Source organism: Leguminivora glycinivorella, chromosome 23 (genome assembly GCF_023078275.1).
Source record: "Leguminivora glycinivorella isolate SPB_JAAS2020 chromosome 23, LegGlyc_1.1, whole genome shotgun sequence".
NCBI classification, from domain to species: domain Eukaryota; kingdom Metazoa; phylum Arthropoda; class Insecta; order Lepidoptera; family Tortricidae; genus Leguminivora; species Leguminivora glycinivorella.
The window spans coordinates 12024441-12163998 of NC_062993.1; the positions used below are offsets into that span (position 1 = coordinate 12024441).

A 139558-nucleotide genomic window follows, 5' to 3' on the forward strand; every position below is an offset into this window, starting at 1 on the left:
CAAATAAACATTTGGAGATGTTTATAATGACTCCATAGTCTTCAAGTTTTTGAAAAGGGCTTTTAGATGTTCCCGGTGTTGGGATTCATCAGGTGAGGCTACTAATATGTCGTCAAGGTATGGAAAGGTGAATGGTAGGTCTCTGGTGATCTCATCTATGAAGCGCTGGAAGGTTTGGGCTGCGTTTCGGAGACCGAATGGCATTTTTAGGAACTCGAAGAGGCCAAAAGGTGTGATTACTGCTGTCTTCTGGATATCTTCTTCGTGTACGGGTAGATGGTAAAATGCGTTGACCAGATCGACCTTGCTAAAGATGGTAGAGCCTTGAAGAGACATTCCAAAGTCTTCGATGTGACGCAGAGGGTAGCGGTCCGGTAGAGTGCGGGCGTTAAGTGCTCTATAATCCCCGCAAGGGCGCCACCCTCCCGACTTTTTAGCCACCATATGTAGTGGGGAAGCCCAAGGACTGTCGCTGGGTCTTATTATGCCTTGCTGGAGTAGCTCGTCGAACTTCTTTTTAGCGACTTCTAACTTCTCAGGTGGAAGACGTCTTGCTCTACAGGCGAATGGGGGACCTGGAGTAGTTTTGATGTGGTGCTGAACCTTATGTTTAAAGTTATTAATGTTGCAGGTTGGTTTTGTAATGGATGGAAATTCTGCTAAAAGCTGGTGATATACTGTTGTGCCTAATATGACTTTGACGGATGGGGAGTCATCAATAATGACAGGCCTACCTGGAGTAGTCATGCCAGTAGTAGAATCTATTAAGCATCGCTTTTTAAGGTCAACGAGGAGACCGTAATGTGCAAGGAGGTCAGCGCCGATGATAGGTCTACTTACATCAGCGATGATAAATGACCAGGTGTAGTCGCGTCGAAGTCCGATATTGAGGTTGATTTTCATTACTCCGTATGTTTTTATCGGTGTATGATTGGCAGCATATAGTTCATAAGACGATGGAGAGCGTCGCCGTTCAAGTAACGTATACGGATAGACACACACATCTGAACCTGTATCCACAAGGTAGTCTTTCTTCGTTGTCCGGTCCATGATATAAAGGCGGTTGGAGTAGATTTTTGTTATGTTGGTAGGGTTACTTACCGCCGCTAGCAACCCTACTGCTGGTTTTCCTTAACAAATTTACACGGCTGCTCGCACCTGCGTGCATTAGCACCAAAATTGGTATGATACCAACATAGATCGTTGCTAGCGTAGCGAGCGCGGGACCTGGATCTGCTTCTATTACGCGGCAAAGAACGGTAAGAGTTACGCTGTGTTTGTCCAATGGCAGCCACCATTCGTGTAAGTTCATTGATTTGCATTTGCAGTTTAATTAAGAGCCTTTTAAGCCGGTCCGGGAGAACCAGGGGCGATGACGGACTAACTAATGGTAGACGTACCGTCTAAAACTACCAACTAATTTCAACTAAGCCTTGGGATTTCAATTAAACGCAAATGGGCCAGTGACTCCCGCTGTAACGAACACAACGATAATGTCTTTTTCTACTCCAGCACTTAAATCTGTCAATTAGATTATTGTCAGCGGTATCCAAATTAAGTTCATTTGAGTAACGATGAGAAAGTCTATTTGTCTATAGGTTCATAGGATTACTGCTAGCAGTAATCATATGAATATAGGAGTTCTGTTAATTTTTTTTTTAAAGCACAACTTCCATTTATCAGGTATGTTTTCATTTACAGTAATAAGTAACTTTTAATAAATAATATAATATTTAGGTTCATAATTTAAATCAAGATGAAAAAATAAACTTAAATGCGTTTTACATATTAGATATTGCAAAACAAAGGTAAAAATCATAAGTTTATCCAATAATTTTACATTCGACATTTAAATATTCTTGAACGCAACCACATTTTTCGTAATTGAAAACCGGCTTATTTTCTATTTCTCTTGTCTATGGTATGTTTGACATTTGTAAACTTATCACGAAACTATTTGAACTATTTCGGTGGTGTGTAGTTTGTTTTAATTCGACGTTATTGTGCAAAAACATAAGTAATTATGAGTGATTCTGGTGAAAAATGCACTTCCGAAGAAATCAAGGCTATGGGCGCTCAAAGTGACTGACAATTTGTTACATGAAAAGTCAGATAAAGCGTACCAAAAATGTTATGATTGTTTTGACATGGAAATTGCAAAAAAATGTTTCAACTTTCTCTGAAACGGCGTTGTTGGCATATTTTGAAGAATTGTGCAACAAGTTCTCGCCATCAACATTGTGGACAGAATACTCAATGCTACGACGATCCACACAAATATTCCCATTCATTACATCAAGTAAGTAACTAACCCATTTTATTATTCTCGAATAGGTATGTATGTGGCTGTCGTAGAAAAAGTATAGTATACAATCGTAACATTATGAAGGCTATAAAAGTCTCGTACCTTACTTAGGCCACTCGGCAAGCCTTCGTGGCCTAACCGCGGTACTCAACTTTTATAGCCTTCATAACGTTACCGTTATATAATATACTATTATCACTCTCCTAAATACTCGTGATACAACAGCGAAATCCAGATTATTGCCAGGGGCGGTTCACTCCGCGATTCTATCGCCGCGCTATAAGTACTTGCCGCGGGTTCGCGGCCCATTCAGTGGTGACGACCTTCGCGCGGCGCAATCAATGGCGAATTCAATGTCGGCTGCTCGCGTGCGGTACGTTTGTTAATGTAGGTATCAGTGGCGGAGCGTCGATACAACTCGATTCCCAACGGGTTCCCTAAAATTCTCTAGTATCTGTAGAAGTCCATACAAAACAGATGCCACAAACCCCTCCGGCTTTACCAACGAAAATTTTCACGCCCCGCCACAAGTACAGAAGGCTCCCTTACACACCATTACAGTACACTCTCTTTGATACTCACACAATGCCGCCATTCTAAATTCATACCTTGGTAGGTAGGTAGGTATGAATTTAGAATGGCGGCATTGTGTGAGTATCAAAGAGAGTGTACTGTAATGGTGTGTAAGGGAGTCTTCTGTACTTGTACTATTATGTCCCTATTCTGTGCTATTGCACTCAGCTCTCAGATCTGATAATACTGTTGAATGGTAAATAAAGACAGTTTTTATTAAGAAACGCAAACAGGACGGGTTTACACTCTTAATAATTTGATTGGTTGTCTTATCTGAATATGTCTGTGGCTATATATACCGCATAGTCCATTAACAAACCAATATGAAACGTATAACCAAGGAATAAGATTCAAAGTAACAAATTTATAGATTTACCGTGTGAATTCGTAGTGCAGTTTTCCTTGCAGAGATATCATGTTACAAGATGCACATTTCATTGGCAGCTTTTATTCTTTACTAGCGTTTGCTGCGGCTCCGCTCGCTTTAAATTCGAACTTCGAAGATTAAGAAATGCTCGATAGAAATTTCCACTCCTCATTTTAGGGAAGTGGAGGGTTAGAAAGAGACAAAAGGTAGCCTATGTCACTTTCCATCCCTTCAACTATTACGCCGTGTCTTGCGTGGGCGACGGTCGCGCGACCGCCGTCGCGTCTCATACTTCCATATCGATAAGGTTCGATTCCGTATGCGTCGCATCGCCGTCGCGCGACCATCGCGCGACCGTCGCCCACGCAAGCCACGGCGTTATAGACTACAACATCTCCACTTGAATAGTCACGTCTATTTGTCGCTCCGTTTGCCGTGAAAGACGGACAAACAGACACACACTTTCCCATTTATAATATTAAGTATAGCTAAGTTTGAAAGGTCGTAAATGCAAACAATATGTATGTGACATATGACCTTAAGATTTTAGCAGGGTTCGTGTATTCATGCAGAAGAGTAAAATATGATGGCAATTCGATTTCAATAACAATGCAACATTACGTTCAAAATGAACTGCGGTCAAGAGATATTTTGGGTGTCTTCTGTTCGATTCGGACTAATAGAAGTAAAATATATCTCTAGATACGATTTAGCTCGAATATGTCAGTGTCAAAAATAAAGTTTCTTTATAAAAAAGTTTTGGAATAGGATAGAAAGGCGTGGAAGGATCTTGTGGAGGTCCTATTATGCACCTAGGTGTGGGGTGTAGGACCAACAACAACAAAACGTTTAAATTTTGATCTAACCTTTGCGTACCCAAGGTGTACCTAATAAATAAGTATGCAAGTACCTATCTGTTCGCGGATTTAACTAAGTTATTTCTACATTTTTGATTATCATTTCCGCAAAGTAAAGCCTGTATAAATAATTGTATTTTGTAGTATTTGACATGAAAAACAATATTTATTAGATTTTGGGTATAAAAAGTGTATTTTGACTACGTATTTTCGATTAAAAATGTGTGTCATTTTTTATTTATTTTGGCCACCGAAAACGCTGTCAGCGATGACGTGACGTCATAGAATTCGAATCTTACTGCATGTCAAAACAATCACTGACATATTGAACTCTATGCCTTCATACTTAAAAAGTCAGAAAATGTGGTTTTCGAATAGAATGATCTGATGCACAGATAATCTATAGATTAACATGACCGTGTTGTTTTCGCCTGATTACGTAAAAGTGTACTTTAAAAATTTTTTTGCTGTATTTCCTTCGTAGTAAAATATGGTAACATTTTTTTCGGTTAATTAGACAGTGCTTAATCATATAAGACAGACTTTAAAAAAGGGTCAAGTAGCCTATTAGGTATATTTTCAGAGCTGAATGTTCCTGTTAGAGCTTGTAATAGATAATGCTAAAGTGGTTTGCTGAGGATAGGGTTTCCTAGTGCTTCGGAAGTGCTGAAGTAGTTGGTACTTAATACTTTGACAGCTTAAAATGTCGGAGAAAATGCCAAGGCATGCATACTTACTATAGGTCAAGCAAATCTTGTCACTAAATAATGCTCCAAATTATTTAAAAAAAAAAAATTCTGTGGGATGATAAATCTTCAGTCCTATATTTTGGGACACCTTTTTTTCTCCTATTAGAATTGAAAGAGCTCGTGATTCTTAGTGGAAACCACAGATAAATTACCAAATCCAAAAAAAAAGTGGGGTGGACAACTTTGAAAAAAAAATGTCCACCTACCTATCTACTTACCATACAAATATTTACATTTTCACTCTCTATGTCAAAATTATCACTATCAGATTCGAACAACGGCTCATACATACCAATGAGTTTTCGGAACTTATGTGCGAAATGTCATTTGATATTAAAATTTGCCAGTCGCTTTTCGGTGAAGGAAAACATCGTGAGGAAACCGGACTAATTCCAATAATGCCTAGTTACCCTTTGGGTTGGAAGGTCAGATGGCAGTCGCTTTCGTAAAACTAGTGCCTACGCCAAATCTTGGGATTAGTTGCCAAAGCGGACCCCAGGCTCCCATGGGCCGTGGAAAATGCCGGGATAACGCAAGGAAGATGATGATATCAAAATTATCAGATTGCAACTAATACAGCCAATAAGTCCCCCAGTGTATCGCAATCCTTTGACGAGGGTATTATATTCATAGCCCTTAATTACAATTCTTTGGTAAAGGATTTTCTGGGTAGACGGTTGAGAGTTAAGTGGATCCATTTATATTTTCTTTGGATTTTTTTTATCGCAGATATGTACCGTTGCCGCGAAAATATATCAAAATAAGTAAGCTAAGTACACTTGTCAAAAAATTTACAGAATAAAGGAGGAGTCATTTTTTAATTATTAATTTACAACTTTTAGTTCCTTCCAACCGAACTTCATGTCGAATCATAAACATTTGTGCCTCATATTAAATGACAGATAATGTTGTTTTCCAGACGAATGACGCCAAGCACAGATAATCTATAGATTAAAATGGCTGATGTTGTTTTTGCCTGATTAAATAAAAGTATAAGTACTTTAAAAGTACCTCTATATTTTGCGGTTTTCAACTCATGATGATGATGATGATGATTATAATGATTTGATTCTTTTATCCCTCACTAGGGACGTAGGACTGTTAGAAGAATCTTCCACTTTTCACGATCTTGGGCGACTGTTTCCAAATCCTTCCAGCCTGGTCAACTTCAAGTCATACTCTTAAAAAAATCACATGGTAGGTACTATTTTTCTTCGGTTAATTAAACAGTAATTCATAGTAAAAGAGAGACTTAAAAAAAGGGTCAAGTAGCACCGTTTTGCTTCCTTGTGACGCAATTTATTAATCTATGACGAGATGTTTTCATCTCTTGTCTGTGCAGCATTTTTCAGCTTTTTCTATCATGTGCCAGCCCTTTGACTTTTTGATACGACACGGCCCCTATTTCATCCTTTACTTGGTCCATATAACTGCGTCTGGGCTTTTCTCTATTGTCTTACTTAGGTAGATACTTGGCACGCCACTTTGCTCGGTCTTGAGCGGTATGCTCGCCAGCTTTCGCAGGCACCGAGCTCACGGAGGCCAACCTCCTGTCCACTCTATCCGCCCAATAATATTTTGGGTGACCAACAGGACGGCGTCCATTCGGTCTTCCCAAGTAGGCACTCTTGGCTGCCCGATGCCCGATCTTCACACACCCTTATCTGAAATGGTCTACTTGATATCCTCTTATTTATTTATTAATTCGATAAAGCATCCTCTTAGTATAATTGTATCACTGGATGCTTTATATGGCTGTCTGGTCTGAAGAGTTCATTTTTAGGGTTCCGTAGTCAACTAGGAACCCTTATAGTTTCGCCATGTCTGTCTGTCCGTCCGTCCGTCCGTCCGTCCGTCCGTCCGTCCGTCCGTCCGTCCGTCCGTCCGCGGATAATCTCAGTAACCGTTAGCACTAGAAAGCTGAAATTTGGTACTAATATGTATATCAATCACGCCAACAAAGTGCAAAAATAAAAAATGGAAAAAAATGTTTTATTAGGGTACCCCCCCTACATGTAAAGTGGGGGCTGATATTTTTTTTCATTTCAACCCCAACGTGTGATATATTGTTGGATAGGTATTTAAAAATGAATAAAGGTTTACTAAGATCGTTTTTTGATAATATGAATAGTTTTGGAAATAATCGCTCCTAAAGGAAAAAAAGTGCGTCCCCCCCCTCTAACTTTTGAACCATAAGTTTAAAAAATATGAAAAAAATCACAAAAGTAGAACTTTATAAAGACTTTCTAGGAAAATTATTTTGAACTTGATAGGTTCAGTAGTTTTTGAGAAAAATACGGAAAACTACGGAACCCTACACTGAGCGTGGCCCGACACGCTCTTGGCCGGTTTTATATAATAGACCTTCGTAACGAGGTAATAATTCATGTCAAAACAGATTATTATTTAAACAAAAGCTCTGCTTATTCAGAAGATAAATTTGAACGGGGCAGTTATGGAAAATGCCAGCTTCTGTTATTAAGAACATGAAATGACAGAGTCGATATTGTTGTTACAAACAATATTTCGTAGGTAGGTATAGATAATATTATTTTCCCCTCATTAGCTCGGAAACACGTGTTTTGTCCTTTGATACCAGCGGGTAAAAACGCATTTTATCCACTAGTGGGTAAAGTAATTTGACCTTGAATAAAGTCAAATTAACTGCTTTAAAATTGATAAAAGTAGGTGAATCTAGTAATAAAGATGATTTTCCACCTGTGGAACTACTGGAAGCGGTGATAAACGCATTTTTTGCGTTGTAGTTTCCTCGCTATAGTGAGGGGAAAAGTTTTGTGTTGCACTCGGGTGCAAATGTATTTTACTTCTCGTGTGTTAAAAAACTCGCAAGTTCAGGATTCTATTCTCGAACCACTCGCTTCGCTCGTGGTACAACTTTGCCCCCTTGTATAACAAATAACTATTTACTTTAAATTGTTACGAAAGAAAAGACCCTTTTTCGAATAATATTTAATATGAGTATGTGATCTGAAAAATGGCTATATTTTACTAAACAAGAAGTAATCCCATGTTTAAAGATATCTCCATGTTTAGATTTTGGATGTTTTTATTAAGAGAACTTATTATTTGGTTGCCCTGAAAACCAGCGCCATAGCTTAGTCATCGGCATAATATGCTACTCAGCATTTATATTTGGTGTATAAAGTGTTAATAGACTAAGATACCATTTATATACCAAATAAAACGTTTCTTTCTTTCTTTCTAAAGACGATATCAAAAAGATATCCAACCGTAATCCCGAACAAATTTTCACCGAATTTTCTTTCAACGTTCCTTACCTTGCAAAATTGTGAAAATTTATTTGCCCACGTGCTCTATTTCCTCTTTAGGACAGCATGTCGCCTTAATCAAATTATACTCTAAGTCCGTAGGGATTAGGGAAGGGGGATAGGAATGTTTGCTATCTTCTAGACGTAGGTTTCTAAAGAAAAGAACTCCAAATTTATAGAACACTGATGTGCTACGTTAATCATAGATTAAATATAACAAGATCATACCATCCCATACATTAAAATGCGACCGCCTAAGACCGCGCTTACACTCCACCACACATAGATGGCGCCACAAAAAAATGTCTTGTAGCTTATGATTATACTTGTAGATGGCGTTAAGTGTCAATTTTGACATAGATTTACGGCTCTGAATTGACACTTAATGCCAATCTACAAATAATCGGTGGCAACAAAGCATTTTTTTGTGGCGCCATCTATGTGTGGTGGAGTGTAAGCGCGTTCGTAGGCGGTCGCATTTTAATGTACGTATGGGATGGTATGATCTTGTTATATTTAATTTATGGTTTAATGCTCGGACACAGACTGACATGGGTTACAACTCTATATGAACACATAACAATGCCTCCACCAATAGTAAAGAAAGCTTAAAATTAAAATATGAGTTATCTAAGCATACTAATACATTAGAAAAGTTACGCACTAACAAACATAGGCAGCAGTAGGTATCTGTATACTGGGTTAGGATTACGAGTGGCTGGCGAGTGGATAGTTTCGGAAATATTTTTTTATCGGCACATACCTACAGGCTTAAGAAAAACCCATACACCAATTCATACAAATTAGCTTATATACCAGTGATCCATGTTATCTTATAAATAAATAAATAAATATTGGGGACATCTTACACAGATCAACTTAGCCCCAAACTAAGCAAAGCTTGTACTATGGGTGCTAAGCGACGATATTCTTAATAGATAAATACATACTTATATACATAAACATCCATGACTCAGGAATAAATATCTATGCTCATCACACAAATAGATTCCCTTTCCGGGATTCGAACCCAGGACCGCGGCTCAGCAGGCAGTGTCACTACCGACTGAACCCGACCGGTCGTCAAATAAGTTAGTGTTAAGTAAGAAAATAATGTTGCTATGCCCTTACAGGGTTATACTATACTAATCTACTAAATACTAAACTATAATAATCTTAAGAACTGTGTATACTAACATTAGTGCAATAAACAAATTGAAACTTGAAACTTTATAAGCAGCAAACGGCAGAGGAGCCACCTGGTGGAGGAAGCAGTACTCGCCACATTCGCCACCCATGGACATAAGCAACATCAGGGAGCCACTTATGCGTTACCGACATTTGAGAACCCTAAACACCTGCTTCTTGAAGAACCCCATGTCATAGGGCAAGGGGAACACCTTTGAAGGTAGCTCAATCCACAACCTGCACGTTGGAAAAGCAGGTGGCAAAATTTGTTCAACTTCGTGCCTTGAAACTCTCGCAATGCTCAAGATTGCACATTCTTATGGCCACTTCAATATTGGAATCGCTTGCTCGGGAATCAATATCGACATATTCGGTTATAACTGTTATAAAACAACTTTGCCCCCTTGTAAAACAAATAGAATAGAATAATTTATTTACCAAGAAAACGAACAGCTACAGCATTTTATCATTTACTGTGACTTCCACACTAGGCAAAGCCTGTAGGCGCGGAAGTCCGGTTACTTAAGACAGTTTAACAAAAATGATTCGGCTATTGACATACATTAAAAAAAAGGAAAACCAAAAATGAAATGCTAAACGTAACAAAAATCTAAGAATTTGGGACTATTCAATTTTATAAAAGCTAATTAATACATTTAAACACGCACTACATAGGTACACACACACACACACACACACACACTACATTTTCATAAATAACTGTTAATAAACTACTAATTTTATTAATAACATCCAAATACTTATTAGACCTACTCGTATGCCCTTCCTAGTCGAAGGTGCTTCTAGACCTATCTTAAATATTAAATTTTGCCTTTTAAATTCAGTCTAGAACTTCCCGGACACCTTCCCTATTTTCAGCACATCACTATTCACACTATCTGCGCCTACCGCGAACTTTCGACATATTGCCTCTCTGTCACACTTGTAACTTCGTACGTAGCTGTGACAGGGACCCAACAGGGATTTAAGCTAACACTGCCCGTCAAACTTGTATTGTAATTCAACACACGCGCTCTCCTTCTGACAGTAAAAGTCTTACGGCACCAAAATACAGATGGCGCTTGAGTCGTTTCATAGCTAATATAACATGGCGGTTTGCCAAATCGCCTTTTCCCGCCGCCATATTCGAATCGTTTGCCAAAAATGGCGGTTACCGTCAATATAATGTTATCTGTAGTTATTTATCTGAAGAATGCTTCTGCGAGAAACGGATGGGACAGTAGCGGAATGGATGGAATGGGCTCTCGAAAGGCTAATGGTATTTACAAACATCTATTAAAACATCAGTGACACTACCATGGATCTAGAATACGTTTCCTGGTAGCGGGAACGTCACGAAAAAACATACTTTTTGGTTCCTTCTTAGTAATTAACTATTTGAGGGCGATGTACCATTTTGATGTGCTAAATATCTACCGTCTTAATTCGCCCACGATACTATTGTGCACCATGGATATATATTACGTCATATCAAAGCCGTATGTAACTCTGTGTAGACGGATAAGGTCTAAGAAAAAAACGTAGGTTCCTCAAAGCCATAGAGAAAAAGGTACGGTGGCCTAGATGGCGTTACATCTTTGGGGAACGCTCGCCTAGATGGCGCTAATATTAACATTTGACATTTTAACACATATCAAGCTAACAATATAGGCCAAATTGTCAAAACTGAGGTTCAAAAGTTTTAAGCTTGTGTCGAGAGATGGCAGTCTATGCACTGTGATTACACATTTTATTTTGACAGTGACTCTCTATAATACTCGATCCTCTTTGGTCATATTATATAAATGTTTATATTAAGTACATAATAATTGACTCATAAGAATGGAATGAAAGACAGTTTGAACTTAAATTTAAATACCTAAGGAACGTCTGAACCTTGTAATCGTAATAAAGAGTAGGTACCTAAATATTAAACAAAATCTTTTTGCCAGCAATTTCACAAAAATAAACGAAAAGGATCTAACCCGTCCCTCAACCGGCATTAGCTTGCCTTTTTACTAAAATACATTTTAAATAATTTAGTTAAAAGCCTTTGAGCCTGAATATGTGGCACGTGAGAATCCGTCTGGGACACTTAATTGACACGGGAGGCTTTACAGTTAAAAATACCGGGATAAAAATTTAAGCTTCTGTATTTTCAGCTTTTTCCTACGTCAAATAAGGAAATTTTTACATTAAAATATCATAACCATGCGCGGATCCAGGGGGAGCCTAGGTTGCAGTGGCGGAGCGTCTATACAACTCGATTCCCAACGGGTTTCCTAAAATTCTCTAGTATCTGTTAGAAGTACATAAAAAACAGATGCCAAAAACCCCTCCGGCTTTACCAACGAAAATGTTCACGCCCCGCCACTGCTAGGTTGGCCATACAAATAGACCACGTGCGTGCCCCCCCCCCCCCCTCTGGGGCCTGGGCTTTTACCACGTGACCCCCCCCCCTGGGCACGAAGCTGGATCCGCGCTTGATCATAACCCATTTACTTTGCACATCAAACGACATTAAAAAAAATGGAACCAGACCAGACAATTTCAAAACATTTTTTTAAATTATTTTTGTTATGATATCAATTATCGATGGTACCCACCCCATAACTACTCCAAAAATAAAAACACGCAAAAATATTTTGGGAAAGTATGATTTTGTCCACTTCCAGGCTGCGAAACTGCGCCATCTAGTTTTAAGCCTAAAAGGCCCATACATTTCAGGGTTACGCTTTTTTGTATGGGCTTCGTCAGTCTCGTATTAAATCGTCGTTGATGTAAATCAAGTACTAATCGTCACTACTTTTTAAAAAAACTTGTATCTTCGTCTGTCAATGAAAAGAAAATTGTAGTAAGTATGTATGGAATGCATATAGACTTACTGCGTTTTAACTTTGAGAAACCGCGTGAGATACGAGATTTTTTAAAAGTAGTGACGTAATAATATATTGCCTTTCAAAAGCTTCGGTACTTAATCAATGTCTCAAGCGCCTGCAGTAATGACGTGAGCAATTTGCATGCCAATATCCTATGCCTTGCTGTTAATGTTTGTTCAGGCGCTGCACAAACTTAGCCTTAGACGGTGGACGGTGTGGCTTTCAAAGGAAAACGTTAGAACTAGAAGCTAAAGCCAGACTACGTAACATGCTGGACAGCTATTACAGTTTAAGAACCAAGTAAACTACGAATTTATGATCTGGGTAGTAATAGAATTAGAACAACTTAGATTAATAAGTCGCATACCTATACTAATATTGTAATTAAAAATTACTTACTCAAAAATGTTTTTTTTTTTTAAATTATAAACGGTTTCTATTCAAAATATTTATCTGGTCTTATTGCGAAAAATGGAAAAATAATGGAAAAATACTTTACCATTTTTATCGCTCTTGCAAATAAAAATACGTGCACAAATTATAAAAGTCGAGTCCTTCACTGTTGTAATTTTGAAATTTGTACTTTTTAATATACATATTATAACAAAAATTCAAAAATTGAGCATAGTTGTTTAATTCCTCAGTACGTTATTTTAACGAATAAATTCATAGACAATAACGTTAATAACGGTTTCCGTTATCGTTAACCGGTGCGCTTAGTGTCTCACTACGGCCGCAGCGCATCACTACTCTGACCATAGACAACATGTTTTGACAAAGTCTCAGTCGCGATAAAAATGACGAGCCGTACGTTTTACTAAAATTTAACAAAATAAAAGTGTTTTACCAGTATGACTGTGTGGCGAATTATCAAGGATGAAAAGTGCTATGCCGTCGGTGAGTTTTTTGATTCATAAACTTACTTTTTGCTGTGAATTTTTCGTAATCAGTTATGGGAAGTGAGAACCACTTGTTGCTACAGAGATGCCCCCCGCATCGCGAGATAAATATAAACATTGTATCAGCACGGTGTCCCTAATACTATCAGTGATATCACTACATTTTTTACTAATATTTTTATGCAATAAAGTAGTGAAATGTGAGTATAAAGAGGGCCACTCCCTGTGTTACTGATGATTAAGTAACTTGATTGATAACTAATGCATCGCACTTAATTGAATCCAATGTGACATACGCCTCTGTTTTCCTTGACCTTATAACTAAACCGACATGAATTTAATTCTAATGATGGCTGAATGGAATACTTTGCCCTATAAAATAAAATTAGATTTAAAAAGTGATTTTAAAACTAAAGTTTGGTTTAAAAAAAAGTTGATTCTATGGTTATATTGAAAAACTATTTGCTTATAAAAATGATGATGCTTAAATGACATCATATTCATACACTTTGTGTTTGTTTTATTTGTTTTTGTCCAATAATACAATGTAAACATGGCTATTCCTAACATCATTGTTTGTTACATAGATTCATCATCTTTATTGTAATTGAACTACCTATAGTTATATTTACAGTTTTGTTACAAAATTTTCCTTTTTACCCTCATAAATAGCGGACTTCCTCAAGGGAATAACTGAACTATTATCTTTTAAATCCCTTAGTATATTTTATTATTTAAAAGACGGTCTGATGACATTGAAAAGATTTCTGGAAGGCCGATAGTCCACTATCATATGTTTATCATAGAAATATGATCATAGGTCTGTATGTCTCCCTTTTTCTCCAATGTGAAGAAAAAGGACGGCATGTTTTCTATGATCATATGATAGTGGACTATCTTCCGAAGAACCAAAACTTGGAATATTATTAGTGCAAAATAAAGTAGAGTAGAGAAGATTGGCGGAGGCCTTTGCCCAAAGGCACACAGAATCGGTTATCATAGATTAAGAAACAAATATATAAAAATGTATTTCTGAAACAAGGCTATAAATAATAGTAAAAACATCCCTTGGTTTATCACTAGGGAAAAATGTAGAAGCAGGTAAATAATATAAATAACAATATAAATTTATGTAATTAAGGCCATACCATTCATCCAGTTTTCCTACAATTTATCCTAGTTAGCAGACATGTAAATTTTAGTTTGGGGTTATACCCGTAAACTAAATAAACATTTTAGGACATTCTTACACAGATTGACTGAGTCCCACTGTATGCTCAAAAAGGCTTGTATTGTGTGGTACTCAGATAACAATATTATTTATTCTTTATTTATTCCTTAAATTATATAATAAATATTCCTAGCTAAACATGCCAATCATTCAGGAGGGTATATAAACATGATAAACACCCTTATAAAAAATAGTAATTACAATATGTATATGACTCCAGAACAAATATCTGTGCTCTTCACACAAATAAATGCCCTTACCGGGAGTCAAACAGAGGGCTGCAGCTCAGCAGGCAGCCACTTACCGCTAGGTCAGACTGCAAACTGTTATATTTCTTGATAAAACTGATCCTACCAAAACATTTCATTTTATTTTCATGTCTAAAGTTACCTTACCAATACAAATCATAAGGCTGGCTGGTCAAAAAGTTATCAGTGGCCAGATTCACCACAGTGACACTTCACCTTTCATTGCTTGTTCAACAAGGAAATATTGACAATGAGTACCAATGCCATTTATCAACCCAGAAATAGGAACAGATTTGTTAGTGTCAAGTATCATTGTCACTGTGGTGAAATACGCCACAGATCTCGTGTAGAGCCGCTGGTGCGCTGGTGGCCTAGCGGTAAGAGCGTGCGACTTTCGATCCGGAGGTCGCTGGTTCGAACCCGGCTCGTACCAATGAGATTTTCTGAACTTATATACGAAATGTCATTTGATATTTGCCAGTCGCTTTTCGGTGAAGGAAAACATCGTGAGAAAACCGGACTAATTCCAATAAGGCCTAGTTACCCTTCGGGTTGGAAGGTCAGATGGCAGTCGCTTTCGTAAAAACTAGTGCCTACGCCAAATCTTGGGATTATTTGTCAAAGCGGACCCCAGGCTCCCATGAGCCGTGGCAAATGCCGGGATAACGCAAGGAGGATGATGATGATCTCGTGTAGAGCCAAGCTTCTAACTCTACATTCTCTACAAGCCCTACCTGTGGCAAATCAAATAAATATTTTTTGAGATTCTCTTTTAGATTTCCTCGTGTTTTTATTTTTAACCCCCGACGCAAAAACGGAGGGGTGTTATAAGTTTGACGTGTCTGTCTGTCTGTCTGTCTGTCTGTTTGTCTGTGTGTGTGTCTGTCTGTGGCACCGTAGCTCCCGAACGCATGAACCGATTTAGATTTAGTTTTTTTTGTCTGAAAGCTGAGTTAGTCGGGAGTGTTCTTAGCCATGTTTCATGAAAATCGGTCAACTATGTCGCAGTCGGGGGTTTTTTCAAAATTTTAATTTTTTATTTTCATTAAATATGAGCTATCTGATAATATAACGAAATTTTGATGTTCCCGGTATGCCCCCTGATTCGCATATCGTGAATTCGTGACCCCGTTAGGCCCCTCCACCTGAGGAAGTTCAATTGTCGACAGTCAAAACATTCACGCTGTCAATATTAATATTCGCTCAATTGAATTAATTTTTATGCAACACTCGTGCTTTGGCTTGACTTCGCTTGTCTCGTTTTTGAGAGGGCGACCTAACCAAGGTGACAAACACTTGTCTGTATTAGGGATGTTACGGAGCTTCGGCTTCGGTTCCGATATACCGAAACTTTCGGTTGATTTCACACCTTCGGCTTCGGCTTCGGTTATTTCAAGCGAAAGTCATACCGAAACCGAAACTTAATGGCCGCAGTACGCGGCGCGTGCCTGGCTATGAAAACAGGTTTGGACTTGTATGTATGTATTACATACCTGTGCTATAACATTTTCAATCGTACAATAAGGTGTTCATTTTTATTTCCCATGCCTGTTTGATAATGTCGAGACTATACCTACACACCTAGGTAGGTACTGATTTGTATGAAGGTACTTTTTTAATTAACAATAAAAAATACGAAATAATAATACCACTGTTTTATTAGGGTTCCGTAGTCAACTAGGAACCCTTATAGTTTCGCCATGTCTGTCTGTCCGTCCGTCCGTCCGTCCGTCCGTCCGTCCGTCCGTCCGTCCGTCCGCGGATAATCTCAGTAACCGTTAGCACTAGAAGGCTGAAATTTGGTACCAATATGTATATTAATCACGCCAACAAAGTGCAAAAATAAAAAATGGAAAAAAATGTTTTATTAGGGTACCCCCCCTATATGTAAAGTGGGGGCTGATATTTTTTTTCATTCCAACCCCAACGTGTGATATATTGTTGGATAGGTATTTAAAAATGAATACGGGTTTACTCAGATCGTTTTTTGATAATATTAATATTTTCGGAAATAATCGCTCCTAAAGGAAAAAAAAGTGCGTCCCCCCCCTCTAACTTTTGAACCATATGTATAAAAAATATGAAAAAAATCATAAAAGTAGAACTTTATAAGGACTTTCTAGGAAAATTGTTTTGAACTTGATAGGTTCAGTAGTTTTTGAGAAAAATACGGAAAACTACGGAACCCTACACTGAGCGTGGCCCGACACGCTCTTGGCCGGGTTTTTTATTACTTGACGCAGGCGAAGGGAGAAAAATTAGGTACTAATTTCTCTCCCTCCGCGGCTTAAACATACATCTCCGGTTCCGGTTTCGGCTTCGGTTTCGGTTTCGGTTCCGATTTCGGTTCCGTTAATGCAAATTTAAAATCTCCGGTTCCGGCTTCGGCTCCGATAAAACCACCTCCGTAACATCCCTAGTCTGTATTTGCTCGAGTGTAAAGGATTTGAACAGTGTCTCTGTCTACGCAACTATAGTCACTATACGGTCAACCAAATATTGGAACTAAAAAAAGGTGGGAAATTCAAATTTTCTATGGGACTCTCGCCACCTTGCCCTTGCCACAGAATATAATATATAATTGCTATGGTGTAGCTTTACCATATTGCGTTTTCGCTGCGATAGTATAGTCGTAACTTTTTAAGTTGTAACGCTTCTCATATAAGTCTACAAAAACGTTGCGTGCTCGTTATATCCGATTACGTTTACCCTAGCTATTTGTACGTTCGGCGTTTCCTTGTTTAGCTAATATTTCCTAGAGGCCAATTCTAACTTATATTTTGTTGACAATTTTGTTATAATTCACCCAAGTCTTTCGCGCCATGCATTTATGTGTATTTAAAGAACCCCTGGCCTAAACCAGTGGTATGTAAACTTTTTTCATTGGGGGCAAAATTGGAAAGGAATTTCTGAGGGAGCCCCGTTTTACCACAGAATATATATTAGTAAAAGTACAGAAGGCTCACTCCTTTGATGTGCACAAAATGCCTCCATTCTAAATTCTTACCTACAGTACAAACGGCCCGCACGCGAGCAGCCGACATTGAATTCTATTGCGCCGCGCGAAGGTCGTCACCACTCAATGGGCCGCGAACTCGTGGCCGCCGGCATGTACAGTCGACTACAAAGAGATGTATCCATTTTTTCACCTTATTGCATTTGTAGTCGACTGTACTTGTAGCGCGGCGATAGAATCGCGGAGTGAGCCGCCCCTGGTTTTACTCCCACAATACTATAGGACCGGTGGAGGGCTGGATAAAATCCTTTTGCGGGTCGGATAAGCGGATACTTTTCCCACCACTGGCCTTGTGTATTTAAAGAACCCCTGGCCTAAACCAGTGGTATGTAAACTTTTTTCATTGGGGGCAAAATTGGAAAGGAATTTCTGAGGGAGCCCCGTTTTACCACAGAATATATATTAGTAAAAGTACAGAAGGCTCACTCCTTTGATGTGCACAAAATGCCTCCATTCTAAATTCTTACCTACAGTACAAACGGCCCGCACGCGAGCAGCCGACATTGAATTCTATTGCGCCGCGCGAAGGTCGTCACCACTCAATGGGCCGCGAACTCGTGGCCGCCGGCATGTACAGTCGACTACAAAGAGATGTATCCATTTTTTCACCTTATTGCATTTGTAGTCGACTGTACTTGTAGCGCGGCGATAGAATCGCGGAGTGAGCCGCCCCTGGTTTTACTCCAATATACTATAGGACCGGTGGAGGGCTGGATAAAATCCTTTTGCGGGTCGGATAAGCGGATACTTTGCCCACCACTGGCTTTAACAATCAAAATGTTAGTCATTATATTCTGACATTGTACCTCCTCTTTTGAATAAGGTGAAGTGTGTGCAATACAATACCAAATATCTTCTCGTCCTACGCACAATTGTGTCATAACTTCATAAGGACCATACATTGAGCAAATAACTTACAGAAATGAAGAGGGCATAATGAAGTAAAAAAATAAAATTAAAAAAAACCCCCGACCGCGACGTAGTGGACCGATTTTCATAAAACATGGCCAAGAACACTCCCGACTAACTCGGCTTTCAAACAAAAAAAACTAAGTCGAAATCGGTTCATCCGTTCGGGAGCTACGATGCCACAGACAGTCACACACGCAGACAGACAGATAAACAGACAGACACACACACACACAGACAGACACGTCTAACTTATAACATCCCGTCGTTTTCGGGGGTTAAAAATAATACTCAAGTGTAAATAAGATTTATTTACTTAAACATTATTTAGTTCGCCTTTCATGAAACTTTTGCCATTTGGCAGGTATTTCTATTTCTATTAATTTCATTTGTTTAACTTTAATGAATACTCTGTAATGTTGACATGTAAAAGTGCCCCCGTGGCCTATTTGCTGAATAAATGATTTTGTATTTGTATTTGGTATTCTCTACCAGATTTGCGACAGACAACCCGCCTGTTGAAAAGAGGTCACCGTAGCCAATGAACTTCTGAGATTGTGCACGACACGAGATAACTAAAAAACCTGCGCCTTTTTGATTTGATCCCCTTTTTGTAGTCAATTTGAAAAGATTATTTTACTGAGATTATACTTATAAATAAACACCTACACATTTAAGTTAATTTATGTGAGATTACATCACATTGGTAACTAAGTGCTTCATAATACAAGATTTGTATGAATCATATTATTAGTAAGAATTACCAAACACATCTACTTAATAATGACATAATGATTTTCTCACACAAGCATCAAGCATATGTTTGAGTATTGTAGAACAATTGATTACAAAATGTCACAATTTGATTATTTTTGCCAATTAGGGGCCGATTTTTGAATCTCGGTTTCGTGAAATTCGATTTCGTGAAATTCGTTCAATAACATCTCCACTATTAGCGATTTAAATTCTACTAACAGAATTCGAAAACGAGTGGTCGTTTCCACTAGTTTTAAAAACTACTAGCCGTCCTTTTTCAATAGCATTACGTCGTTTTCCACAAAGTTTCGAAGGGCGAATTCGTGCGTTCGAAAATCAAAAATCGATCCCTAGGCAGGGTAATCGATGAAAAATGTGATTTAGGTAAAAATACTCACTTTACACTGCTACACGTAACGTTCTGTAACATTTTTCCATTTATTGACCTTAGCGACAGCGTAATAGGTTTACGTTTTAACTTTTGCTTTTGTATGCCCGGATGAATGGCCACCTCTACAGATCGCAATCTTTTTTTTTTTCAAATTTAGTTTGAAATTTTAATTTTATTTAATTTTAATTCTCAACCGATTCGCATAAGATTTTGTAACCTAATTTCTTTTTGTCTTTCCAGTTTTTTTTTTATTTTGTAATACGCGGAAATTGCCAGGGCTTAATTGCCAATAGCGTAAATATACTGCGCGTCAGACTACCGTGATTTGTCTGTGATACTGATAATGACTTTTAGAACTAATAATTTTTAGGGTTCCGTAGTCAACTAGGAACCCTTATAGTTTCGCCATGTCTGTCTGTCCGTCCGTCCGTCCGTCCGTCCGTCCGTCCGTCCGTAGTAGTAGTAGTAGTAGTAGTAATCACTTTATTGTGTACAACAGATTCATATACAGTTTACAGGAACAGAGGTACAAAGGCGAACTTATCCCTATAAGGGATCTCTTCCAGCTAACCTTAGATTAGATGAGAGGAACATTAAAGTAGGCAAGATAGACAAACTTACAGAAGTACAATAAAGGTCAGAAATAAACCAAAATAATGTCCACAAGTAAATAAACTACATAAATACTAAATAATATTATGAAATAAACTACATATACGAATACACAAATAAAATACGATATATAAATATATATACATAAATATGAATATCGCAAGAAATATGTACTTCTCAAATAGGAGTAGGTTCAGAAGGAGTACACATAACCAGATCACGCTTGGTTGGAAAGCCAAAGCTTCTTCAAATTAGTCTTGAGTGATGCCACAGACTGAGACTGTTTGAGAGACCGGGGCAGTTCATTCCACAATTTCACCGCCGTCCGTCCGCGGATAATCTCAGTAACCGTAAGCACTAGAAAGCTGAAATTTGGTACCAATATGTATATCAATCACGCCAACAAAGTGCAAAAATAAAAAATGGAAAAAAATGTTTTATTAGGGTACCCCCCCCCCCCCCTACATGTAAAGTGGGAGCTGATATTTTTTTTCATTCCAACCCCAACGTGTGATATATTGTTGGATAGGTATTTAAAACTGAATAAGGGTTTACTAAGATCGTTTTTTGATAATATTAATATTTTCGGAAATAATCGCTCCTAAAGGAAAAAAAAGTGCGTCCCCCCCCTCTAACTTTTGAACCATATGTTTAAAAAAATATGAAAAAAATCACAAAAGTAGAACTTTATAAAGACTCTAGGAAAATTGTTTTGAACTTGATAGGTTCAGTAGTTTTTGAGAAAAATACGAAAAACTACGGAACCCTACACTGAGCGTGGACCGACACGCTTTTGGCCGGTTTTTTACTTTTGTGTTTTCAAAGCTAGGATCTGTGGTTTGCGCACAGATCCTAGAGTCACTAGTTATAGTTTTGTTTGCCTTTCTTAAACAACCTCACAAGCCATAAAGTTACAATTAATAGATTATTAAGTATTCTATATAACTTGGACTCACAAAAAGCACAAACCCTCGGTATCATAATCGCCAAATTCTGGCAACAAACCAACACATTGCACATGATCTGCATAAGGGTTACCATGTCCATTGATATTCGCTGGATAGTTTCCTTTTACATATTGAAAAATGTGTCCAACATAAATCCACGCTTGTAATCCTAAACGGGTAGGCAGAGCACATGAAACTGCTCACGTTTAGTGCCACTCTTTGCAATTAAGCGGTTGAATGAAAACGAAATTGTGATGTTGCAGTGACAGGTAGCCATGTCAGCCCATCGCCCATAGGTACTGCAATGGAACCCATATCGCACAGTCGACTTCTACGACACCCACGGGGCTGGTGAAATTCTTAACACGTCACCACACGAGAGGTCTAAATATTCCGTTTCAGAAATAAAATATTCCGTTATGAATATCTAGTTACCAATTTTTTTTGAGACATTTACCTTTTTGATACTTAGCAACTTCTAAAACCCATGTCAAATTTCCTTTGGGACGTTTTTAATAAAGAGCATTCCGTGAATTTTCTACCGTTGTATCGTGTAATATAAATGCGTTGTTCTGAATATTTGCCGGTATAGGAATTTTTGATAAAAGGATAAAAGAAAGGCTCAGATAAATAATTGACTTAGAACGCTTAAAAATACGCGTACGTAACCGAAATTAAATACGGTATGGTTCTCCCACACTGGCTCCCAAATTATGTGTCCCAGCAGCATGTGTCAGCAAAGTGACAAGTGGCTACTTGCCACTTTTCACTTTGCTGGCAAGCCCCTAATCGCTAATAGATACTAATGACCGCTTTCCATCAGGCGGGCCGTACGCTTGTTTGCGACCGACGTAGTATAAAAAAGACAACCAAACAAACCTAACATTACACGATTTACACGGGCAGCACAATTTCAAGCAATTTACATAGTTACATACCATTGCCGCGTTTTCTACATACTTAGTTAGTCATTATCAAAAGATTTCAGTATAACCTAACCACAAAATTAAAATTTTGAAAAAAATACCCCAACCGCGACATGTCGACCGATTTTCATGAAACATGGCTAAGAACACTCCCGACTAACTCAGCTTTCAGAAAAAAAAACTAAATCAAAATCGGTTCATCCGTTCGAGAGCTAGAATGCCACAGACAGACACACACATAGACAGACAGACAAACAGACAGACAGACAGACATACACACAGACAGATAGGTACGTCAAACTGTCAGTAAGTTGTTCTTGTAACGTATAGGTTAAGGCGCCATAATATATGTAGAATGGTTTATACAATAAATGATTTTTATCTTTTTTATCTATCTTTAAAAAACTTACAAATCCCCATCGTTTTTGCGTCGGGGGTTAAAAATTGAGATGTTTTTTTTTTTTTTTATACCACTTCGGTGGCAAACAGGTATACGGCCCGCCTGATGTCCCAAAAACCCCCCAACGTCTGGTCACCCTATCTCCATGCACATTATATGCAGACGGCAGCTGGTGCAATTTGCACATATGCTAATATGCGCCCAGTTTTATCACACGATTTATCTCGTGGTGAGCTCCTTCGCTGTTTATATGTTATCATTGTAAGCTTATTCAACCAAGTAGCTTAGTTGTTAGGGTTCCGTACCAAAAAGGACCTTATGAATTATGATAATGACACTTTTTAGGGTTCCGTACCTCAAAAGGAAAAAACGGAACCCTTATAGGATCACTTTGTTGTCCGTCTGTCCGTCCGTCCGTCTGTCAAGACCCTTTTTCTCAGGAACGCGTGGAGGTATGAAGCTGAAATTTATATCAATTACTCAGGTCTACTGTCCCTTGAAGCTGTGAAAAAATCAAACTTCTAAGCCAACGCAATCAAAAGATAGAGCCGTTTATGCCGCAAATTTTCGACACTTGCAAGGGAATCAAAACCTACAGGGTGCTTCCCGTGAACTCAGAATCTTGAAATTTGGTACGAAGCAACGTCTTATAGCATAGATAAAGGAAAAATTACGAAAACCATAAATTTTTAGTTACATCACATAATATATTTTTTTTTAATAATTTTAACCTTACTACTCATTTCCTCATAAACGCGTAGAGGTATTAAATTGAAATTCATACCAAATACTCAGGTCTATAATACCTTTAAGCTGTAACAAAATCAAACTTCTATGTCAACGCAATCAAAAGAAACAGCAATTTAAGCTGCATATTTTGAAACTCGCAAGTACTCGCAAGGGAATCAAAACCTAAAGGGTACTTTCAGTCGACCTAGAATCTTGAAATTTGGCATGAAGCAACGTTTTATAGCACACATAAAGGAAAAATTCCGAAAACCTTAAATTTTTAGTTACATTACAAAATATATATTATGACTCGATTGTCGTAATGAACGAACTTTGTAAACCTTGCAGGTTTGTACGGAACCCTCGGTGCGCGAGTCCGACTCGCACTTGGCCGGTTTTTTTTTTATAAAATCGATAGCAAACAAGAGTACGGTCCGCGTGATGGTAAAAAGACACCGTAGCTTGAGGACGTATTAAAAGATTTCGAATCCTCGTTGACCTCTGGCAACCTTACACGTCGGCAGCATTCCATGAATTGATCTACCATTGTCCCGTATACCTCTGCTACACACTCGACGAGCGGCGTGGGAAGTAGGCAGAGGTATAGTGTGCCGCGCTACTCGTCATGCCCACCGCTCCGTATTTTGTCGGTTTTTTGGTTCGAGTCAAAGGGCCGGGAATAACTTAGTGCGATTAATCGCGCGAATAGGGCAGTGTGTGGGCGGAGAGGGCAACATCGAGTCAGCGCGAGGAGCATAGTCTGGCAGAGGTATTACAAACGTGATTTTCTGAAAATTGGCTGGTGTAAGAGGATCTTTATCTAAGGTATTATGCAGTCTAGTGTCTCTAGTGTTTTATTTTGTGTGTTTATTTAGAACAAATAAAAAACAATATAGGAGGGTTAAATAACAATTAAGTTTATTTTTAACCTGCGGCAAAGGGGAGTCTTCTACACCATGTGTTGAAACGACATTATTTAATTAAGGGTCATAGTTAAGTGTATCTACTGCAACTCAGCTGCACAGTCAGTGCGTTTTCACATTATCCGATCCGATATAGGATGTCGGACCGACATCCTATATATTAAAGGCGCCATCTTTCATCGCATCATCGCTTTGACAACTAATCCCAAGATTTGGCGTAGGCACTAGTTTTACGAAAGCGACTGCCATCTGACCTTCCAACCCGAAGGGTAACTAGGCCTTATTGGAATTAGTCCGGTTTCCTCACGATGTTTTCCTTCATCGAAAAGCGACTGACAAATATCAAATGACATTTCGCACATAAAGTTCAGAAAAAGTCATTGGTACGAGCCGGGTTCGAACCCGCGCGGATCTAAAGTCGCACGCTCTTACCAGCTAGGCCACTGCTCTTAGCGCTTATGGAGGGACTCTACGCACCATGTTTAACCCCCGACGCAAAAACGACGGGATGTTATAAGTTTGACGTGTCTGTCTGTGTGTATGTCTGTCTGTCTGTCTGTTTGTCTGTCTGTCTGTGTGTGTGTCTGTTTGTGGCATCGTAGCTCTCGAACGGATGAACCGATTTTGATTTAGTTTTTTTTGTCTGAAAGCTGAGTTAGTCGGGAGTGTTCTTAGCCATGTTTCATGAAAATCGGTCAACTATGTCGCGGTCGGGGGTTTTTTCAAAATTTTAATTTTGTGGTTATTATATTATTTGAGCGTTTCTTGTGATTGTGAGTGATGTGATTTTTGATAAAGTATATTATTTCTACTCAGAATGACTAGCTTTTCCATTCTAATAGGTAAAAAAGTGTCCCATAGTGATTGTTTCTTATCGTGTTACCATTTTCCATTATAGTTCTTAAGGGGTAACCAAAGAGGAACGTAATAAAAATGTATGGGAATTCTAGGACAATTTTTTCTCTTGAAATAGAAAGTGCTCGGGAAAATATCAAAATAAAAAAATGAAAAGACAAACGCTCAGACTTTCATGAGATACATTAGATATAGGTAGTGTCATCCAATAAGACGCGAACCCTCGTTCTGATTGCCATGCCATCAAAGGTTATATTATCATTTTTATCAAACGCGCACGCCACCGTGAATCAAGTTTTTTTTTCAAGATCATACCACAGAATATATATATAATAGTACAAGTACAGAAGGCCCACTACTTTGATGTTCACGAAATGCCGCCTTTATAAATGCCTACAAAATTCTAACAAAGAAACGAGCCGCACTTGCGCAGCGTCGGAGGATAGGGTTGCCTATAGATTACAACGAATTAATATTCAGATAAAATTTTATTCTATATCATATTTAAGTCTTAGGTACTTTCTAGGTATACAGTATTTATATATTTTTGTTTAATCCCTAACATCACAAGGCTTATTGAACTTTTCCGTGGGACTTAATCATTAATAGATGTGTAAAATTGTCTTATTTATTCATGATGACATTTAACTAAGCATTATTAGCCATTCCACACGCCGACATCGCATATAAACCTTAATAAAAACTCGCGACGTAAAGTAACAATAAAAAGTGCGAACGTGCGTTCCGTGAGAACGCGCGCCACCCCTGACTAGGCCGCAAACTCGCGGCCGCCAGCATGTACTTGTAGCGCGGCGATAGAATCGCAGAGTGAGCCACCCCTGATCATACTGTTTTGGACCGTGGGAACTTCTTTGTCGTTTCTGTGTCAATTGGAGACCAATTAAACTGGAGGTTGACTTATGGCTAAACTACTTGTCACGATATCTTGATGTGTATTTTTAAACCCCCCCCCCCACTCGACGCTAAAACGACGGGGTGTTATAAGTTTGACATGTCTGTCTGTTTGTGTGTTTCTGTCTGTGGCATCGTAGCTCCCGAACGGATGAACCGATTTCGATTTAGTTTTTTTTTTGTTTGAAAGCTGAATTAGTCGGGAGTGTTTTTAGCCATGTTTCATGAAAATCGGTCCACTTTGTCGGAGGTTTTTTTTCAAAATTTTAATATTTTTTGCCGTTTAATTTTCATTTATCAAAATGACTCATCATGTAAAAAAAAAAAAACAGTTTTTTTTGTTTAATTCCTTTTGGATGCGATAACGTCATTTTGACACAGTACAGAAAGATAACTGCAATACAATTTTCTGAGTAAACTTAACTAAAGAAAGTATGTACAGTCAACCAATTGGAACCCTATAGGCCACTCTACAACCATGTCAAAATGACAAGCAGTAAGATATATCTTACAATCTGATTTATAACGTCACTGTGACATAGTTCTACAGTGGCCTAGGGTTCCAATTGTACCGTAGTAACGTTTTAAAAACTCGTAGCCACGTAGATACCGTATATCTACGGGGTTCATTTGGTATTCACCGCAGAAGTTCGTTGTAAACGTCTTCGACAATTGTTTTATTACACAACAAAGCGTTTTATGACGTCATTACTTCACTTCTAACTTTTAGGGATACGATATACGTCAGACGTGCTTTTTACAGTTTGGCCAAACTAAAAAGCACGTCTGCCCTAAGCACAAAATTAAAATTTTGAAAAATAAAACCCCTAAATAGTGGACCTGTTTCCATGAAACATGGGCTAAGAACACTCCCGATTAATTGAGCAAACAGAAAAAAACTAAATCGAAATCGGTTCATCCGTTCGAGAGCTACGATGCCACAGACAGACACACACACACACAGACAGATAGACAGACAGACAGACAGACAAACAGACAGACAGACACGTCAAACCTATAACACCCCGTCGTTTTTGCGTCGGGGGTTAAAAATAAGAAGAGTGTGTATACTTGCATATAGTTAAGTAACGTAAGGTATAAAAAAATGTATATAAGGTCCTAATTTATTAGATGCAGATATTTTTACAGCTGATAGTACTCGGTCTCTGGAGTATATTAAACCGTGAAACATTATAGCTTTTACAATGTTTTTTTGGAGAAAACGGAAAAACAAATTTGCTACGTAAAAACACCCTGTTTATGTGATTATTAAATGAAAACTCATTGAACAGATTCTAGTACCTCTTTTACGTACCACTTAACTGTAACTGGCCACTTCAATGACATGTGCAGTTTTCCCGCCGAACCTTTACGACATTTACAACAAACAATTGTTGACATATTGTTGACAGATTGTCATAAAAAAATCAGGATAAGTAAACGTGTCACTAGGTCTAGTAAAATAATCAAACTGTTTCAACCAACGGCAAAGAATTACTATGGACGAAGAACAAAAAGATATTTGATTCCTAAAATTTATAATGATTACCCACTTTTACTCGAATCACCAAAACTCGGTATAGGCAGCTTGAAAACCAAATTTAAGCGGCTGTTACTGAAAAAAAACCTTGTAAAGCCTGCTGATCATTCGTGAACCTTATTGAAATGCGATAGCATTCACGAATGGTCAGTTGAGCCTATTGCTGTAGTATAAACCTACCAACTATAACGGGTTTTAAGCCCCATGTTGTACACTCAATAATTTATCTACCTTCATAAAAAAGTTTCTGTTATCGTAGACTGACAATTGCTATATACTTACTTCAATGTTGTTATCTTAATCTTAGTGTAAAGTACCTAATCTAATGTAGTTTAAAGTTTAATTGAGCGCTACGCCAACAAACTGTCTCACAGTTTGGCGAAAATTTAATTTACGGTACTATGTAACTGTGTTTTTTTCTTTAAATAAATTAAAAAAAAAAAAAAAAACATGACAGACAGTGTTATTGTGACATGTGATAATGCACATGATGATTTTTTTTTAGACGAAATTATAATTAATTTTTTTGTTAGGAAAATGAAATCAAAAAAGTTACATGAAAAAATTTCTTAATTTATATTTAAAGTTAATTATTTTAATGTAAAGTATCATGTGTTAAAATATCTGCAACTAATAAATTAGGACCTTATATTTCGCTGCATAAACTCAACATTTTCATTTTAAAAGGCACTTTGCCATTATAAATTCTGTTTGAAATTATCCCACTTTCAAAATGGCGGTAAAAGCACAGAATTTGTCATTTCACTTCGAATTATGCATTATAGCTACAAATGCATTATGAATATTATGATACTTATCTCTGAATGTGCCTAAAATCACATACAGAGTGTAACAAAAATGGTGGTGATCCGTTTAAGGGCGTACTCAGTATCGTATTCTTATCAGGAAAAAGTAGAAGAAAATTTGTTTTTCGCTAAAAAAATTTTCACTTTTGTATGAGCCGGGCCGCGCGAATCGGTCGAATCTCCATACAAAGATAAAAAAATTTTTTGCGAAAAAAAATTTTTATCCTACTTTTTCCTGATGAGAATACGATACTGAATACGCCCTTAAACGGATCACCACCATTTTTGTTACACCCTGTATTAGAATTATATATGTATATTCAATTATGCATGCATACTCCCGCTTGTGTTTCCATAAGGAGTAGGCACATGGATGGAACTCATGGAAGTGCTCAACTCTCAGTGCCACTTAGGAATTAAGGGGTTGAATGAAAACGACATTGTGCTATTGCGGTTGCCAGTCTCTGCCCTACGCCACAATTGAACCCATATCCCACAGTACCCATATATGATTTTAACAGGCGGTAACTGTGAGGCTACCGAGAGCACTTTCAGCGGGGAGCGGGAGATGCCATACCGAACGATAGTAAGGTACATCGGGATAATTTCATCTGGAAAATGCAACTGATCCATTTTTTTCCATGTTTTACAATGTTTTCATTATTAATTAGAGTGTCCACTAGTTATATAATATGGCTCGCGTGTTCCGTGGATACATATGGAACTCTACTTAATAGTGTAATAATGGAAAAAAATAGATCAGTTACAATTGCCCTCCAGTCGAGATTTGTCTCACTGTAGCGAGCTCGCTGCGCCGAGCCACGGTATAATAAAGAGTACCCTACTCTCAACAAAGCGATTAAAAGGTTAAACAATGTAAAAGTGCAGTTACAAAATGTATTATAAAATTATTAATACACCCAAAACAATGTTGGCTTTGTTTAGCCGGCTATTATAAATCCTCTGTTATTATCAACTGCATTGACTTTCTCCTGATTATGCGCTCGGAGATAACATTATATTTTTATAGCGATAAGCCGACAAAATATCACGGTATCCTGTATCTTGTACAGTCATAATATAGATGCGGACACGGTGCCAGAAATATGTATACAGGACTTCATTGCTTACAAGGGTGGATCTAGCTACGTGCCGGGGGGGGGGGGGGGTGTCACATGGTGTATGCCCAGGGGGTCACGTGGTCTAGTGAACAAAACAGTGAGTGAGTGGAGTGAGGAAAACTTCGGAACCGGACTTTCTTGGGATTCTTTGTCCAAGCGGACCACAGGCTTCCATGAGATAACGTGGCGATGATGGAGCGAACAACGCTCCCATGGCTGCTACACGCTTTAATAAAAAAGTGCGCTGCCATTTTGAAAACATCCCTCGGGTAGAAATCGGGAATAAGCAATAATGTTTACCCAACCTGAAACGGAGACCTCCGCTCTCGCTCGGCCAATTAATCATTTAATATAACATAGTATTTATAACGCGAGATAACCCGGGTGTCTGCGCTAGCTTATCAGCGGGTCTCGTTACCGTATCATGTGTCAGGTGCACTACGGTGTACGGTTACGGAGGCACGTAGAAGATTTAGACACGGCACCTAGGGAATTTTCCCTTCCTGATTTAATGAAACAAATACAAAGATTTGAAAAGAAAGGTTCAATACACAAATTAACGCACATGTTGCGTTGCAGGCGTCCATAGGTTACAGTGACCGCTTTCCATCAGGCGGGCCGTATACCTGTTTGCCACCGACGTGGTATAAAAAAAAATGTGTTTATAAAATTACTAGTTAAAATAATGGCGTTACGGTAATTTTTAGGGTTCCGTGTTCCGTAGTCAACTAGGAACTTTCGCCATGTCTGTCCGTCCGAAGATAATCTCAGTAACCGTTAGCACTAGAAAGCTGAAATTTGGGTACCAATATGTAGATATATCAATCACGCCGATAAAGTGATAAAATAAAAAAATGGAATTATGTATTATTATTATTACAAGCCTACATTGTGCCCCACTGCTGGGAAAAGGCCTTTAATTTCCACTCGTCCCGGTTCTGGGCAAAAAAAAAATGGGTCGAAAAATGGAAAAATGTTTTTTTTAGGGTACCCCAGAACCATAAATTTAGAAAATATGTAAAAAATCACAAAAGTAGAACTTTATAAAGACTTACTAGTAAAAATATTTTGAACTTGATAGGTTGAACAGTTTTTGAAAAAAAATACGGGAAACTACGGAACCCAGTTAAGGAGTAAGAAAAGTGATCCGGAGTTGGCGGTTATAGTTCTTATTTCCATCGCTACATAGAAAGATGGCAGCACTTGACCAGTTACCTTGGTGAGCTAGGCTGCTAATGTTGCTATAGATTAGGATAGAATTAAATGAAACGTCACCTAAACAGTAAATACTTTAAGCATTGAAACTAAGGATGTGTATAAGGTATTGTGCCCTTATACACATTAAGTGGTTGTTGGTCCAGTCACCGGCATAAATAAGTGATGATTTCTGTACCACTAGTCACATTAACGTGGTGTTTGAAATGTCATACGGAATTGACAAACGATTATAAGCGACAAGGTACAAAAATCATCACTTATTTATGCCACTGTCCAATTGCGTTATTGCATTCCATCGTTGGAAACCAGGCAATAATGACGAAAACGTACCTTTACAATCTTTACATAACGTACTTACTTTTCTAATCTTACACTAAAAAAAACTTAGTCTAGATCTTCATAGCTCTGTGCTCGCGCACCGCGCGCCGTGTGCAGAAGCACACGCGATTTAGGCGCGCGACCACATTCCTGCCATTGTGTAAGTCTTTCACATATTCATTGAGTGCGTCATTTAGTGTGTGGTGGCCTTTATAGTGTTGGTAAACATGTTTAGTGTTGTAGTAAATCGTGACCTAGTCAGCATTAGTAGTCGATGATAGCATGGAAAGTATCAGTCATCTCTAGAAGACCTAGAATATTTATCCAGAATATCCAGATAGATACTACAGATGTACACCAGTAATTCGCGTTGTTATTCCTTTTAACCCGCGATGAATGGAAATCCCTTCTGAGAGCCCTATGTTCCTGATGAGGGATAACAGGATATCATCATCATCATCATCATCATCATCAACCCTTTTTGAGAGTGCAAGTGCAAATTTTTATAAAGCTAATAATTAACGTTATTCCATACCTTTTTATACTAGCGCGGTTGAATTAATCAGTTTTGCGAGATATATACTATGAATTTGTAATATTTTACTCGATCGATATCCAATAACATATTCTAAAACTTCAAAAACTTGTGATAATGCTACAATTTCGTTCAAAAAACCCCCATGATCGGACTTCATCTACTTTCAATTTAAATTTTATTCATTATTAAAAAAAACATACGGATTACCAAAGAATGGAATTCCTTGACGGCGTCTATATTTCCCAGCACATACAAGTATATATAAAACCCAGCCAACTTCAAATCGAGGATGGACATGCACCTTCTGGGCGAGCTCCATCCGTCGTAGGTCTCGTCTTCGCCTCGGCTAGTCTGTTGCCATGAATAAGCCCTTTTATAATAATAAAAAAATGCGATGTCAAAGTAATATTCTTAATAGTTACCTATAGATAATGGTAGAGAACTTAAGGATAATTACTGCAATGCAATCTTATTTAACGATACGGCAATTGGCAATTTGGCACAGTGTCAAAGGAAGCCTACTTTTTATTTCAAATCGTATCGGGTTTCCTCCTTAACCCAATTTTATATTTTTTGTTCCTAAAGCATCTGCCTCACGAATAGTGTTGTAAAATACTCGAGTCTTTTTTTATCGTGTTAGAAAAACTCGAGAGTCGAGCTTTTATTTTTTTTACTAATGGAAAATTTGGTGTTTTTTATCAAGGTGTGCAATAAAAAGTAATTGTATTGTATTGTTCTTTAAAAAATGCAAGGAAAAAAATTCTGACATAGTGTACCTAAATCATTGATAATATTAAACTTACTGTAGGGCTCAGTCAATCTGTGTAAGAATGTTAATATTTATTTATAGTAATAGTAACTCGGTTAATTGTAATTTGATTTCCTACGGGACAGGCATTGCCTAGTGTAGGAATCACGCCAACTATTGGTAAGGCACAAAAGTTTGCTTTTCAAATTCACTGTGTATAGTTCTTTAATATAATATTGTGTTGTGTATGAATATAAATTTGTAAAGTTGAATAAATATGTTTTATGTTTATTATTTAAACATGGCCAACTTTGGTTTCTGGCAGACTTATTGGTAGGCTGATAAGTAAAACTACAACTGTGAATAATGTATTCCAGGTGATAACAGGCATAATGAAATTGAAGCAAATACCATTTACTGATATACCTACTCTTGTATACTTTGCAATGGGCCCCATATAGATAGATTTACAAAAATAAAAACCGTCACAATGCGATTTGAAAATAGGTTTTAGTTATTTGCAAAAGTAAACGCATAAGTGGCTCCCCTGATGTTGCTTATGTCCATGGGCGGCGATGACTGCTTACCATCAGGCGGCTCGTCTGCTCGTTTGCTGCCTATTTCATAAAAAAAGAAAAAAAAATAGTGCATGCTGTGGAGGTGGAAGAAAAACCAGAAAAAAAAATACAAAAAGTTTTGCATTTGCCGGGGATCGAACCTAGAACTATGGCTAACGTGAGGGCAAAAATGTAACATGAACGCCAATGTTGCGCAATCTAACACTGACTGAGTGTCAGTTAGATTGGAAGTCGCATTAGAAGTTCCACTTCAAAAATCTAAATGTACATAAGACAGATCTCACTCGTTTGTATTAAAAACAAAACACTCGAGATCTCGAGAATTTTCAGTGCAACCCTACTTTCGCGTCGAACGTGTACCACTAAAAAATTCAGCTCTCGTTCCCCAGAAATTCATGTTTTTTAGGTGTTTTATTCTACTCATAACGGTCTGAAATCCTCCTTGATACAATTAAGGCTTGATTAATTAGATTTGCCTCGTTAGTTGGGAATTTATTTTATGTACGTGACTGGGCCTTAATGTTTTTTTTTTCATTAGCCTACTTTAGTGTCCCGCGGCTGGGCAAAAGCCTCCCCTCTTTTCTTCCAATTGATGATATAATAATTCAAATAAATTAATTCAAAAAAAGATAATCATGTGAAGGTTTATAATATAAAACATCATAATACAGATGCAGTGTGTAATGTTTTTCCTTCGTGTTTTAACGGAAACTCACGAACTTGTCATGCTAGTTCAATGTCAGTACATCTTGTACTGAGACTGACTGAAATAACATGACATCCGTTAGTTTCCGTGACAACACTAAGGAAAACATTTTACACACCTGTACACATAAATTTACGTCTGTAATCTCAAAAGGGGTAAGCAGAGCACATGTAACTGCTCAAGTTTCATTGCACTAAATTTGAGCCCAGAGCCGCCATACCTTCCTCATTTTCTCAAGGATGAAACTTTGGGATAATGTAGAGTTCGTATCGACGTTTAATGTCTGCATATTACCTAGTTCGGCCCGCCGGCCATTTTTTTTTTGCTAAGTATCAAGTTTTTTTTAAAACACTATTATTATGAGCCTATTGTGTCCCACTGCTGGGCAAAGGCCTCCCCCTTCTTTCTCCATTCTTCTCGATCTTGAGCTAAAACTGGCCAGTCTGTCAAAAAGGAGTCCAAGTTATCCCGCCATCGCCGGCGAGGTCTGCCGGATCCTCTGTTCGACTCATGGGGCTCCCATTCCGTGGCTATCTTGGCCCACAAGTCATTCGGCATACGGCAGACATGTCCAGCCCAGTCCCACTTTAACTTGGCCGCTTTTCGAGCTACATCAATTATCCGAGTTTTTATCCGAGTTTAAAACACTAACTTTCCTTAAATTCACCAAGGCTGTAGAAAAGACTGTAAGGATGTGATAATCATCATTGACGACCGGTCTGCATGGCCTAGCGCGTAGTGACCCTGCCTGCCAAGCCGCGGTCCCGGGTTCGAATCCCGGTAAGGGCATTTGTGTGATGAACACAGATATGTGTTCCTGAGTCATGGATGTTTTATATGTATATAAGTATGTATTTATCTATATAAGTAACTATATCGTCGCCTAGCACCCATAGTACAAGCTTTGCTAGTTCAGGGCTAGGTTGATCTGTGTAAGGTGTCCCACAATATTTATTTATTTATTTATTTATCATTTCCTGACCATTTCCGCCGCCCGTAACTTTTACCAGACGCTTGAAAGTCCCTCTAACTTACGCCAATTTCTCAAGCTAGATTAGTTAGGATTGAAAGAAATTGACATTGCAGGGATCAGTCCATTGATTTCGTCCGTGTGATACCAGATATCCTTTTTAGACGCCATTTGCAAATTGCAAATACTATTGTTTGCCAAATCTGAACAGGATATATTATGTGTCATTCTACGTTAAAAGGGTCCTTACTGCAGTAAGTGCAATATTTTTAACTGTCTAAATTAATTTATTTATTCATAATATCAGTACATCTGTGTAAAAACATAATAATAACGACAACATTAAAATTTAGAAAAAAAAAAACCCCGGTCATACTGGACCGATTTTCACGAAACATGGGTAAGGAGTAAGAACACTCCCGACTAATTCAGCTTTCAAACAAAAAACAATTAAATCTAAATCGGTTTATCTGTTCGGGAGCTACGATGCCACAGACAGACAAACAGACAGACACGTCAAACTTACTGACGAGACGTGACTTCACTCTTAGTTTTTAACCCACGACGCAAAAACGACAGGGTGTTATAAGTTTGACGTGTCTGTTTGTCTGTGTGTGTGTGTCTGTCTGTCTGTGGCATCGTAGCTCCCGAACGGATGAACCGATTTAGATTTAGTTTTTTTGTCTGAAAGCTGAGTTAGTCGAGAGTGTTCTTAGCCATGTTTTATGAAAATTGGTCTACTATGTCGCGGTCGGGGTTTTTTTCAAATTTTTATTTTTATAAGGTGTAGTGATGATCATAAGGACATTAAGGGCTCTTCTATGATGGTAAGCCACATATTATGTTCTCATTAAAAAGTCATAGCATATGATTTGTGGTTACTTATCGCGTCTAACGGTCGCTTTTCCTTGAAACGGCTCTGGATTTGGCCGGGCCGCCTAAAATGTGGCTGCGAATCTTTTATTCATGCGTAATGTTACATTACATGCATAATCTTTTTAATGTAGGCTTAGCTGCGTAACAGATATGGTAACAGAATTTTCGGACATAAGTGAAGAATAGTAAATTACGATATAAGTACGTAAATTCGAAATTAAATTAAATTAAAACAGCAATGAAATGAGACCGAAGGAATAATGTAAATCGACATGAGTCGTGAATTAAATATCTAGACTTCTAAGAGTCTGACTAAAGTTATAAATAAAAAACCGGCCAAGAGCGTGTCGGGCCACGCTCAGTGTAGGGTTCCGTAGTTTTTCGTATTTTTCTCAAAAACTACTGAACCTATCCAGTTCAAAACAATTTTCCTAGAAAGTCTTTATAAAGTTCTACTTTTGTGATTTTTTTCATATTTTTTAAACATACGGTTCAAAAGTTAGAGGGGGGGGGACGCACTTTTTTTTCCTTTAGGAGCGATTATTTCCGAAAATATTAATATTATCAAAAAACGATCTTAGTAAACCCTTATTCATTTTTAAATACCTATCCAACAATATATCACACGTTGGGGTTGGAATGAAAAAAAATATCAGCCCCCACTTTACATGTAGGGGGGGTACCCTAATAAAACATTTTTTTCGATTTTTTATTTTTGCACTTTGTTGGCGTGATTTATATACATATTGGTACCAAATTTCAGCTTTCTAGTACTTACGGTTACTGAGATTATCTGCGGACGGACGGACGGACGGACGGACGGACGGACGGACGGACGGACGGACAGACAGACATGGCGAAACTATAAGGGTTCCTAGTTGACTACGGAACCCTAAAAAGATGGCGGGACGGACTCGATGTATTTTGCAGCGACTGTCGAAAGTATGAAACCGTTATGAATAGAGGCACATTGGGGCACAAGTATCAAGTAGAAACGTCGATGCTTCGCTCCGCGGACGGCTTTTTTGGATACTATACTATCGTCGGACGGCCAAGTGGTGGCATAGAGACAGCGATTTCTCACTGTTAATTGTTATTTTTTTATTGTCCACAGCCATATACAACTACAACGGCCCCTCCCCCCACCTCCCCCTGGAAGTGGGCGAGCTGGTGCACTGCGAGAGGGAGACAGAGCACTGGTACTGGGGCCGCAGTCTGCGGCGGGACGGGCTCGGCGCGTTCCCGAAGAGCTACGTGCAGCTGAGGGAGTGCCAGGTCGAGAGGTGGGTCTCTTTCTAGCGTAGTAGATAAAGAGCGAGACAGCAACACAAGTACACTGCGAGAGGGAGACAGAGCACTGGTACTGGGGCCGCAGTCTGCGTCGGGACGGGCTCGGCGCGTTCCCGAAGAGCTACGTGCAGCTGAGGGAGTGCCAGGTCGAGAGGTGGGTCTCTTTCTAGCGTAGTAGATAAAGAGCGAGACAGAAACATATTAGACTAAATAGAGACAGGAAAAGTAAGGAACTTAAGACGCGTAGTCGAGATGAAATTCTATATATCTTGGTAATGGGACAGAAAATAGAGTATTATATAATTTTTCCTAGCTTAAGCTAAATATGCGCGTGTGCAAAATTTCAAGCTTGTAAGTCTGCTAGAACTGACTCAGATTTTTGATAAATAAATAAATAAAAATGATTTTTTCAGTAGGAGTCGATAGGTGTCCTTCTAGCATGATAAAATTGATCAAAACTGAGACATAAACATACCAATAGACACTGACCACTAAACAGGGAACTTGACTGTAGTTAAAATAAAATGTTTTATACCATGCACGAAATAAAGCATCAGATAATTATAAGGAAAACATGGACAGGAGTTATTTTTAAATCCAATTTCTATTTTATAAGTCCGGTAGAAATATATAAAGTAACTGAGTTGACCGTGACGTCACTCAATTCATTTCATATAAATTCCATATTAGCAAGTCGTTCAAATTCGTTTTGACAGTTTTAAAAAAGGAGCTGATTTGACTAGGAGGCAAGTAGCTTATTAACTTTGTAATTTGACTGGTGACAGAGTGTCAGTTCTAGAATGCAGTACATTTTGTAATTTGTCGATTTCACAGTTCGCTCAAAGATAGCCACTATATCTGCAAAAGCAACGGTCTAATTAAAATGATTCAAACTCGGTTTACGCTAATCAGTAAACATTATGACTATGGTCGGAAGCATAGTAAATATTTACAAACATATCTACATATGAAAGCTGGGTGAATCATTTGGCACGCGCTATCAAAGGTCATTCAACTTTACATTATGCACGCTGACAATTATTACGATATTCTAAAATTGATATTTATTTTTGAAGAAACTTTGCGTTGCGAGGGGTTTCAAGGTTACACAGACTTTAGTCTGGAGGTTTAGTAGACTTGGGTAACATTTGTGACATTAATATCTGGGTATTGTCGATGCCGCTTACGCCGATATTCGTGTACAAATACGACGCCGCGGGACGGAATCGCCATCGACAATACATACATAATACATACATACATACAATCACGCCTGTATCCCATTAAGGGGTAGGCAGAGCACATGAACAACTCAAGTTTCAGTGCCACTCTTGGCAAAAAGGGGTTGAAATAAAACGAAATTGTGACATTGCAGTGACAGGTTGCCAGCCCCTCGCCTACGCCACAATTTAACCCATATCCCACAGTCGACTTCTACGACACCCACGGGAAGAAAGGGGGTGGTGAAATTTTTAACCCGTCATCACACGGGCCATCGACAATAAGGTCCCTTTACCCAGATAACGTCACATATAAATATTATACCCCACGACGCAATATAATAAAGAGTACGTACTATCGTAAAATATGGCCACTCCCGCTCCCCGCTGAAAGTGCCGCCCACCTGGGGCCCGTTTCTCGAAAGGTACAACCCTTGTATTACAAGTGCGCGAACTGTCAAATCGTATGGGTTGTCATGGCAACACACTTGTAATACAAGGCTTGTACCTTTCGAGAAACGGGCCACTGCTCTTGATTGCCTCACTGTTACCGTCTGTCAAAAACCTCACGAGCTTAGACTGTGTGCGTAAGAACGCGCCTCTTTCATATCGTCACTACTTTTAAAAAATCACGTATCTCATACTTCTCCTCAAATTTAAAACGCAGTAAGTCTATATGCATTCCATACATACTTACTACAATTTTCTTTTCATTGACAGACGAAGATACAAGTTTTCAAGTATCAAGTCCGAGGTGTGTCAACGGTAAGCTCAAGATGGCTTGTCTTGTGATTGTGGGTACAGGCAATTATATACAATATACAAACTCACACGCATTTAGGTCCGACAGAAGAAATTATTAAAGAAATTCAATTTGTTCGGAACTTGCTGGAAATATACAGAAATATTTGCAAAATGAATCACTGTTTCAAATAACTGACATTATCTCTCAATTCTGTATTAGAAATACCAGTTTGATTTCATACCTTATCACACAGAGGAACAGTACAATGTCTGTAACAAGATAGTTCATGTTATCGAAATCAATTAAACTATTAACCCGGAGGGGTTAAGTTGTGACCTAAAATTTGTCACTTTCAATTGTCGATAGAGGGCAGTGGGGCGACTATTTATAATAGGTTATTAGTTGGGACTATGTTCTTGATTAGGTTGTTTACGCTTTAGTTTGAATCAAAGAGAATAGAAATACCTACCTAGATAATTTTTGTAAAAGCACAGTATAATAGAGTAAGGTACAGGGAGGCAAATCCCGACTCGGGACAATTGTAACTGATCAATTTTTTCCATTGTTACACTATTAAGTTGAGTTCCACATGTATCCAATGAACACCCTTGCCATACAAGTATATAACCAGTGTACAGGTACACTCTAATTAATAATGCAAGCATTGTGAAACATGGAAAAAATGGATCAGTTGCATTTGTCCCCCAGTCGAAATTGCCCCGCTGTACCTTACTATCGTACAGTATGGCCACTCTTTATCTTGTTACCTTACAGTTACCGCCTATCAAGAACGCGACCAGTCGATCTGTTTTATCTCACACACACAAGCGTAGTACGCGTTCGCCTTCGTCTACACGAGTTTAGACTGTGTGAGTAGGAACGCGTTTCTTTCATATATTTGATCGCCAGTGTCCGAGGTGTGGTCAAAGTAATTGTAGTCAAGTTGCATTGACTGCCTTCGTCAATCTGTGTAATGTCCTATAATATTTGTTTATTTATGTATATTTTTGTTACAGAGTCGGCGAAACAGTGGTTGCCTCTGCTGGAGGTTCAGGCGTGGTTCACGATATAGCCCTCACATTGAGAGACTGGCTACAACATTGGAAGAAACTATACACGGTAAGTAAGACCCGTAGACCGATTCTCAAAACTACAAGTTAATACAAGGATAGTAGCGACACATGTGAGGCAGAGATTTTTAGCTTTGAGAAATGGGCCACTGCAATAAATATAACCTAATCACAAACTCAGCTATCAAACAAAAAAAACTAAATCTAAATCGGTTCACCTACGGCTACGGCTACGATGCCACATACAGACACACACACACACGCACGTGCACGCGCACACACAGACAGACAGACAGACAGACAGACAGGCAGGCAGGCAGGCAGGCAGGCAGGCAGGCAGGCAGGCAGGCAGGCAGGCAGGCAGACAGACAGACAGACAGGCAGGCAGATACGTCGAACTTATAACACCCCGTCGTTTTTGCGTCGGGGGTTAAAAAGTAATTTTTAACCGTCGCCTCATATCTCAAGAAGGACGGTTATCAAGTCGTCTGTATGTTTTTTATTTTTTTTATTTTTTATGTTTGTTCCTCGATATCTCCGTCGTTCCTGGACCGATTTTGAAAATTTTTTTTTTGATTGAATGTATATACATACAGATTGGTCCCATTTTTCTCAGAACCCAGTTCTGATGATGGGATCCTGGAGAAATCGAGGGAACTCCTCAAATCTGAAAGGCATACATATGGTGATTTTTGTGTTAATAAAGGAACAGCATGCATTTAGGTACGGAACAGTGACATTTGGTGCAGTGGAACTGCTGATGATGGCCAGAACGGAACTCTTCAAATCTGAACGGCACGCTTATAGTGACTTGGGTATTTTTATACGAACAGCATGCACTTTCGTACAGAACAGTGACATTTGGTGCAGTGGAATTTCTGATGATGGTCAGAACCGAACTCCTCAAATCTGAACGGCACGCTTATAGTGACTTTGGTATTTTTATAAGAACAGCATGCACTTTCGTCCAGAACAGTGACATTTGGTGCAGTGGAACTGCTGATGATGGCCAGAACCAAACTCCTCAAATCTGAACGGCACGCTTATAGTGACTTTGCCATTTTTATAAGAACAGCATGCACTTTCGTCCAGAACAGTGACATTTGGTGCAGTGGAATTTCTGATGATGGTCAGAACCGAACTCCTCAAATCTGAACGGCACGCTTATAGTGACTTTGGTATTTTTATAAGAACATCATGCACTTTCGTTCAGAACAGTGACATTTGGTGCAGTGGAACTGCTGATGATGGCCAGAACCAAACTCCTCAAATCTGAACGGCACGCTTATAGTGACTTTGCCATTTTTATAAGAACAGCATGCACTTTCATCCAGAACAGTGACATTTGGTGCAGTGGAATTTCTGATGATGGTCAGAACCGAACTCCTCAAATCTGAACGGCATACTTATAGTGACTTTGGTATTTTTATAAGAACAGCATGCACTTTCGTCCAGAACAGTGACATTTGGTGCAGTGGAACTGCTGATGATGGCCAGAACCAAACTCCTCAAACCTGAACGGCACACTCATAGTGACTTTGGTATTTTTGTAAGAAAAGCATGCATTTAAGTTCAGAACAGTGACATTTATTTAGTTATGTTTGTTAAGCATATGTTTTGAAGTCAAAGTTTGTCAAGCTTCGATTTCTTATAATATAATCGGATTCATGAGGAATTGAGGAAACTCCTCAAACCTTAACGTTATACGTATATTTATTTGTGTTTCCATCTAATAATTAAAGCATTAAAAGCAGTTTTAAAAAATACTTACACATTTCTACATAATCCAACATTCGCAAGCAGCTTTCACCAGAACCCGAAAGGCGACGGTTTTTTTTTTCTTAAAAATTATACTCGAATCATTTCCTTCGATGACACTGCTACTATTGGCTGACAAAGATCTCCTCATTCGCGAAATTAAACCATTCCAACCATCGCCATTATCTTCATTAGGTTAACTGGATGAGATCCCTATCGCCTTTGTACTTCCTCTTTCTTCTTTTTTTTACATTTAACTAGCTTTTTCCCGCGGCTTCGCTCGCGTTAGAAAGAGACAAAAAGTAGCCTATGTCACTTTCCATCCCTTCAAGTATCTCCACTTAAAAAATCACGTCAATTGGTCGCTCCATTTTGCCGTGAAAGACGGACAAACAAACAGACACACACTTTCTCATTTATAATATTAGTATGGATGTCTTGTATATTTTTTTCTGGTGGTACAATAAAGAGTTTATTTACTTACTTATATTCGTGACATTTGAACTTTAATAGCACACGTCATCGTGAATAATACTCAACAAGTCGTCTGGTGGCCTAATCGGGAATCAAACCCAGCTTCATCTAATGCTGCTGTCTTAACCAATAGAAAACTAGGCGGTCTGGCGGTCTAGTGGTAAAGATTGAAGCCCCAGCTTAGATTCCCTGCTCGCCCTTGGCCGCTTGTTATCGATTGTATGTCTATTTTTTTTTATACTACGTCGGTGGCAAACACCCGCCTGGTGGAAACCTATGGACGCCTGCAACTCAAAGAGTGTCACATGCGCGTTGCCACCCCATTAGAAACTTGTGCATTCCCCTTTGCTGTGTTAAATACACAGTAAAAAGGAGTGCACAAGTTCCAAGGAGAGTTCGGGTTGCCGACGACTCAAAGGACAATAGACGGAATAAGTCAGTTCCGTAAGTCCTCCCGTCATCAGCACACCGCACCCCCGTTGAGCTCTGGCAGCCTTACTCACCGGCAGGAACACAACACTATGAGTAGGGTCTAGTGCTATTTGGCTGCGGTCTTCTGTAAGGCGGAGGTACTACCCCAGTTGGGCTCTGCTCTAGATTCGAGCGAGATGATATCCGCTATGCTGTGCCCTACCACACAAAGCGGAATATCATTCGCTATGCCCTACCCCCTACCAAACTATTTTAGTTTATATAATTCATTCATTTTAATATTTTTAATTACAGACGTGCGATGAACGCTTCAAGTTCATGGAAGTAAGCATGCGTGCGCTGCTGGAGTTACGAGCTCAAGCGGCATCAGGCGCTCTTCCTCTGGACCAATTGCGGAGAGTCGCCAGGACTGCCATCTTCACTATAGATAAAGGGAACAGGTAACTTCATAGTTTTTCAACAAATTTGTTAACAAAATATGTAAAAAAACCGGCCAAGAGCGTGTCGGGCCACGCTCAGTGTAGGGTTCCGTAGTTTTCCGTGTTTTTCTCAAAAACTACTGAACCTATCAACTTCAAAACAATTTTCCTAGAAAGTCTTTATAAAGTTCTACTTTTGTGATTTTTTTCATATTTTTTAAACCTATGGTTCAAAAGTGAGAGGGGGGGGGGGACGCACTTTTTTTCCTTTAGGAGCGATTATTTCCGAAAATATAAATATTATCAAAAAACGATCTTAGTAAACCCTTTTTCATTTTTAAATACCTATCCAACAATATATCACACGTTGAGGTTGGAATGAAAAAAAATATCAGCCCCCACTTTACATGTAGGGGGGGTACCCTAATAAAACATTTTTTTCCATTTTTTATTTTTGCACTTTGTTGGCGTGATTGATATACATATTGGTACCAAATTTCAGCTTTCTAGTGCTAACGGTTACTGAGATTATCCGCGGACGGACGGACGGACGGACAGACAGACATGGCGAAACTATATGGGTTCCTAGTTGACTACGGAACCCTAAAAAATGGCGAATTTTGGAGAAGAACAGCTGGACAGCATTTTAACCCACGCTTCGCGCTGATTCAGACCTCATTTAGCTCGGCCTACAACTTTGATCGACAAAATCTCCGGGGATTATATTTATTATGGAATATTTGAGAGGATCACTGACAATTTTGTCGAAAACTACACGGTCATGTAGATCAAATATCACTTCATTTGTCAACACCATCTACGGTGAAATTATGAAAGAGCTTATACGCTATCTGGACATATATGGCACTACAGTAAATAACGTAAAATGTGGAAGATATTTCGATTAGTTATTATATACTTCCCCGCAGTTACTGTTGCCTCGCCTGACCATAAAACAAATAATTTTATATACTTAATGCCCAAACCTGCTGTAAACTGTGATTACTTTTGAAGGTGCGCGCATGTATAACAATCTACCCTCAAATATTGAGCATCTCGACTCGTTTAAAAAGCATCTTCACAAACACGTAATTGAAGACATACCTATATTATAAAAATACTAAACTAGTTGAACGTTTAGTCGAGGTGATTAACCTAATAAGTACTTGTTATGTTGTTGTGACGATGAAATTAGATGTAAATATGTATTTTAAATATGTTCATGTCATGTATTATCTTTATGAGAATAAATGTCTTTAAATCTAAACCTAACCTAACCAAAGAACTTATTCTAACATATTTTGTCCGCAGAGCGTTGGATATGGAGCTGGCAGTCAGAAACGCGAACGGACAACTAGTCAACCCCCTACACATGTCCACGTACAAACTGAACTCTTTGCACGACGAAACCAACGCTAAGATAGACAAAAATATGGTAAGTCATATAAGTTTTAACTAAAACGTTGGATAGACCCCTAAGACTTGTAACATATCATGTAAACTAATGTTTTGAATATTGATAAGACTGGATTATTTGAAATGTGCGCCTGTTACGAAAGCGTAGTCTGTTACCCACAGCACTAGCCTTGAGCTTACCGATCGGTTAATCTATGTAAGAATGTCCTATAATATATACACCGTGTTTCACTTAACACTAAAAACCTGAAAACAGTTTGTTCAGAATCGAGAGTAGAATCGATTGAGCTATATCTTGATGGGGGTAATATTTTTATTTAAATTAGTATTATTAGTTATTTTTTACGTGCCTATTCTATTGTACTCGTAATACAACATTGTGTATATCGCATTGCTAGAGGTTGTATACCTTTTTCAGTATTTAGGGGTATTCATACTGGCTGGTTACTTGGACGATTATTTTTTTCCGCTACGAGTTTGTCGTTGTTTGTCAGTTTAATCTTAATGTTTATCATAAGTCATAACAAATTGAACTCGTACCTAATTACAACCTTGTCATTTTGAATATTGGGTTTAAATTTGCTTACTGCGATTACCTGTCCAATTAGAAGTTTACTGTGACAAAGCTTTAAAGTGTTTTACAGTGACATCTTAGCTGTCTATTGGTAAACCTTATGTCGTTGCAGTAACGTACACAAATAAATAGTTTTATGGTTTATGATGATAGTTAGCAATTATTTTATTGAGTGTAGAGCTAAAAGTCAAGTAGAGCTGTACAGAAAATTAAAAATTAAATTTAAAAAAAAGTAACCACCAGATTAAAAGATGAATACTCTAGATGAGTTAAAAAAAATAAAAATCAGTTGGGGTGTCTGAGGTTTTGAGTGATACCGGAAACACGTTGTATATATATATTTTAATTTAAAATATTTCCCCTTTCAGGAAACGACACCAGCCACGCCTCCCCCACCACCCACCCCTCCGCGCGTTCCTACACCGTGGCCGTCAAAGTCCACAACTTCGTCTGTCGCATGTCCGACTCCGCAGAACTATTGCTATCATTACACGACTCTAGCGGCAACAAACTGACTGAGCATCTCATGATGAGGTGGCCTAGCCCCAATATGTCTACTGGACAAGTTGTGTTCACTGTGAGTAACCTTAATCATAGTTCTCTCCTGTAGTAGTCAAAGTAACAGTGTCGAATGTCGGACTCAGAACTACTGCTATCATTACACGACTCTAGCGGCAACAGACTGACTGAGCATCTCATGATGGGGTGGCCTAGCCCCAATATGTCTACTGGACAATTTGTGTTCACTGTGAGTAACCTTTATCATAGTTCTCTTCTATAGTAGTCAATGTAACATTGTCGAATGTCGGATGTCGGACTCAGAACTACTGCTATCATTACACGACTCTCGTGGGAACAAACTGACCGAGCATCTCATGAGGTGGCCTAGCCCCAATATGTCTACTGGACAAGTTCTGTTCACTGTGAGTAACCTTTATCATAGTTCTCTCCTATAGTAGTCAAAGTAACAGTGTCGAATGTCTGATGTCTGACTCAGAACTACTGCTATCATTACACGACTTTAGCGGGAACAAACTGACTGAGCATCTCATGATGAGGTGGCCTAGCCCCAATATGTCTACTGGACAAGTTGTGTTCACTGTGAGTAACCTTTATCATAGTTCTCTCCTATAGTAGTCAAAGTAACAGTGTCGAATGTCTGATGTCTGACTCAGAACTACTGCTATCATTACACGACTCTAGCGGGAACAAACTGACTGAGCATCTCATGAGGTGGCCTAGCCCCAATATGTCTACTGGATAAGTTGTGTTCACTGTGAGTAACCTTTATCATAGTTCTCTCCTATAGTAGTCAAAGTAACAGTGTCGAATGTCTGATGTCTGACTCAGAACTACTGCTATCATTACACGACTCTAGCGGGAACAAACTGACTGAGCATCTAATGATGAGGTGGCCTAGCCCCAATATGTCTACTGGACAAGTTGTGTTCACTGTGAGTAACCTTTATCATAGTTCACTACCGAAAATAGCTCTATTGAAGAATATGATGAAAATATAAAATTAAAAATCAATAATTTTACAAGAGATACATCTTTCTTATGATGTCTTATGTGACTTTTTGCGTATTCACACAGTCTGGCAAGAAAGTGGCAACATTATAGTGTCACCTTCTTCAAATCAGTTTCTTCGACTTTACTACTTTAAAAGTGGCAATACCGAATATTGCCACTCTTTATAGGTAATTTCTTCTCTTTTTTTAACCCCCGACGCAAACGGGGTGTTATAATTTTGGACGTGTCTGTCTGTCTGTCTGTGTGTGTCTCTGTCTGTGGCATCGTAGCTCCCGAACGGATGAACCGATTTAGATTTAATTTTTTTTTGTCTGAAAACTGAGTTAGTCGGGAGTGTTCTTAGCCATGTTTCATGAAAATCAGTCCACTATGTCAGGGTTTTCTCAAAATTTTAATTTTGTGGTTAGGTTATCCATGCATGTCAGGAATTAAACAATGTGAAACATTTATTAATTTTTAAAAATAACTACTTCTTTCCAGGACCTTGGCAGTGAAATTAAGCGAGAGAAAACATTCTTAGTCTGCCACGTGGTAAGGATAGGCTCCATGGCTCCCGAAAACGTGGACTACAGGTAAACAAATCTAAAATCTTTGATAGTTCTTTTTTTACGAAATAGGCAGCAAACGAGCAGACGAGCCGCCTGATGGGAAGCAGTCATCGCCGCCCATGGACATAAGCAACATCAGGGGAGTCACTTATGCGTTTCCGACCTTTGAGAACCCTAAATACCTGCTTCTTAAAGAAAAAAAAATTCTGCCACCAAAAAAAAATGCCCTTTTAAAGTGTAATTTAAATGTAATCCCGCATGTAAAAGAATTGAATCCTCCTTCCGTTATCTTGGCTTTCGCCACAGCTAATGGGAGCCTGGAATCCACTTTGGCAACTAATCCCAAGATTTAGTATAGACACTAGTTTTACGACAGCGACTGCCATCTGACTTTCCAACCCGAAGGGTAACTAGTCCTTAATGTGATTAATCTGGTTTCCTCACGATGTTTTCCTTCACCGAAAAGCGACTCGCAAATATCAAATGACATTTCGCACATAAGTTCCGAAAAAGTCATCGGTCACGAGCGGGGGTTCGAACCCGCGACCTCCTAATTGGAATTCGCTCGCCACCAGCGCTGGCGACCATATGTAATGTATTAAGAGTTTTGAGAATGATTCACGGTTATTTTCATTTCATTAGACTTAAAGGTAGGTAGGTCTAAACTAAAGTAATGTATTGTATTTATAGTAGTAAAAGTAATGTATTTTTGTAGGAGGTAGGACATAGCGAATGATATTCCGCTTTGTGTGGTAGGGCACATCACAGCGGATATCATCTCGCTCGAATCTAGAGCAGAGCCCAACTGGGGAAGTACCTCCAGAAGACCACAGGCAAAAAGCACTAGACCCTACTCATAGTCTTCCTACCGGTGAGTAAGGCTGCCAGAGCTCAACAAGGGTGCGGTGTGCTGGTGACGGATGGATCTATGGAACTAATTTGTTCCGTCTATTGTCCTTTGAGTCATCGGAAACCCAAACCCTCCTTAGAATTTGTACACACCCTTTTGCTGTGTGCTTAAACACAGTAAAAGGGTAGTGTACAAGTTTCTAATGGGTTGGCAACGCGCACGTGACACTCCATGAGTTGCAGGCGTCCATAGGTGACGGTGACCGCTTTCCATCAGACGGACCGTATGCTTGTTTGCCACCGACGTAGTATAAAAAAAAATATATTTATTTATTTTCAGACGATCAATGGCGGGTGTGCCCCCTCCCCCGAATTCAAGTGGTGGGTTGCGGCGCCCGTTCGGCGTCGCGGTGGCCGATGTGACAAGACTGCTGGCGGACCACTCGCATTCTCCTGACAGACATATACAGGCGCCTTTTTACGCGTAAGTTTACTACTCCTACAAATCACCTTTGTATCTCTATTCCTACATATCCATACTAATATTATAAATGGGAAAGTGTGTGTGTCTGTTTGTATGTCTTTCACGGCAAAACGGAGCGATGAATTGACGTGATGTTTTAAGTGGAGATAGTTGAAAGGATGGAGAGTGATACAGGCTACTTTTTGTCTCTTTCTAACGCGTGCGAAGTAGGGCTTCCAAATACCGGACATTCTCCAATACCGGTATTCATTCCGGTATTGGCGATTTCAATACCGGGATCCCGGGATCCCGGTATTGAAATCAGGAAATTATAAAAACCAAGTAATTTGCTTAAAATAACAAATTTTATTCAAAATCTCGTTTGTTAATTTTCATGCGTGTTATACTACAGCAGAATCTTGCTAATCCGACTTACAATTCTTACAAATGGGTCAAATCGATTACATTTCCAACTTAAAAAGTTTCGATTTTGACCCAAAACGGTTTTTCAAACTTATGTGGCCAAGTCGGCTCAACTTTTATTGTTTTTAAGTATACCTACATAGTTCAAACGGCTATGCCCTGTGCTCTTTATTTTTGTTGTGAGTGGGACTGAGGACGCAGTATAAAATCAAGCGGGAAAGAGCGCCAGATCTGTACTCAGGTGATTCTGTAAGTTAGATATCGCCTCCAGATCGGACATTTTGCAAGAAGACGCGGCCATAGCAAACCATGTTTTTTGCCAAATCGTTCTCTTTAAGCTCGTGCGGAATAGAACCTTTTACATTTTAATAATAACAGGCCTTTGCATCTATAACAGACGATTCAAGCAGCATCCTTGCGACACTTACATTCGTGGCCGTATAGCCCAATTCAAGAGAGGATCCCTCGTCCGCACACACGGCAGGTATATGCTCCCCCAGATGGGCGGGGGTTAGAGGCCTGCTCGTGACGCCTCATGCGTTTATCATTCAAGGAGAAAAACCAGGCATTGGCGTGCTTGGATTGACCGTCATGGATAACACGGCGCCACGTGGGTCGGTTCTCGGCCAGTCGTTGCCACTGGTTGCATGGAATATCAAATGTGACTATGTCACGCTTCACGCAATCTTTAAAGCGCAGCATTGGCCGTCCGACCGGTCTCTTTGCATCTGCAACCTCTTCCAGCAGGATTTGACGCGGCAAACGAGTCCGCTCCATTCGATACACATGCCCGAGCCACCTCAGTCGCCTCTTCTTTAATATGGCTATGATACTAGGAAGCTGTGTCTCATTCATGCAGTGTTACATTTTATAGTCGGTGTTAATGGTATAATTGTACTGTAGATTTAACTATAATATCAGTATCACTTTATTAAATAACAAGCATTAAGAGCATTTCTCGATTACACACACTCTATAGTTTCATCATTGACTTTTGAAATTAGAACATGAGATGATTTTTTTTAAACACATTGTAATCAATATCTATGGTACAATTTAGTGGTATTTTTGTTTTTCGTGGCGCTAGAGGCGCTAAAGCACTAATAAAATAAATCCACCAAATCATTGAATAATTAGCCAAGAATCCGCACGAAGCGCTTTGCTTCTTCTTTTCTTATGCGCACTGCCAAGGAGTGGAATTCCTTGCCGGCGGCTATATTTCCGAGCTCATATAACCCTTCCTTCAAATCAAGAGTGAACAGGCATCTTCTGGGCGAGCTCACTCCATCGTAGGCCACGTCTTTGACTCTGTTTTGGCTAGTCTGTGGCCAAGAGTAAGCCCATTTATAAAAAAAAAGCTAAATTGTCCGACATAGATTATTAAAAATCACATTAAGAAATAATCTATGGAATCACACATTACTTTGCGGAAATCCATGATAATCAAAATCAAAAAGATTACTTCGCGGAATAGGAACACTTCATTTACGTATAAGAAAAGTAATTTTCCTCATTTTGATAGTTGAGTAGTGAGTTCCCTATTTCGTTACTATCGGGAATGTTACGGCAAAGTTTTCAGCTAGAGTTCAACACACTAACGCACACGTACAACAGTGAAAATAGAGTAGCTACGGTATACGTTAGTTCGTTTGCATTAACCAATATAGATGCATCAAGGCGATTTGTTTACAGAGGATCTATGGCCTATTACAACTACGTTTGACGTGTTGCTTTTCTGTCACACTTACGTGCGAAGTCACAAGTGCGACAAATGTGTCAAAAACTGTTCGCGGCAGACCCTCCTCAATGAATGCTTTTGACGCGTAACTTTAATTCTTTATCTGGGTAATCATCGAAAAAACTATCATTTTCATACAAATCTTGCAAAAACACCAAACAGAGAATGTGTCAAATCGAGAAAAGAGAGCAACAAGCAAGATTTACGCGTGTAGTGACCATCATGATGCAGAAATTTTACGTTTTTGATGAGTAATTTACGTTAATTTGGCATAATTTGTTAGTTTTTAAAAATACCGGGATCCCGGTATTGCTAAATTAAATACCGGTATTGAAATGGGCCCAAAAAAAGGCGGGATCCCGGGATCCCGAGATACCGGGATCCCGGTATTGGAAGCCCTAGTGCGAAGCCGCGGGCAAAAGCTATAACCCTATCACGTCTTACCCTATCATTGGGTTACATTTATGAATAAGCTGAATCCTTTTCAATGTGGTTTCCTAATAGAATGGGGTGAACATATTTAGCTTGTATATTTACCGATTACCATTTCACTGTATTCATTTGGTTAGACATTTTATTTTTAAGAACAACTCTATCAAATACCCTTTTATTGGTAACCGGGCCCTGGTTACGAGAGAGAGAGAGGTTACGGTTGCGTATTGTTCGCCCACGGAGTGTCAACTATTGTACTTTTGGTTAAATACCCTGGTTTCATACGTTAATTGTTAAAAATGTCGATCCAGGTCAGGAAACTTTATCTTTAAAATATTTATCTTTGACTGTTACAACATAACCCACTTTTAGGGCCGGTTGCATCAAACTATCTGCCACAGTTAAAGCGTTCTTTAAATTTTTATTGTAAGTATGGGAAGTTCCATAGACATCTGCTGCGTGACGATGATGTGTCTGTCAAATGTGGTTGATGCAACTGGCCCTTAGTCTTTGTAATAAGCAAACGAGTGACAAAATAAACAAAAATTATCACAGATATTTTCCACTATTCTAGTAATAAATTATTGCCTGTTTCAGGTGTGAGAAAGAAACTATGGACACGTTACTAAAGAAAGTGATAACGAACCGAGAGTTGAAGGAAACGAAGCACCAGCAAGGGCTCTGGGTTTCCATACAACTCGTCGACGGGGATTTAAAACAGGTATGAACGACAAAATCTAGAGAATTGCTTTGCTAATCCGCGAATAAAGGCATTTTGCAGAATTTGGGGCCCAAAAAAAAATACTGTACACATATTTTTCGCGCGAAAGAATACAAAGACATAGAGCATAAAAGTTCCGGAGTGGAGCTTGTGACGTCACTTCTAAGTAAAAATTGTACCTAGGCGTGACGTCACGCGAAACTTCAACGCACTGTACCGTCGTAATTTTTCGTTTACGAGAAAAAGAAAAAATACGTGCCTTAAATTCTTTGATAATCTAACTAACGGACTATTTAGTTTTTTTTAGTCGTCTCACCTATTATTTTTTTTCTTTGATCCAGGTCCGTGAAGAGAACCCTCACATCCTCGTCAGCAACACAGCCATCGCTCGCAAGATGGGTTTTCCCGAGGTCATCAGGCCCGGAGATACTCGTAACGACCTCTACGTCACTCTGTGCAGTGGAAGTTTCTCTAGGGGAGGCGTGAAAAACTCCGAGAGAAACATAGAGCTGTGTGCGAGGATCGTGGATAAGAATGGGCAGATTGTACCAGTAAGTCTCATGATTGCTCCGATACTTCAGACTTCTACGGAGCTCAGCCATTGCTAACGATTTCTACGTCACGCTCTGCAGTGGTAAGCGTCTCTATGGAAGGCGTCAAGAACTCTGAGAGAAATATAGAGCTGTGTGCTAGAATTGTGGATAAAAATGGACAGATTGTACCAGTAAGTTGTCGCTTTAAAGTAATAGTTTAATCTCATGATCGCTCCGGGACTTCGGTATAACACGGAGCTCGGCCATTGCTTGTAGGCGTAACGACCTCTACGTTACTCTATGTAGTGGAAGCATTTCTAGAGGAGGTGAAGAACGCGGAGAGGAATATAGAGCTGTGTGCGAGGATCGTGGATAAGAATGGACAGATTTTACCAGTAAGTTGTCGCTTTAAAGTGATAGTTAAATCTCATGATTGCCGGAGCATCGGAATACTTCAGACTTATACGGAGCTCAGCCATTGCTAACGATTTCTACGTCACGCTCTGCAGTGGTAAGCGTCTCTATGAGAGGTGTCAAGAACTCTAAGAGAAAAATAGAGGTGTGTTTTTTTTATACTACGTCGGTGGCAAACAAGTATACGGCCCGCCTGATGTAAAGCGGTCACCGTAACCTATGGACGCCTGCAACTCAAACAGTGTCACATGCGCGTTGCCACCCCATTAGAAAGCTAGTGTGTGCTAGCTAGTGTGTGCTAGAATTGTGGATAAAAATGGACAGATTGTGCAGGTAAGTTATAGTTTTTTTAAAGTTTAACCTCATGACTGCTCTGAGTTTGGTCCTACATGGAGATCAGCCATCGCTCGGAAGAACTCGCAATGATGATGCTGTAATATGGTCTTTCTTGAGGTCATCTGTCCCGGAGATACCCGTAACTAGAGGTCGTCACTCTATGTAGTGGAAGTTTCTCTAGGGGAGGCGTGAAAACTCTTAGAGGAATATAGAGCTGTGTGAGAGGATTGTTGATAAGAATGGACAGATTGTACCGGTAAGTTACCGTTTTAAGTAAAAGTTTAACTCAGCCTTCGCTCTGCGAGAAGGTAAGTTGCTGTAACTGTAATTAGTTCACGTCTTACGGACGTCGGGAAACATGTTTTGTTTCTACAAATTTTGTCAATTTAGGTAGACCTTCAGGTTCATTAGGTATTTCGGTAGGTATACTACAACTTCTAACATTGATATAGAATTACTAACTAATACAAGCTTTGGTGTACGATATTCGTAATAAACATATTGCTTGATCTTTTTTAACCCCCGACGCAAAAATGACGGGGTGTTATAAGTTTGACGCACAGAGAACCTCCTATAGAGTAGCATTCTTGTATATTTTGTTCGCGATACGAGTCACCAGTGCCAGGGGTGCGAGGAGCGGGCGGGGAATGTGTTAAGCGCGCTGTGATTGGCCGTTTCAAGGACGGCGGGCAGTCGCGCCAGATGAAAGGGACTGTCCCTCTACTGACGCGTAAGTGGCCAATGTAAGTTGACCTATGCCGGCTCTGAATAAATTATAAATATGACTTTTATGTGGAATGTAATGACGTCTGTTTTTAAATTTGAGCTTCTTGTTACCTTTCCACACCATTTCACACTACAGGTGGATATCTTTAAGACATCAAAATACCCTTTTTCAATTTTTTTACTGCGAAAAACACGCGCTGCTTTCGGGTCTGTTACTTGGTCGCTACTGATCGGGCACGGCGAGCGCCCGCGCTTATATCAGTGCAAATACTACGAAGGCTGGCGACCGCGAGTCGTCTTGTAATGGATGTCTATAGGGGTTGGTCTGTGGTTTGACGTGTCTGTCTGTCTGTGTGTGGTGTGTGTCTGTCTGTAGCATCGTAGCTCCCGAACGGATGAACCGATTTAGATTTAGTTTTTTTTGCTTGAAAGCTGAGTTAGTCGGGAGTGTTCTTAGCCATGTTTTATGAAAATCGGTCCACTATGTCGGGGTTTTTTCAAAATTTTAATTTTGTGGTTTGGTTATAAATTTGCAAAATATCAAATACCAGGCAGGCAATTATCCCTATCGCACTATTAGTAAGTGCGACAGGGACGGCCCGATGTTTTATTATTTATCGCGCGACCATGATTGCCCTGCAGGCTTGTGTTTTTCTAACCCACATTTTACTCTTGTGTCAGATGTGTTCATTAATTTCTTGTTCCTCGACAGGGTGTGATATCAGTAGGAGCCGGCGTTTCGAAAGTTAACGAGTACACGTCACTAGTATACTACCACGAAGATCGACCACGATGGCAGGAAACTTTCAAGGTATTTTTATTTTATTATAACAAGAACAAAACTCATATCGAATCTCAGAATTAAGCGTTTTTGAATAAAGTTCTTCTATTCTATTCTATTCTATATCGCCATAATCGCTATTGTGTTTGGTTACCAATTTTTTGCCATAATTTTTACTGATTATCGTAAGGCCGTTTTCACATTACATACATACATACATACAATCACGCCTGTATCCCATAAAGGGGTAGGCAGAGCACATAAACTACTCAAGTTTCAGTGCTACTCTTGGCAAAAAGGGGTTGAAAGAAAACGAAAATTGTGACATTGCAGTGACAGGTTGCCAGCCTCTCGCCTACGTCACAATTTAACCCGTATCCCACAGTCGACTTCTACGACACCCACGGGAAGAAAGGGGGTGGTGAAATTCTTAACCCGTCACCACACGGGCAACACACACGGGTTTTCACATTATCCGATCTGATATCGGATGTCGGACCGACATCCTACATCCGATAAACGCTTCCGATAGTGTCGGATGTAGGTCCGATAAAACGCATTGTTCCAAATCAATGAAGTATGATTTTGTATCAAAAAATATTAAAAAAATGTTTTATATTTAATAATTATAAGCACTATATTCCAAATATTATATTGTAAAATTAAAATAACGAACATAAAAAATACTTAGAGTGTCAGGCAAAATAAATAATTTTACATTATACAAAAGATGAAAAAACTAGTATCCCCAATTCGGACCGATGCATTACAACCTTTTTTTTTTCAATGGAAATTGTCAACTAATTTGAATTTCGTTCATTAACAGCTGTTTAATAGACGCCATTTTTCAGTCACGCACACTACTACAAACGTATACCTACATTATATACGCACACAAACAAATATTATCGGCCGATAACTGGCGGGGGGGTCCGGCATGCCAAAAATGGTCGGAAGCGTCCTGCCGATATCGGCAGTTCGATGGTGCCTCGGACAAAAACAGTTGTAGTAGAGTGCCATCGGCATTAAATCAGCAATTGTTGCGCTTTATATCGTTTTTTAGTAATAATGATCTATTAAATACATAAATGAAGACCTGGAAGCTCATAAAGCTTACATTTGACATCCTTCCTACATCCGATATCGGATCGGATAATGTGAAAACGGCCTAACACGTACACATACTTCAGACACATAATTTATTGAAATTAATTTCCATAGAGTACCTAGTCTGTTAAATTGTATCTTGTTATTTAATGCGTGTTAGAGCATGTTCAGATGACAAGCGCTCAACGCGCGTTTTGATAACGCGCGTTTACAACTACATAACGACTTATTCAGGCTGTACACATGCTAACGCGCGTTTTATTAAAACGCGCGTTGAACGCTGCGCTAGCGCTCGACTGTTGTCAGCGCGCGTCAACGCGCGCTTTGAGATCATTGGTTTTCTATGTTTCCGTTCAGTTGAGCGCGCGCTTTCGACGCGGATAGACGTATTTTAGGGTTCATCGGGTCGTCCAGAAATCGTCCGAAATGGAAACCGAAGCTTTTGATACGGAATTATTTATAGACGAAATAGAGATACGTCCTGTCATACGGGATATGACAAGTATGACATGGCGTTCAGTCAGCCTGGTTGACAAAATTGGGTGGACCCAATATCTCCGTCTTCTGGCGCGTCGTTTCAACCGTCGATATAATATCACCGTTCAAACTGTTTCTACGTCTATCTTCGACAAATGTAAGAACTCTACTGACTGAACCATGACGGTCGCGGCAATGCGCGTTCAACGCCCGGCAAGCGCGTGTCATGTGAACACTATACAAATATTTAGCGCGCGTTCAACGCGCGTTGAACGCTTGTCATCTGAACGTACCCTTAATTATAAGATGTAATGTTTTGATAAGAAATGGCCCGCCGAGTTTCTTGCCGGTCCCATAGTGGATACCCCCCTCCAACTGAGGGGGGACTGAAATCTTCTCGAGGCTGAGGCGTAGGGTTAGAGCCGGCGTAGCTTTATTTGACGTTCATATGCGCATTGTAATATGCCTACTTGAAAAAAAAAAAATATTTCATTTTCACAATGTTCACACACTGTTCGCCAAGAGTTATTGTTTTGTGTCTGAGATTTATCTAAACTAAAATAAACATTTTTTTTTCAGTAGACTTAAGCCCCATTTAGATGGTACGAGTTTCTCGCCTTGAACGTACGATTATCGAAGTACGAGAAAAAATATCGTATCATGTAAACTATGCGTACGATATCGCACGAGAGGGGGCGATAATCGCCTCGCCTTTGATATTTGTATGTCTCCGTGTAAACAAAACACATATGCGAGAATCGTATACGAGTTTATACGCTACTCAGTCGAAATGTATTCAGTAGAAATCATGTAAAACATGGTGTTTTTATATTTATAGCTACCTCTCAGTAACTGCTAAAACCAAAAATAAATTCGGCTTATTAATATTATACAGTTAATGTTTACCTACTAACATTTTACCCCATATATCTATGGGGCAAAATGCCTACTATGTTTAATAATATCCTAAACCTAATCGCAAGTATCGCAACCAAGATTTTATTAGCTAGGTAACGCTACGGTCGAAATCATTTTCCCTATTGTATATTATTGAGACCTTCATAAATCATTTATAGTGTTTTTAATATTATTGGGTACTATTCATCTTAAATTCAAATAAATCCAAGGTAAATTATACCCAATATTATAAAAAAGCATATAATATATTTGTATATAATTAATTAATTAGCAACTAGGCACGCAAGTTGACAGGCAAAACTCGTATGAAAATCGGTTCGCTCCGATTCGTGCGATAATCGCACGTTCGAGAAAAAATGTCATACGAGAACCGGTTTAGACGAGTCGAGGAATGTTATGGAAATATCTCCCGAAAATTCTACTCTCCGTCTAAACTATTTCGCCTGGCGATTATCGCCTGGCGAGTCTCGCATACGATACTCGTATGCGAGTTTTTATTTCTCGCACTAATGTAAACGTTTTCGTACGATACTCGCCAGGCGATTATCGTATACGATAATGTCATACGAGTTTCTCGACCAAGACGGGCGAGAAACTCGTACCATCTAAATGGGGCTTTATATTGACCGAGATATGGACTGTGATTCCCGATATTTCGACGCAGTTGCATGCATCATGATCACGGAAAACCATTGTGACCGTGAATCATTCAAAACTCTTACCTTTTTTCAGGTCTGTCTCGGCATAGAAGAATTCAAAGAGGCCCATCTAGTGTTCCTCTGCCGGCATCGAAGCTCGAACGAAGCGAAAGATCGCGCGGAGAAGCACTTCGCACTCTCCTTCTTAAAGCTCATGCAGCGAGAGGGCACCACTACACCGGACAAACATCACACGCTGTGTGTTTATAAGGTTAGATTATACATGGACGTATATGTATAGTGAATCCTCGGGGACGTCAGCTGACACTTTGTTGGTAGATTCCGGAAGCAGCCATTGAAACGTTAAATATGAATCATTGCCTTGCCTCTCGTTCGATACTATAAGCTGCAGGCCAACTAGCGTATAATTAATCCTCGCGGATGTGAGCTGACGCTTTGTTGTTATATTGAAGAATGACAGTCACTGAAAAATGTTAAAAAAAGCCTGAGGCCGAAATTTGCTCGTACCTTTAATCTATACGACTAACCAGGTCGTCCTTATAGAGAGCGAAAAATGTAGTTATTTTTTATTGAGAACGCATTGATACCGAAACCCGGAACCCTGATTATTTTAGTGATTGTATTGATTCTTGTTTACTTTTTGTCACAGATCGACAACAAGAAAGCGAGCACAGAAGACATAGAATCCGAAGCGGCGGCCGCCTGCCTCGGCCTCCCCTCCCGCCGCGACGAGCTGCCCGCGCAGTCCGAGCGCGGCCTGGTGCGCGGGCCGCTGGCGCTCGTGCACCGGGACTCGCTGGTCGTGCACTCGAAGCTGTGCTCCACCAAACTAACACAACGAGGTAACATATTCAGGTTGCTACAAACAAAATATATCCCTCAGAATGCTACAGTCTTCTACGCGGCAGCAAGGAGAAATAGACTAGTAACAGGTAGACAAGGAGTCAGTCCTTTTCATTTGGTCGAATTACCCCCGCAGTCCGAGAGAGGCCTAGTGAGGGGGCCTCTGTCGCTCATACACCGGGACTCGCTGGTCGTGCACTCTTAAGCTGTGCTCCACCAAACTAACACAACGAGGTAACATATTTGAGACTTTAGTAACAAGTCTAGGCATCTAGTCTTAGCCAACGAGACAGTAATCGACAGTAGTCTATATTGATTTAACTGTAGCCGTAAGCCGAATGAGCGTCAACTCGGGCCTTGTGATGAAAATGGCGATACATTTATGATGTTTCTTTCGAAACTATATCTTTCCTGTAAATTACATGAAACTTTTGTAAAAAACAAAACTGACGTTTTTCTGACAAATACACGCAAAATAGAAGCATCTAATTTGAGCATACATTATTGATAGATTAACGATACTTTTAGCCCCTTTAGTTAACTGACATAGAGATAATTATAATCTGTGCGGAATAAGAACTCAACAGTTTGCATCAGAACCAATACGTTTCGAATCACTATTCAATTTTTAATATAATAATGCGAAATATTCAATGTATTTTACAAGTAAAAAACTTAAACTTGCGAAAGATTCAACCGAAGACATGCAAGGAAATATACTGTATTTTATTGAAAAATACAGGGATTTACATGTATCTTTCATGTATTTTTCGCCGCTACTAATGACCATTATTTTTGTTCGCAGAGGAGATCCTGGGCGTTCTAAAGTGGAGCACACACCACGCCGAAGGCACGCTCCGGCAAGCGCTAACCAGGTTGATGCACGTACCTAGCGAAGAACTAGTCAAGTTTCTTCAAGATATCCTGGATGCTCTTTTCAGTATATTGACACAGGTAAAGTGTACTTAAACGCTTTGAAACGCAAACTGGCATACAATGTAAATTTAGAAGTGGGAAAATCTATGGCTTTAGATCACTCTGTGATTACATTCCAGCGCTCTGCCATCTGAGCCACCATTGAATATCCTACTTAGCCAAAATTCAAGTATCACCTAAACCACAGATTATTAATAAGTTACTAACGTACAGATCCTTCGCTTGCTCGCAAAACGACAAATACCTATGTTTTATTTAACTAATACTAATAAATTATAAATTTAAATAGATATCAATCAATTGACCAATTGTGACGTGTAATATATAACAATATTATAAATAAATGAGTATGAGTATGAGTATGAGTATCATACACGAAAGAAAAAACGACAGAGCCCACTGGTGGCCGAGCCGGGAATCGAACCCGGGTCTTCAGCTTAGATTTATAATTTATATATAGTAGTGTGACTGAAAAAAGAACAAATCGAAAAATATTCAATAAAATAATTTGATTTGTTCCCTAGTTGTATAGATGGCAGCACCATCTCTCTCGCTATATCGTAATCCTGCAAAGGATTCGTATAGGAGGTGCAAGCACTAATTGCTCGCCCTTAGAGTTGGTCAAAGGCGCCTAGTCTTATCAGAGATAACATACACTAGAGAAATTTCGTCGGGTACCACGGCGGGCGGGTGGTCTAGTGGTGAGGACGTTAGCCGCGTAAGCTGAAGACCCGGGTTCGATTCCCTGCTCGGCCACCAGTGGGTCCTGTCGTTTTTTCGTGTATGATATCTATTTAAATTTACAATTTATATATAGTAGTGTGACTACTTGAAAAAAAAGAACAAATCGAAAAATATTCAATAAAATAATTTGATTTGTTCCCTAGTTGTAATACTAATAAATTACTACGTAAAACACAGAAGAATAGTAGGTACGTGCCACGCGACTACACAGGCGGGCGCGTGGCGCTTCTCGGCCACTTGTTCATTCGAATGAACGGCTAGCGTGTAGGTACTTAACCTTACGGCTCAGCCACGACATTGGTCTAAGCGCGACAGCGGCGAGCGGCGGCCATACATTGAAGCGAGACACAGCGATGGGACTTTTCATTCGCACGTATGGCTACCGCTCGCCGCTGCCGCGCTTAGACCAATGTCGTGGCTGGGCCGTTAGGCCTGCATAAACATCTTCTCCTCTTTTATAAATTTATTCTGCGCTTCAAAGCACATTGAACCAAAAGTTTGAAAATTGGAAGAATACGCATCAAGCATTGGCTCTGATGTTGCTTATGTCCATGGGCGGTGATAATTGCTTCCAACCAGTCGGCTTATTTGCCATATTGCATAAAAAAATAACATAAATATTAACAGACACGTTATTTCGCGGATATAGTAAGTTCTATATATATATATATATATGATATATCTATGTATGATATAGTAAGTAGGATATGGGCACAGAATATATAATAGTACAAGTACAGAAGGCCCACTACTTTGATGTTCGCGACATGCCGCCTTTTTAAATGCCTACAAAATTCTAACAAAGAAGTGAGCCGCATGTGCGCGGTTCGGCGATAGGGTTGCCTATGGATTAAAACAAATTAATACTCAATAAAATGTTAAGTACTATTATATTCAGGTCTTAGGTACTTTCTAGGTATATATATAGTATTTATATATTTTTCTTTAAGTTCCATCATCACAAGCCTTATTGAACCTTTCCGGGGGACTTAATCAATAGTAGATCTGTGTAAAAATGTCCTATGGTATTCATTTTATTCAAGATATTTATTTAAATAAACATTATTAGCCAATCCACACGAGGACAACGCATATGAACCTTAAAAAAAATTCGCAACGTAAAGTAACAATAGAAAGTGCGATTGTGCGTTCCGCGAGAACGCGCGCCACCCCTGATTAGGCCGCGAACTCGCGGCCGCCAGCATGTACTTGTAGCGCGGCGATAGAATCGCGGAGTGAGCCGCCCCTGATATGGGTTAAATTGTGGCGTAGGCGAGAGGCTGGCAACCTGTCACTGCAATGTCACAGTTTCGTTTTCTTTCAATCTTATTTGCCAAGAGTGGCACTGTAAGTTTAAGCAGTTTCATGTGCTCTGCTTACCCCTTTAGGGGAAACAGGCGTGATTGTATGTATGTTGTATGTATGTATAGTAAGTTCTACACTACTTCATCATGTACTCATATTGTTTATATTATTTCAGGTCCCCGAAGAGCAAGAAAGCTACACGGAGAATAGCTACGGTGTGTTAGTTCTAGAAAGCCTAATGCGAGTAGTATCTTTAGTGGCAGACCACAAATACCAGCACTTCCAACCAGTATTATACCAATATGTCGATGACAGTTTCTGCGACGCTCTGGCGTACGAGTGAGTATCTTAACACGAATTCTTATGTAATTCGAATTTTATCTACATTTCGAGTATAAACTAGGGATGTTGCGAATATTTGCATTCGCACATATGCGAAAGATTCTTTTAAACATTTGCATTGACATTCGCATTCGCTTCAAATGATGCGAATGTTTTGCGAATGCGAATATGTGCAAGTCCTCGCCCGCGCCGGCCGCTCCAATTGCTACTTGTCGACTGTCGACTCGCGCATGCGCAGATAGCTCAAATTCGTACGGCGTGAAGTTCATACTCGGCATTTTGACCAATAGTAAGCATTTTTACCTAGCGGATTGTTGGTAATTGCTTGATTTTTATTTTAGTTTTTTATGAAATTCAGCGATATTCGCATTCGCACATTCGCATTCGCGAATGTGACTCATGCGACATTCGTGACATCATTTAATTTTTGAAATTGCTGTTAAATTATGTATTTTTGAACTGTAATTTATTTATTTTAATTGTACTGTTTGGACCATATGTTGTCTGCAATAAACGGATTTATTATTATTAACAACATTTGACAACCGGTCTGACCTAGCGGGTCACTACCCTGCCTGCTAAGCTGCGGTCCTGGGTTCGAATCCCGGTAAATTCATTTATTTGTGTGATGAGCTCAGATATTTGTTCCCATCATGGGTGTTTTCTGAAAATATTTATGTGTGTTTCCCCAAGTCCCACTTAGTCGATTGCTATAAAGCCGCTTTGTCAGTTTATACATATAAAGATACAAGCAAATCTCGTCTTTATGATAAGCGACAAAATGGGACGTTTTACTAAACGCACTCGCATTTAGATTCCGAAAGTTTATTTGAACTTCATACACTTTGTACTGATTATTGTGTTACTGTTACCCCCCTTATTCATAAACGTCATCTAAAGTTATCAAGCCGGTAAAGTTTGTTTGTCCCTTTCTATCACACCAATGCGTCGGAAAGGGACCAACTAACTTTATCGGCTTGATAGTTTATAATTTTTATTTAGAATTTATTATGTATTTTTTGACGATCATGATGAGAAGATAAACATAATTTTGACATGTAGCAAATTTATAGTGTAATTTTTTATCATGAAATAAATAAATCTCAATCTAACTTTAGATAACGTTTATGAATAAGGAGGTTAGTAAACTATTAACACGCAATACTATCCATATCCATTGTTTTAATTGTTCAAAATCAAAGAGGATCGAGTATTATAGAGTTACTGGCGAAGTAAAATGTGTAATCACAGTGCATAGACAGCCATCTCTCGACACAAGCTTAAAACTTTTGAACCTCAGTTTTGACAATTTGGCCCATATTCTTAGCTTGATATGTGTTAAAATGTCAAATATTAATATTAGCGCCATCTAGCCGAGCGTCCCCCAAAGGTGTATCGCCATCTAGGTCACCGTACCTTTTTCTGTATGGTTTTGAGGTACGTTTTTTTCCTAGACTTTATCTGTCTTTACGGAGTTACATAGGTCTTAGTTCAAAATTAATGCGATTTTACCCTTTCTTTTCAGAAAACTGATCTCAGTAATAGTCTGGGTGATCACCTCGGCGGAGCAAGGCGAGCTGGCCTTAAAGCGGCTGCTCCAATGCATGAAGTGTCTAGAATGTCTGATTCGCTTCATCGTCAGGAGTCGACAACTTAGAAGCGCGCTTGGCGACCCACAGGCTCATGAAGACTTTAGATTTCAATTTGAGGTACTTTTTACAAATGATTTTTTTACATATTTAACCTCGTAAGGCCCACCGTAGTTAGTTTTCCCATTTTGAATTTGAACCTTGTTCTATAAGTATCTTGTATCTTGCGCAATTACTGCGCCTTTATGTCCCTATGCCGACCAGAGTCAATTTCCGGCCTCGTGATCGTGGTTTATTTGTAGGCCCAGTATCGCGAACCGTGTCTCACAGAAAATCCCCTCTTGTTCGCCCTTTGCCCCTCCTGAATGCTCTCTTAGCATCAGCACCTGAGTGCGATTTATTTGCTGGCAGATGGAGTGCTGTGCGCGATGAATTATTGAGGTTCTGCGAGAGGATGGATGTACATCTTTCAACAGTTTATCATGTATAAAAAATGTTTTGTACTTGTTTTTAGTTTTGCAATGATTTAGTATTTAATACTGTCATGCTGTATCACTATTTTTGAAATAAATAAATAAATAAATAAATAAATAAGTAAATTGGTACGAATTTCGTTTGTTTCGAAAATCAATGTATCAATGGAAATTCTACTTTATTTGGTTCATGAAAGATTCAAATTAGATTACAACAATATGTATATTGTAATGTACATTGGGCCTTAGGAAGTTAAACCGCAGTTTTGGTCCCTATCATGGTAAATCTTTTGGCACTAGGCTTAGAATAAATTTAAAAGTGGAAAATGTCTGCCTTGGGTGAGACTTGAACTCACAGACAGACAGTCTTGCAGACGTTTCTGCTAATCAGAAGTTAAAAATTTTGCATGGTTAGCGCATCGTAACTGGTGAATTTCCAATATGACTTGGAACTCCGGTTGCCGTTTAAGAAGTTTAACACTTACGGTAGATGTCGCTACGGGTCCCATTGACCTTAGTAGTGGAAAATTTCGCTGGCTTGGTTGAAGTCTTGGTGGCTCAGTTGGCAGAGCGCTGGAGTATCGATCCAGAGGCCGTGAGTTCAAGTCAAACCCAAGGCAGACATTTTCCACTTTTAAATTTATTCTAAGCCTAGTGGCATCGATTGCAGACGTTTCTGCTAATCAGAAGTTAAAAATCTTTTGGCACTTGAGATACCATCAAAACAGTTATTACATGCCTATGAGGAAGAGGATATCTGGATGATCCAATCGATACGGTATGCAGGTCTTAAGAGGCACTCCATGTATCTAATCCTAAAAGGCTACCAGAATATGTACTAGTGTCTAGAAAGCCGTACCTATGTACTTATTCGCTTTGCAGTTTCATTCATGAAGACCACGCGTTTGGCTCTTATTGTCATTAGGTTTGGCAAATATACGCGTCATCTTAAATGACACGATTGAAATCGTTCAAAGTTGATAAGCCTAAAGCCTTAGATTTCAATTTATTTGCCTGTTTCGTGTTTGTTGAAAGATGTGGAATTGTGGAACAGTCACCGGCATAAATATGTGATGATTTCTATACCTTGTCACATTAACGTCTTCAAACGTCAAACGATTAAAAGCTGGGAAATGGAGGCTGAGAACCGCGATCACTGGAGGAAGACCCTGGGTGAAGGAGTAGTTGCACACAACCAAGCATGGTTTGACCTTCTTCACTCTAGGCGAGAATTAAGACACCAGCGCCCTAACCAACCTATGTCACTGGACACGGCCACATTCTCCTGTCAGCTTTGCGGTCGCGGCTGCCGCTCTCGCATTGGGCTCACTAGCCACTTGCGGAAGTGCCGCAATGTAATGGACGCTGCTTAACCCATCATATTATTGATGTTAGAGGCCATTGATGAAAAGCGACAAGGTACAGAAATCACTTATGGTGACTGAACTACAGAATAGAAGCTTATATCCAAATATTTTGATTAAGTTAACCAACCAACAAAGAAAAACCTTATGAAACGTTTATATTACAGAGTCTGATGGAGGCGTTAGTATGGCTGATGCGGTGTGGCGACTACGCCCTAACCTGTCAAGGGTCTGCGCTCAAATATCTACCGCACGCAGTACCACATGCCATCAAAGTGTTCCCGCATACTGAGCTCAGGTAATTAAGACGCTGACAACACCCAATGGCCTTGACGCTAGCGTACACTGTCTAATCGTATGGGAGTAAGTGAGAGCGCGATGTCACTAAAAGAGGGCGACTGGGTACAAAAAGTGCGGAAAAATATTAAAATAAAATAGAAAGATGCATTATTTGTGCAAAATGTTTCGTTAGTGTTTTAGATATGTATATATTTGTTACTATAATATTAACTAAAGACAACTAAGTGAATAATTGAACGACACACAACCGTTTAATGACGAACTCGAGACCAATCTTTGCAATTTTTTTCTATCGAGCCGATTTCATTAAATCGTGTATCGAATACGGCTATGTTCTTTGAAATATAATGAATAATAACATATAATTTACTTGCCTTACTAAGACTCATAGTTTGTCTTAAAAAACTGCGGAAGTAACATCAATTTTACGCAATTGGGTGTTGTCAGCCCCTTTACTTGTCGCATAAGAAGCATACAGGAAAGCCCGTGCCCCTGGTTGGTCTACGTTTCATGTAAGGTACAGCGGGGCAAATCCTGACGGGGTGACAGTTGTAACTGATCCATTTTTGCCATTATTACACTATTGAGTTCCACGTGTATCCACTGAACACGCGTGCCATATACCAGTAGACACTGCCACAGTATAATAAAGAGTACTATCATACAGTATGGCCACTTCCGCTCCCCGCTGAAAGCGCCGCCCACCCCCTCTCGGTTACCTCGCAGTTACCGCCTGTCAAAAACGCGACCAGTCGACCTGTCATATCTCACTCATACAAGCATGGTACGCGTCCACCTACACGAGCTTAGAATGTGTGCTAGGAACGCGCCTCTTTCATATATTTGATCGCCAGTGTCCGAGATGTGACACTGCACACTCTAATCAATAATGCAAACATTGTAAAACATGAAAATAAATGGATCATTTGCATTTTTCGCATTTGACGACTGGTCTGGCGCAGTCGGTAGTCACCCTGCCTGCTGCGCCGCGGTCCCGGGTTCGAATCCCGGTAAGGGCATTTATTTGTGTGATGAGCACAGGTATTTGTTCCTGAGTCATGGATGTTTTCTATGTATATAAAGTATTTATATATTATATGTATCGTTGTCTGAGTGCCCACAACACAAGCCTTCTTGAGCTTACTGTGGGCCTCAGTCAATCTGTGTAAGAATGTCCTATACATACATACATACATACAATCACGCCTGTATCCCATAAAGGGGTAGGCAGAACACATGAAATTCCTAAAGCTTCAGTGCCAGTCTTGGCAAATAAGGGGTTGAAAGAAAACGAAACTGTGACATTGCAGTGACAGGTTGCCAGCCTCCTAATATAATAATGTCCTATAATATTTATTTATTTTATTTGTATCTCAGTCGAAATTGTCCCGCTGTACCTTAATGTAATTTAGGCACTGGTCCCACCAAAAACGAGTAAGCAATGAGCTATCAGCGATAGACACGAACAAAAGATAATCGCTCCCGTGTAAATAAAATAGACGCGATGGTAGCGTGAGCGAGTTATAGTTTGTCGTCGAGCGATGATTTAGGCACTGGTCCCACCGCGAGCTAGTAAGCTATGAGCTACCGGCTATAAAAACGAACAAAAGATAATCACTCCCGTGCAAATAAAAGAGACACGGCGATGTCTATAGTTACTCGCCCAGCGGTGAGCTATCAAAATCGCCGTGTCTCTTTTATTTGTACGAGAGTGCTTATCTTTTGTTCGTTTTTATAGCCGATAGCTCATAGCTTACTAGCTTGCGGTGGGACCAGTGCCATACACGGGATTTGGCTGGGTATTAGGCTTGTGTCGTTCACGAACTATGAACTGTTAGGAATATAACTTTTTAACAAAAAATAAAACCGCCTTCAAAAATAAGCGCGTTACAAAACACGGAGAAACTAAAAAGCCAAAAATAACAAACCTTTGAATTCAGATTTCTTATCAGATTGCAATAATCTAAACATCCAAATTATAAACAAATCAATTATTTTTGAAGTCGGTACCAGACCTGTTTGCCCCTCCCAACCATACGCAGGCTGGCCCCGCCTTCAAAAATAATTGATTTGTTTATAATTTGGATGTTTAGATTATTGCAATCTGATAAGAAATCTGAATTCAAAGGTTTGTTATTTTTGGCTTTTTAGTTTCTCCGTGTTTTGTAACGCGCTTATTTTTGAAGGCGGTTTTATTTTTTGTTAAAAAGTTAATTTATTTGTTGATTTTTAGTGGTTCCTAGTGATATTATACGTATCAGTCCGAATATATGTACAGTAGTGAAAGAATTATCCTTTAACTCCTAACCATTGAGGAGTTGACCTTCCATCATCAGCTCAGCCACATAAAATTACTACCGTCAGGCGTAAATACTGGTGTACCTTTGAAAAATACACTAAAAACCTTACATGTGCCTATAACATTTGAAGAGTTCCCTCGATTTCTCCAAGATACCATCATCAGACCCTGACTTGGTGTCAATGGGACCATCTCGGGGTTATACCCGTTCGATCAAAAAAAAAATTTTCAAAATCGATCCAGGATTCTCGGAGATATCGAGTAACATACATACAAAAAAAAAATAAAAAAAAAAAAAAAAAAAAAAACATTCAGTCGAATTGAGAACCTCCTCCTTTTTTGAAGTCGGTTAAAAATCCCATCAATGACCGAAATGAACTGAATCTTTCCGTGGTCTGAGAATCGGTCTTTGCTCATTTAGTTCAGTATAGGATCGGCGAGCGCGAGCGGTTTGGATCGAGAACGAATGTGTGACTGCGCCGACCGAGTAGCAGAGCAACAAAAAAAGTCAAGTTTTCATATTAAACTTCGGTTACTTACAACCTTTCGGCCCGGAATGTTACTATCTGTGGACTATTCGTATAATTTTGACACTATTCGGTCCCATTCGTTCTGATCTTTCCGACCGCAGTGATCGCTGGTCTGGCTGAACTAAATAAGCAAAAGACCTAAAAGAGCGAACTAGTTCATGGGAGCGATTGAACGAGATCGGAGCGCTCCGATCAACGAACGAAACGGCACAAGCCTACTGGGTATTAAATGATGTAATTTGTTCGCAGCGCTCACGTAGTCCGAGCGTTAGACGCCCTTCCCCTGTCTCGACTGGGCAAGCAGCGCATGTTGGCGCTCCTCGAGCTGGTGCGCGGCGCGCTGTGCCGCGCGGGCGCCGCGCGGGCGCTGCTGCTGCCGCACGTCGCGCTGACTGTCAAAGCGCTGCTCATGGAGAAGGTCGAGGTAAGTAGATATAATGAGACATAGTAATCAGTAGAAAAAAGGCGTACAGATGTAGAAGGTTTTCCCTTCGTCTTTTTACGGAAACGTGCGAACTCATGTCATTTTAGGGCCATTTTTTTTTCAAAGTTGTCCACCTCACTTTTTTTGGAATTTGGAAATTTTTATGTCGTTTCCACTCAGAATCGCGAGCTCTTTCAATCCTAATAGGAGAAAAAAAGTGTCCCAAGGTTTTTTTTTCCATTCCGTTACCATTTCTTCATACATTTTGTATGGCGGTAACAGAATGGAAGGTTTGAAAAATGCATGGAAATCTTGGGACATTTTTTATCCTCCTATCACGATCGAAAGACTCTGATTATGAATCGCGTAAAAAATAACCATGACACAAAAAAGTAGAGTGGACAACTCTGAAAAAAAAAAATGGCCCTTTAGTCAGTCTCAGTACAAGAAGTACAGGCAGTGTTTGAAGTAGCACATTTACGAAAAATGAGACACTGACACTACATCTGTATTTTTTTTATGGAAAATCGACTTAATATTTTTCTAATTTGGGGACTAATTCTATTGATAAAGTAGCTTTGTTAAAGTATAGGTTTATAGGAGATTTACTGGCCACGAGTGTTCTAGGCGACACTAAAACATGAGATTCCATATAAGATGTTGCCCCATAGTATAACGCCATATCGCGATGGAGGTTGAACATAGTAAAAGTCTACTATTGTATGTTGCATATATTTTGTGCATATTATTGTATTTTATTCAAATTGATCAGAATGATCAGACATAACTTTTGATGCCTTAATTGAATGATTATTGTTCTGTTTTGTACTAAATTAATTTCATTTCGATATATAAAAACTGGTAACTTGGAAGTGGTCAGTAAATTGGGCAAACTTTCATTCCCTTATATATTTTTATTTACAATCATTCTTTATAATAATTCATGAATATTAAATTATAATTGATCAATTTTTTTTAAATAATGAAGTGCATTTGCACACGATTTTTAAATATTATCGTATAAGATAGTAACCATATCAGAAACCATTCTTGTTATGGGTATAACAATACATGTGGCGTCCACTTTGTAATAACAACCGTCCCTCCGTGTCTAAACTTCGAAATGGTATGTACTTGTACACTTTATATTCAAACATCAACATTTATATCGTAGAAAAATAGACGCTTTTGGTGGGACCAGTGCCTAAAGGGGATTCTAAATGGGTAATATTTTCACTGCTCTGCAAATATGTGCCAATGATTGGTGTCTTTATCTAACATATGATGTGAGAGAGGGTCATGAATAGATGCCGGCCACATATACCTGTAAAAATATAGCCCGTATAGAAGTCCCTTAAATCGAAATAGTGTGTCAAGTAATTTTGAATCTTACAATGTAATTTGAGTCTATTTTTGCTGCGGTAGAAATGTTGAAATGCACAGCACCAAATGAATTGGCTCGTTCCTAGCAATCTAGCCACAGAAGAGGTGACAGACTCGATGCGAGCGAATTTGGAACAATTTTTAACCTTTTTATATATTTCCTAAATACATTCTTAGTTAAAAAGCGCTGGTGGCCTAGTGGTACGAGTGCCACTTTCGATCCGGAGGTCGCGGGTTCGAACCCCGGTTCGTACCAATGAGTTTTTCGGAACTTATGTGCGAAATGTCATTTGATATTAGCCAGTCGCTTTTCAGTGAAGGAAAACGTCGTGAGGAAACCGGACTAATTCCAATAACGCCTAGTTACCCTTCGGGTTGAAAGGTCAGACGGCAGTCGCTGTCGTAATACTAGTGTCTATGCTAAATCTTGGGATTACTTGTCAGAGCGGACTGGGGTCCTGTGAGCTGTGGCAAACTCAAGGAGGATGACGATTCTTAGTTATTTATAGAATACGCTCCATAAAATATGTTAATGATTTGAGGCCTGAGAAATAAGATTATATAACTAAAAAAAATCATACAAGTTACCATTTGTATCAAAATTAAATATAATATATCCAATTTGTTACAAAAAATGTTTCCGAATTCGCTGGTATTCGAGTCTAAAGTCGCCTAGCAGGCGTGTATATGTCCGCTCCAGTGATCAGGTAAGCACGCATGTCGATGCATGTTGACTGTTTTTCGCAATTGTGTTGTCTGTGTACACTAAACCTTTGGGCCATTTGCATTACAGGTTACACTCGGAAAACTTTCGTAACGAATTTATTGTGTTTTAATGTTTGTGCAGCGTTTTGACATTGACAGAGAAAATTTTGTAATTAAAATAAAACTGGAAACGGATTCGCGTATAATGACATAGTAATGGTAATTTTTTTGAATATTGTATAGCTAGCTTTATTTATAGTGTGTGAAACTGCCTTAGAAATCTATATTATTTATGGTCATGGTTCGTTAATATTTCTTGTATGTGGGTAGCTTTTGCACATTGTGATTTTTGACCACGACCGAACGCTGTAAAGTGTTCGAAACGTCGGGTTGAATTGTAAATTCATTATACGCGATTTAATCTGTTTCCATAGTTTTATTCATGAGTAACTGTCGCGGTAACCGAAGACAATATTTTGTAATTAAATAAAAAAAAAACACCTGTAATGCAATTGACCTCTAAATATACACAATTTGAACGCTATGCAATGCTATGATTGTAATTTATTACAGATTTAGTGCGACACGGATGTCCTTCGTATTTTCCCGGAAACGTTCGTATTTGTCATGTTAGTTCAGTCAATGTAAGTACATCTTGTACTGAGACTGACTGAAATAGCATGACACGTTCGTACGTTTCCGTAACAATACGAAGGCAGATCTTTTCGCACTATATCTGTCTGTGTACATCTGTATTTCGAGACGTCACGGCGTTCAAGTTTATAGAAATACTTTGATGGACGGTATATAAAAACGATTCTTTATAAAATGGTGGTTTATACAAACCAGTCTATCAAAATTACATTTTGATTGTATCTAACGATATGGTCTCGCAAGAATAAACTGTTTTTGATTGTAACTATAAAACTCCCGTGAGACTCATACATATTTAAAAATATTTTAAGCGGGTTACTCACGTATTAAGTCGATATAGCGTTCGACATGTTGCCCGAGCAAGCGCCCGCAGTATGCGTCGCGCTCTCGACATGTAAAGGCGGGGTGTCGCTACTCTTGAGAAAGGTTCTCGAAATTGAACCGAAACATGTCGAACGCTATATCGACTTAATACGTGAGTAACCCGCTTAAAATATTTTTAAATATGTTTTTGATTGTGTAAACATGTTGAAATATTTAATACAAGCTTTCCAAAACTGTATAGGTATTTTGTAGAGTGTAGAGTTATTCTTGTATGCTTACAAGAAAATAATAGGCTGTTTATTCCTGTTTGACTTTTTTATGATATGCGAGAAAAGATAAAGTTTAAATGAAGATAGAATGTTCTTTGTTAAGTATTTTTCATTTGTTATAAAATTTAAACATTTGGTATTACATTTTGTAGGTAATGATAAATCCTAATCAAAACTAATGTTTGCACTAAACGTACTAATTTTAAAACATCACGCTATACAATTACTTAAAATTATATTGTTTCAATCATTTAACAACTTTTTCGCCATCAACATAGATACATACTTGAAATCGGAAATAATCTACTCAAAAGAACATCCATGTTAGTTTTTATTAATTTTACTCAAGATTAAAATGTGGTGCATATTTACACGAAACTTGAACTCATCTGTAGGGTTGGCATGGTATTTCTAAGTGGTTACTTGCAGTCATGGGAATGTACTTTTACCTGATCGCTCGTCATTAGACAGTATTTCTATCATTCACCATTTTATGGATAATGTCATTTGTCATATTGACGTTGTACTAAGCCAAATGTCAAGTTGGTTAATTCATTTGGTACAAGTAGTTGCTGCAATTAACCGCCTATACAGGATGAAAGAAAAAGGACCATTTTTGCATAGTGACTTTTGAGATAAAGAACAACTTTTATTATGCGACCGATGCTGAAATCGCGAAAAAAAAATTAGCTGTCCCATAGAGATGAGCGGCATCATGACAGTCGAAATGTATGAAACACCAAAAATTTTTTTACGATTTCATTATTGGTCCCTTAAGGCACTGGTCCCACCGCGAGCTGGTAAGCTATGAGCTATCGGCTATAAAAACGAACAAAAGATAATCACTCCCGTGTAAATAAAAGAGACTCGGCGATGTTTATAGTTACTCGCCCAGCGGTGAGCTATCAATATCGCCGTGTCTCTTTTATTTGCACGGGAGTGCTTATCTTTTGTTTGTTTTTATAGCCGATAGCTCATAGCTTACTAGCGCGCGGTGGGACCAGTGCCTAATAAATGTTGTTCATTATTATGACCTCAAAAGTCACTGTGCAAAGTTTGAACTTTCCTTTTGCTTTCACCGTGTATGATGTTAGTGTTACGTAAGACAGTTGTGTTTGTGTGAATGTGTGTCCGTCATTAACCCCTGAGCAGTCCAACTGGCACCCGCATCATGAGACTTGCACACAAAATAACTTCAAAAATCACAAAAAAAATAATACCACAAAATATCTTCAAAGTCTTCACACCATTATCCGGATCTATTTTATATTATATGTACACTAACAATATATTTATGTGTGTGTCCACGTGTGTGCATGCTGTGTGGTCACCTGTGTGTGTTTCATGTAGACCAGGCAGGCAATTATGGTCGCGCGATAAATGATAAAACAGCAGGCCATCCCTATCGCACTATTTGTAAGTGCGGTAGGGACGGCCCGATGTTTTATCGTTTATCGCGCGACCATGATTGCCATACAGAAGTTTTTTTTTTTATGTATCTGTTACTTTCGCACAGTAGTGACAAAAGGGGCCTTTTTGTGTTGTTTAATCGTAGTTGCTGTTGGAAATTCACAATGGGTAATCTTCATATTCACTTACCCCCTTATTCATAAACGTTCACTAAAGTTATCAAGCCGATAAAGTTCGTTTGTCCCTTTCCGACGTATTGGTGTGATAGAAAGGGACAAACAAAGTTTATCGGCTTGATAACTTTAGTGAACGTTTATGAATAAGGGGTTAGTGTTTTTAGGTATTTTAGCATTTAGCCAACATTTTTGTTTCACCTTTAAAAGAAACGAATTTCGAATTCGCCGTGCCCTGTCGGCCAAATTGGTCTTGGCATCTGTGGTGAATCCTTTTTAGACCATTGTCACTAGAGATTTTCGTCAGTCTTTATTTCGTATATGACATCTATTTCAATTTGTTCATTTGAAATATATTTAGATTACACTTGTTTGCAAAACTCATCACATTAAATTACACATTTACATAGTGGTCACAAGGGTACTGGTTAAAAAAGGTACACCCATTGTGGTAGTGTCAGTCCAAGCTAAGGAGGCAATGATTTTGACAGCCTTGTCGATGATTTATTTGAACGCCAAACTTAGATGAAAATGTGACGTGTAATTGGGCCATTTTTTTTTCATTTTCCACCCCACTTTTTTTGTAACATGGGTATTTTTTACGCGATTCATACTCCGAATTGCAAGGTCTTTCGATCCTGATAGGGGGAAAAAATGTCCCAAGACTTCTTTACATTTTTCAAATCTTACATTCCGTTACCGCCATACAAAATGTATGAAAAAATGGTAACAGAATGGGAACACACCTTGGGACACTTTTTTCTCGGATTAGGATTGAAAGAGCTCGCGATTCTGAGTGGAAACCACATAAAAATTACCAAATCCAAAAAAAAAGGGGGGGGGGGGCTTTGAAAAAAATCACCCAATTAACCCTTCTAGAGACAAGGCTATCAAAACTTCCAAGTACCTAAAAGGGTTTTTGTGTTCAAAGGGTTCTGTGTTTAAGGGTTTTTCTGTTTAAAAGGTTAGATGTGTGTTCTGGTCTATGTTTCAGTCACTAATCATTTATTAATTATAACCGAGGTATCACTTTTTCACGTCACTTCTATATTTCTCAAATATCACTTCACTTCCATATTCCTTCTACCACGTATAATTTATTAAAATGAAGATGTGTATTTATTTATTTCTCGTATTATAAGTATTTTTAAGTTTGTCGTAAATTCAACTAATTTTTTAACAATGCCTTATTAATATTAATAAAATAAATAATAATATCGTCACTGAAACATGAATATTGTTCCCATGAACATGAAATTATTATTTTAATATTTTTTTTTTTTATATTTCAACATAAATAACTTAAGGTATAAGGTTTTGTACTCAAATTAAGGAATAATATAATATTTTAATAATAAAACTACCGTGAGACACTGACATAGTCAAATTTTATTTAGACAAAACTTTATTTCGCAAACGTTTTTAATGGCAAAACTTATATCCCAAAAACATGTTTGGTCAAAATTTCACATCGCAAATTTCGAAAATATTTAGGCATTTGCATTTTCATTTCTACGGGATTAATTTAATTTACCGAAGATTTTTTTGCCAAATTTAACTTAAAATTGTCAAATGATAATTTCAGTTATATTCCCAAGGCTTCAGTTGGACAAGAAAAGTTTGCTCAACTTTATTTTTGTCAAATTAATTACTGGACAAAATTATTTTGTCAACTATTTTTTTGTCAAAAAATGTTTCTACAAATTACACCATGCAAAACAACGTTTGACAATAAATATTAAAAGGCATCAATGTAATGTAATAATTTTATTACTATTGTGACAGAAAACTCGTGTGTGACAGAGTCAGTTTAGGTGCGACGACGAGTGACTAATATGTATATATAAAAATACATGTCTAGAATATTTCTAGGAAAAATCCAATGTCCAAAAAAATACAATATTAATTTCATCAACAATAATAATAATAAAAAACGTAAAAATAAGAAACCATTTCGAATAACAATTAATCCCACGTTGTTTTATCATTCATGTAGTCTTGTGTTGTATAATAAGCTTTGGAAATGAGTACACGCTTTACATGATTCTTAAATTTATTAATTGACAAGTCAGTAATATGATTCGGAAGTTTATTATAAAATCGAACACAATTACCCATGAATGATTTTTTAATTTTACAGAGCCGTGTGAAGGGCACCGCGAGTTTATGTTTATTTCTAGTATTTATATTATGTACATCACAGTTTTTCTTAAAACTACAAATGTTTTTATGTACATACATAATATTCTCATAAATATATTGACAATGCACTGTCATTATATTAATGTCCTTAAATTTATCTCTAAGTGAGTCTCTATGGTTCATTTTATATATTGCTCGAATAGCCCTCTTCTGCAGAATAAATATGGTATTTATCTCTGAAGCACTGCCCCAAAGTAAAATACCATATGACATAATGCTGTGAAAGTAACTAAAATAAACTAATCGAGCTGTTTTCACGTCTGTTAACTGACGGATCTTGCTCACTGCAAAAGCTGCAGAACTAAGTCTATTCGAGAGGTTAACAATATGGGGACCCCACTGAAGTTTAGAATCTAAAGTTATACCAAGAAAAACTGTACTATCTACCAGTTCCAATTCCTCATCCTTCACAACGACACTTGTTTGCTCATTCCTTACGTTACTATTAGTGACAAACTTAATACATTTAGTCTTTTTTTCATTTAATAATAAATTATTAGCATTGAACCAGTTCACTACTTTAGAGATAGCATTTTTTACATCACTGTGAGCTTGTTGCTGTCGTTTGAGTTTGAAAATAAGTGAGGTGTCGTCTGCAAACAATACTATATCATGGTGGGTCTTTACAAGGAATGGCAAGTCATTTATGTAGATAATAAAATGTATCCGGACATGCAAGTGAAAATGTCATCCTTGACATTTGCAGCAGGAGGAAAAAAGTACGACATACACATTATCTCACACAAATCTTGGACACAAAGCATAAAATTAACAAACAAATTTCTAGTGCGCCATTTAATTACAATATATTGGGAAATGGAAATTTTGCCTAACAATACCTTTGACTAAATAATATTTGGTAAAATGAAATTTGACCAAGTAAATATTTTGGGAAACAAATACTTGCCAAAAAAAATTTGCTAAATGTCAATTTGCGATAAGTTGTTTTGCCAAACGTTTATTTGGGAAATGATAATTTGGGAATAATAGTTTGGGATGTGAAACTTTGGGAAACGTTTTTTGGCGAATCATCAGTAAACCTCGCGCGTGCTCAATGAAAATGCTCCTCGTTACGGAGCGAAACATGTCGAGCGACCTTCGACAATTTTACATGTTTAATAATATAATATACCTAAAGAAAAAAAAAACATGTTCCAGTGAAGTTAATGTCCAAATATGAGACATTAGGTTAATCGGATTTTAAGTTAAAAAAAAGTTGAATTTACTAATATCTAATATATTTAAACCCTATTAAATAATAATGAAACGTAACAGCAATGATTTTTGATATTGGTGTTTAAAAAAAAAAATTAACATGAGCCTTCGATGTCGCTCACTAAAATTGTGTGCAAATTCTTGATGTCGCATGCTTCGCGATTGACAGACTGTCAAACGTGAATGTCACTGGTCATTTTATATTATTCAACGTTTACCGTGACGAAATATTTTAACAAGAACCGTTTTGAAGAATAAAGTGACCAGTCTGCATTTAATTTGGTGTATGCTTGTACAGGATACTCGATACGAAAAAGATAATAAGTAATTCCCTAAATTCTTTGATCCTTTCTTCCCTTGTCTTACCTTCTATCTTTTAGCTAGCCCAAAGACATATATAACTCCTTATAGACAAATAAAGTTCAAGAAAAAAACGTACCTCAGTACCATACAGAAAAAGGTACGGTGGCCTAGATGGCATTACACCTTTGGGGTAGGTATTCTCAGCTAGATCGCGCTAATATTAACCCCTCGAATGCGGCCTGTCAATTTTGATCATTGAAAATACGACCTTGACATTTAAAACAATAGATTGAAATTCCCACGCACGGATCTGTGTCTAAGCATACGAAGGTACGACGACCGGTCTGGCGCAGTCGGTAGTGACCCTGCCTGCTGCGCCGCGGTCCCGGGTTCGAATCCCGGTAAGGGCATTTATTTGTGTGATGAGCACAGATATTTGTTCCTGAGTCATGGATGTTTTCTATGTATATAAGTATTTATATAATATATATATCGTTGTCTGAGTACCCACAACACAAGCCTTCTTGAGCTTACCGTGGGCCTCAGTCAATCTGTGTAAGAATGTCCTATAATATTTAATTTAATATTTAATAAAAGGGTTAATATTTGACATTTTAACACATATCAAGCTAAGAATATGGGCCAAATTGTCAAAACTGAGGTTCAAAAGTTTTAAGCCTGCGTCAAGAGATTGCAGTCTATGCACTGTGATTACACATTTTACTTCGACAGTAACTCTATAATACTCGATCCTCTTTGGCTAGCCCGTTGACCCTCCTACCTACCAATTTTCATCCTTAGTTCGAATTCCGAATCCCAAATCTTATGTCCTTTTGCTGTGACGCTGACGCGATGAAAAATTAACCCAGTGGCACTTGCATCGTGAGGTAGGCCTGTCAAGGTCATTGGGTGTTATCAGCGTCTATGATTAGACTAACTTCCTACTAGAACCTTTGTAGTTTTGTATCATTTCGTATCGGGTATCGCACCAAGCTCTCGGGTGTGACAGTTGGACCGCGAGGCGGCACACAAGTCGCGCTCCGTGGACAAGGCGGCGCGACTCCTGGGCGCGGATTCGTCGAGGCTCCACGACCCGACGCAGCATCAGCAAATCGTATGTATTGGAGGCCATCGGTCGACCTTATAAGGTCGATGAATGGTTAGTTGTGTACACAATCTGAAATTGTCGAATAAAATCTAGTTATAAGAGTTTATTCTGAATCAAATGGTTACGAAATATCAGACTTGCATTAGAAAACTCTCATTATATGTAGAAAATAAAAACAAACATTACACACATATCAAAACATATCGAGCAATGATTGTGTTTTGATCGTCGGTCAATAATTACAGTTAAAAGGAAAAATATTTTTTAAAGTAAGTAAAATGTACGACGATGTTATTAATCAAATTGTTTGATGGAATGCAGCTCGTGAGTGCAAAAGGTCAGTTTTAGCTTAAATACAACAACACCATCTCTGTTTACTTTATGGTACTAACCAGTAAGGCATTCGTAGAAAATCACATTGTGAAACAACTCACTAAACACGATACCAAAACTATGATATCAAATATAGTTAGCACAATACCGCAAAATTATCATCTAATGATGTCAAAAATATAGTTGCTTTTATGGTTTATAATTATAAATTATAATAGCGATAAGGACCATAATAATTTCTGTTTGGATGTTAAATAAAAATAATCTTTTCCCCTCACTAGCTCGGAAACACGTGTTTTGTCCTTTAATACCAGCGGGTAAAAACGCATTTTATCGACTAGTAAAGGGTAAAATAATTTGACCTTGAATAAAGTCAAATTGACTGCTTTAAAATTGATAAAAGTTGGTGAATCTAGTAATATAGATGATTTACCACCTGTGGAACTACTGGAAGCAGTGATAAACGCATTTTTTGCGTTGTAGTTTCCTCGCTATAGTGAGGGGAAAAGTTTTGTGTTACACTCGGATGCAAATGTATTTTACTTCTCGTGTGCAGGATTCTATTCTCGAACCACTCGCTTCGCTCGTGGTTCAACTATAGAATCCTTTCACTTGCTCGTTTTTCAATCCCACACTCGGCGTTAAAATACAACTTTGCCCCCTTGTATAACAAATAACTATTTTATTCTTGAAAGTATAAGGAGCTGTGATGGCAAGCAACATTTGTGACATTTCCAACAAAACTGTACCTACCTCATTGTCGGTTATCGATAAAGTAGATTTTTAATTCGTGCTATATTATTGATATAACAACCGATAATAAGTACTCTTTTGATTGAAAATGACACACTCATGACTTATCTTATAAAAAAAATAATTCTAAAACACAGGTGGAGCTATGCGTAGAAACGCTAGGCGAACTAGTCACCCTGCTTGCCAGGGACGATGTGGGCCCAGTGGAAGCCGACAGAGGCGAGCTGGCGAAACTGCTGTTGCCCACCGTACTCCGGGTCGCCGCTAATATGATGAAGGATGAGCGGAACAATGATGACCCTTTATTGGTAAGATTTATGAAATATTTTTTTATAGAATTATAATAGCTTTAGGGTCAGTATTTCAGTCGTCAGATAAATGTATCTACCAGCACGGGAAGCATGGTCGCGCGATAGACGATAAAATATCAGGCCGTCCCTATCGCACTTACAAATAGTGCGATAGGGACGGCCTGCTATTTTATCGTCTATCGCGCGACCATGCTTCCCGTGCAGATAAAGTTATCACTATCCTTTTCATCACACGTATAAATGACAATGACAGCTAACATTTATCTGACAGATATTATTTATCTGACAGATATTATTTATCTGGCGATTGAAAAACCAGCCCTTAGTATTTTTTTACACATTATATGTAACACCTTTATATCTGGTTTGTGACATGCAATAAATTATTCTATTCTATTCTTAGTATTTAAGATATTGTTGGTAGAAGTTTAGAGTCCGTATAGTCCGTTGCTTCTGGAAAGTTATGTATGAAAATGTTGGCATAATTAATGGAAGATTTTTTTTGATTGGGATATGTACATTACAGGCCGAAGTTATTTTTCATCAACCCTCCCCATCCCTCCCCCCTCTGCGTCACCCCTCTTCCCCCCCTTAAATAGCCGAAAATGCGGTTTTTCGCGATTTCTGACAAAACCGTTGTAGATACAGAAAAAGCGTGTAGGAAAAAAGTAATCCTTGATAAATTTACTACAAATCGTTCATTGACACTTTGGTTCTAGCACTTATAGGTTTCGCGTGATCCATCACGAAAGTTGGTCCTTTACTGCAATTTTCTTTAGTGAATGTTAAGTTTTCTCCCAAATTGCTTACGAAATATGTTTGATATTACTAAAATATTATAAACTGAAAATGAATTTCAGGGGGAAAAATCACTACCATGGGTGGGACTTGAACTCACGGCTACTGGATTGATACTCCAGGGCTCTACCAACAGCTACCAAAAGCTCATCCCCAGTCATAGATACACTATATAGATCAATGGTACTCCTAGCGACTACTACCGTGAAAATATTACGTCTTAAATGGTTACTGGAATTCCAAGACATATTGGAAATTCCACCCATGGTAGTGATTTTTCCCCCTTAATTTTATTTTAGTCATGAGTTACAATATTTTAGTTATATCAAACAAATTTCGACGATTTCGTATGCATTTTGGGCGAAAACTTAACATTCACTAAAGAAGATTGCAGCAAAGGACCAACTTTCGTGACGGATCACGCGTAAACTATAAGTGCTAGAACCAAAGTGTTAATGAATGATTTGTAGTAAATTTATTAAGGATTACTTCGTTCCTACGCGCTTTTTCTGTATCTTCAACAGTTTTGTCAGAAATCGAGAAAAACCGCATTTTCGGCACTTTAAGGGAGGGTAGAGGGGTGACGCAGAGGAGGGAGGAGTGGGGAGGGTTGATGAAAAATAACTTCGGTCTATAACGTACATATTTCAATTTAAAAAAACCTTCCATTAATTATGCCGTAATTTTAGCTAATTTCCCCCTGCTAGTATACTGAGAGTGCATTTTGGGTATTTAACTAGTTCGACTTGTTGCAGGTTTATCTGTTTGCAACAAAAGTAAACGGAATAAATCACAATATTGATGATATCAGTCGAATTTTTTCGAACAACAAGGTCAAACTTGTTAACAGATAATTGAATCAGCCAAACATATGTTTAAAACAATATGTGTTATGTTGCTTTTATAAAATCGACTTGTTGATTCAAATGACAAATAACTTTAAGAACTAGTTACACTTAACGAAATCTAACTTGTTTGAACCAAAGAGCACATAGGCCAGCAATTCCCGAAAAGTTTGTACATTTGGATCACGTCTCCGATTTTGATAAAAATTGATAGGCTGATAGAGTCCATGATGCTGAGCAAGATCCACTAGGTTTCTCACCGAAACCCCACCACCACCGGTTACCGAAATTGTATAGAAATCTAGTAACAAAAAAGGAATGTTTCACACAGACAACCTAGGACATTTTGGGAAACCTAGTGGATCTTGCTCAGCATCATGGACTCTATCAGCCTACCCATTTTTATCAAAATCGGAGACGTGATCCAAATGTATAAACTTTTCGGGAATTGCTCGGCTCTATTTTAACCAAAAAACTTGTTGAACGAACGGCTATAGTTCCGAGCTCATATAACCCGGCGACCTTCAAATCAAGAGTGAACAGGCATCTTCTGGGCGAGCTCACTCCATCGTAGGCCACGTCTTTGCCTTTGGCCAAGAGGCCAAGAGTAAGCCCATTTATCCATACTAATATTATAAATGGGAGAGTGTGTGCGTCTGTTTGTTTGTCCGTCTTTCACGGCAAAACGGAGCGATGAATCGACGTGATTTTTTTAGGTGGAGATAGTTGAAGGGATGGAGAGTGACATAGGCTACTTTTTGTCTTTTTCTAACGCGAGCGAAGCCGCGGGCAAAAGCTAGTAATTAATAAATAAAAAAATGAAAACTGATTGCTTTTTCTCTCAGTGTTATATTTAAATCATTTTTGGCTTATTCGAATAGTCCATCAAGACTTTGTGTGTATTATATATTTTTTAACTCTGGCCTTTTTTTTTCAGCGTCGCATCATCAGCATCCTCCTGGACATAGTCCGCCAGATGTCCGAAGACCAGTACCTGCTCGTCGTGTCGGCACTCGAGCAGGAGACAGGGGGAAGCGCCAGCCTCGTGGTGGATGCGCTGGCTCTGCTGCAAGCGCTCCTGCAGCGGCCGGTGTTCCGCGCGCACTGGGCCGATATGCTGCACGTGCAGCATTACGTTATGCTGCACGCTTTGAGGTACCGCTGCTCGATCTTATTCTGGAAACTTTATACACTGGTATTTTTATACAGTTTTATAGTTTACCGATCTTGTGACAATAATTGTAGGGTTTCTTTGAAACCCTTAGTTTCTAAGAGTGGCACTTAACCTGAAGCATTTTCAAGTGCTCTACCCCCGTTACACGTAAATAAGATTAAAATACTTACTGTACCAACGTTTTTTTTTGCAGATTAATCTCCATAACCCTCTGCAACCGCCTCCAATCCATCGACGAAGCAGACTCCGAAGGCATAACAGCCATACACTCCATGTGTCGCTCCTGGTTCCACACTGTAGCCACCCTGGCTTCGTCACAACCGCTGCAGCTGGAGACTATGAGACCTGCAAGACGAGCAAGGGCTGCTGCCGTCTGTGGCGATGTTAGGAGAGCTGCTGCAATGCTGCTTAGAGACCTGTGGTTTGCTTTAGGTAAGTAGATATAACTGATCCACTGTGTACTACCTGGATCACTATAGAACCCATCATGGAGGCTATGAGACCTGCTCGAAGAGCAAGGGCGGCTGCCGTCTGTGGAAACGTTAGGAGAGCTGCTGCAATGCTGCTTAGAGACCTGTGGTTTGCTTTAGGTAAGTAGATATAACTGATCCACTGTGTACCAGGCTAAAAACAGGATAATTTGGTACTTTTAGGACACATTACACAATACATACAACCTTAAATAATGCATAATATATAAACATACACAAAATACATACATAATATTAATACAAATACATGTAAAATACATAATTATACATAATATGAAATCAGATGACTCGCGAATCAATGGCAACAACTTTCATCACCTGCCAGCGAAATACTCATTTAGAGCTTTTTTAAAAGTAAACCTGCTCGGACACTGCCTAACTTTGACTGGGAGACTATTCCAAAGCCGAGCTGCCTGAACAGAAAATGAATAGGACATGTAACCTGTTCGGTGGGATGGTAGACAGGACAGGACAGTGATTCGCTTTAGGTAAGACAGTAAGACATAACTCACAAAACTGTTTTATTACCCATTGTGTCCCTTTCTAGTTCACTGTAATGGTATTTGGCTTCACAAACGTTATAATATTTTTAAATTAAAGGAAAAATGGAAAAATTCACACCTCCGGCAGGACTCGAACCTGCGACCTTTGGCCTTGCCGGGGCCATCGCGCTTACCAACTGCGCCACGGAAGCCTGCTGGATATGTGCGAATTTATCCATGCCTTCCATCAATTCTCAACCGCCTTAGGGTGGCGTTATAGCAAACATCTACCCGTAAGAATAGATCTTAACAGGCACTGGAGTCTCAATTTACATTGAGAATTCGCCAGCAACAATGTGCTAACCCATACTAAATTTGTTTAAAAAAAAAGTTATAATGTTATTTTTATTTCCCCAGGTGACCACAAGCGCGCCTTCATCCCATGCCTTGTCGGCCCGTTCCTAGAAGTGAGCTTCCTTTGCGATGAAGAAGTCAGGAACACCACCATACCACTCTTCTTTGATATGATGCAGACGGAATACAACCACAGTGTCAGCACTGGAGACAGTTGTAAGTCTTAACTGAGATATATTCAAATCAGCCTACTATTTTTTTTTTATTATTGGAAGCCTATCATGTCCCACTGCTGGGCAAAGGCCTCCCCCCGCTTTTTCCACTCTTCCCTGTGTTGAGCAGTCCTCGGCCATTCTTCCAAAAAGGAGTCTAGCTCGTTCCGCCATCGCATACGTGGTCTGCCGGGTCCCCGTTTTGGCCTGGGCTGCCACTCTGTGGTGATCTTGGCCCATAGCTCATTCGACATTCGGCAGACATGACCACCCTCAGAATCAGCCTACTACTTAGAGAAATAGCGTGTTCGGTATCTAAATTATCATAATCACACTCGCACTGTAAATGTGCCGACGGGAAGGTGCGAGCGTAACGGGACTTGTAGACAACCCGTTCTCCCAAGGGAGTTATGAAGCGGCACGTATGTTTAGCGCTGAGTGAAATGTGTAGGGGATAGCTGCGCATGGGACGCATACCCTTCGCCCCCTGTACTGTGTGTATAGACGAGTGTACGACGTCTACACTCTGCGCGAAATTCCAATGAAGGTTACGTTGGTTTCGTTACACATTCTAGAAATAATCATTTGTAGGAGGTAGGGCATAGCGAATGATATTCCGCTTTGTGTGGTAGGGCACAGCACAGCGGATATCGTCTCGCTCGAATCTAGAGCAGAGCCCAACTGATGGGGTAGTACCTCCGCCTTACAGAAGACCGCAGCCAAATAGCACTAGACCCTACTCATAGTGTTGTGTTCCTGTCGGTGAGTAAGGCTGCCAGAGCTCAACGAGGGTGCGGTGTGCTGATGACGGGAGGACTTACGGAACTAACTTGTTCCGTCTATTGTCCTTTGAGTCGTCGGCAACCCGCAAACGGGAATGTACAAGTTTCTAATGGGGTGGCAACGCGCATGTGACACTGTTTGAGTTGCAGGCGTCCATAGGTTACGGTGACCGCTTTACATCAGGCGGGCCGTATGCTTGTTTATCGACGTAGTATAAAAAAAAATGTCTCCTCTCTTTTCAGCGGAAAGTCCTCTAAAAGACCTAGAAAACGAGCTAATCGACAAAATAGACGTTCTCGTCGAACGCGGCAGCGGTGACGTTGCGTGGAGAGCGCGATTCGTTTCACTGTGCGGAGCGCTATGTAAGGCCGCTACGGGCGGTTTACGCGCGGCCGCCGCTGCGTTAGTCGCTGCTGCGGCGAGGCAGTTGGACACGCTGCTACAATACAGGTATAATACAACCTCTAATACTTAAAATATACATTTTCTCAAACATGGTATGAAATATTGATGTTATGTGCCTTATAATTGGCAGCGAAGTATGACGTTGCAGGTGCGGCTAGGACGATTGATAGATAATGGAATTTCATACAAACCTTGCAGGCCAAGGCCGGCAAAGTCCTCTTTTTTAATTTCCAAACACAGATAATTGTGACATAACATCCAGGTATTTAGCCAATTAAAAAAAAACTATAAGGGGCTTTATAGACGTGCCGACTGCAACTGGTACGGGCCCTAGACAATATTTGATTTTGGGTGCGTTTTCATACAAAAAAAAATTTTTTCGTTTTTTTTTTAATTTTTTTTTAACTTTTTGTTTTTTTATAAGCGTATACGGAGTATCAAAGGGGAACGAAAATTCGATTATTTTTGCGCTACGACGCACCGTTTAGGAGATACAGCCATCCAAAGTTACTATTTTCAGTAGACTCTATTTATTTCATACCATGTTTGAGAAAAGCACTATACATACCTCGGCGGGAAATGGGGTTGCCCGCCTCAGACCTATCCTCTATATGTCTTCGGCCGGCAACCCCCTTTGTCCCGGCCTCTGTAGTAATGTACTATTGTATCGCTATGTGGGGTGTTATGTAAGTATAGTAGGATTATTGATATTTTGAATGCTCATGTAATTTAACTACGGAGCCAATTTATGTCGCGTGTTTTTTGTTTTTGCAACTTGTACACAATGAGTAGGTAATGAAATGAGACACATCACTTGTGTGATCTGATTATGAAAATCGCTAACAATCATTTTATAAAACTACACTCGTATTTTAAGATTGTTTTTTTAACACCAAATAATAGATATTTAATAGATATTTCCGTGTTCGACTACATTGTTTATCTATCTGTTACAGAGCGGCGGCACTTAAGTCAGCGATATCACACAGGATGCTGCTTACAACCAAAGTGCTGCATTTCTACGAGCAAATCGAAAGGCCACATATGTATATTCGGTAAGTTTTACACTTATTGTCACTGTGTGGTGACGGGTTAAGAATTTCACCACCCCCTTCCTTCCCGTGGGTGTCGTAGAAGGCGACTATGGGATATGGGTCAAATTGTGGCGTAGGCGAGAGGCTGGCAACCTGTCACTGCAATGTCACAGTTTCGTTTTCTTTCAACCCCTTATTTGCCAAGAGTGGCACTGAAGCTCTAGTAGTTTCATGTGTTCTGCCTACCCCTTTATGGGATACAGGCGTGATTGTATGTATGTTTACACTTATTCTATACTTTATTTCATGATTTCTCTCTAATTATGAAGTTTGCTTTATTGTCACTGATGATAAAAATCATAGACGGCCCCGAAAAAGAGCTTATTATAGACGTTTAACTTTCGTGAGACATATTCAAATATATTTTAATAAATAAATAAATAAATATTATATGACAGATTGACTGAGACCCACGGTAAAGTCAAGAAGACTTGTGTTAATGAAACTACGGTTGTACTCACGTTATTATATCGCTACTGCTGCGACATGCTTCGGGCCAATTTTGGAGGCCCTTAAGGGCGTATTGTTTGAAATGTTATTTATTAGGGATGTACCGACTAGTCGCCGACTAGTCGGGAAAGCCGACTATCCGGCCACATTCCTAGTCGGCGATTAGTCGGCGACTAGTCGGCAAAAAAGGCCGATTAGTCGGCACTTCATTAGTAATAGAAAACAGTACAAAACTAAATATCAGCTGAAAATTATGGTTGTATTATGTACCTATTCGTAGGTAATTCCTTTCTTTGTCAAGACAACAAATATCTGTACCTACCTAGGATTATAGGTTTCATAGGCAGGATCACTATCCACTAAGCCAAGCCGGTTGTTAAAAATGGAAAATGTATATAAATATTGGCATGAACCTTAAAACCTGTAAAAATCATGAAAACCGCGAATGAAGAACCAAAAATGACATTCAAAATGTGAATTTAGTCGAAAATTATATTTTGGCCGACTAGCCGACTAGTCGGCCGACTAATCGGCCACCCAAGCGCCGACTAGTCGGTAGTCGGCCTAGTCGGCCAAATCAATAGTCGGTACATCCCTATTATTTATGTATCTGTTTTTGTAGCTCAGAGTTCTATGACCACTCTTGTATACTCCTTTACCGTTCGCTTATATCCGCAGATTACTTACTGTTCATTAAATACTACAATAACTGTTTTGTTCTCAGATATGTGCACAAACTATGCGACATGCACCGGTCATGTCACCAATGGGCCGAAGCGGGTCTTACACTAAGGTTACACGCCAGACTGCTATCATGGTTACCAGCTCCTCTAGATCAACCGACGCAGCCACAGACCACGAGTGAAAGAGACCTCAAGGTAATTTTCATCATCATCATATTAAGGTAATTTTACCATTCATAAACTTTATCGGAGTCTACATCAATGGACTACGGAGTTGGAGTACTTATTCCGGATCTTTTTGCTTTGATCTTGGTTTTTAACATTTAGGGCTTGGTCCAGACCACTTACGAGTTCGAGTTTTGCTTTGGCGTAGCGTCGCATGAAATCCTATTTGGCCTTCAGGCTTTATGAGGACCTTGACTTGCGGCACAGTATCTTGCGGTCTGAGATACGCACACTCATAAATATTCAAAGAAGCACTTCCTAATATTGTCTTCGGTTACCGCGATAGTTATGAAATAAAACTATGGAAACGGATTATATATCGCGTATAATGTCGCGTGAAATTCATTATACGCAATATAATCCAAGTGTTAGCATGTAAGGTTTAACTGTTAATGCTAATGTTGAAATAATAAATAATAATAATAATAATAATAAACTATTTGCACCGAACACCCAAGACCTGATGGTGCTATTGAAAACCACAGAAGTTTTCAGTACCGCCATCAGAATGGAGTTTGGTGTCGATAAGTGTGCGGTTATGCATGTACAGCGGGGGGAGGTTGTAAATTCAGAAAATTTACAACTTTCTGAGACGATGTCGTTCAGATCTATCTCTGAATCAGAAACCTATAAGTACCTTGGTATGTCACAGTCGTTGGGTATTGAGGATGTTGGCATTAGACGGTCGGTGAAGGAGCGCTTTTTCAGTCGGCTCACAAAAGTCCTTAACAGTCTTTTGTCAGGAGGCAATAAAGTGCGCGCCTTTAACGCCTGGGTAATGCCTCTACTCACATACTCCTTTGGCATACTAAGGTGGACCCAGACCGAGCTGGACGCCCTGGATCGGAGGGTCCGGTCACTGCTTACCACACACCGTATGTTACACCCGCGCTCGTCTGTTATGAGATTGTACATCCCACGGAAGTGCGGAGGTCGAGGCTTCCTAAACGCCAAAAATCTCCACAACCGTGAGGTGTACAATCTCAGGAATTACTTCCGTAACAACGAGTGTGGGATGCATCGTGATGTGGTGGCAGTAGACGGAAACCTCACGCCGCTCTCCTTGGCGAAAGAGAACTGGCGCAAACCTGTGGTACTAAGTACTGCGGACCGCAAGGCGGTATGGGAGAGCAAGCAGCTACACGGGCGGTTCTACAAGGCCCTCACGGGACCCGATGTAGATCTGCTCGCATCGGTGAACTGGTTACGATTCGGGGACCTCTTCGGAGAAACCGAGGGTTTTGCCTGTGCAATTGCGGACGAAGTTATGATGACGAACAACTACCGGAAATATATCCTGAAGGACGGTACGGTCGACATTTGTCGGGCATGCCGCCGTCCCGGAGAGTCACTCAGGCATATCATTTCCGGTTGTTCTCATCTAGCTAACGGCGAGTACTTGCACAGACATAATTTCGTAGCCAGGATTATTCACCAGCAACTTGCTCTTCAATACGGCCTTGTGGACCGCGAAGTACCGTATTACAAGTACTTACCTGCGCCAGTTCTCGAAAATGGTCGTGCCACGCTCTATTGGGATCGATCTATTATCACTGACAGGACTATTGTAGCCAATAAGCCTGACATTGTGATAATAGATCGACTGCAACGCCGGGCAGTGCTCGTTGACATCACCATCCCCCATGATGAGAATCTCGTGAAAGCCGAGAAGGACAAGTCCAGTAAGTACCTAGACTTGGCTCACGAGATAACCGCCATGTGGGATGTTGATTCAACGATCATTGTCCCTATAGTCGTTTCAGCGAACGGTCTCATAGCGAAGAGTCTCGACCAACATCTTAAGAGACTCTCGCTAGGTGGCTGGATCAAGGGCCAGATGCAGAAGGCGGTGATCTTGGACACGGCGCGTATAGTTCGACGGTTCCTCTCTCTGCAGCCCTAACCACCGGCAGCTTGGGCCCTGCCCCGCTGCTGGCGGCACCCTAGGTTAGGTTTTTTATAATGTGTTTATATATTTTGTATTGTTTTGTATGTGGTTTTGTATTTTACTTTTATAATCATATTATAAAAAAGCCTAGCCTAAGAATCAAAATGAATAAAGAAAATAATAATAATAATAATAAGCCCGCGGGGGCAGCTTGTGGCGAGCTGACGGTGAGTGGCGACACCGCGGACCCCTATTCCAGAGGGCCCTTTTTTATGGCCCTCGCCTCTGAGCTTGCCTTAATCGGCCGGCCAGAGTGGATTCGCAAGAGCGGGACCTATGCTCCAGGTTGGAAGTGTAAAATGTCATAACGCCGGCGGCCTGCTGAACGGATCACCGGGATCTGGCTACCGCAGTCTCACCTCTCGACAACCTCTTAGCCTCTCTTCAAGTGTTGCTCTGTTGTCGCACCGTGCGTGCGGCCGTTTTGCAGGGCCCACTCAATGAGTTGGCAAGTCACCGCCTGTCTCCTACAATTCCGAGACTAATTGTCACGGCAGGTGTCCGATAGTCTCCTCCCATAGCCCATTAACCAGTCCATCCAATTTGCAAAACAATAGCCTTATGACCTTAGTTCCCATCGCAACACAAAAGTGTTGCACTGCAATAGTCTTTGCACCTGGCGGGGACCATCTTCGGGTGTATCACATTGTGCGCTCGGGGATGGTATCCGCCACGTGTATCCCTTGCCTTTATATTAAAATGTCTTAAAGGGCCTCTGTGTTGTTGGCTTCGGCCCCACGCATGCCTCCCAAAGGTCCGGGACCCCATGGTCCCGAGATATGGAAAAGACAAACAAATAATAATAATAATAGGCGTAGGGATGTGACGACCCCATCGCCCATTGGTTTTACCAGTGCAATCAGTCAACGCAGGGCAGCTTGTGGCGAGCTGTTGGGGAACAGCGACCCCACGTACCCGAGTGCTCCTGGGGAGTTCTGTTACCCGTAAGGCGGGTGGGTGGGACAGTACTCTCTACCTCTGGCTTGCCTTGGCTGGCCGTCCAGAGTGGAGTCGTTAGGGCTATATGCCCCAGGGGTGGAAGTGAAAATTTGCATAAGACGCGAGTTGGTGCAGTGGCTTAACAGCCACTGGGCAGAAAGCGGTGTACACCTCTCGACACCCTTGAGTTCTCACACCGGTGTTGCCCTTGAGCCATCTTGGATGTCGCTTTTTGTGGGGGCCCATCTTGTGGGGACGAGTCACCGTCTGCCGGAAATAAAATTGGATACCGTTTTATTAGGCAGGCGTCCGGTTTTTTATCCATAGCCCAGTATTTAGTCCATCACTTTCATCAAAATAGACCAGTTCATTTTAGATTCCATTAACTCTCAAATAGTCCTTACACCCTGGCGGGTGTTGCCTCTGCGTGTGTCCCATGATACGGGCAAGGGCAACATCCGCTCGGTGTACCCCTTACATTTCATTAAAGTGTCGAAAGGGCCTCTACGTGTTGGCTTCGGCCCCGCGCACGCCTCCCAAAGGTCCGGAATACCATTGTTCCGTGATGGGAAAGACATACAAATAATAATAATAAGCCCGCGGGGGCAGCTTGTGGCGAGCTGACGGTGAGTGGCGACACCGCGGACCCCTATTCCAGAGGGCACTTCCATCTAGCCCTCGCCTCTGCGCTTGCCTTAACCGGCCGGCCAGAGTGGATTCGCAAGAGCGGGACCTATGCTCCAGGTTGGAAGTGTAAAATGTCATAACGCCGGCGGCCTGCTGAACGGATCACCGGGATCTGGCTACCGCAGTCTCACCTCTCGACAACCTTTCAGCCACTCTTCAAGTGTTGCTCTGTTGTCGCACCATGCGTGCGGCCGTTTTGCAGGGCCCACTCAATGAGTTGGCGAGTCACCGCCTGTCTTTTACAATCTTGAGACTAGTTGTCATGGCAGGTGTCCGATAGTCTCCCCCCATAGACCATTATCCAGTCCATCCAACTTGCACAACAATAGCCTATGACCTTAGTTCCCATCGCAACACAAAAGTGCTGCACTGAAATAGTCTTTACACCTGGCGGGGACCATCTCCGGATGTATCATATTGTGCGCTCGGGGATGGTATCCGCCAGGTGTATCCCTTGCCTTTAGATTAAAGTGTCTAAAAGGGCCTCTGTGCTGTTGGCTTCGGCCCCACACATGCCTCCCAAAAGTCCGGGACCCCATGGTCCCGAGATATGGTAAGACATACAAATAATAATAATAATCCGTTTCCATAGTTTTATTTCATGAAGCACTTCCTATTGAAAGCGAGGCATACGAATGAGGGTAGACCGCGCGCTATTTTCCGTGATCATGATTCATCTGCGTCGAAGTACCGATCGTGAGCTCGAGAAAAAAAACAATGTCATGTTGATATCCCTGTCAATATATAAATAAGTCCAGTAAAACTAACCGTAAATCATTTAAAAGTCTTAGGGCCAGTTGCATCAACTACATTTGACAGACACATCATCGTCACGCAGCAGACGTCTATGGAACTTCCCATACAATAAAATTTAACGAACGCTTTAACGGTGACAGATGGTTTGATGCAACCGGTCCTTATTCATACTCGTATTTATGCAAATTTTCTTGTCTCCTAAAGCTTGGCCAAAGGCGCCTTAAGCGAAAATGCGACATAATTAGGTACCTCTATATTTGGTTTCAGGAAATGTTGTACCACGAAGTGGCGGATCTGCTAGACCAGGGCCACCAGTGGGAGGTCGCTGTTGAAGTTATTAAGGAACTGGTAGAAGTATACGAGGCAGAGGTATGTAGCTCGTTTACAGCGAATATATATATTTAATGACATTTAGATTCATATTATCCTTTTCTTCTGTGACAATTTGATATGTTTTGTCTGAAGGCGAACGACGTATTATTAAGCAATAATATAATTTATTGAAATTAATTTCCATAGAGTACCTAGTCTGTTCATATTCATTGATGAATACTTTTGCATGTTAAATTGTATCTTGTTAATGCATGTTAATTATAAGATGTAATGTTTTGAAAAGAAGTTGCCCGCCGAGTTTCTTGCCGGTCCCGTAGTGGATACCCCCCTCCCAACTGAGGGGGGACTGAAATCTTCTCGAGGCTGAGGCGTAGGGTTAGAGCCGGCGTAGCTTTATTTGTAGCTTTATTTGACGTTCATATGCGCATTGTAATATGCCTACTTGAAAAATAAATATTTCATTTTCATTATTTCATTTTTATTATATTTTTTATTTGTTTTTATTTGCCCGTTATAGTGTCCCAGCTGGGCAAAGGCCTCTCTTAATATCCACAACTCCCTCAGACCCCGTAGCCGAATGGCATTTCTCCGCCGCGAAACGAAAACGAAACGCCGCGAAAGTTGGTCTGGCTCTGTCGCGCCAATACGCACAAGCGATAGAGATAGATATCTACTAGCGCTTCGTTTCGTGAGTGTGCATTTTCCGGCCAGTCACTCACAAAAGTGTCCAAGTCGTCCCGCCATCTTCTCCTGGGCCTGCCACGTCCCCGCTTCTTTGTCGGCATCCACTTGGTGGTTATATTGGTCCACATATCTTGATGCATGCGGCAGACGTGGCCTGCCTAGTCCCAATATATAAGTAAAAAGAATAAGTAATAGATAACGCTTTTGCCACCGCCGTGGTATTAAAAAAAACACACCAGTTCCAACGCTCACCTTATAAACCATATAAATTTCGTTCTGGCGGGGTCGCCATGTAAGGCGAGGCTTTAGCAGTTGTTTTATCCTGTTCTGGTAATTTATTATTCTTTGTTTATAATTTATTGTTAACTTATTGAATGGATTCCTATCTGGTATCTACGTAACATATGCATATCTACGTACTTTGTAGCCAGACAATGATTTCGTTCGTTACTCATCAAATGATGACGTTTTATTAACGCGTGCAAAATATGTCCTATGATAATCGTTGTCAACGTAGCCTAGCCTGACTTTATTTCATCCATACTAATATTATAAATGGGAAAGTGTGTGTGTCTGTTTGTTTGTCCGTCCTTCACGGTAAAACGGAGCGTCGAATTGTTGTGATTTTTTTAAATGGAGATAGTTGAAGGGATGGAGAGTGACATAGGCTACTTTTTGACTCTTTGAAGCCGCGGGCAAAAGCTAGTATTACATATTTATTAATTTCACGAGTATCTCAAAATGATTTTTTTTGCAGGCACTAGGCTACGCGCCATTAGCAGACCTACACTCTCGATTAGCGGCATTCTATACAGCCATGATGCGAACAGTCCGCTCGCATCCGGGCTACTTCAGAGTTGTGTACTTCGGAAAAGGATTCCCCGATCATTTGAGGGTGCCACATGTGAGTAGACCTGTAGTTGTTGTAACTATGATGATTACATTATATATCATTTTTAAATGTCTAGGCAATTTCAGACAAGAAGGTTAATAGAAAATATTCAGATTAGCAAAGTATTCTCCAATTTTAAATTCTTTTATACGTGACATGTATGTAATTTCATCACTTAAGCTGATTCATTATTGCTAAAATAACTCATTGTATAATCATGATCATGTCTGGCTCAGTTCTTAAAGCCATGGGCCGATTTTTGAGTCTCACGGCGTTCGAATTCAGAAAATTGTCACTGAAAATAATAGGCAATTCACCGTTTTCAACCGGTATTTTAGTGACAGTGAGACTCAAAACTCGACACGCTAACCAGAAATATGTGACTACACGCCATCTTAACACTTTAAGTTCTCGCGGTTTGTACACATATGTAAAGTCACACACAGGTCGAACGCGATTAATTAACATTATTTTTACCTTTTTTCCCAACGTTTCGGCCAGGTTGCACTGGCCGTGGTCGCGGAAGACTGACGTCCCAGCAAAGTGTCACCGGAGATGTAAACGCCATCTTGCTGAATTTCATTACAACTATTTTAACCCCCGACGCAAAAACGACGGGGTGTTATAAGTTTGACGTGTCTGTCTGTCGATGGCGCTTACGGCGTTATGAGCGACGTTCGTGTACAAATACGACGCCGAGGGACGTAAGCGCCATAGACAATAAGGTCCCTTTACCCAGATAAGTCCGTTTTCACATTATGAAAATGAAAAAAATGAAAAAATCGTTTATTGAGGCAAAAGCATTACAACAAGGGTTAAGACAGTGGTTCCTAAACTATGCCGAGCCTGTATCTTAGGAGCCATAGAGAGTCCAGGAGTAGCTATTTCAATTTTAAGTTACACATAGTGTTGTGTTCCTGCCGGTGAGTAAGGCTGCCAGAGCTCAACGAGGGTGCGGTCCTGATGAAGGGAGGACTTACGGAACTAACTTGTTTCGTATATTGTCCTTTAGAGTCGTCGGCAACCCGAACCCTCCTTGGAACTTGTACACTCCTTTTTGCTGTGTACTTAACACAGCAAAAGGGAATGTACAAGTTTCTAATGGGGTGGTAACGCGCATGTGACACTGTTTGCGTTGCATGCGTTCATAGGTTACGGTAACCGCTTTCCATCAGGCGGACCGTATGCTTGTTTGCCACCGACGTAGTATAAAAAAAAAAAACACTGTACACCCCGACATACGACATCCGATCCGATATCGATATGTTCGAAGGATTTCAATGGAAAAAATCCAAGATGGCGCCTGTAATGTATGGGATATCGGTCCGACATCCGATACCCGATCGGATAATGTGAATACGCACTAACGTCACATTTGTTGGGAGATCTTCGTTCGGATCACAACTCTTCCTAACATTTTATAATTATCTTCGCAGGGTTTCGTATACCGCGGCAACGAATACGAGCAGCTGGCGGACTTTAAAGAACGCCTGCTCGACGAGTGGCCGGATGCTGAAGTCCTGCCGAAACTGGACCCGCCCGGGGAAGAGATCACTGAGGCTGACGGACAGTGTATCCTTTTTACACGTACATACATACATACATACAATCACGCCTGTATCCCATAAAGGAGTAGGCAGAGCACATGAAACTACTAACGCTTCAGTGTCACTCTTGGCAAATAAGGGGTGGAAAGAAAACGAAACTGTGACATTGCAGTGACAGGTTGCCAGCCTCTCGCCTACGCCACAATTTAACCCATATCCCACAGTCGCCTTCTACGACACCCACGGGAAGAAAGGGGGCCGTCACCATACACGTCATTTGTAAAAACGTCAGACGTCGTCGTCGTTCCGTAGTCAACTAGGTACCCTTATAGTTTCGCCATGTCTGTCCGTTCGTCCGTCCGCGGATAATCTCAGTGACCGTTAGCACTTTAAAGCTGAAATTTATTAATTAATCACGCTGACAAAGTGGTAATATAATAAGTGGAAAAAAATGTTTTATTAGGGTACCCCCCTACACGTAAAGTGGGGAGTGATTTTGTTTTTTCATTTCAACCCTAATGTGTGATATATTGTTGGATTGGAATTACTATGAAATACTGAGGAGTTACGTCACGGTCAATTCATTTGCTTTAAGGACTGTATCGTTAAGTATAAGGACAAAACAAACCTTGTCTAAATGTTGACATGTGCATAATTTTGTATTATTATGTTCCGAGAGTATGATCTTAAGGTATTGGTAAGTACTATTTGATATAAGAAGGTCTGATATTTTTTTATTTTAGGGATTTTATGGTACTTTCATTAAGGTCTAGCAAATAAATTTCGGACAACCCCTATCTGGCTTAATTTGAGAATATTTCAATGACTCTTTGTACGATTTCAACAAACAAAGGTTAATATGCTGCCAAAATATATTCTTTAAGAGTCCTCTTTATGGTTTTTCCAATTGGGTACTTGTAGAATAAATGCGGCGAATTTATATAATTTAAAAAAACGCAATTTTGAGCAACGTTCCGGATTGCCGTAAATTTTTGATGCTAGCAGGATGAGAGAAACAGATAAAAAAATTAGCCATAGGCCAAAGTCTAATTGACATTCATGGTGTTTGAACAGTCCTTAAACCAGATCGATATAAACAATGTATGATAGTCAAATTCGACATCAAAGTCGGAGTTAGAGTAAGCACCATGCCACATTCTCTAAATGACCGCCATACACAGATCCTGAACTATATTTTTTTAAAATAACAGTGGCTAGACTATGTCCAGATATTCTGCTTTGTGGTTCATGTGTCGTTGAGGTTCGCACCATACAATTTTTTTTCGCAATCGTATCGTCTTTTACGCACTTTGTGAATTTTCTAGTAGCATTTGTCCGGAATCGTAATTGGTACTCGGGAGGATTAAGTCAATACTGTCTAAACCATATGCTTTACGTCGAGTTTCTAGGACAAAATGTGTACCTTATTATGTGCCTTATTAAGCCCATGGCTTGTTATAAGAAAAAAATATAATAGCAAATAAATACGGCTACTCAAAGTTGTCTTCATACTTAACGATACAGTCTTTATATGTTTCTCTCTGACTTATTAAATATAAATTATGTTTAAATATAACTACTGTCCATATTTTTCTTCTAATTTTATTTTAAGTATAGGAAACTAGCCTATTATGTGTTTTATTATGAAAATGGTTTCCGAGTGGGGCCCACGGAACACCGTAGAAGGTGCAGGCTGGGGTTCAGGCAGACTGGAAAAGAGATGGTGGGATGACTTGGACGCATTCTATCCACGCTGGCAGGATTACACACATGACTGGGTGTGAGTGGAAGAAGCTTGGGGAGCCCTTTGCCCAGCAGTGGGACACTACACCAGGCTAGCAAAAAGAATATATCGATCCAGAGGCCGTGAGTTCAAGTCTCACCCAAGGCAGACATTTTCCACTTTTAAATTTATTCTAAGCCTAGTGGCATCGATTGCAGACGTTTCTGCTGATCAGAAGTTAAAGAATATATTCCTTAAACACAAATCAGATTTACAAATAAACGCAGTTGAGCCTGTAATGGGCGACAAACTGAAGCGATTATCCGGCAAACCGATATCCGGCCAGATTCTGCAGTACTACAAACACAACCACGTCAACAAGTTTATATTCTCCAGACCTTTCCTTAGACCTGGTAAGTGGAATTAAAATATTTTGACATGAAAAATCATTCATAAGACTTACTTATATTGACCGGGATATAAACCTTGATTACCTCTTTGATTTTTATTGAGGTCCCTATATTTCGACGCAGTTGCATGCATCATGATCACGGGAAACAGAAGACGGCGGGTGGATGTCAAAGTTGCGTAGACAGCGCGCGATCTACCCTCTACCCTCATCCCCCCGTTCGTTTCACTCCTCGCAATTCGTAACTCGTATCGATTTAAAACACTCCCTTCGGTTGTGTTTTTAACCCCCGACGCAAAAACGAAGGGGTGTTATAAGTTTGACGTGTCTGTCTGTGTGTATGTCTGTCTGTCTGTCTGTTTGTCTGTCTGTCTGTGTGTGTGTCTGTCTGTGGCATCGTAGCTCTCGAACGGATGAACCGATTTTGATTTCGTTTTTTTTGTCTGAAAGCTGAGTTAGTCGGGAGTGTTCTTAGCCATGTTTCATGAAAATCGGTCCACTAGGTCGCGGTCGGGGGTTTTTTCAAAATTTTGTGGTTAGGATAGGTTATAATTTATCGCCACTCGTTTCGAACTTCCTTTTTTTCGCATCGTAATATACTATTATTAAAGTATCAGATAGTTTTTTCAACTGAGTAGTATACTAGTATTTGCCCCATATTATAATACCATACCTAATACAAGACCAAACATGACCATAATTCGCTTATATATTATAAGCAAATTACTTTTAACGCGTATTATATATGTTGATCTTATATATGTTTTACAATTACATAGATACATGGTTTCTCTTTTTACAGAGGAGCAGTTGGATGGATCAAAAGACGATCTTTCTGTCAATGAGTTCGCTACGAGGTGGCTGGAGCGGACTGAGTTGGAGATCAGTGACATGCTGCCAGGTTTGAATTTTTTATAAGAAATAATATAATATTACACAATTTGGTTTTATTTCTGGCACCTTCTTGCCTTGATACGCTTAAGATTCGACTTTTCGAAACACTCGCTACACTCGTGGTTCGATATTGGAATCTTTCGTTTGTTCGTTTATCAATATCAGCACGTGTGATTATAGTATTTTATGCAACAGGCGTTTAAAGGAGGTCAAAAAAGACGAGTGGCGTGGGTAACAATTTAGGGCGAAGCCGAAAATTGTTATTAAGACGCCACGAGTATTTTTTGACTCAGTTAAAATAATAGTTTTTCTACGACCGTGCACTTAGATTTTAATAGTTTTCTTGAATGACTTTCGTGAAATTGACACTGTTTCATGTATTTTGACGCAAAGGTTTTCACTGTCAGCTCAGCTGCCCAAAGCCTTCCCGCGCACCGTTATAACAATACGTTGCCATGGTTACAGAGCCAAACAATGCGTTTTAAATTTTTTCGATAATCGCGGAAAGCCGGCGGAGGCTGGCAATGGGGAATAGACTTTTATGTAGGGTTTTAAAGATCTATGCACGACCCTGTAAATGACGAATAACAGTTCGGGAGTAGAAAAAACAATTAATTTGCCCCCTTTTAAGACAAATAACTATTGTTACCGTTATTTGTGTGTAAGAATCGATAGTTTATGCGTATTTTAAATATTTCTTATCAACTTATTTTCTTTACTTGTATAACGTATTTTTGTCTTTAACAAAATAACATGTTTTGCAGGAATTTTAAGATGGTTCCCAGTAGTGAAGCAGCGAACATTCTGGGTATCACCAGTAGAAGCAGCAGTGGAAGCATTAAGAGACGCGAATCGAGCTTTAAAACAACTAATCCTAGAAGCGAGAGCCAGCGACGCACCACTACAGCCACTCACTATGCGACTCAGCGGTAAGAGACAGAAGTAACGTTGTCCTGGTTACTCCTACGGTACAGGGAGATACAACCAGTAAAGCTATAGTAACATTCTAGATACAACCAATAAAGTTATAGTAAAAGACGTGTATGCTTTAAAACAACTGATTCTGGAGGCGAGAGCTAGCGACGCGCCACTGCAACCGTTGACCATGCGACTTATCGGTAAGATGAGATAGAATAATATCTTCAATAGAGGCTGCAGTGAAGGCAGTAAGGGACGGGAATGCTTTAAAACAACTGATTCTTGAAGCGAGAGCTGGCGACGCACCACTACAGCCGCTCACTATGCGACTCAGCGGTAAGAGACAGAAGTAGCGTTGTCCTGGTTACTCCTACGGTACGGGGAGAGAACATTCTAGATATAACCAGTAAAGTTATAGCAAGAGATGCGAATACTTTAAAACAACTGATACTAGAAGCAAGAGCCAGCGACGCCCCATTACAGCCACTCACTATGCGACTCAGCGGTAAGAGACAGAAGTAGCGTTGTCCTTGTTACTCCTACGGTACGGGGAGAGAATATTCTAGATATGTGTCGCTTAATTTCAAACCTGGGTAAATCCATTCTGCTTTAAGGTTGAATATATAAAAATACAATGTTACCCAGTTTTGAAGTTAAGCGACACATATAACCAGTAAAGTTATAGTAAGAGTTGCGAATGCTTTATTACAACTGATACTAGAAGCGTGAGCCAGCGACGCATCACAACGGCCACTCACTATGAGACTCAGCGGTAAGGGATAGAAGTAGCGTTGTCCTTATTACTTCTACGGTATGTGGAGAGCACATTCTAGATATAACCAGTAAAGGTAGTAATGGACAAGAATGCTTTAAAACAACTGATTCTTGAAGCGAGAACTAGGGACGCGCCACTGCAACCCATGACTGCGCCATGGACATGAACATGGACGCGCCACTGCGACTAACATCATGTACAAAATAAGGAAAATCATGATAACAATGGAAAGTTTTTCAGCGTTTGGGTTTTTAAATTGTTTTAAAACTGAGTTTCTCCCTACAGGGATATTGGATCCGGCGGTCCAAGGCGGCATAGTGAACTATGAGCGTGCCTTCCTCACGCCAGCGTACGCGGAGAAGCATCCTGACCATGCACCTCTTTTGGCTCAACTAAGAGACTTGATTGCTGACCAGATACCTTTGTTGCAATTTGGTAAGTCACTACAAAAGCATCATAAATCATACATACATACAATCACGCCTGTTTCCCATGAAGGGGTAGGCAGAGCACATGAAACTGGTAAAGTTACAGTGTGCACACCCTTGACAAATAAGGGGTTGAAAGTAAACGAAACTGTGACATTGCAGTGACAGGTTGCCAGCCTCTCCTACGCCACAATTTACCCCATATCCCACAGTCGCCTTCTACGACACCCACGGGAAGAGGGGGGGGTGGTGAAATTCTTAACCCGTCAACACACGAGCAACGCGGTGCGATTCATAAATCATAACTTGTAAGATATTAATCAGAAGTACAAATAAACGTTGAGATAATCATCTAACCTTTCATCCAGCAATCAATCCCTCTATTTTTCCTTCAGTCCTTCCACTTATACTTAATCAGTAATAGGGAAGGACAGTGCTGAGAAAAGGTAAAAAATAAAAATAAGACATTAGAATAAAACTCTTATTTAAAATAAAACTCAATAAAATCACATTTTTTAACATTTATGAGTCATGTCTATTTTTTTTTATAGGAATCGCGTGATGCATGTCAGTACCTACCTTACACTGCTAAAAAAAATCGTTTATTCTCAAAAAAAAAACCCTTTTTTGACAACATTAAATCTTCTGCCAAACTACAGGACAGTTTGTTGGCAGAGGGGACTCCCTTACATAATCTAAGTGGGTAGAACTATCTGAGTAAAGTTTACCCTAGGTACAGTTTTGATGTATTGCTTACAGAGAGTTTTAACTTCAATTTATCTATGAAAAATATCTAAGTGAATACATTCTAGGTACAGCTTTGATGCAATGTTTACACTTTATAGTAATTTCAAACTATTTTTTTCTAAGAGAAAGTTTTTCATTTTCATTTTAAACATAGTGACTTGCATTCTTTTATATTATTAGGTAACTCATAATAATTGAGTTATTAAACACTATGTTTTAAATTAATGGCTATATTTCTGTCCAGGTCTGGATGTCCACGGGGCGCGAATGCCGACAGCTCTAGAAGGATTACATGCACACATGTTACAATGCTTTAGGAGGATACAGAACCATGTACACCAAAGATATGGACGCAAGGTACGTTCATCACTTCATTAGTGACAAACGTGAACATAGTTGAAATAAATTATAAAGTGAAATAGATACCATACACTAAAGAAAATAATATTGTGATTACTAAAAATACAAATTAAAATATTTTCTATGAAGATAATTTAATTTGTTCTAATAATTGACGATATTACTGTTGCCACTTTACAAAATAAGCTTTAATTTCTTTTGGGACTGAAGGGGTAAAACTTTAATAAAACAAAATTATTCCAATTTAATTATAGTAATTTTTACATTTTTTTTGCATTTAGGCGTGTGACTTCGAATCGGAGGCGGCGGAGGTGCAACTCCGCATGCCACCTCGAGACCGCTCCTATACGGAGACCACTACCAGCAACCGAGTGTCCGATATATCTACTGGAACATCCACTGAGTAAGTCAAACTTGTATTCCACTAGTTTTGAGACGGGGTCGTTACTCTTGAAAGAAACTTCGATTAAGTTCATAATCTTTAACATGTCTTTACATAAATATAATTGTCATAAATATAATTGGGTAGTGACCCTGCCTGCTGAGCCGCGGTACTGGGTTCGAATTCCGGTAAGGACATTTATTTGTGTGATGAGCACAGATATTTGTTCCTGAGTCATGGATGTTTTCTATGTATATGAGTATGTATTTATCTATTTGAGTATCTATATCGTCGCTTAGCACCCATAGTACAAGCTTTGCTTAGTTTGGGGCTAAGTTGATCTGTGTAAGGTGTCCCCAATATTTATTTATTTATCTGTATCAATTTTGCGCCAAATTTGTAACTCTGATGTAAGCTGGTTACCTACAGCACAGGCCTCGCCTAGTGTAGGACCCAGGTCAACGTAATAAGGGAAAGCACTAGCGATGTTCTCTCAAATTCTGTATTGTCTTAACTTAATTTGTTCCTTTTATGATGAATGCTGAATTTGTGTAGATAAATAAATGTTTAAATGTTAATGTTAAATAAATAAAATAAGTAACAGAATAGTAAATAATAACTTGTAGAGGAGCTGGGGTGGCTAGAGTAGTGCTACCTCGTCAAATTCACGCAAAATATTCACAATACTTGTCGACTTGCGGAAAATGCCCAATAAAACTAACTATTTTACTAGTTTATGTAGAAGGAAGGAGAAACATCGAATAGTAAACTGTGTAACGTATAATAAAGAGTACTATCGTACAGTATGGTCACTCCCGCTCCCCGCTGAAAGTGCCGCCCACCCCCTCTCGGTTACCTCACAGTTACCGCCTGTCAAAAACTCGAACAGTCGACCTGTCATATTTCACTCATACGAGCATGGTACGCGTTCACCTACACGAGCTTAGACTGTGCTAGGAACGCGCCTCTTTCATATATTTGATCGCCAGTGTCCGAGGTGTGGTGAGATGCATGTAGAATATTGCTAACGAGAGTACGTTAAATCATAAATTCGTGACAACTCGCCGAAGCGATTTAAAGGCTCGAGCTTGCAATATTCCTACATCTCGAGTTACGCACAATGTTTTTCAGCGCACTTGCAATATAAAAAATTTGTAAAAACATTTAAAAAGTTAAATACGATACTAGAAATTTCATAAGTCCAGTCTGGCTCCATACATTTTTATCGAAAAAAAATCATAAAACGATAGTTTTCACGCCAAATCATCTGAAATTTATAAACTGTCATAGAAATGGTCAAGAAAAAAAGTTAATAGCAATTTAAAGAAAAAAAATCTTAAAATTTCGACTTTGGTTTCTGTGATTTTTCCATAGAAACTTTCAACGATTTAAAAAAAAAAATCCTCAGTCGCGGCGAAAAAACGTAGTATGCCAAAAAATCACAAATAAATCGTAGTATACCCATCTGCGAGGTTATAACGATTGAGTGTGTGAAAGAGTTGATTTTCTTGAGATTTTGTTTCCGCTCCATACATTTTTATCGAAAAAAAATAATAAAACTATAATTTTCAAGTCAAATTGCCTAAAATTTATAGGTTGTCATAGAAATGATAAGCTAAACCCATTTCCATCAAAAAAATATTAAAATAACAACTTCGATTCCTATGTCTTCGAGAGCCGGATTTCGTTCCACAGTGGAGCGTGATAATTATTGTTTTAAATTACATTAGATGTGGTGATAGTCAGTTACTTCTCCACAAAAACATATTTCTCTAAACTTTGTATTTCGATATAATATATCGTCATCATGTTGTACCTATTTTCAGCAGGGAGAAATGTCTAGACCGTCAAATGTCGACCCCGTCCTTAAATGACGAGCTGGGTAGCCGAAAGTGCGAGACGCGGCAGATTCCTACGTTTGTATCTATTTGTTTAGTTGGGGATTTCATTGTGTGTTCTGCCCATGTCCGGTTCATCAGAATCCGTCGATTTTCGGACGCCGGGTCCACACTATAGCCGCACGCCTCGACCGAAGACCGCCATCTTCCCGAGCAAATTTGCTCGGGCAAGGCACATGATCACGGACATTTTCATCGCGAAGCATGCGGTCAGCGTGGACCCGGCTAAATAATCAACCATATTACTCGCACCGGGTCTAAAATGTATCAATAAGGAAATGTGATTAAAACTATTATCATTCGCTTCTGTGTTGTGATAAAATGAAAATGCTTTCAATTTGAAATAGGGTGAATCAACTTTTTCTTGCCTGTTATTGCCATGGCTACGGTCCCTTGAGTCACGCTGGTTTTATGCAAAATTATGCTACTTAAACTATGCAAACATTTTTCTTGTGTTAACAAGCCCTTTCCTTAACTTGCCACCACGAACATGGACTACATGCATGCTTGCATAATTTTTTTTTGTTTCTAATGGGTCGGCAACGCGCACGTGACACCTCTTGAGTAGCGGGCGTCCATAGGTTACGGTGACCGCTTTCCATCAGGCGGGCCGTATACCTGTTTGCCACCGACGTGGTATTAAAAAAAAACCAGTGTGACTCAGGGGACCGTAACCATGGCAATAACAGGCAAGAAAAAGTTAATTCACCCAATAGATGTCATGCGTGATGGGATTGGTCGCTTTTTTCTTTCGTGTATGATATCTATTTCAGTTTATAATTCATAAAATAAATATTAATAACATAATTTGATATGTAGTACCGTTAGAAAGGGTTACATTTCATCTAGTTTACGATCTGTCGTCCAAGTTTCTACAGCATGACCAGAAAAATATGACTATTGACTAGGCTACTTGACCCTTTTTCAAAGTATGTCTTATATTATTAATTACTGTCTAATTAAACGAAAAAAAATAGTACCATATTTTATTACGACTTAAAAACCCGCAAAAAAATAATTTAAAGTTTACTTTTACGTGATCAGGCAAAAACAACATCAGCCATATTACACATACATACAACATACAATCAAGCCTGTATCCCATAAAGGGGTAGGCAGAGCACACGAAACTACCAAAGCTTCAGTGCCACTCCTGACAAATAAGGGGTTGAAAGAAAACGAAACTGTGACATTGCAGTGACAGGTTGCCAGCCATATTAATCTATAGAATATCTATGACATGACGTAAGTCGATTTAGAAAAAATATTTGACATTGTCACGGCCGAGTAACGATTATGAATTTTAATACAATAGAGGTTGCTTCTATATAGATTAGATTAGTACCTCTAATTTCCATAGTTGATTTGAATTATGTGATGTCACTCCATCGGCCAACACCGTTTTCGGAGTCCATAATTAAAAAAAACATAGTCATCACGCACTTTTAATCCCCGCAAGCTATAAATATTGGTTTATTAAGTCAAATACTACAGAAAACAATAACTTGATGTGCTAAATTCGATACGAGTATAGTAGCCTATTGTCAGGAGGGTAATTCCATGTAACAGAGTAATGTAAGTGACCAATTATTTGCATGTTTTTTTATTCATGGTGCTAATTTAAATATCAATATATCTAAGGATTAAAAGTAGGCTTATCTAGAGATAAATTAAGACTTCAATTTGCATCATAAATAAAAAAACTTGCAATGAAGTGGTCACTTACATTACAGTTACGTGGAATTGCCCAGGAGGGCGCTGTTATCCTGGTGTATGGTATGACAGTTCAGTATAATATAAATTAAATAGTTCTAATGAAATTCCGCTAGATGGCGCGTAGTCATATATTTCTGGTGAGGCTGTATTGCTTTTACTTATCGTCTCAAACGGGTCGCTTGTCGCTTATGCTTTTTGTCGTATTAAAATATAAATAAGGGTTCTTTTTGTACCTTTTTGGTACGGAATCCTAAAAATGTGTGATGTAGGTACCTACATCAGTATTTGTTCGTCTACGAGTATATTGCTTTCATTCGTCTGCATAGTATAGGCTACTTGCCTCCTAGTCAAATCAGCTTCTTTTTAAGAACTGTCAAAACGAATTTCAACGATTTGCTAATATGGAATTTATATGAAATCGAATTGAGTGACGTCACGGTCAACTCAGTTACTTTATATATTTCTACCGGACTTATTAAATAGAAATTGGATTTAAAAATAAATTCTGTCCATGTTTTTCTTATAATTATCTGATGCTTTATTTCGTGCATGGTATACAATATTTTATTTTAACTACAGTCAAGCTCCCTATAGCAAGTCTCTATCGATCTTTCGGGAAATACTTACACCTCTTCGTGCTCTGCTGGTCGGCTATTTTCTGCGTAATATTGTCGTGCCTAAAGGGATTTCCCACAAACCTCACAAAATAATCTCAATGGTTGACTGGAAGAGATCCTGAGAGATGAGATGGATAAGTTCGCCTTTGTACACTAACTACACTGTATTGTTAAGTCCTAACTTGCCGTAATAGAGAAAAAAATAAAGTAAAATACTGAAAATTACATATGATGAATTCTCATGTTTTGAGACCATTAATGCAATAAAATGAAAATGACGATTTTGGAGATCCGACAGTGTTACTTGTAATAATGTGTTTACATACATAATCCATTATAAATGGGAAAGTGTGTGTGTCTGTTTGTTTGTCCGTCTTTCACGGCAAAACGGAGCGACGAATTGACGTGATTTTTTAAGTGGATTTAGTTGAAGGGATGGAGAGTGACATTAGGCTACTTTTTGTTTCTAAAAAATCTGGGGGAAATACCGAAGAAAACATAATATTTTACTAAACTAGTTTTTTTTCAGTTCCGCGTCAAAATCGAAGTTCTTCAGTTTCAACGCCGCGATTAACCCGCTGGCCAGAAACAGCGCGGCTAGCAACTACTTCGGAACTCTCAACAGCTCGCCTAAGAAGAAAGAGAGGAGACGAGCGAGAAAGGTACTTACTTACATCTGCGCTCATCACACAAATATATGCCCTTTCCGGGATTCGAACCCAGGACCGCGGCTCAGCAGGCAGGGTCACTACCGACTATTGGCGACGCGTAAAAATGTTTGTTGGTAAATCCGGAGGGGTTTTTGGGACCTGTTTTGTATGGACTTCTTCAGATACTGCAGAATTTTAGGGAACCCGTTGGGAATCGGGTTGTATAGACGCTACGCCACTGCTCCCGACTGATGTGAATATTAGTAGTCGCGATGTGTGTAGGCGTACCATAAGAGAAACACAAAAGGAAATCATACGAAGCCCCGAAAAAGAAATGTTATGGCGATCTATTTAGAAATTTATTTTTTCCGAAACATAACGACAAACCTTCCAAGGTATATTCTTATCATGTCTTTGATATTTTACAGAGCGAAATCGGCACTCAAGCCAGCGGCAGCCAATGGTACACCAGTTCCGTAGCCAATGGAACCAGCAACAGCACAAACACGAGCCACGCCAGTAACACTAGCCTCGCGTCTCAATCCGAATCGCCGCTACGAGAACTACGGCAAGAGGTACTATTCACTTAACACCATGTATAGATTAAGTAGTAGTAGTAGTAGTAAAACACTTTATTGTACCAGAAAATAATACAACACACAGGAAAAAGAGCTTATTACAAGTACAAAGGCGAACTTATCCCTTTAAGGGATCTCTTCTAGTTAACCTTTGAGCAATTGAGGGAGAATTGGATATGGTAGGCATACAGTACAAACGGCGCAGGAAACGGATTCTAGGTAAGGTTAAGTAATATGGTTTCGAAAATATAGACTTGCCTGCCTCGCTCTTCAAACGGTCTCACCTCTGCTCCGGCTATAAGAAGCTATATTTAAGTATATCTACAAATAAACTTTATAAACATACTAGCTTATGCCCGCGGCTTCGCTCGCGTTAAATTCGAAAATTGCGGAATGCTCCATACAAACTTCCACCCCCCCCCCCCTTTAGGGAAGTGGGGGTTAGAAAGAGACAAAAAGTAGCCTAAGTCACTCCATCCCTTCAACTATCTGCATTTAAAAAATCACGTCAATTCGTCGCTCCGTTTTGCTGTGAATGTCGGACAAACAAACAGACACACACACTTTCCCATTTATAACCCTTTCAATTGCACTTCTTAGTCGCATTTATTTATCTGTAAAGAAGTATAAGACAATTTGTCACTGAATAAGACAAGAGGTTTTTACAAAAAGTGATAGGCTTCAATTCCTCGGGTAATTATTTAACTACAATAATAGTATACACTTTGGGCCCGTTTTGAGTCTGTGTCTAGGTCAGAGTGATTGACTTAGGCCGTTTTCACATTATCCGATCCGATATCGGATGTAGGAAGGATGTAAAATGTAAGTTTTATGCGCTTCCAGGTCTTTATTTATGTATTTAATAGATCATTATTACTAAAAAACGATATAAAACGCAAAAATTGCGGATTTAATGCAGATGGCACTCTTCTACAACAGTTTTTGTCCGAGGCACCATCGAACTGCCGATATCGGCAGGACGCTTCCGACATTTTTGGCATGCCGGACCCCCCGCCAGCTGTCGGCCGATAATATTTGAGTGTGTGCGCATATAATGTAGGTATACGATTTTTGTCACGCACACTACTACAGTGTGCGTGACAAAAATGGCGTCTATTAAACAGCTGCTGTTAATGATGAATTTCTGTTGAAAAAAAAATATTGTAATTCATCGGTCCGAATTGCGGATACTAATGTTTTCATCTTTTAGTAGATATAGTTAAATGTAAAATTATAAGTATTTATTTCACTTGCCACTCTTGAGTATTTTTATGCTCGTTATTTTAATTTTACAATAAAATATTTGAAATATAGTGCTTATAATTATTAAATATAAAACTTTTTAAAAATATTTTTGATACAAAATCATACTTCATTGATTTGGAACAATGCGTTTTATCGGACCGACATCCGACAATATCGGAAGCGTTTATCGGATGTAGGATGTCGGTCCGACACCCGATATCGGATCGGATAATGTGAAAACGGGGGTCAATGTAAATGCCTTATTGAAGAATAATATGTCCAAGAAAGATATAATACCGATAAACATATCGTCACTACTTTTAAAAAAACTTGTATCTTCGTCTGTCAATGAAAAGAAAATTGTAGTAAGTATGTATGGAATGTATAATTGTATATAGACTTACTGCGTTTTAACTTTGAGGAGCAGCGTGAGATACGAGATTTTTTAAAAGTAGTGACGATATACCTATTCTACATATTATTATATTTATTTTATAAGTTTGGAAACTAGTTTTGTTTGTCTATTAGTTACAGCTTCCGGTGGTGGTGGTTATAAAAAAAATAACAGTACGTTTCACGCTTGCCAATATGCCTGTTTGCTAGTAAAGTTATTACTTATGAGTAAAGGAATGTAAGTTTATAATAAACCAGAATAGTTGACATTGTCCCAAATTTGTCAATAAAGCATCCATATTCAGTCAAAACAAAATGTCTCTTGCCCTGATTAGATACTGTAAAACACCGTATCTTCGCCTAGTATTCCTTATTTCGCCTAGTTTTGTAAAGACTGATATTACCGAATAGTTTTTATTACACGTTCCACAAAAACGACTTATTAGATTTAGTTTAATTTAGTAAACTTTTCGGAACCTGCACTAGAACCTAGGCGATAATTTGAGCATTTAATAGGCGAAGTTAGGGTTTCTTGGCGAAGAGACAGGGTTTCACGACATAAAAATAACTTCATTTTTAGAGTTGGAATGCCCTACATTTGTAAATGAATGATCATTAGAATGATATTCACGTTTTAGGTCAGACTGAATGACAACACTCGACGGGGACCTCGAAAACGGATATACAACATTATTGTCGATTGTTTTGTATGTGTTTATTTTGGTCCCCTTTAACAAGTATTAATATTGTGCCTTAAAATTTGCTCCGTTTTAAAAAAAGAAGTACTCAATCTAGCGATATTTTTTATGGTTTTAAATTATTCAAAGCAATAGAAAATTCTAAAACACTTCCCCGCTCATTTTCACATAAGAAACTTTCCTCTTAAATAATTATCTTCTTTTAAAGATCTAAGCATGCATAGGGACAGACAGACAGCGGGTAGCGACTTTGTTTTATGGTACATACTATTGATTGACTCCACTAAACACCAAAAATATTAATATTAGGTAGATATGATTTAGATTGGCTGGCAGATGGAATGTTTTTGTGTGCCCATAAATTTATTTTATATAGTTTTTTGAAATTGTGTGTGATTTTGGGGTGTGTGCGCTTTATCTAACAATTATTTCTGTGAACAGAACTTTCAGTCCCCGATGGCTGCCCGAATTCAAAACGCTGTAAGTGAAATTTAGAATTACGAAGCTGAATGTGGACATCACTAATGCAGTTACACGGTTCTGTACATACGAGGGTGCCTGTATTTCTAACCTGCTGTATAAACCTCTATATCCGTCTAGGATTCCTAAATTCGCCTGTCTTTGTTAAAACTGAAATCACAAAACTTTAGTGCAGATTCCGGAAAATATATACAATACAATAATTTTATTTCGGAAAATCCATAGTGTTACTGTACATTTCCTTAAACCTATGTTAGCTACATTTACATTACATCTAAAAACTAAACTGTAATAAATTATACAATTGGCCTTTGGATGCCATATGTACACTATCCCAGTGTCTCCAGAAAGCACAAGCAGGAGATTCCAACACTAGGCGCACACTACACATGCATACAATCGCCTGTATCCCATAATGGGATAGGCTGAGCACATGAAACTGTTCAATTTTCAGTGTCATTCGTGGCTATGAAGGGGTTGAAAGAAAACGAAATGGTGGCATAAAGTATATGTAGTACATTAAACCAAAGACGTATGTAAATCCGTATAGACGGATAAATTCTAGGAAAAAAACGTACCTCAAAGCCATAGAGAAAAAGTTACGATGGCCCAGATGGCGTTACACCTTTGGGGAACGCTTTGCTAGATGGCGCTAATGTTAATATTTTGACATTTTAATACATATCAAGCTAAGAAGGCCAAATTGTCAAAACGGAGGTTCAAAAGTTCTAAGCTTGTGTCGAGAGATGGCAGTCTATGCACTGTGATTACAAATTTTACTTTGACAGTAACTCTATATAACTCTACTCGATCCTCTTTGATTAAACTAAATTTAATTAGTTGTTTTTGTCGAACCTGCACTTAAAAGTATTTGGTAATTTTAGCTTATAAGAACTGGCGAAATAAGGTATACTAGGCGAAAATACGGGGTTTTACTTAACATTATTGGACTTTGGACTTCTTAAGGGGCGCACTGACTATCAAGGCCTGTCAATAAAGGCCTGTCAGTATAATTGAATCATCACAGGGTACCCTCAAAATAACAAACGACAATCACGATGTAATATCGTACACAGTTAATCAAAATTACGCTTCTATGTTTTAACCACATTGGCATTGTAAATAACACTAAATTGACACTAAATTATTTCTTGTATTAATTGGCTTTATAAATATGCTTAAATAATATACAAAATGTCTATAATTATCTATGTGTATGTACATTTTATTGATGGTAAGTTTCTAAGTAACATCATAATTGGACGTAGTTACGCAATAACGTTCCAATCCATCTGAAATTGTCATTGAAATGAAAGACTTTTGTTTTTCATACAAGGTCTAAAACTTAATGACAATTTCATGTGGATTGGAACGTTATTGCGTAACTACGTCCAATTACAAATAGATAAGCTGATCGGTTCAAGTAATCAGTCAAATCGGCACTACTTTGAAAAAAACTTGTATCTTCTTCTGTAAATGAAGAGAAAAATGTATTAAGTATGTATGGAATGCATATAGACTTACTACGTTTTGTCTTTGAGGAGCAGAGTGGGATACGAGATTTTTTCAAAGTAGTGACGAAATAGGATACGTTTCGGTTAATATTTTCATCAAAATTTCCTTTTAACAAATAATTTACTCCCAGTGGTGAAAGATTAAAATGTAACAATTAAATCTGTGGGCCTAGTGAAAAAGGGTATAACTCAATTGACTGTGAAAAAGGCCACAAGTCTCATCTCGGATTTGTGGCCTTTTTCACCGAGTCAATTTGAGTTATACCCTTTTTCACTAGGCCCACAGAAATATAATTTATAAAATAGGCTACATACTTTTCCTCAAATCATCACGTAGATTTCGGTGTTTGTCTTTGTATGGTGAACCATATAAATCACTTATTTTCTTCATTGGCTTTAAATTCGGGCAGTCTCTATATTAATATCGTTCAAAAAAACTTGTACATACTTCCTACGGCCCATGTAACCCATTTTTCTAAAAATAGTACTAATAACGGAATTAGGTAATTTATCAGATAAGCATTTCAATGCTTTTCATTATATTCTTTGATTTATATTAATTTACAAGTATTTTAGTCAAAATGTGATCATTACTTCGGCCCTTATTATTTCTTTATTACATACATACATACATACATACATACATACATACAATCACGCCTGTATCCCATAAAGGGGTAGGCAAAGCACATGAAACTACTAAAGCTTCAGTGCAACTCTTGGCAAGTAAGGGGTTGAAAGAAAACGAAACTGTGACATTGCAGTGACAGGTTGCCAGCCTCTCGCCTACGCCACAATTTAACCCATATCCCACAGTCGCCTTTTACGACACACACGGGAAGAAAGGGGGTGGTGAAATTCTTAACCCGTCACCACACAGGCATTATTTCTTTATTACTTCGGCTAATAAGTCTAAAGTAAAATATTTACTTGTAGTGAATGTTTACTTACCCTATTACCTAGGTAATAAGAGTAAGATCATTTTGACTAAAATACTACTAATTTCTGCAGTTGAAATTCGATTTGGTGTCCATATAATAAAATATAGTCAATAAAACGATCTATTACATAACTTGATCTAGTTGTCCACTAACCCAACTGACATCGCTTGTCTGTAGCTGGTGACGGAGCGACCGCTGCGTGCTGAAGTGGAACAACGTCGTATGTCGCAGCGAGCGAGTTTGGTCTCCGCGCCGCCGTCGAATAGAAACTCTATGGGTAAGACACATACATATACTGGCTCAGGACCGGGACAAATGACATGGCTTGTCTGTAGCTGGCGACGGAGGAATGTCAGAGAGCGAGCTTGGCGTCCGTGCTGCCATCTAACAGGAACTCTATGGGTAAGGAGGGGGTTGACATTGTTTGTTAATAACTAGAGATGTAATGCGAAGCTAGCTTGCGGAGAAGCGAACGGAGTGGCGAAAGTGCGTTGGAGATGGTCGCAAGTTCGTCGATGAGACCTGGTTTGCGGCACTTGCAGACAAAAGGGAAAGAAGACACCATAGCGGAACGTCGCAATCGGTTGCAAGCTTCCCCTGTCAGCTATGTGGCAAAATGTGTCGCTCTCGCATAGGTCTCTTTAGTCATCAAAAACGATGTCTCTCTGACATTGCACCATAAATCGTCTGAAATAGACGCTAAGCCCATAATGGAAAGCTAGCAATGTGAGAAATATCAGATTCGTGTGTTAAAACCGTACATACATATATTCATTTAAAAGAGGTACATAAGTATATTCATTTAAAAGAGGAAAATGCCTGCCTTGGGTGAGACTTGAACTCACGGCCTCTTTCCACTTTTAAATTTATTCTAAGCCTAGTAGCAGCGATTGCAGACATTTCGCATTAATATTTCGCATATGACAGGTACAACGGACTCAAACCAAGAAGACGAGGAGCCGCCGCCGTTGCCAGAGAAGTCTGGCAACCGGAGCACCCTAGACAGTGACCACAATAACAACCCCGAGCCTCTCCCGCCGAGAAACAACTATGACACTGGTAAATACATTATACATATACCTAACGGCTCAGCCACGACATTGGTCTAAGCGCGACAGCGGTGAGCGGCGGCCATACATCGGAGCGAGACACAGCGATGAGACTTTTCATTCGCACGTACGGCTGCCGCTCACCGCTGTCGAGCTTAGACCAATGTCGTAGCTGGGCCGTAATACATTACTTTCCATCAAAAACTAAAAACATGATAGTAGTGGGCGCCATTTGTAACATTGTGCCCGATAGTCAAAGTCATTACTGCTAATAACCGTCGATCCTGGAGAACTCGGCAACCGGAGCACCCTAGACAGTGACCACAATAACAACCCCGAGCCTCTCCCGCCGAGAAACAACTACGATACTGGTAAATCCTGAACTAACTAAAGTTTCTGTTTGATCCAATGGTTGACTGGTAGAGAATGCCTTAATGCATTAAGTCCGCCATTTGTACAATTTTATGTCGTGTGATAAAGTGTAAATAAATAAATAAAATACATTATACATATACCTGGGCCATTTTCCTCAAAGTCCACCCCACTTTTTTTTGGATTTGGAAATTTTTATATGTTTTCCACTCAGAATCGCGAGCTCTTTCAATCCTAATAGAAGAAAAAAAGTGTCCCAAGCTTTTTTTCTCATTCCGTTACCATTTTTTCATACATTTTGTATGGCGGTAACGGAATGGAAGGTTCGAAAAAATTTATGGAAATCATGAGACATTTTTTTTCTCCTATCAGGATCGAAAGAGCTCTCGAAATCGCGTAAAAGATACCCATGTTACAAAAAAAGTGGGGTGGACAACTTTGAAAAAAAAAATGGCTCACCTAATACATTGCTTTCCTGTTCTCCGTCCAGTCCTTCTCTGATCATCAAAAACTAAAAACATGATAATATAGACCACGGCCCCTATGTCGAAACTCCAAGACCATAAAGGTATATTTTTTTAAACGTAAGTACAAAAAAGTACATTTTTTCGTGAATTTGTACCGCAACAGAATTAATAAAATCATCCGTGGTCGTGCTGTATAGTATCACACAAATGAACTAACAAACCAATTATTGTTGCAGTATTAACGCCCCGTGGTTCCTTCCTCTACAATTCCATGATGCGACGGACCAGCGCCGGCATCCCCGTCAGCCAAACGCCCCCCACCCCACCACCTAAGAAAAAACATCAACAACAACATCATTCCTGAGTGGGTACCCTTAATAACCATACTACTGCGCAGTATGTAAATTTGGTAGGATTCGAATGTGTTATAGATGATCGACATACGAACTGTATGAACCTCTTCACAGAAATCGAGGTATGTCTACTCGACGAAAGAGGACTTGAAAATGACAAATAGTAATACTCAGCGTAGACAATTACGTCAGTGGGGTCTTTCCGCTTTTGTTATAATGACTACAATATAAATTTACTTTTCTCCTGACTAGCTCGGAAACACGTGTTTTGTCCTTTACTATCAGCGGGTAAAAACGCATTTTATCCACGTGGGTAAAGTAATTTGACCTTGAATAAAGTCAAATTAACTGCTTCAAAATTGAGAAAAGTAGGTGAATCAAGTAATAAAGATGATTTAGTGAATTTAGTGTAAGTAGATTTGACCTGTGGAACTACTGGAAGCAGTGATAAACGCATTTTTTGCGTTGTAGTTTCCTCGCTATAGTGAGGGGAAAAGTTTTGTGTTACACTCGGGTGTAAATGTATTTTACTTCTCGTGTGTTAAAAAACTCGCAAGTTCAGGATTCTATTCTCGAACAATAGAATCCTTTCACTTGCTCGTTTTTCAATTCAACACTCGGCGTTAAAATACAATTTTGCCCCCTTGTATAACAAATAACTACGTAGTGCGAAAAGATTTGCCTTCGAATTGTTATGGCCGCTGTACACATGTGGCCAACGGTTCCACCAACCCTTGGTGGAAACCCTGGGCCAAGATAAGAGTAGCTGTTTACACATTGGTGAACCAATCACTTGGCATTGGCTCTTCATGAAAGATGGACGTGGAATGAAAAGGGCTAAGTAATTCTAGGTTATTTACGTTGTCAGCAGAATTTAGTTAAAAAATAATAACCCCGTAGTAAAATTAAATTATTTGAAATATTAACAATTTTTTGAATATTCTGATAAGCACATTTATCTTTTTAGGCAATACATTAAACATTTGCAAGGTTATTTTATTTCCTAAAATCAACATTATTATTGGCATATATCATATTATTTTCGTAAATATTTCACTACTGTCCTCTCTGACGGCTGACGACAAACCGAATGAGACGCCAACGTGTGAACGCAGTTGGCCATTGGCGCCAAGATCCTTTGATGTGTGGACAAAAAACCGACACCAGTCGGTTGGTCGGCCAGCGCTAGCGCCAACTACCAACATACGGCCAATTAGCCCTCGACACGCTTGGCCAAGGGGTTCCACCAAGGGTTGGACCAACCGTTGGTTCCAGGTGTACAGCGGCCATTACGGAAACGTACGAACGTGTCATGCTATTTCAGTCAGTCTCAGTACAAGATCTACTGACATTGACTGAACTAGCATGACAAATACGAACGTTTCCGAAAAAAACTCTTTTCGCATTACATCTTTATTCTGTATTAATCTATCCTATAAAGCTCATTGGTACAGTTGACTACAAAGATATGTATCCAGTTTTTCACGTTACAATGCAATAAGGTGAAAAAGTGTATACATCTCTTTGTAGTCGACTGTACATATTGGTATTGTATCTTCCAAATCCAATAATTATAACTGTTAATAAGCCTCATAAGTGACTGACAAATATGTCGTATATGTTTTTGAAATGTTGTAAAGATGTTTTTAAACGACTTCGACTGTCTAGCATGAGTTGCGTTCTCACGTAATTCCATATACAAAGTTTCACAAATCGCATGGTGCCCGCAAGAATCATGCTAGTCTTATTCTACTCGTACTAAATGCGTATTTACCCCATAGACGCATTTAATACTTGAAATTGTTTAACAATAAGGTCTACAACCGTTTAAATATTGTAAATAGTGTGTTTTATAAATATGTTGAGTTGATGCCTTGTCTTTACTGAGTTATGACTTATACAGGGTGCCTATGACCTCGGGCCTTTATCTACACCGTGTTTTTATTGAATCCCGTTAACTTTAAAGGAAGGTTGTTTAGATCAAATACAATTAATCTCTCTAAGAAACTTACGGTTATCGAGTTATTAAAAAAATAAAGATAATTACTGAACACGTGTGTGACAGCTTTTACCTTTACTTGACACTAATTTGAATGTGATTCTTAAGGGTAAAAGCGATAAAAAGTTTTTTTTTACGAATTTAACTAAAAGTGATATACAGGATCGTTCCTGACAATGAACCTAACGACGTGTCAAATTCAACGGAAAAGAAAAAAAAACACGTCGTATATACAATTTCGACATTAATTAATATTACTTTAGTGTCATTAATTTGATTAGTTGTCTCCAAGGGAGAACAGCGGGCGAGCTGTTTAACACAATTTGGCACTTTATTCTTGAAGAAAAAGAAAGCTGAATTGTCTATGGCTTGCACAAAACTGTAAAACACTTCGTTATTGGCAAAATTCTTAAACTGGACTACTTTTAAAGTATATAACTAGGTTTTACAAGTATCAAAATATACACACATAAATCCTAAAAGTTATTTAAGGTACAGGGAAATCTCGACTGGGGGCAACTGGTCCATTTTTTCCATGTTTTGCAATGTTTGCATTATTAACTAAATATGTCCACCGGTTAGGTAGGCGCGTTCAGTGGATACATGTAGAACTCAACATCATAGTGTAATAATGGAAAAAATGGATTAGTTACAATTGCCCTCCAGTCGAGATTTGCCCTGCTTTACCTTACTGAAACTCACATTATTGAAACTCAAGATAATGAAGCGATTTTAGAGTGCAAATATTTTTATATTAGCACAATAAAATTATTGCGGATTTTGAGAGTACAAGTGAAGTAGAATTATACACATAAATACACTCACATTTTTATAATAACCTAATCACAAAAATGAAATTTTGAAAGAATCCCCGAGCGCGACATAGTGGACCGATTTTCATGAAACATGGCTAAGAACACTCCCGACTAACGCAGCTCAGAAACAAAAAATAATCTAAATCGGTTCATCCGTTCGGGAGCTACAATGACAGACACACGTAGACATACAGACGCGTCAAACTTATAACACCCCGTCGTTTTTGCGTCGGAGGCTAAAAATAGAACCTTTTTATTTTGACGCCCTAGGTCATATCCACCCTGTATCAAAGTATGTTGAGTGCACAAAACAATAGGATAAATGCAACCATATGTCACATAATTAAGCTCACACAGTAGACTATGGACTCTACCACTGTATAATAAGGTAAATATTCAATAAAGGTAGGCAATAAGTAGTTTACCTACCATTATTATAATGTAGTACTTACCACAAAAGTTACCATATTCATTATGTATGTAGTGATAATACTGGGCCATGGAAATGTGGATATTGTTTGTATATTATAGAAAATAATTACGGAAAACCTCGAAGTAGTACTAAATATTATAGGAATTTTCCGTTTGAAATAAATGGTAACCAATGATAACAGTTAATACAAAAAATGCGTTGACTTATTGCCTTATTGCGCCATCTATCTGTAAAAATTTTGTTTTCAAAACTTAATTTTGAGACGCGACATGTAGTCTGTATAATGTCACGCTTAAGTTCTGGGTAAATCTATTCTGCTATAAGGTTGATTATCTTTCAGATCCATATTATATTTTTCTCAAACATGGTATGAAATATTTCATATTTCATATTTCATTTATTGCATAGCCATGAACATATTTACATAATAAGGTGTTACAGGTATAAGTCGGCAATTCATGACACCCTGTTAGGGCACACAATACTTATTATTATATCTAGCTTAATATCTAACGGAATTCATGAATATTAAAAATAAAAATAAGATGTAATCATTGCAATAATAAAAGATTTAAATTTCGGTATAAATATTAGGTAGGTACATAACATTCCGTGCATACGTTTTGAAATTGAATTAACTAAAATTCGTGCAATCATATTTATAAATTGTAACATTAAATTATTATTATTGTTGCATTATTTTACTATTATAGCTCATCATCATTTAGAAACTGTTCAATTGAATAATAACATTTATTAATTAACATGTCTTTTAATTTATTTTTAAATAATTTGTCAGTTGCTACTAGCTTAATACTGTCTGGAATATTATTATAAATGGAAATAATGTTACATTGTGGTCCATTTTTAAATATGGCTAAATTTGATTTTGGTAAAAATAATTTGTTTCTATATTGGCTTCTAGTTTTTGCTGTTTCTGGTTTTATGGGAAATAGATGTGGGTGTTTTCGAACAAAGATTGCCGCTTCCAATATAAATATTGAGGGTAGCGTTAGAAGCTTAAAATTAATAAAATGAGGGCGAGCGCTATTAGGGATGTGAATGTTGGCTAATATGCGGATACATTTCTTTTGCATGATGAAAAGTTGTTGCGAGTCTACACTGGTTATTGATGTTATGTGCCTTATAATTGGCAGCGAAGTATGACGTTGCAGGTGCGGCTAGGACGATTGATAGATAATGGAATTTCATACAAACCTTGCAGGCCAAGGCCGGCAAAGTCCTCTTTTTTTAATTTCCAAACACAGATAATTGTGACATAACATCCAGGTATTTAGCCAATTAAAAAAAAAACTATAAGGGGCTTTATAGACGTGCCGACTGCAACTGGTACGGGCCCTAGACAATATTTGATTTTGGGTGCGTTTTCATACAAAAAAATTTTTTTTCGTTTTTATTTTTTATTTTTTTTAACTTTCTGTTTTTTTATAAGCGTATACGGGGCATCAAAGGGGAACGAAAATTCGATTATTTTTGCGCTACGACGCACCGTTTAGGAGATACAGCCATCCAAAGTTACTATTTTCAGTAGACTTTATTTATTTCATACCATGTTTGAGAAAAGCACTATATATACCTCGGCGGGAAATGGAGTTACCCGCCTCAGACCAGTAATGTACTATTTTATATATTCCTTAAAGCAGAATGGATTTACCCAAGTTTGAAACTAAATGACGCGCATGTATGATTGATAGGTCAATGTTTTCAAATTTTGAACATATTTTTGTGAGAAATTATAAATCCTTTATCCTGTTTCTAAAAACTTGATTTTTTCTATTGTTTTGAGACAGAAATGATCATTTGTACTGTACATTTTGTCCAATATCTATATAAAAAAGACCCCACCACTTTAGTTTATAATAATAGTAAAATAACATACATACATACATACATACAATCACGCCTGTATCCCATAAAGGGGTAGGCAGAGCACATGAAAACACTAAAGCTTCAGTGCCACTCTTGGCAAATAAAGGGTCGAAAGAAAACGAAACTGTGACATTGCAGTGACAGGTTGCCAGCCTCTCGCCTACGCCACAATTTAACCCATATCCCATAGTCGCCTTCTACGACACCCACGGGAAGAAAAGGGGTGGTGAAATTCTTAACCCGTCACCACACAGGCAAAAAAAATAATTAAGTAAAATAAATAAATACATAAAATAATATTTTTTGAAAAATATTGCGGTATTTTTGTAAACAAAATCAGTCATAATTTGATATTTTTCATATACAATTAAATTTATCCACCAATCCACCTTTCTTTATACCTATACGTAATTTTCTATTAATATTTGTGATATTGTAAATTCACTTGATGCCATTTTTCCAAAGGACTATGATATTCAGATTCAAATAATGTATAACAAATATGTGTAATTGTAAAATCATATTTTTATGAGATATAAATATTGACAGTTATGTAATTGTAAGTAGTGTTAAATAAAGACATTTTTTCGATTAGATTATTTTAGATATTGCTTTGTTTTAATTATTTTTATAGCACAATATTTTCAAAATGTGTAATAATATTTTTCATTAAAATTTTGTTTTAAAATTAGAGGCTAGATTTTAATTAGTGAAATTGGACTGCGGATATTATTTTGATTATCTGAAGTGAATATTTTGTATATAACTCTATTTATTTTATAAGTGAATAATTTACAGTATTCAATATAGAAATTAGGTATAATTTGAGATTTTTGTGTGTTAAGAACAAGCTATTTTAAATCGAGTTTTCTGATTAAGATTAATTCATTGACAGTGAAGAAATATCGTCACAATAACGGTTGTTAAGATGCCAAATATATTTATAAGTGTCTTAACTAAAAACAGTAAAATTTTATCGCTATAGACCTGTAAAAATACTTTGTAAATTGAGGGCTTCCATACAAAAGTACTATTTTTCACCTATTTTTTTTTTACAATGATTATATAACCTCGTCCTGCCCAATGTGATTTATAAAGGATATATTAAAATATTTGGAAATTATGTTTTACCTAAATCGTGATGCAAAGGAAAATCTACCCTATTTATTCAATAATTTGGTTTAAATTTCCATGGCTCTCAGTATATGGTGGGCAGGACGAGGATAGAGAAAAAGTTCAAGTACCTACTTGCAAAACAATCAATATGTTTCTAAAGTGTTTTAAAATATGAATAACTGATCACCAGGCCTCGGATTATTTTTCGCATGGTAAGATGAAAGAAAACTATGGAGTCGATATTAAAACTAAACTTTAATTCATATTCATACTCATACTCACTAATTTTCTTAGTCCCGTAATACTTTTGTCCCTTGTGCAGATTGACAGATCGAAAATGTTAATCGAAATTAATCTTACAGAATGCAATTAAAATTATTTATGTGGTGTGATTTGGGAAGCCTTTTGCTTGGTAAAGGGTTACATTTACCCTGTAACTATATCAAATTAGATACTATTTTGTTTGGTTCAGACTACTTTGTTGCGGTAAACGTAATGCTAAGTACTAGTAACACATTTCTCATGATCGTATTTTAGATCTTTGTAAGGTTCTATCCAGTATAAAATTGCAGAAACTTGCGGATCAGACATAATTGTTTACGTAATTATTGCACGCACCGATTGCAATAAATAATTAAGTGACACATCGCGTCGTGAATGATTGACATGACATTGACATGCAAATGATTTTTGATAAATCAGCTAGTACTTAGCATTACGTTTACCGCAACAAAGTAGTCTGAACCAAACAAAATAGTAACTAATTTGATATAGTTACAGGGTAAATGTAACCCTTTACCAAGCAAAAGGCTTCCCAAATCACATAAATAATTTTAATTACATTCAGTAAGATTAATTTTCGATTAACATTTTCGATCTGTCAACCTGCACAAGGGACAAAAGTATTACGGGACTAAGAAAATTAGTGAGTATGAGTACGAATATGAATTAAAGTTAAGTTTTAATATCGACTCCATAGTTTTCTTTCATCTTACCATGCGAAAAATAATCCGAGGCCTGCTGATCACTTAATAAACACGTAGTGGCCATAAGACACCAAATAAAGATGTTATTGTGTAAATTGATATACAGATATTATAATTAGTTGTAATGGACAATAAATCACGAACAATAAATAGATTATTCTATTATTTTGCGTTTTTATTATAACATTTTAACCTAGGGTCGGTTGCACCAAAACCGTCTGCCACGGAATTTAGCGCTCGCAAAATCTTATATAGGATTTATTTTTATACAGTGTCTTACCAACAAGTGGACCTTTTTAGGGTTCCGTAGTCAACTAGGAACCCTTATAGTTTCGCCATGTCTGTCTGTCCGTCCGTCCGTCCGTCCGTCCGTCCGCGGATAATCTCAGTAACCGTTAGCACTAGAAAGCTGAAATTTAGTACCAATATGTATATCAATCACGCCGACGAAGTGCAAAAATAAAAAATGGAAAAAAAATGTTTTATTAGGGTACCCCCCCTACATGTAAAATGGGGGCTGATTTTTTTTTTCATTCCAACCCCAACGTGTGATATATTGTTGGATAGGTATTTAAAAATGAATAAGGGTTTACTAAGATCGTTTTTTGATAATATCAATATTTTCGGAAATAATCGTTCCTAAAGGAAAAAAATGTGCGTCCCCCCCCCCTCTAACTTTTGAACCATATGTTTAAAAAATATGAAAAAAATCACAAAAGTGGAACTTTATAAAGAATTTCTAGGAAAATTGTTTTGAACTTGATAGGTTCAGTAGTTTTTGAGAAAAATACGGAAAACTACGGAACCCTACACTGAGCGTGGCCCGACACGCTCTTGGCCGGTTTTTTTTAAAGGAACGTAATCTTACATAGTTATTTAACTTAACCATGCCCTTAATTTAATTAATAATTAACATTTTTGACTTTATTAACTTTCTAACAAATTTAGAGAGAAGAGTCTAAAATGGAGCTCATCGATTTAGTAATGGCCTATCCACTCTTCCTTTAAAGACACCGAGGGCGCATTTTTCAGGGAACACCGATGATGGGAGCGCATGCCATTCCTTTGCAGTCCCCTTCTCAAAAGGTGAGGCCTTCAGAATCAAGATGTTGATGGACATATATGTTTTGCAGTAACTAATGTCAGACTAATTCTTAGAACAAATTAATTTATCCTCATTAAGTTATTCTCTATGAGGATAAATTAATTTGTTCTAAGAATTAGTACGGTAGCGCCATCTCTAGGGTTGCAAAAAAACGGTTTTTTTTCTGGCTTGAAAAAAAACATGAAAAAAAACCGTGAAAAAAAAACAGTTTTTTTCTGGAGTATGTTTTTTTTTCTAAATTACGAAATCTCAAAATTTGCAAAGTAGTTAATACTTTTATACGGTTTTTTAGACTTAATGTTAACTATTAAACGAATTTAATCAAATAACTTTAATTTCTGGTCTTATAAAAGTAACATTGTCGTATTATTTGTTCATCTGAAAAAAAAACCATATTTAGAAAAAAAACCATGGTGCTCGGTTTTTTTTTCATGTTTTTTTTTCACAATTCTGAAAAAAAAAACATTTGGTTTTTTTTCTATTTACAACCCTAGTGGGGCCTTCCACGGCCTGTCAAATTACAAGATGGCGGACGAATGTTCGAAATGACACCGTGGGTAGTTCAATACATTATGTTTATATAACTACCCGCGTACCCACTATCTTTTACCCGCGGCTCCGCTCGCGTTAGAAAGAGGAAAAAAGTAGCCTATGTCACTCTCCATTAGGGTTGTAAATAGAAAAAAAACCAAATGTTTTTTTTTTTTCAGAATTATGAAAAAAAACATGAAAAAAAACCGAGCACCATGGTTTTTTTTCTAAATATGGTTTTTTTTTTCAGATGAACAAATAATACGACAATAACGGTTTTTCGTGAATTGTAACGTGTTTCAATAACAATAACGTCAACAACATACATTTTAATTCAATTAACATTCAGTATACAAACGTTTATTGGGGAATCCCCGATGCTGCGTGTAGCGTGGAGAGGCGGTGGTGTTGCCAACAGTAAATAGTGATAACTACCAACTACAGATTTCGTAAATGTTACTTTTATAAAACCAGAAATTAAAGTTATTTGATTAAATTCGTTTAATAGTTAACATTAAGTCTAAAAAACAGTATAAAAGTATTAACTACTTTGCAAATTTTAAGATTTCGTACTTTAGAAAAAAACATACTCCAGAAAAAAAACTGTTTTTTTTTTTCACGGTTTTTTTTCATGTTTTTTTTCAAGCCAGAAAAAAAACCGTTTTTTTGCAACCCTAGGCCCCACCCAGGTATTCACTTTACCGATCTAGGGCGGTAAAATAGCTCATTACGTATCAGTATGCAGGCATGTAATAACACTGTTTACGAGCGAGTGTGTTGAAAAAACCATTTCAGTACAGATGGTGTTTTTTTACGCACTAGTGCGAGAAGTATGCCGGGTCGAAACTTTGAAGGCTCATCTGTACTGAAAAACGTCGTACGATACACGTGCAAAAAGGAAATTCGTAACTCGTGTCGATTTAAAACACTCCCTTCGGTCGTGTTTTAATTTATCGCTACTCGTTTCGAACTTCCTTTTTTACGCACTTGTATCGTAATGTACTATTTCAATATCAACTACAAACGCGCTACTCAAGATTCAAAAGAACGTTTATAAAATACTAAGCAAAGGTAATTCAGTTATCTGAGTAGGTGAAGGTAATGATTATTTTAGAACAGGTTTAATTATAGTTTTATGATGTTTACCGCTAATTAGGTATTTTCGAGAGGTCGGTGATCTTATAGTCTTATCAATGTCGTTTAGAACGTGATATCTGACACGGTTACTTTGTTTATTTTTAAACGTTCTATTAATCATTATTGTTGAAGTAGGAAATAAAACTGGATTTTTGAGGAAAAATATTATTTATTAGGAGACATCTTACATCACACATTATTGACCTAGTCCCAATCTAAAACATCGATATATAATATATCATCGATATATTATCTTTTCAATTTAAAATTAGCAGTTAAGTTCATAAATGCATGTACGTTTCTTAGAAATAAACAGATTTTTTTTTTAATTATATGTAACATACCTACGTATATTTCTTATACATAGAAAATATAGGACTGTGAAACATAGGTAACTATGTTCATCTTTACTTGTGTCCCTATGTGTCCTATGTGTCCACTACCGGCAGGGTTCGAACCCCCAGGATATACCTACTAGGGTCGACTGATATGACTGTTAGTACAGTACAATATATGTACCTTTTCAGTACAATACCCTGACATGGTGCTATTTTCTCGCACTACGCAAAGTTCGCAAAAAATATTTATGCGATTACGTCGAAACTTCAAGGCGCCGTTATTATGTACAGTAACTAACCGAACCACAAAATTAAAATTTTGAAAAAAACCCCGACATAGTGGACCGATTTTCATGAAACATGGCTAAGAACACTCCCGACTAACTCAGCTTTCAAACAAAAAAAAAACTAAATCTAAATCGGTTAATATTGTCTTCGGTTACCGCGATAGTTACTCATGAAATAAAACTATGGAAACGGATTAAATCGCGTATAATGAATTTAAAATACATCCCGACGTTTCGAACTCTTTACAGCGTTCGTGGTCAACGGGTTTCCATAGTTTTATTTCTAAATCGGTTAATCCGTTCGGGAGTTATGATGCCACAGACACACACACACACAGACAGACAGACACGTCAAACATATAACACCCCGTCGTTTTTGCGTCGGGGGTTCAAAACACGCGCGAAGAAGAAATTCGTAACGTGTTTTATTATCGCCCCTCGTTTCGAATCTCTTTTACGCCCGTGTATCGTAATGTACTAATTATTAACTAGATCACCTTAAGTCCACGGAAGGTTTTAATCAGCAAACAAATCAACAGTGATCACGAGACAAATGACGTATATTTTAATTCTTGCTCAAACAACGTAATTATTATATTATCCACAAATCATTCTTATCAGTTTTGCTTCCACTTGGCCACTGACGTTTGCCTTTTTGCCGCATTTGCCGCCATTGAGTTTCTTTTATTATTAAACAAATTAGTACCTATTAATTATGAAACAAAAAACTACGGAAACAGAAATGTTATGGAACCAGTACGTAGCCGAATAACACAAACGCTCACGAAAGGAAACGCTCGTAGATATCTATATCTATCGCTCTTGCGTATTGGCACGAGAGAGCCAGACTACCTTTCGCGGCGTTTCGTTTCCGTTTCGCGTCGCAGAAATGCCATTCGGCTACGGCACCAGGCGTTACTTTGCGGAAATCCATGATACCTAATCAAATTCTATAGTTCTTGACTTCGTTCAGGATACCATATACACCCTCGCCCAAATAAAACCATTTTGCTCCTTTTAGATATCAAATAGTACCTGAATTACAAACTTTCATACAATAACTAAAAAAAAATCGAAGGCAAGTAGGTATAAGGGTATGTAACGTGTTAGTCGTAGTTATTTCAAAAACGGAAAAAATAATTAAGGTACAGCGGGGCAAATCTCGACTGGGGGCAAATGTAACGGGTCCATTTTTTGCACAAGTATGATACACTAAAATCAATCAAATCCATCAATTTATTTAGAACTCTTATGATTCAAAATCACCTTTTAATCGTCAATTAAAAACAATAAAATTATACTCAACTATGGGAACAAATCAAATTATTTTAACAAATATTTTGATTTGTGTTTTTTTCGAATTTAATTGATACCCAAAGTTGGTTGGCAGAATTATTCTGCAACTTTATCATTCGTTTTTAAAGTAAGAGTATCTTTAAAGCCTTTGGCAGTTGGTGTGGTGAAAACTTCTGTACCTATTTGCCTGCTCATATACAAAACCGTATACGGTTATAACATCAGAGTCGGCATTTCTCATTGATTTCTAGAATTGACAAACACCATTGTCTCGCAAGCGACTCTTCGAAATAGTCGTAAAATATTATGTGTCGATACAGAGAAGTGATACAGGAACACTAAACTATGCGCCCTTCTGTAATAGGGAATATTACGGCAAATTTCATCCGCTGGAGTGCAGCACTTGAGGCACAGTAATCCATACTTGTGTCGCTTAACTTCAAACTTCAATACTCTTTTAGATTATATATATTTTTATCAGAGATCGGACGGATTTGCGACATTCTTAGTGACTTACGTCATTTTAATGACTTTTAGTATGAGATGACGCACAAAAATCCGATCTCTGATTTTTATACATAATCAACCTTAAAGCGGAATGAACAACACCCAACTGCGCAAAATTGATGTTACTTGCGCAGTTTTTTAAGCCAAACTATTCGTTTTAGTAAAGCAAGTTAAATTCTATGTAATAATCATTATATTTCAACGAATATAGCCGTACTGTATAGGAAAAAATGCAAAGATTGGTCTCGAGTTCGTGATTTAACGGTTTTATGTCGTTCAATTATTCACTTAGTTGACTTTAATTAAAATTACTATAACAAAAATATACATGTCTAAAACACATATTGCACAAATTGCATCTTTCTATTTTATTTTAGCATTTTTCCGTACTTTTCGTTCCTAGCCGCCCTGCTTTAGTGACATCGCGCTCTCACTTACTACTAGTACCCATGCGAGTAGACAGTGTACGCTAGCGTCAAGGTCATTGGGTGTTGTCAGCGCCTTACCAGGGGCGGCTCACTCCGCGGTGCCGGGGGCTGCGAGTACGCGGCCCATTGAGTGGTGACGACCTTCGCGCGGCACATGAGAATTCAATGTCGGCTGGTCGCGTGCGGTCCGTTTGTTACTGTAGGTTAGAATTTAGAGTGGCGGCATTTTGTGAATATCAAAGGAGTGAGCCTTCTGTACTTGTACTATTATACATACTACCTATGCTAGGGTTTCCCCAAACTCGACGCGGAATCTGCTGTAGCCGGCCAAAAATCGCTCGCTCGTTAACTCCGTCGCATCGGTCAATAAACTAGTTTGGCTTAAATCGAACTTTATAGATTTACCACAGTTAATGACAGTACCTATTAACTCTTGGAAGCACCAAAATCGGTTGATTTTACAACAAGATAATTTAATAGTTTTCCTGTTTTTCGTATCGTTTTCGACCATACGTACACAAATAATAAATTGTATTGATACCTAACACTAATTTGTTCCACTAACGCCAGCGACGGTTCTTGGGTTCGAATCCCGGTAAGGGCGTTTATTTGTGTGATGAGTACAAATGTGTGTCCCTGAGTTATGGTTGTCTTCTGTGTATAGTTATTATAAGTAAACTAGCTTTTGCCCCCGGCTTCGCTCGCGTTAGAAAGAGACAAAAAGTAGCCTAAGATGTCACTCTCCATCCCTTCAACAATCTCCACTTAAATCACGTCGAATCGTGGCTCCGTTTTGCCGTAAAAGTCGGACAAACGAAACAGACGCACACACTTTCCCATTTATAATATTAGTATGTTATGTAGTTATTTATAAGTATGTATATCATTGCATAGTATATAATATAAGCTTCGCTTAACTAAGACTAAGGGACTAGGTTGACCTGTATAATGGACTCCCCTATATTTATTAGTAGAGATGGAGGTGTAGGTAGGCCTTAATGACCTTTTTCTTTTTCTTTCTCACCCTACTAAGACCGATTAGACAATGACGAACCTCATTAGTCTCCGGAAATATTGTAATTAAGTAAAGCATCGTATCTGGAAAATAACTGGTTGCATAGACAAGACACCAAGCGTCCCAACCAACCGTAGTTTCCCGTATTTTTCTCAGAAACTACTGAACCTATCAAGTTTAAAACAATTTTCCTAGAAAGTCTTTATAAAGTTATGGTTCAAAAGTTAGGGACACACACACACACACACACACACACACACTTTTTTTCCTTTAGGAGCGATTATTTCCGAAAATATTACCTAATATTATCAAAAAACGATTTTAAATGCCTATCCAACGATTGGAGTTGGAATGGAATGAAAAAAAAAACTATCCCCACTTTACATGTAGGGGGTAGGGGGCTAGTGCTAACTGTCACTGAGATTATCCGCGGACGGACGGACGGACGGACAGACATGGTGAAACTATAAGGGTCCCTAGTTGACTACGGAACCCTAAAAATACGCTAAGGACTGTAAATGCTTGGCATCTTGTCAACACGCCCTGGTCAATTACTCAAGTGGCTAAACTTCTAATGTGATTTTAATTGATCATGACAAAAATAACCTGTTCTTGTAACTGATAACGTAAACTAAAATATCTGTTAATGGATTATCTTTCTACCAACGAAAATACAACCTAAGGACTTATAAGAATTAAACGAAAACTAAAAACAGCTCCAAAACTGGGTTTTAACAAATGTTTTTAATTTAAGAATATTTTTAAAATATTTTTTTATGTATTTAGATCATAGATATATTCTAATTCTAAAAATAAGGAGCACATATAAAAATAAGAAAAAAAAATGTTACAAGTTCAAATACATCGAAACGTGTAAAAATATTTTGTCATAATATTAATAATTATTCTGATTACCAAAGTTACTATAAGTATTATTAAATCATTTATTTCAGGCAACTTTAGTCCATACATACACATATTCACAAAAGAAAAGAAAGAAAGAAAAGAAAATTACAATGAAAACTTAGGTACTTATATCAAATTAAATTAAATTAAATCAAGGATATACATTTAAAACAATTTCACTGTGCACTGATACATCAAATAATTCGATAACTCAATAATTCTTATAAAAAATAAAAATGTATAACAACCAATAATAATAATAAATGAGAAACAAACAACATAACAACTATAAATAAGCTTAGAAATAATAATAAATAAAATAAATTAGATTAAATTAAAATAACTTATAAATAAAAAAGCTCGCCCAAGTCGCTGCCACCGGGCAGTGTGCCCAGAAGGCTGGCCGCATTGCCACGTTGGATGGCAATGCTAATGCGTTGAGCAAAATATTGGCCAGCCCTCTGGTCACCTGTGACGTCAATAAGGCGCGCCGCTAGTTCTTTGTACATCTGACGCGCGCTTGGCCCCCATGGCCCCAGTGTTTCCACACCAAACGCCGCAAAAATGTAACTGCTGCCAAGGGTAGCATATTTGCGGCGCTTGAGGTCTTCGGCCACAGACGCCGCATGACCAGCACCACCGCTGGTGCCCTGAAGATGGGACGGCGCAAGTGTGTCAACACACGTGGCATCCCACACCAGAGGCCGACCCAACTTCCAAGGCACCAGAGTCATACCGTCGGGCCTCTTGCCATCGACCCTTGCCAGGCCGACTGGCTCAAGGATGGCTGGGACTTTGACACTGACAAAGGCCCTTCGGATGATATCGTTGATGCCGGCATGTCGGGGTATGCGGCCGGCGCTTCTGCCACAGGAGAGCCCATGATGCCCATGGCTATCCACCATGGTACCACAGCGGCAGCGATGGGGGACGTTAGTTGTAATCCCTAGACGCAAACATGTCGCCAGTCGGAAGGTGGAGTTGTCAAGTAAGGTGCCTATGGATGGTGAGGGTACTGCTTGCAACCACAGGCCCGACTCCCATTCCGCAGTGGCAAGAAGACGAGCTTGCTCTGCCGAGCTAGTTGACGTATCAACAAGACTATTCCGTACTAGACGGCAGAGCGGCTCGTCCCAAAGTGCGAACGTGCCTCTGCGAGCAGAGATTGTCAGGCGGATCTGCGTTGCCACAGGTTAGTAGCCATACGTTCTTGGCCTCGGTGCAATGGGCTGCCTCTATGGTGCCGAGAGAAGGAGTTAATATGCTCTCAATCAAGGTTTGAGCACTGTGCACCGAGGATAAGAAAGCTGGGAGCGAAACACTAGAAATTTTGCGGATGCCCAGGCCACCGTGCCGAACTGGCAGAGTAGCCTGGGTCCAAGACCTATCTTCGAAACGAATATTAAAAACAGATGACAGAGTGCCCTCAATTAGCGAGTCTAATTTGAGAAGTAGATTAGGATGCTTCCAAAGGTGACTGCAGCGGAGAACGTACGTAAATTTGGGCACAAATAGGCAGTGTCGTATAATGGAGTAGGTAGTGTGCATGTTAATGTTTAAAAGACGGTCCGAAATAGATCTGAAATTTTGAATTTTGTCATTAACGTATTCGTCGAAAGATTGGTCTAAAATTGGGCAGCCAAGGAGTTGAAGTTCAGTTTCGCGGATGATTTTTATTCCCGGGGCAGTCAAAGCAAAGTCGTCCGCTATTCTTTGACAGCCAGTAGCATGGTTTGAGATGAACAGTTCACATTTCGAGAAATTTAGAGTTAAGCCGATAGTCTTTAGGTCGTTAGTTAGTGTCTGTAAATCGGCTAAAACTGTGCTGGCATCGCCTCCAAGGGTCCCATCGTCGAGATACCAAATGTTTAATTTAGAATTTAGTTTTTTGATGATAGGGTGGATAGCAAGGCTGAAAATAGCTGGGCCCAAGGGATCGCCCTGCTGACAACCAACAGATGAAGCCAAAAGATTGGATTTATAAACAAGTTTAGAAGGTGAACTATAGCACTGCCAAAGAAAATTGTATGTTTCGGGAATTTTTTCTTTGATTTGGGTCAGCAGGGCGCCTCGGTCCACAGAATTGAAAGCATTTGTTACGTCCACCTTCAACAGCACCTCGCCCGCCCGACGCTCCACGTAGGTTCGCACGGCATGAACGGCGGCTTCGCAACCGCTATTGGATCCAAAACCCAGTTGGAGAGGCCTAAAGTCTTTGCCTAATTTTGCAAGAACAGCACGGCACGCTATTTTTGCAGCCAGACGGCGGAGAGTGGATCCAACGGCGATTGGCCGTATACCACCGTCTTTTTTTTGTAAAGCACACAAATTGGCACCGTAGAGGATGTCAATTACGTCTGTGGGTACTTCACCTGCCAGCATAATGTTTATTAGAGACGTGACTTGTTTAAGGAGCTCATCACGCGTTCCGTTACAGTCATTGCTTAGCAGATCCTTTAGGTGTTGTGGCGTCAGGCCATCTAGGCCACCAGCAGAGCCATTCGGGAACGACATGACGGCTCCCAGGACGTCCTCGGCGCTCGCCTTAAGTGGTAGATCACTGGGCTGGGGAGGGTCGGGCAAGACGAGACTGGCTGCTGGAAGTGGATGTTTGTCAGTTAGAGCTGAAAGTGTGTCTGTGCTGTTCGGTGCTACCACGTCGCTAGAAAATATGATGCGGGCGGCTCCCCTAATGTCGCCATCGGCTACCTTGCTTTCTACTAATTTATACATGTTTCGGTTGATAAAAGAGTGTTGAGGGTAATCGTGATGTAATGTAGAGTTATGATGGCAGTTTTCTTTAATTTTGGCTGTTAGGGATTTACTAGACTCGTTTTTATTAACATGTAAAACTTTAAAGGAAAATGTCAAAAGTTCCTCCCAGGCGTGTTTTGAGTTCTCGCTCACCGTTGTTTTAATAGTTTCAGCGAGGATTTTAGAAACTGCAACGCGAGCGCCCCTGGGTATACGCTTGACAGTAGGGAGGGTATTTTTTAGGTTACTGAGGGTTTGCCAAAAAGGTGGGTCGATAGTTGTAGATTGTGGTGGTGTATTGGGTATCGGTTGTGGGACGGATATTACAGGGGCCGAGCATGAGGTCTGGGTTGTATGTTTCTTGGAAATATGGATATTTAAACCTCTCGTACCTTTGAAGTATCGAGGGCATTGTGGGCAGCGAACATTTATATCCAGCGACGTGGTAGGGGCGACATTGGTTGCTAATAGGGACATTAAGTATAGGTACTAAAACTACTTATATATACAACCTAGTAAAAAGGATAAAAATTAACCAATATTAGAAATACTTATAATAATAAAACACGTGACCACTATGAAGTAGATTTCACTTCAAACAAAAAGTATATAGTTTTCGCCAATCGCCAAAGCCTTTGGGCATACATAAAGCACATTGCATATAATCAGTGACCACTCCAGGGTATTCCAAGTCTGGCAATTCAGCATAACGTATACAGAATAAAACAAAGCATAAATAATTAAATCAAAGCACGCACTCATACACTGAATTTTTTTTTATCACAACACTTCACGGTATCTGTTTCGTTATTCATTAATATAATATAGTGATAATAAACATGTAATTTGGCGTTCAAATACATTCAACAAAAAGTAGAACAGCGAGGAGGCGCTCCAATCACCAGCTGTCTCTCTACGTCACCGTGCCACTGCGACTACGGTCGTGGGCAGTCTTCGTTGTCGCCTTGGCCTTGAATAAGGCACGGAGCGCAGGATCTGCGCGGACCCATTGCCACAACATTGCACAGATGTGTCGGCTTGAAGCCGTCTTCGCTTACACTTCTGATCGGCCACCTACCGGTTCGACTTCAATGCTACGAGTATTATATGCAATTATTTGGCGTTTTTTCATGGATTTTTGGAAACCTTTGTGAACAAACACAAAATTTAATTTAAATTGAAACAGAAAAAAAAATTGGCAGCCACTTGACATGACAGCGTCAATCAAAAAAAAAAAAATAATCACTACAAAATTAACCCAAGTCCTAACACACTCAAAAGACCTATTTGCTCAAAGCTTAAGTCCGTTGAAATATTTCCATTGTACGTGAAACGTCTTGGTTTGGTTGAACGACGCATGGCGTCCGCGTGGGCAGCGCGTGCGCACATTTCTGTAGTTTTTGTGCGCAGTGGCGCAGATAAAATATAGTACAGTATTTTATTTCAGCATACTTTATTGGCAAATACAAATATACATTTTACACGACATTAGCCTTAAAACTAGTAAAAAGTTAAAACTGTTTACAACGAAATCGTTTCGTGTTTTTATTATAATTATTTATAAAGCTGGGGCAACTGTAGGTAGTACTTTACTAAAAATTCAGATAACAGAATAGTCGCTTAAGAAAGCCGTGTTTTCTAAAGATGAAGTACCCAAGATATTTGTGTTTTGATAGGTATGGTTTTTGAAACTGTTACAAATGGAATGAAATTTAAGTTGTTTTGCCGGTTAATTCCTAATCAGAATAAAGGTGGAAACCCATTACACCATATCATGCTATGACCGTGCTATGAACGTGTCAGACAAAAAAATATTCTTTGTATTACAAAGTATGAGGCTATGCATACTAGCCCGTTCCATCACCGATCATACCCGTAGCGTGCCATGCACGGACCGTCAAATATTGTCGGCGAGGATATTTTGCCGGTGTCGAAACGCTCCGTGAATGGCACGCAACGGTGATAGAACGGTGCGTGCAGGCGGTCAAACGGGGTATAACCGCGTATGGTGACCGTTTGAAGCACGTTATACACGCGTTGTCATACTTCTTTCAGTCACTATACTCGCCTATGCTACGGGGATGATACGCGGACACTACGGTCACTATACTCGTCTATGCTACGGGGATGATACGCGTACACTACGGTCACTTAACTCGTTATGCCCGGATATGAAATGATGTGGACACGTTGTAGTGGGCATAGCCATCCGTGTCGCGTTACATTCCGTGCCTGACACGTTCATAGCACGGTCATAGCATGATATGGTGTAATGGGTTTCCACCTTTAGGGCTAGCACACGATTAGCATGACAGTATTTCGTCGCGACGTAGATAACTGACATACCTAAAGAGTTAAGGACGAGTAGTGCACTAGCGGCGAGCCCTGCAGTTTTACTTTAAACTAATAAAAAACATAAATAGACTACTTTTGAATTGTGCAGGCAGATAGTTTAATATGTAGGGTAGACGTTTCGTCAAACACTTATCACCATAGTAGCACACCTCGGACACTGGCGATCAAATATATGAAAGAGGCGCGTTCCAGGTAAACGCATACTATGCGCGACTGTTCGCGTTTTTGATAGGCGGTAACTGTGAGGTAACCGAGAGGGAGTGGGCGGCACTTTCAGCGGGGAGCGGGAGTGGCCATGCTGTACGCTAGTACTCTTTATTATAGGTACTGTGATAGTTGTTTGTTTATTGTCGTAGATAACCTAATATTTGACAATGACCCTTAGCGTCCCGTGCTCCACAGAAAAGGGAGGGTTAACCCGAGGTTAATCCACCATTTCATATGGAATTTGACAGTCGACAGCCCACTAACCTTGAGTTAACTGTAAGTATAACTCGGTTATCAGATTGGCAACTTTAGCTCTGGTTTGGGACGTGTTTCAGAGAGTTATATACTGCAAGAACTTTCGCTGTGACAATGTTTAATACTTTACTGTAAGAACAAATATCTCAGTATGTTCGTTTGTAAACGGATTTCAGTATTTGTTATTAATTTACGTTTGTCACATGGCTGTGGAATATTTTCAGGATACCAGAGTATGTGGAGGTCAAACCGAAAATTAACAGTCAACATGTATTTACGGATTATCTTTAACTAGGTTAGCAACAGAAACTTTAAAACTTCAAACTTGAAATCATTTATTTGTCTTCATTGCAGAATGAGCGCCGGTCGCATGTACAGGCATTCCTCTCTGAATGATCTAATTCGCCGCGCCCTCAGCACCGCCTCTCTTCCCGCGACATTGGAGCCATCAGGCCTCTCAGCAGCGGATGGCAAAAGGCCTGATGGCTGCACTCTGGTGCCATGGAGCCTTGGTCGCCCCTTAGCGTGGGATGCGACCTGCGTCGATACGCTGGCCCCGTCCCACGTTGAGGGGTCTACGAAGAAGCCTGGGTCTGCCGCGGACCAGGCTCAGACACTCAAGCGACGCAAGTATTCGTTCTTAATGGACGAATACGAATTTGTGGCGCTTGCAGTGGAAACACTGGGTCCGTGGTCGACTGACACGAAAAAATTCGTGAAGGAAGTGTCAGTTCGGCTGGTAGGCGTCTCAGGTGACCCCAGGGCTGGCTCTTTCTTTGCCCAGAGAATAGGGTTGGCAATTCAGAGGGGAAATGTCGCCAGTATTTTGGGGGGTTTCCCGCAGGCGAATGAATTGGGAGAAGTTTTTTATATTTAGTTTTTTTTTTTTTTGTTTTTAAATTAATGTTTGTTTGTGTTAGCTGATATTTAGTTGTAAGATTTGCTAGGTTAATTTGTAAGATTTGATTTATGTTTAGAATAAGTTTTATTATTGACATATATTGCTAATTGATAAATACATACTTATTGATATCCATTGTAATTAAATAAATAAAAATGAATTTATTTGTTAAACATAGGTGTACAACAAACAGTAGGTCTTAAAGTATAACCAAAGACATATATAACTCCGTATAGACAGATAAAGTCTAAGAAAAAAACGTACCTCAGTACCACAGTATAATAAAGAGTACTATTGTACAGTATGGCCACTTCCGCTCCCCGCTGAAAGCGCCGCTCACTCCCTCTCGGTTACCGCACAGTTACCGCCTGTCAAAAACGCGAACAGTCAACCTGTCATATCTCACTCATAAAAGCATGGTACGCGTTCAGTCTTACAATTATATATATATTATTTACAAAGGAGTTTTTACATGTCAAACAATGGCGTGAACAAGGAAAGTATGGTTAATATTCTTAATTATAAATTGTCATAAAAATACATATCAATAACTAATTAGTGACTAAACTAAATAGTAAGTTTAAGAAGATGTAACAATTAATACTTAGGTACTTATTGCATTTTATCGTGCTATTACTATTCATCCAAGAATTCAGCTACTGAATAATAGGCCTTTTGGATTAAATGGGATTTTAGTTTTAGAATAAATCCTAAATTGGTGCGCGTGCTTTTAATATATACTGGGATCTTATTATACAGTTTAGGTCCCAATACATGTAAGGAGAGAGCGGTTTTTTTTAATCTATGTTTTGGCAATTCTAAGGCCGTTTTCACATTATCCGATCCGATATCGGATGTCGGACCGACATCCTACATCCGATAAACGCTTCCGATAGTGTCGGATGTAGGTCCGATAAAACGCATTGTTCCAAATCAATGAAGTATGATTTTGTATCAAAATATATTTAAAAAATGTTTTATATTTAATAATTATAAGCACTATATTCCAAATATTATATTGTAAAATTAAAATAACGAACATAAAAAATACTTAAGAGTGTCAGGCAAATAAATAATTTTACATTATACAAAAGATGAAAACACTAGTGTCCCCAATTCGGACCGATGCATTACAACCTTTTTTCAATGGAAATTGTCAACTAATTTGAATTTCGTTCATTAACAGCTGTTTAATAGACGCCATTTTTCAGTCACGCACCTATACCTACATTATATACGCACACAAACAAATATTATCGGCCGATAACTGGCGGGGGGTCCGGCATGCCAAAAATGGTCGGAAGCGTCCTGCCGATATCGGCAGTTCGATGGTGCCTCGGACAAAAACAGTTGTAGTAGAGTGCCATCGGCATTAAATCAGCAATTTTTGCGTTTTATATCGTTTTTTAGTAATAATGATCTATTAAATACATAAATGAAGACCTGGAAGCTCATAAAGCTTACATTTGACATCCTTCCTACATCCGATATCGGATCGGATAATGTGAAAACGGCCTAAGTCGTATTGTCTCTGGTCTCGGAAGCGGTTGCTGGTCCAATTTTTTTTTCGGAAAAATGTTTAAGTTTTGCCTTACGTATTTGCCTACCTCCAGAATCAGCATGCAGGGTAAAGTAAGAATATGAAGGTCAATAAATAACTGACGAGCCGGCGCCTCAGGGGCCACTCGTGCCATTTTCCTCACAATTTTCTTTTGTATGAGGAAAGGTCTGTCCCTGTCAGCAGCCAAGCCCCACAAATCTAAACCATATGACAAGACAGAATGACAGTATGCATGGTAGGCTATCATCAGGTTTTCTTTGGACAGGATAGGCATAAGCCGAGATATTATATAATATGCTGAGTTAAGTTTCGTGCATATTCTGTCGATATGTTCCTGCCACCTCAGACCGGAATCCAGAGTGAAACCTAAGAACCTCGCATATGCAACAGACGCGATGGCAGTAATTTCATATATTTGATCGCCAGTGTCCGAAATGTGTCAGTACCATACACAAAAAGGTACCGTGGCCTAAATTGCATTACACCTTTGGGGTACGCTCAGCTAGATGGCGCTAATATTTATATTTGACATTTTGACACATATCAAGCTAAGAATAGGGGCCAAATTGTCAAAACTGAGGTTCAATAGTTCTAAGCCTGTTTCAAGAGATGGCAGTCTATGCACTGTGATTACACATTTTAATTTGACAGTTAAGTAACTCTCTATAATACTCGATCCTCTTTGGTATAACACAACGTATCACTATTGTTTCGTCATATGGCATACAATACAATACAATACAAATACTCTTTATTGCACACCTCAATACACGAAACAACATAGCAAGTATAAACAACAACTTAAGAGGTAAAAACAAGAGGCGGTCTTATCGCATACACATAGTTGTAGCTACAGAGATGTAGAGGTTATATTTAAAAATCAATACTTAATAATAGGTCCATCATCATCCTCCTTGCGTTATCCCGGCATTTGCCACGGCTCATGGGAGCCTGGGGTCCGCTTTGACAACTAATCCCGTGATTTGGCGTAGGCACTAGCTTAACGAAAGCGACTGCCATCTGATCTTCCAACCCGAAGGGTAACTAGACCTTATTGGAATTAGTCCGGTTTCCTCACGATGTTTTCCTTCACCGAAAAGCGATTGGCAAATATCAAATGACATTTCGCAGATAAGTGAAAAACTCATTGGTGCGAGCCGGGGTTCGAACCCGCGACCTCCAGAACGAAAGTTGCACGCACTTACCGCTACGATCATAGAATACTTAATAATAGGTAAATAATAAAATAAATTAACAAAACATTGCAGTAGTATTAGGACATCATTAAAATGTTATATCCAGAATTTGACAAATATTCCTGGATTGAGTAGTATGCTTTACTTACAAGAAAATTATACAGCGTTTTTTTTAATTTTGTAAGTATAATAAATCTTTATTTACATGAACATATTTACATAATTATATAAGAAACTAAGACTAAACTGAAAAGCTAGCTAATGTCTAAAATTGGCCCTTGAGGCATTGTACCAAGGATACTGGTGACATTTCCTCGCTGTATCGCAATGCTGATACGTTGTGTGAGGAAGTCGCCAGCTCTTCGGTCACCAGTTACCTCAACCAGACGCTTCGCGATTTCTGTGAACAACTTGTTCGCGCT

The 139558-nt window shown here is 38.9% G+C and overlaps 1 protein-coding gene across 1 annotated transcript; it reads left to right on the forward strand.

Moving 5' to 3' along the window:
• The first annotated feature begins 12976 nt into the window (after positions 1 to 12976).
• On the forward strand, positions 12977 to 115661 carry LOC125238365 (dedicator of cytokinesis protein 1). Its single transcript, XM_048145671.1, is given in 42 exon segments — positions 12977 to 13105; positions 36496 to 36664; positions 39653 to 39755; positions 42665 to 42810; positions 44101 to 44224; positions 45148 to 45183; positions 45186 to 45356; positions 46793 to 46884; positions 48050 to 48193; positions 51363 to 51486; positions 51828 to 52037; positions 54208 to 54306; positions 57511 to 57687; positions 58087 to 58279; positions 59086 to 59234; positions 61441 to 61604; positions 63133 to 63316; positions 65201 to 65331; positions 68412 to 68586; positions 78234 to 78338; positions 79556 to 79726; positions 82310 to 82527; positions 82740 to 82978; positions 83937 to 84089; positions 85111 to 85318; positions 86230 to 86328; positions 87542 to 87695; positions 92323 to 92424; positions 93830 to 93976; positions 95401 to 95536; positions 97504 to 97647; positions 98446 to 98544; positions 99302 to 99466; positions 100516 to 100665; positions 101650 to 101762; positions 102047 to 102168; positions 106908 to 107040; positions 107457 to 107603; positions 110384 to 110422; positions 113055 to 113154; positions 113805 to 113936; positions 115002 to 115661. Coding segments are annotated over 42 exon segments (5841 nt in total). The 5' UTR covers positions 12977 to 13059; the 3' UTR covers positions 115130 to 115661.
• Positions 115662 to 139558: the final 23897 nt, after the last annotated feature.